The 125198-nt window shown below is 42.2% G+C and overlaps 1 protein-coding gene across 1 annotated transcript; it reads right to left on the bottom strand.

The window, feature by feature from the left end:
• Nucleotides 1–55413: 55413 nt before the first annotated feature.
• Nucleotides 55414–124925, bottom strand: HUNK (hormonally up-regulated Neu-associated kinase). Its single transcript, XM_081326662.1, has 10 exons — nucleotides 124465–124925; nucleotides 103609–103901; nucleotides 98932–98987; nucleotides 96571–96706; nucleotides 94767–94894; nucleotides 79401–79530; nucleotides 72196–72364; nucleotides 60378–60458; nucleotides 57433–57610; nucleotides 55414–57065 (listed from the first exon to the last, which is right to left on the bottom strand). Exons 1-10 carry the CDS (start codon nucleotides 124729–124731, stop codon nucleotides 56410–56412), a joined length of 2094 nt encoding a protein of 697 aa, XP_081182788.1. The 5' UTR covers nucleotides 124732–124925; the 3' UTR covers nucleotides 55414–56409.
• Nucleotides 124926–125198: the final 273 nt, after the last annotated feature.

Here is a 125198-nt window from a genome sequence, read left to right as displayed (position 1 = left end):
GAATATTATGCATAACTAAGAATATGCTTCCTCTTATTAATAGTATGGCATTAAATTGTTCCATGCAGCTGTTATTAGACAAAATTAAAATCTCATTCTAAATAAATGATGCATTACAAGAAACATTGCAATGCTATGCAGTAACGTTATGCATTTTTTCACATTTTCTGTTCTGTAGCTTAGTTAAAACGATACAATTCTAAGAATAAAAAAGCATCAGGAAACACATATGAAAGACAGCACATGGTAAAGCAGGGAGCTATGAAGAAACCTAAGATGTCACATGTGTAATGAGAGCCAAGTGAGCAGAACATATTATGAGCAAAAACGAAATAAATAAATGAATGAATCCAAAATGTTATAAAAGTGGTTACTTGAAAGGAAATATTACCTAAAGGAAATGTTCCCCATATTTGCCCTCTGACATCCTGGGTATTAGCCTACTCACGTCTATTAATACAATTTCAGACGGTCATATCATGTATTGGCTGAGTATCATCTGCTCTTGACTATGCTATGGCAGACAAGGCACACAAAAGTAATTGGCCTTTGGCAGTCAGAAAATGTAACGGTTTTATTCCAAAATCACAGTTGCCATTTATGAGAATGAATGTTCCCCATCCCTTGTTTTTTTTTCTTCAAATGCATGACTGATATTTCAGTTTTTTTTTGTTTTTGAATAGAACGCAGCTCTGCTTTATGTCCGGTTTGTGGTCACAGTGGGAATCACTCACTGCAAGAGCAAACATGTTATCCTTGGGGGGGGGGACGGGGAGAGAGAGAGAGAGAGAGAGAGAGAGAGAGAGAGAGAGAGAGAGAGAGAGAGAGAGAGAGAGAGAGAGCGCAATGTGGCTTCCTCTGTCTTCTTTCATTTGTGAGGAAAATGAAAAGAGGATTTTGAGAGTCATTTTTGTAATGGGGAAAATGCACCACTGTTTACTGTGCACCCTGGGCTGCAGTTTAACTAAGCTGTTTTGCTACTAGACAAAAGTTCAATAAGTGTTTTCAGTCACTTAAATTTTCCATGCTTTTATTATAAATGAATAGTTGGACCGCTCCCACAAGTAACATTTCAAGCCAAATAGATGAAGTTTTAAAGAAGAACATTGAAATCCAGCTTAGTAACGAAAGCCTTGTCAAAAACCTACAGAATAGTAATTGATGGCGAACAAACCGTCAGCTTATTTAATCCTACTTTTTTTGAAAACATTTTAAAATTGCATTTAATTCACTGCACTCATTACAAATAAAAGGCAATGTTCTTTCAAGCTTAAAATATTGCTTGCATAATCATGATGCATTACTGGAAGAGGTGGAAAAAAATGGAAGAAGAAAAAGGGTTTTCACAAAAATTTCCCTTTAAGATCTGAAATCTCATATGCTACAATGGAGAGATGGTGCAGAGTTAGAAGATTCTGTATTTTGATCCATAGCAGGTTGTCCATATACCGAAGGCTTGATAGAGTGGATATTTTTCCATTAAAATGATGAATAAATGTTTAAAGATCCTTAAGGATTTTGATAAATTAATATATTGTTTACATCTGTAAATGTATTAAACTGATTTCTCCAAAGAGTTCCATATATTTTTCTGACTTAATTTTGCATAAGAATTGCTTATAGAAAGATCCATAAAATATTCCTTAAAATAATAAGCCATTATTTTTTAAAAAAAACAAAAAAAACATCTACTGTTACGGTTAGAAGAATATTTTAGTGCCTTTACCTTTTTTTCTAAAAGACATTAAGGGTAGAGTCTCCTTTGACCTCAGGGATCAGCTGCGCCAGAGAGAGGCTAATCTCCAGCTCCTAACCCTGAATGTCTCTCTGGATGGGCACCTGGCGCTTTCTCTCCCAGCTAGACTGTGTATAATAAACACATCTCCCTGAAGATGATCTTGAAAGTGGCAAAGCCCCAAGTTATAAAGTTGTGATCACAATCACCTTGAACTGGGATTGTAAGCCTACTGGCAACCAATGCATCTCTTGTAGAATAGATGTTACTCTGCTGAGCTACAGTACCTTATGCTGGACAGCAAGCAGGCTCCCATATTCTGTGTCAGCTTCCAAGTCAACTTGAAAGGCAGCACCATGTAAAGTGAATTACGGTGATATAGCTGATAAATTGGAGGGTCCACCATTTATGCCCTGGACCAAAAAAAGGCGTAATGAAGCTCTTCTGGCTGTGCTCCTACCTGCTATTCCAGCAGTGGATGAAAGTCAAGGAGAGTCCCCTGATTGAGCAACAGTGCCTCCAGAAGAAATGCTACTTCATCAAGAGCTCGTGATATAACTCCAGCTTGCTGGGATTCAGCAACATAGGCAGTTCTCAACTTGTGATCACCACTGAGCCCAAAATTTATGTGGCTAAGTGAGACAACTGTAAAGTGAATTTTGCTGCATTTTACAACCTTCCTTGCCATAGTTTTTAAGTGAATCACTGCAGTTCTTAAATTAGCAACACAGTTGTTAAGTGCATCTGGCTTCCCCATTGACTTTGCTTGTCAGAAGGTCACATGACCCCAGGACACTGCAAATGTCATAAATATGAGTCAATTGTCAAGTGTCTGAATTTTGATCATGCCACCATGGGGATGCTGCAATGGTTGTAAGTATGAAAAATGGTCATAAGTCATTTTTTTCAATGCCGTTGTTACTTCATTTACTGTCACTAAATGAACTATTGTAAATTGAGGACTACTTGTATACTGTTTCACTCCATCCTAGTCCCTCACAGTCTCCAGCCTGTGTGACTAGACTGGAGTTATTTATTTTTATTGCTTTATTTACAAGGGTTATAAGTCATTCCAGTTCAAACTGACTCTAAGTGGATTGTGATTTAAAGCTGGATACCATTAGCATATTGTTTGAACTGTACATATAGAAAATAATGAAACCATTGTAGGAACCTGCATCATCTAATTCTCTCTCAAAAGGATACCATAATCAATGGATGCAGCTAAACGTTCTATTGAGATAAGAAGTGTGCTAGCTCTATCATGTCCCATTATGTCATCCACCTGAGTGACCAGCATATCCCCCATCCCAGGCCCAGGCTGAAAAGGAACCAGATAATCTGCCTCATGCAGTATCTTCTCTAGTTGACGTTTACATATTACAACGTGAGGTACCTATACTAATGCCTCCAATGACTCTTTGCCCTTAATGTGTACCAGCAAGTCCTGGAATCTTAAGGTAATCCAGTCTAAAATGAATGCCGGAACCCAAAGAATAAGAAAACTTTAAATTTTATTTTTCTCTACAAAAGTAGAAGTTACAATGTATTATGATGTTATACTTCTATTAAGGCAATGTCTTTTCCTGAGAAATTACTTCCTATAAGTAATTTCCCCAGGGGGAGAGCCTTCTCTGTGGGCGCGCCGACCCTCTGGAATGAACTGCCTCCGGAGCTGCGGATGGCCCCTGACCTTTGATCCTTCCGCCATGACCTGAAGACATGGTTGTTCCAACAAGCGGGCCTGGACTGATCATGGTTTTTTAAATTTGTTTTTTATCGGCTTAAATTATCCTTTATTTCTTTATTTCTTGTTTAATTCTTTTTTAATCTTTGTATTCTATGTTTTTTAATTTTTTATTGTTGTGAGCTGCCCTGAGTTCTTAGGGAGAAGGGCGGCATATAAATTTAATAAATAATAATAATATCATAAAAATGCATTATGACTCGCAGGTAGAATCCGTCCAAAATAGAATCTTTTAAAGCGTTCTAGAAAACAAAGTCGCAAACCTATTTACAAAATTATTTGGCAACAAAGCTGTTTTCAGAGTTATTTCCTAAAGCCAAAATAAAGAATATATATTGGTTATGAATGTTTCATACATTTATTTATTAAAATTCTGCTTCCAATTTAATGTTCTTGAACTGAACCTTCTACTGTTTAGCAAACAAAGTGATGTAAAATATTAAAATCATGAACAAATAACATGTGAAATGTTTTATTTTAGTAGACAGTGCGATTTTCTTAAGAATTCCAGTTTCAAAAATCAAGAGGAGCTTTCTGGTATCTAACTGGGAACAGAGGAGCAGTGGAAAAGGAATTTCCTGAACTAATATTCACCTTTGGGAAGGAGTGAGTCATTGGACAATTGTTAGGAAAAGTCTTTTCTTCCATTATCCGGTATGGAATTATTTGGAATGAGAAATATTATCAGTGACATGAAATACAGCAATAACAGCATCTGCTAATAAAACCAGGCCAAATAATACAATGGCTATTAAAATATTTATTATATGCTGCAATAGGTGGGGAAATTTTTTAAATAAAAAGTTCTCATACTAAAAAGACTTGGTGTGCATGTCTGACATGCTGAATTGCAAGATCCACAACCAAAGGAATAAAGCTTCTCTTTGGGTCTCCTGCCCACCAGCAGATATTGGTGGGAACTTGTAGTAGTAAAACTGTGTCCATACGAAATAAAGCTAGTCCCTGAATAAAGACAAGTATGATCAAAGAGAACTGAGATTTTTTCATAGTTTTATTTCTCTTTAGCTAATGATCAATCAGATCTTCCCAAATCTGGCAATCTGGATATACTTAGAAGATAGTTGTGTATGACCTTGTCATCTCCTGATTGGATTACAATGCAGCAATTTGTTCTATATGGAATCACCCTTGAAGACCACCTGACAGCTTCAGCTGATTCAGAATGCTGCAACCTGCATACTCACTGGCCAGTCTCAGTCCTGTCATATTACATCACTCCTGTTGGAACTTCACAGGTTGGAACTGTATTTCTGAGTGTAATTCAAGTTGATGGCCTCTACTTTTAAAGTCCTATATGATCCAGAACTTGGAGATCTAAGAGACTTCTTGCCCAGTTGGCCAGACACCTACATCTACTAAGGGTCCCTAACTACCAGGAGCTGTGGCAGGAGGAGGCTCAACCTCAAATGTTCTTGATGGCAGTTATGCATGTTTTTCTTGTTTATTGACATTAGTTATTACAATTTTATTACTGGAATTTTTAAATGTAATTTTGTTTTATCATTATTTTAATATCTGTAAACTTTCAATTTGTGGGTGGTTTCTTTCAATTCATTTTATTAGTATGAGGAACCATAAAGTGCTATGGCATTTTTTTGACTGCACCTTTGCTCATAGCTTCTGCATCTCAGTCCAAAAAAGCTCTATGACAAAAATACATTCATGATTTTTCCTTGCATTTGAATGGAAGGGTGGGAAGCAATGAGGCTGGAAAGGTGACTGCACAATGAAGGATAAGATGTATGTTCCTCATCTACTGCATAACCACGAGGAAAGAAGCAGCCTCACACACCATTTATAAGAATGTCACTGAAAAATAAGCACAGACATTAATGACTGAAAAGAAAAAGTTTATGGCTTCTTATTTTTTCTGCCATCTCCTCTCTCCCCACCCCCCAAAAAATTTGGATTTTTCTTCCAACACACACTGGACTACAGTGTCTAACTTGTTTATATGTCCTTAGCATTTGTCAGGGAAGAAATACAATGATTATGTATTTGGTTTAGAAACCTTTTTGAGAAGACATTTCCATCTTAAAAGGTGAAACATAGTAATTGCAGTACATGCAAGCATACATAAATGCTAATAAAAGAGAATATTTGTAAGGGTTGACATGAAGGGTCCTTCGTGCTCTCTGAGCTTGCTTGTTTTCTTGCAGACGTTTCATTACCCAAACTAGGTAACATCATCACTGCTAGTAAGGAGTGCAGTTTGCTGTCAGTTTATATTCTAGTGCAGGGGTGTCAAACTCAATTTCATTGAGAGCTGCATCAGCATTGCGGTTGCCCTCAAGGGGCTGGGTGGGTTTGGCCTGGGTGGGTGTGGCTAGAGTGTGTATGGCCTACTGGGTGGGCATGGCCAGCTCTACATCGTTCACATCAAGGGTGCCTAGGGGGGCCTGGGCAGGAGTGGGACAGATCTGACGGTCTCTGGCAGAAGGAGGGTCTCTGGGCCAGGGCCAAGGCAGTGGGGGCCGTTCCCTCACTGTTTCCAGGATGGCTTTGCGGGCCACATGAAACCACTTCGCGGGCCGTATCTGGCCCCCGGGCCTTGTGTTTGACATGTCTGTTCTAGTGGCTTGCCTGTCAGTGGTGGGGGGGGGCTGTCTTAGAGATTCTTTGGTTGGGCTGTTTGCTGTTGGCTTCTTTGGCAGAACGTATCCACAAATACCAACTAACAGTCAGAAGACATGATGAAAATTCTTGAATTTCACAACATATAGGCAGATTTAACCATAGTTTCAATTGGGAAAATGTGACTATCCTAGAGCAACCCAAGTCCAAAAACGCCAGGGAATTTCTAGAAGCCTGGCACTCTGACAAATCAGCCATCAATAGATACATAGGCATTAACAACATCTGTAGACTAGGCAAAAGGAACACTCACCCAGCCCAAAAAGGAACAAAAAGACCCAAGCACCTCTCCACCATCAATCTGCACCCAGATCAGCACAGATTAGGTTACCATCAGGTTACCATCAGACCAACAATCAAGTAAACAATACCCCAATCAAGAAACTGCTAAAGAAGCCAACAGCAAATCCAATCAAACAATCTCTAAGATATTAATTGAAGTGTGAGAAATGGTTATAAGTCACTTTACACATGACCTTTGCACTTTGGAACGGTCACAAAACTGAATGGTTCTAGGGTGAGGATTATCTGTATTGATTAGTAACTCAAGGTTAAAAGGACCAAGGACTCTGAGCTAGTCTGAAAACAATTCAGATCTCCATTCTGGTAGTATCACTGTATTTCCCACCATAATAAATAAGATTCTTTTAAAATGGTGTGGATTTCCTCTCCCACCAGCCTTCCTGATTCCTGAGGCTTGAGGAAAAGGTAGCATATTATCTTTCCCCTAGGAAGAGTTCTGTTTTTGTTTTTTCTTTTTGCATACAACCAGACACACAAAACATGAAGCAAAAGGCTAGATGATAAAGATTTCTTTTATTTCCCTTTTTGTAGGGAACAGAGGTGAACTGGTTTCTATTACTGTATAATCTGTAGCAGTTTGGGGTGGGGCCTTACTCTCAGCATTGTAAGGTCAGCAGATTTGAAAGCAGTCATAAATCAAACTGCTTTTGAGGGTTTGGGGAGTAGAACTAGTGTCAGCGTCAGTTTCCTATACAGAGCAGAAAAACAGTTTGGCCGTAACTGGTACAATGGGATTATGGTTAGTGTCTGCTTAGGACTGTGATTAGAACAGATTAACAGGAAATGGCACAAACTGGCGGATTTAAGGAGACCTAGGTATTAAGGGAAACTTTTTTGTCCTCCAGTTGGTCTGAGCTGAATGTAATCAAGCTGTGATAGCTCTGGAAATTTTCACAACCTGATTGGAAAACATCTGGTAGATGATCTGGCCGTTTCCCAATTTAATGGATCTCAGAAGAAAAGATAATGTTTTTCTATCATCTTAAATCCCTTTGAAGCTTTTTTAAAAAATGATTGATATTCTTGTCTGATGTAAAATTCCTCACACAGATTGGTACATAACAGGTTTGGAATTTCATGTTATTAAATAGAAGACAGCAATATTTTATAAGTTTTATAGGTTAGGTATATTTCTTGATTATATTCAGTGTCTTCATTTTTTTTAAAAAAATTAGTACCACACAGATAATTTGTGTGTTTTTCCCTTTGTGTGTAATTTAATCATTATCAATTCCGATTAACTAAAGCTCACCAGGCAGTTATGGTTATTTAACATGCCCATTTGCCATAATATGTAGCCTAAACATTTGCCTTTTTTCATTACTCCTTTGACATAATAGTTTAGACTCTAACTAACACAGTTAACGATGCATTTTTGTTTTGCGTAGAATTCATGGCCTAGTCTTTGGGTTAGCAGGTTGTTCGAAATTGCATGCTATCAATATAATCCTACTCATTTACTCAGAAATACTGTTTATTGTTACATAAAGGAATCAAGCAGAGAAGATGGTCAATTGGAATCAGTAAGACTTGTTATGTCGCGGGTTCTTCGCACAGGAAAGAAGCCGAGGCAAGTGAGTTCAGCAAAGCTCATGGTTTATTGCTTGCAGGATATGAACTGAGAATTGGGCTGCAGCTTGTAGCAATTTATAGCCAGGCCTTTAGACGGCAGCCAATGGGTTTAAAGCAACCACTGCTGCCTAGAGGCAGCCAATAGCAGCACTGGAGACCTGGAGTCTGGGTTGCTGGAGAGCTGTTAGCTGCTTCAGCTTACCACGTGATGCTACAATTGAGCCCAATACATAACACCCCTCCCCTCTTAGATCAGACAAACATCATAGCAATAATTGGCAACCAATACAAATACAAGACTTAACTTCATAGCAACTGAATGAATAGGCTTTCATTGGTAATACACTTGACAGTTAACATCATAGTATCTGAATGAATAGGTTTTCATTGACAGCACACTAGACAGTTAACATCATAGTTCTAGTATTGTTCAGTACAGTGACAAGTTACAGTACAGACAACATTATAGTTCCTTTATTTTACAACGTAATCAACGAGATAAGAAGGAGGCTTGCATGCCCTTGTGGAACGACTCGGGGTTCCAGTCACTTTGTGGTCTACCAGCTTACCCAGTGGGCTAGGTAGACCATTGTCCTTTGATGCACCTGAGTCAAAGGAATTAGATGGTCTCTGGCTGGCCTCTCCAGGTTGGCCCACCCCAGGTCAGCAGAGTAGGCACAGTGGTTGTTGAAGTCTGGTTGGCTTGCTCCTTCAGGGGATCCATGTTGCACTTCTGGACTCCCTTCCTCTATGCCCAGTTCCTCATTGCTTATGAAAGAAGCATCTTGAGAGCTGGCTTGGCTGCAAGTTTGGGGACTTTGGGAGGGACTTATGATGCAGTCCTCTCTTAGTGGCCATTCTGGAAACCGTTTTCTGAGTTGATCAATGTGGCATCTGACAACTCGCCCTCCCTCCAGCCCCCTTTGTAAGACAGGGGACCAGATGATTTGGTAATTTTACCAGGAACCCACAGATTCCCATGTCCATAGTTTCTGGCCCATACCCAATCGCCCATTTGCAGCCCTCTAGGTGGTTTTGGTTGAGAGGCTTCTGCTGCCATTCTATCTGGATGCAACCTGTCCAGTTTAGTGATAAGTCGCCTCCCCCAACGCAGTTCTGCAGGACTTTTGCCTGTAGCAGTGCTGGGTGTAGAATGCTGGCAGAGTAGAAAATCTGCCAATCTGTGATGCCAGTCACCTGTTACAATGCGCTTGAGTGATTCCTTCATTGTCCTCACCATACGTTCAGCTTGACCATTAGTGGACAGGTGAAAGGGGGCAGACATTACATATCTGATAAGATTTGCTCTTAAGAAGGCCTGAAATTCAGCAGCAGTGAATTGGGCCCTATTGTCTGAAACTAATGGGTAGCAAAAAGTTTTCTCAGCACCTGGATGGTCCTAGCAGTAGTCATGTTAGCCACTGGAAATACTTCCAGCCATTTGGAGTGGCTGTCCACCACTATGAGGAAGAGCTGTCCCTGAAAGGGCCCAGCGTAGTCTATGTGAATTCTAGACCAGGGAGTGTGCGTCTCCTCCCACCTGTGAACTGGAGGCTGTGGCATTTCAGGCCTAGATTGCTGGCATGTATAACAACCATGGACTTGTGCCTCAATGTCCTTGTCAAGGCCAGGCCACCAAAGGTAGCTTCTTGCTAAAGCTTTTATTCTGACAATGCCTGGATGGCCTTTATGTAATGACTGTAAGACCCTGTCTCTCAGGGAAGAGGGAATTATGACTCTGTTTCCCCATAAAATGCACCCCTTGTAAGCTGATAACTCATGCCTTCTGACAAAGTAACTCTGAAACTCAGAGCCTGGGCTTTTATCTAACCACCCTGTATATACCCATGAGATTACTCTACTGAGTGTTCTATCTGTAGCTGTTTCTGCAGCTATGTCCCCAGCATGGAGGGGAAATTCAGGCAGGTCCTGTATTGACAGAATTCTGGCCACAGGGGGCGGGTCTGGTTCCATTAGTGGCAGTGGGAGTCTGCTGAGGCCATCAGCATGGCCCATTTCTTTACCAGGTTTGTGAACCAATTTAAAAGTGTATGCAGATAAGAAAATAGACCATCTCAGCATTCTTGGGGAAAGTATGTGGGGGGTTTGCTTGTCTGTTGTGAAAAGTCCCAGCAGAGGTTTGTGGTCTGTAAAGACCGTGAAGTCCCTGCCATATAAATAGTCATGGATTTTTTTTATTCCAGCAACAATGGCTAGGGCCTCTTTGTCAATTTGAGCATAGTTACACTCAGCAGAGGACAGTGTCCTTGAATAAAATGCTATAGGGACCTGTGTTCCATTCTTTTCTAAATGACTCAACACTGCCCCCACTCCGTATGGAGATGCATCACATGCTAAACAGACTGGTTTAGACTCTCTAAAATGGGTTACAGTGGATTTAACTGACAACAGTGCCTTTAAGTCCTGGAAGCTTTTTTCATGAATGCTGGTCCATTTCCAGGGAGCTTTCTTATCTAACAGCCTATGAAGAGGCTCTGCCAATGCAGCCTTGTTAGGCAGAAAGGCATGGTAGAAGTTGAGGAGACCCAAGAATGCTTGTAGCTCTCCTTTGGATTTAAGACTGGGAGCCATTTTAATGACCTTCACTTTGGATTCAGCAGGGTGAATACCGTTAGCATCATTTTGAAATCCCAGAAACTCTGTTGAAGGGACCCCAATATTATATTTGCTCTTTTTTAATTTGAGGCCTGCTTCATGAAGCCTCTGTAGGACAGCCCTGAGCCTGCTGGCTAATACTTCTGTAGATTCCCCAGCAATAAGAACATCATCAAAATAGGGGCAGACGCCCTGAATGCCTTTAAGTGTGCGTTCCATGATCCCCTGGAAAATGCCTGGGGCCACGCTGACTCTGAATTGTAAATGCTTAACTTTGAAAGCCCCCCTGTGAGCCATGATTGTCTGAGCCACGGCTGTGGCCTCATCAACCAGCAATTGCTGATAGGCCTGTGCTAAAACTAATTTAGGAAAAATAGTACCCCCTTGCAAGGAAGCTAAAATATGGTTGACCACTGGGACAGGGTAAGCGTGTTGCTTAAGGGCTTTATTAATTGTACATTTATAGTCTGCACATATCCTAATTTCCCCATTGGCCTTAAGTGGGGTGACTATAGGAGTTTCCCACTCCCCACCATCAACTGGTTGTAAAACACCCTGTTCTACAAGCTTGTCTATTTCTGAGTCAATTTTATGTTTGAGGGCAAAAGGGACTCTTCATGGCTTAACCCTAATGGGGACTACGTTGGGGTCTAGCTTGAATGAGATAGGCGGCCTGTGTATGTTCCAAGGGCAGAATCAAAAACGTCTGCAAAGTCCTCGCAAACTGTTGAAAGGTTTGCAGCTTGTGTCCGATTGATGCCAGTTATCTGAATGCCTAAGGCATCAAACCAATTGAGTCCCACGCGACTCATTCTCTGCCCCCCTACTACTATGACATCCAGGTGCCCATAAAACCCCTTAAATTTTACAGCCAAAGTGGCTTCTCCCTTAATTTTAACTTGGGAATTTTGAAAGTCAGTTAAGATTATGTCTGAGGGCCTCTAGCTTGGCCCATTTGTTACTGCACCTGCACACAAAATTGAAGGTGTCCTGGGAAATAATGGAGACAGCAGAGCCAGAGTCCAATGCCATTTTACAAGGGACTCCTTATACCTCTACCTGCAGTTTGAGTTTAGGTTTGAGGGGGCATCGAGCCCCTGTGCGGCATACACTTCTACAGCTTCTACAGAACCCCACACTTAATGGACCCTGGGCCCCAGTACCTCTCCTGGTCAGATCTTCCGACTGGTGTTTGGGCAGCCAGTCCCTCTGGCGAGCTCTGCAAACCATTGCAATGTGGCCTGTTTTTCCGCAGGCCCTGCACGTGGCTGACTGGAATATGCAATTGGTGTGAAAATGGTTGCCGCTGCACCCTTTACATCTAGGTAAGAGAACTGCCTTGTAAGTGTTCTCTTGCTGTTTGCTGCTGCGATGCTGCACGTCGGTTTGCTTGTGAAGCTTGTTGACTTCGGGATCTTCCTCCTCTGAAGATTCCTCTGAGCATTTGGCATCCTCATGGTGGACCGTTTTTTCATGTTTTGTCGATTTGGTGGGCTGGACTGTTTGGACTGCACCCCCAGTGGGCTTGTCTGCCATAACTTCGTCTTGAGCTTCTGAGAATGTTAAGTTCGGTCTGGCAAAAAGTCTTCGTTGGAACGTTTGGTTCTGCAGGCTGCAGACGAGCTGGTCTCGCAGTTGCTCCTCAAGGTTTGAAAATTTACAGAGGCATGTGGCCTGCCTCAAGGCTGTGATAAACTCTGATGCTGTTTCGCCAGGTTGCTGCACTCGCTGATCAAACGTGAAGCGCCAGGCAATTTCTGACATCTTTGGCTGAAAATGTTCTCCCAGCTTCTTCTTGAGGTTTGCGTAGGAAATCGACTCTAGTGGTGTCAGAGCGAAGAGGTTTTAGGCCAGGTTGAAGGTGGCTGGGTCACACATGCAGAGCAGTGTGGCGGCCTTCAGCCCATCTTCTGATATTTGGTTTGCCCGGAGGTAGTTTTCTACCTGGGACAAGTAGGAAGGCCATCCCTCTGGGTGCTTGACGTCGAATTCATGAAGTCTTCTGAGCTTTGGCATTCGGTCTTCGGCTGGTTCCTGCGGTTTTCGATCCTGCTTCCCAAGGCCCAGGGAATTGAGCACGTGGTTGCTAGCGTGGCCTGCTAGCCGACCGTAGGGGGGGAATGCCTTTTCCCTCCAGGCATGGGATGCCTCTCCCCTAGTGGACTTCAGCTGTTTTTGGGAAGCAGGATCCCATCCTCATCACCAGTGTTATGTCACGGGTTCTTTACACAGGAAAGAAGATGAGGCAAGTGAGTTCAGCAAAGCTCATGGTTTATTCTTGCAGGATCTGAACTGAGAATTGGGCTGCAGCTTGCAGCAATTTATAGCCAGGCCCTTAGACGGCAACCAATGGGTTTAAAGCAACCATTGCCGCCTAGGGGCAGCCAATAGCAGCACTGGAGACCTGGAGTCTGGGTTGCTGGAGAGCCGTTAGCTGCTCCAGCTAACGTGATGCTACAATTGAGCCCAATACATAACACGACTGGTATAGAGTATACCACAATTTAACTCCTCAGTTTGGTAGTTATTTTCAATAACTTTATTTCATTAATAAATGAATATGACATGTCTAAAAATAATTTCTAGCCTCATTCTTTGAGGATGCAAATAAATGTGTCTAGGTCCTCTTGGTGTCATTGAATAGTAGACCACTAATATAAAAATTCCCAGTTAACTTAGAGGAATCATTTTAAAATACTGGTGTTAGAAATGGTCCTCAGAAATGTTGCATCCATACGCTTATGAAACTGAGAAGGTACACATAAACATAAGACTTGAGAAAGAAAATAAATTGCATGACAGATGGTTTTGAAAATTTTGATGAGTTTATGGATTAACCAGGCCATAAGAAATTATATCACTGCAATTTGTTAGTGTTAGGTTGTTATTTATTATCACTGAACAGTGTTCTCTTTTAGCTATGAAATGCCAAATGCTTAAATATGTAGAAACCAAGTTGTCCTCCTCCAGCTGGTCCCATTTCAAGTGCCAGATGCGTTATCTCATTTATTTCAGACCTGCCAAAGGATATTAATGTGCCACATTATACTTCTCATGTTGTCAGTGAATTTTGATTAAGTCTTATTATGGGGTTATTAATCTGCTTGTCTGAAACTAATCTCTGTGTTCCACATTAGCATTGTGATCTTGGCAGCCTAGCACATGGAAGCAGGAGCACATCACTCTCAAACCTTTCTCTCTGTAAGGCTTTGTAGTTGTGGTTTTTCTGCTAACACAACTGCTGAAGATTAGATGCATGCTACTGGATGCAGCTTAATATCCACTGTGCTCAAAACAGTAGCGTGGACCAGAGATGCATCATTGTCAACCAAGAGCTACTTAGGGTCCTACAGTTGTCATCTCTCTCTATCTACGTTTGTTTATTGCATGGAACATTTTGCATCATTGAAAAAACCCGACAGACAACCTGTTTTATTACTAATATTCTTGATGGTACTTAGAATGAAAACATACAAAACAAATAAGAACCGATATTGGCTGCCTACAAAACTCTTCTATCTCTAGATGAATTTTGAGCAGGATAGTCTGAATGTGTCTCAGAGCCACATCCCACAATGATGGATTTCCACCAGAAGTATTTGACATTGTCCAAATGACTAAGCAGTGTTGCACTGCCACAAGCTCTGTTCCCTTTGTATCTCCGTGCGATAGCGTGACACACAAAAGACTGGTGTTTGTGTTATGATGGTGTACAGGTACTCCTCTACTTACAACCATTAGTTTAATGACCATTTAAAGTTGCATTTGTTGAGCCTCTGTCATTTTTCTGTGGTTCCCCTCACTTGTGGGTTGCAATGGATTTTTCATCTCTTAAATAGCTTTGCAATTTATGAACATACTGACTGCTTCCTGTTGTCATTAGACACACAAGATTTTCTTCTTTAGTGTGGAAGGCAGGAAATTGCTGCTTTTCTATGAATCCAACATTTTATTTTTTATTTTTTTATTTATTTTTATTTTAATCCCATTTATATCCCGCCCTTCTCTGAAGACTCAGAGTGGCTTACAATCTAAAGCACAAATCAATGTGCTTAGCAATAGCCTTCATTCTATGTATATGCCTGCTTATTGGGGCTTTCGGGGGGCCCCAAGTGGCATTATTACAAAGTCAGCTTATTGCCCCCAACAATCTGGGTCCTCATTTTACCTACCTCGGAAGGATGGAAGGCTGAGTCAACCTTGAGCCTGGTGGGACTCGAACCTGCACTAATTGCAGGCAGCTGGTGTTACTTAAGGAGGCATTAGCCCACTGCTCCACCAAGGCTCCATCTCACAGGGTTGCTGTCATGAGAAAAATAAGAGAAAGTATCCTTGCTGTCCTTGTGGAATCCTGCTCTTCCAAAGTTTGGTTGGTATCCACTCTATTTTAATTATTGGATTATAAGTTAAAGCACTCCCATTTTTTAGGCTTTGAGGTTCTTGGCTTTCCCTCTGCTGCTTTTATCTCTGCTTCTTTGGATCTGATTTCTATTATTGTAATTTTGTTGCATATGTTTATAGTCTGTACCATAGCCCACCCTGGAAGTTCTTTCAAGCAAATGGAGGAATATAAAACTTTTAAATATATGATATTTATACTTCAGTTTTCTGAAAGAAGCAACCATATAAAGGAAAGAATTTAAGAGAGAGGGTGACCACAGTGACAAATGACATAGAAATTCCACTGAAATGTGCTTTTTTGCTCACTGAGAAGAATGGCTGAGAGAAGGAAAAGAAGTTGGTGATCATAATTGTGCAATCAGATTTTCTCACTGGTGAGGTATGTCTGGACTACCCAGAAGCAACATGTGGCTTTAAAGGTACAGTTAAAAAAAACGCTTGGTAAACTCTTCCAAATCTTAATAATTTCAAACTCTGACAGACTGTGCCAATTTTGCATGTCAGAGAGCAACCCTGAAGAATATTTTAAATGCTTATTTTCAATGTTGAAACATTTAATTATAACCCAAAGAATTAGATCATTTTTAGCCAGAATTAGAAATTCTGATGTATTTTGGTTTTTCTGCCCTAAAATATAACCTTGGGGTAATACCTCATATTTATACTGGGATTGATGACTTCAGTTTATGCATATCTGTTTTGGACGTAAAACCATTATTTTGTTTTTATAGCTAGGCAATTTCTAGGCATGTTAGCAAATGAATTAACAATGCTTAAGATTTAAGGTATTAAAGTTTGAATGGTTAAGCAGCTCTTTTGTTCCATCATGCTGTTAATCTATACATATAAGGCATAAACCAGTCTCTTGTGGTTGATTAGATCCTGTTTGGTGTCCAAATGGTGTTTATAGAGCTTATGCAGAACCTCTCCTTCTTCAGGCTAGCATTTTTCTCTCTCCCATCCTCTGGATTTACACTCAAGTGAGCACTGCAGCTGTAAGAACAGTTGCCCTGATTGCCTTCATAAACAATCCTATTTTTTTCTTACTAAGCTTTGCAAAATGTCAGAATAACAGTGACAGAGTTGGAAGGGACTTTGAGGTCTTATAGTCTAACCCTCTCCTCAAGCAGGAACACTACAGTATACCATTTCGGACAAATGGCTGTCCAATCTCTTCTTAAAAACTGCCAGTGATATTTGATTTCATGATCTCAGAATATATACATAAGTATTGAAGAGCAATAAGTGGGAGTTTTACATTTACAATTAGTTCCACCATTTTTACTTAAAAACTGGGGTTTTTTTTAGTGCTACTGTAGCAGGGCTGGCTGAAAGGCTTTGCGGGAGCCTGCCCAGGGAGAGGGATGCTTGGACAGCTGTTGCCGGTTTGGGGCGTGGATCGGGCGAAAGGAAAGAAAAAGGAGGAAAGAAAGGGGTGGTGGTGGTTATTGTAGCTGTTGTTGGAGAGAGACCAGGTGAAGTCGAAGAGGGATTTGAGGTTTTAGCTGATCCCTTTCTGTGAAGGAGAGAGAAGGAGAGAGTGGGAGAGAGTGAGAAGGTGGAATTTTACTGCTTTCTTTGCAGGGGGGATATCCTGAGCAGAGGCAGTGAGGAGAAAGAAAGTTGTTGGGGTTGCTAAATTCAGATTTTAACAATAAAGGAAATGGGGGAGGGGTTTTGACACCGTCGAGACCTGAGACTGTGAGCGATAACAGAAGAGAAGGAGAGGCTGGTCGTTACTGCTTTGGAGACTAGCGGCCATCTGAACTTTGATTATTGTTACTTGTGCAAGTTATAGACATTGTGGGGAGTTGCAGGGCGAGCTGTTAACGCAGAATGCTGGCTACCTTTGTTTGTGTTCCTATCGCTGCCTGGAGTCGAGGTTTCCCCCACCCCACTTGTTTCCAAGTGATCGCTGTAAAATCATTGATTATTGCTGCTATGACTGCCTAGGGGTGTTAAACACTGTCACACATTGACTATTAGGACTAGGAGCTGGTCATCTTTGTTCCTGAAAGCCCCCCTTTTATGATGAGAGTCTGCCACCTCCTCACTTTACGTGAGCTTCTGCTACAAAAGACACTTTACTAACATTTTGAGAGCGCAGCTGCAGAGTGCGATGAAGGGGAGTGGGGCTGGGAGGGCCCGGGCTTTGGCGGCCTCTGAGGGGGTAATGCTACATTACATTCTAGAAAAATATACATATTGCTGACTGCCCGTGTAATTCTTTCTTCACAGTCAAAAAGCATTAGAACATCCAAGCAAGAAATTCTCTAAGTTTTATATAGCTGTTACAACAGTCCTGAGCTGCTGTAAGTTCAGGTGAAGTAAGTACCTCCATTTACCAAATACATTGTGCCTCTAGTACAGAGGTGTCAAACTGCCGGCCCACGGGCCGGACGCATCACGTAGAAGCCGCGCCCAAACAGTCCCGATACATTGCACGACATGAGTTTGACATGTCTGCTCTAGTACATTTGCTCACTATCTTGATGCTCTGCTGGGCTACGTTACTGTTACATTAATATAACATCTCCAAGTTTAAGTGAGCCATCAATGACCTCTCTATTCATGCTATTCCAATATTTCAAGCATCTAGCCAATCTTATACTGAAAAGTTGAGAGGTTTAACCTAGTTAGTATGTGGATTTGAGAGCACTCTAAAATCTCAGGATTTATCTATTCATTAGAAAATTTATATGGCTGCCCACTCACTCTCAGTGACTCTGGATAGGTTTACAAAAAATAAGAATTGCTAAAGCAACATCTACATATAAACCATTTCTGTACTGTTGTCAAGAAAATAACAATTTCTATAATGTCACCAGATTTTGCATTATCCTACATAAGTACAGGTAGTTCTTGATTTACGACCACAACTGAGCCCAAAATTTCTGTTAAGTGAGACATTTGTTAAGTGAATTTTGTCCCATTTTACAACCTTTCTTGCCACAGTTGTTAAATGAATTACTGCAGTTGATAAGTTAGTAACACGATTAAGTGAATCTGTCTTCCCCATTGACCTTGCTTGTCAGAAGGTCGCAAAAGGGGATTATGTGACCTTAAGACAAAGTAGCAGTCATAGATAGGAACCATTTGCCAAGTGTCTGAATTTTAATCACATGATCGTGGGGATACTGCAAAGGTCATAAGTGTGAAAAACAGTCATAAGTCACATTTTTCAGTGTTGTTGTAACTTTGAACAGTCACTAAATGAATTGTTTTAAGGCAAGGACTACCTGTATGAATCAGTAAACATGGCACTGCAACCCTGCATGCTCTAACTTGGTAGTATGGGTAGTCCTTAACTTACAATTATTCATTTAGTGACTAATAACCATTGCAGCATCCACACGGTCCCATGATCAAAATCTGGGCACTTAGCAACTAGCATGTATTTACAATGGTTGCCATGGCTCTGGAACATACAGTATATGCTCACCATTTTCCTTCCCAGCTGGCTCTGGACAATCCAAGTCAGCAGAAGCAGGATTCGCCTAAGATTGGATTGATTCACTTAACAACCATGGCAAAAAAAGGTCATAAAATCAGGTGCAACTCCCATAACAACAGCTTTGCTTACCAATGGAAATTCTGGTTCCCAGCGGTGATGGTAAGTCAAGGGCTACCTGTAATTTACTTTCACATAATAATGTAAAGAACTGGGCTGTGTTTTTCTCCCCAGATGAGATCCATTCCTGTGTCCTCATACACTGTCATGGAATGCAGTAGGATGTTCTGATTTAATCACGAGCATTTATAGAGCATGGCTATGTTAAAAAGTTATGATTACCTATTTTCATGTCCTCAGCCTACTTTCCCATGGTCTGGCCTTCAAGAACTTTAAGCCAACAGACAGACCACGCTGAAATTGTGAGATAATGTGTTCCTTTCCAATTAGAAGCATATCTGTCAAGCAGAAATTTCCAAGGCGCTTCCTGCATCTTTTCCCCATGGGCCCTAATCACAGCCATTAGGTATTTATGTTAGTCTCTCGGGGAAGCTAGAAATGAAACAGTTAGTTTGTCTTTGGTTTAATTGAATTTGTATCTCTTTATTTTTTCAAGCCTGCCCATTTTCATTTCCTGAACCATAAGCACATAAAGCTCATTTGATTTCTACATGCATAAAATCTCTTAGGGAGCATTAAAACCATTTCAGCCCCTCCTTGGAAACCCAAAGGCTGGATGTAACAGCTGAACTGAAACTGGAGCTGGACATAGGGACCACCTGCTGCCGGCATCAACCTCCCTTCGCCCTGTGCGTTCCCACAGAGAGGGCCTCCTCAGGGTGCCACCGGTCAGAGAATGTCGATTGGTGGCCCCCAGGGGGAGATCCTTCTCTGTGGGCGCCCCGGAGCTATGGAATCAGCTACCGGTTGAGCTCCGGACGGCGCCCGATCTCCGCTCCTTTCGCCGCGATCTAAAAACATACTTCTTCGAACAAGCCGGCCTGGCCTGATGGGGGATTGGTGGGGTTTTTATTGTCATTTTATTGGGGTTTTATTATGTATTAATTGTTTTTAGTGGGCATGTATTTAATCATTTTTTAACTTTTGTAATTCTGTATTTTTATTCTTGCCCTGTTCACCGCCCTGAGTCCTTCGGGAGAAGGGCGGTATAGAAATATTATTAAATTAAATTAAATTAAATATACTGTATGTTTGGAGTGCCAGAGGAATCTTCATATTTCTATAAGTTTGGCTTGTTATTGCGCCTAACCTCCAAAATTGTGTTTTAATTGTTTTATTTTTTTTAATCCCATTTATATCCCGCCCTTCTCCGAAGACTCAGGCGGCTTACACTCTAAGCACAAATCAATGTGAGAGGCCCAAAGTTTGCATGGAGTCAGACTGCACCTAAAGAGAACTGGATAAAAACAAATAAACAAATAATTTCCACTAGAGAACATTTATAGGTAGTCCTTGACTTACAACAGTTCATTTCGTGACTGTTCAGTTATACTGCGCCACTGAAAAAGTGACTTATGATCATTTTTCACACTTCCGACTCTTGCAGCATCCCCATGGTCACGTGATTTACATTCAGATGCTTGGGAACTGACTCTCATTTATGACTGTTGCAGTCTCTCAGGGTCACGTCATTGCCTTTTGAGACCTTCTGACAAGCAAAGTCGATGAAGAAACCAGATTCAGTTTACAATTCTGTTACTAAATTAACAATGCAGAGATTCACTTAAGAACTGCTGCAAGAAAGGTCGTAAAATGGAGCAAAATTCACTTAACAAATGTCTCACTTAGCAACAAAAAATTGTGGTCGTACGTCGAGGACTACCCGCACACTTTTTCAGTAGTTTCCCAAGTACATTGGACTTGTCTATATAAATAAGATGGAAACAAACAAATGGTCTTAGAGGAGAGGCAGTTAAAATGTGAAAATTCCCTTCTAAAGAGATTGACTTCTCACGACAAATCTACTAGTTTTCTAGGAACAGTACAAAAGTGGATTGCCATCGTTTCTGTGAGATTCCCAGCCCACCCCCAGCTGCCTGGTCAAATAGATACAATTTCCTGTCCAAGAAATAACCAAGTCCAACCTTGCTTAACTTTTTGGCATTTACTGAAGTCAGCTGGGTGATGCCACCTCCATTAAGAAGTAAATTTTGCTTAGCTGTCTACAGCTCAAACTTTTTCCTAGGAGACATAAATGCTTTTCTATTGCTGTAACTTTTTGAAAGCCAGTTAATCCACTTTAATTTAGAAACATTTATAATAGTAGCTATGTGGAAAACTCTAAGGATTAGTGTGCACATGTCTATTGAGGTAAAATCTCTCCAGTTAATCTGCTATGGCCTATTTGGCAAACGTTAGCCTTTGTGAGGTCTGGTAGATTGTGAACATTTCTGCACTGGAAATTTCCAGAATTATCCGGCTACAAGTACTATATTATATCACTAATTAATAGTGAGTTTCTATCACCACAGAGATAGTTGGATGAAACTATAACCCATTGAGTTGAAGCAAAGTGAAAAAGGGGGTAGGTGGAAAGAAGAATTAGCAATAGCAGGAAGAGAACAACAGATTAATATAATCTAAAAAATAGTAATTTAAACTTGTTCTAGGGACCATTAAGAAGAATTAAAGATTCAGCTTGGAAGAACCAGATTTTGGTTAATCATATTCTTAATTGTATTCTGCTATGAGACATAAAGGAACAACAACATCAGCAACTAAATAGAAATAAGATTTATAAATTGTATAAAACTGAATAAGAATTTTCAAAGCAATATTAGATTAGTGCTTCATATAAAAGCGATCCTATAGCAATTTAGCACTTTAAAAGCATTATAAAAATAAAATTAATACTCAATCAATCATTAGCAAAAACAGCCAATATAATAAGAATTCTGCTCCCACACAGAAGTGGTCCAGAAGAATACAATGGCTGATGATATCAGGACAGAGCATACCACCACTTCCTCTAGTGCAGGTGGCACAACATCTTCATTCAAGGATGAATTAATCACCTTGATGATTGAGCTTAATTACATGGCACCTTCCAGGTGTTCTGAACTACTCAGGATGATCCTATATATTGTTGGCAATCTAACATTCCTGAATATCCTGACCATTTCCTTGGCATTCATAGGTTCAAATTCTTCCTAGATAATAAGAGTAAGTCCCTCCTTTGTTAGAGTAAGTCCCTCCCATAAGATTTGCCCAGCCAGAGTCCAACTCTGAAAGAATGCAAAGGACTTCATCCATGAAATGCCTGGAATTTAATTTATAACTTTAATATATTCCTTAAAGAATGGAAAAATAAATATATATTTGTTGCCCTTATCACTACTGCAGGTTCCCTAACATGGACATATATGAGTGTACAGTTGGACTTTTTCCAATTGTGCTTCTGGCATCTCTATTGCCATTTCATTTCTCCATACTCTTCAGAGATCTACAGAAACCACCAGGAGCACAGGATCCAACCTCCAATCTGGCAACAGCATCAAGCTTGTCACCAGTTCACAAAGAGGGTGTTACTTCTGATAGCAGTGGGGTGTTTAAGATGCTATAAATGTCTCCGGAACAACAGTAATTATTCTACACTGTGTGCCATGAAGTGATAGTTAGTGCCAAACCCAAAATTTGGTCATGATCTTAGAGTGATAAACCTTTCCCATTTCTTCCTATTAACTGAAGATGCCAGAGAGTGAATTTGAGATGATAAAGAGACATGGTTAGAATGCAGTATTGCAGGCTAATTCTGCCCACTGCCAGGAGTTCGATCCTGACTGGCTCAAAGTTGACTCAGTTATCCATCCTTCCAAGGTTGGTAAAATGAGGTCCCAGATTGTTGGGGGCAATATGCTGAGTCTAAGAGAGGGCTGTAAAGTACTCTGAATTTGTATATAAGTCTAAGTGCTAGTGCTATTGCTATGATTTGCATGAAATGATATGAACCATCCCTGAGCTACAGTCCCTGGACCAATAGATCCTTAAAAAAAATGTTTTTGGACATAAGGAGTTGGAGGCAATCTATGTGGTCTGTGGCTTTATGGTAAGCTATCTTGAGGCAACCAAAATGAAATGGGAAACAAAAGTATATTCCCATGCTCATTTATTCCAATTTGAACTGTGCATCTCCCAGCTGCTTTTCAGATGATGAGGTACAAAGTGTTCTCAACAGGGAGGGATTGCTGTGGGTGCTAGGTTTAAATCTTTGTTCATATTGAGAAAGAGCGAATGTACACATAGTCCTCATTTAGTGACTATTTGAAGTTACAATGGCTCTGAAAAGTGACTTATGACCATTTTTCACAGTCCATTTTATGACTATTGCAGCATCCTCATGGTCACATGATTTACATTCAGATGCTTGACAACTGGTTCACATTTATGCCAGTTCCAGTGTCCCAGGGTCATGTGAATGACCTTTTGCGAACTTCTGATCAGCAAAGTCAATGGGGAAACCAATTCACTTAACAGCCATGTTACTAATTTAAGAACTGCAGTGATTCACTTGACAAATGTGGCAAGACAAGTTGTAAAATGGGGCAAAACACCATTGTGATCGTAAGTCAAGGGCTACCTGTACAGTCTATGAAATACACTTACAAGCAAGCATGCAGAGAAAATTCTGATTCTGCCACTTTGTGCTCCCTTCCTCCGCTGGTATTTAAAATTTAAATTCTGATTATGGAAATAAAAGCAGATTTCAGAACATTACTCATCAAGAAGGAATAACTTACTTTTTGCCTTTTTGAATATGGTAAATGGGGCAGCAAAGTGCGTGTTGATATTACTACATCAAAATCACAATCAGATTTCTTGCTAATAGCAACAGGTATTCTACACAGGGTTCTTTGCACGGTAAGGTAAAAAAAAAGTTGAGATAGTGTCTGTATGGTATGACTGAAGCTTTGTCTGTCTTTTTATGTGCAGTGCAAAGGGAGGCGACGATGCATTCTTGTGTATAGAATCTCCCTCCTAGTTTCAGGATTTCATTTAATCAGTTTTACTGATGGAAGTATATTATTTTCACATATTTCTTGCCAAGGCAAACTATAGAGATCTTAGTACTATTTTATTCCAATTCTATATTAAGCCATAAACATTTTGGGGATGTTGGATGTCCTTTCCCCTTTATATGATTTTTGTTCTCTCAGAACTATTTTTATACAGTAGTGAATACACACACATAATGCACGCACACACAGAGAGTGATACAGAGGCATGCCTAGCACAGTCAAAGAAAGAAGTATCAAGCTCCTTCCTGTAAATTCATAAGCAGATCTCCAGCAGCTTTTTTTTTGTAACTATAGCACGCTCAACCAGAGTGTCACGTCTCAATCGTAAGATGCAATCCCCATTGGCTTAATGCCAGCTAAATAAAGAACAAATCCTTTCTGCAAATAACAGTCTAAGACCAGCACTTAAATGAGAGCGAGCTAAATGCCAGCTTAAAATGTGAGAAAATAAATACGTATCTGGTTTGGTGTCCCCCCCCTCCCGCCTGGTCTCCCATGGGATCTGTGAGCAGGAGAAAGTAAATCATTGCAATTCAGCCTTCATGGAAGGATACAGAGCCTCTTGTCTGGTCTGCTGGACACTTGAGGGGGGTCAGAATGTGGAAAATAGCAATCCAAAGACAGCATATTTAATGGCCCAAAACGGCTGCACAAATGGTTCGCCAACAAATTAAATGCAATCCATCAGCAACAATTCTGGCTAGCTAGATTTGGACAGGTTTCTGTTTTGTAGTGCAATAGGAATAAAAAGCTTACTGGGCTGTGGATCACCAGTGCAGTGCATACTTAGTTTATGGACAAGAGCTTTCTGCCAGTACAATTTTTAATAGCAGCCATTCTGATTCTTCCACATGTGTCTTCAAATGAAGCTGGTGTTTTTCCTGATGTGCCAGAAGAATGTTAACTCTTAGTGAGCCAGTTGGAAGTAATGAACAGCATTACAGCTCACTTTGTCCTCAGCTGATGGAATAGGTGTACTTCAGTATCTGCCTCTAGGGGAAACTGCAAAACTCCAGTGATGTTTTGGAATTTATCCATTATGACTGATTCAGGGCAAGAAGAAGGAAACAGATATTTTCATGAATGAAATAAATATGAAGACTGTTCTCAGTCTCATTACATCTCAGATATTCTCTCTCTCTGTGTGTATGTGATTGGATGTGTGTGACACATACGGTTAGCAAATCTGCAGTGATTTTTCTGTTTTTCAGTTATTTTCAGGTATAAATCTCCAAGCTAAAGAGTTTTAGGGCCATTGCTTTTTTTTCCTCCCAGAATTCAAGGTTTCTAAAATAAAATAATAATAAAAAAATGATTCCCACAAGATGACTAGCAGTTTATCTTAGAGTTGGATTAGATTGTGCCAGTAGCAAAACATGGTATATTTTGCTTTATTAATTCAATTATTTATTTCAATAGGATTCTAGACAGTGGGTTGCAGTAAGTATTTAATGTAGCATTTTATGAATTTATAAAACAACAAAAAAAATAAACTAAAGTAAAAAGCAAAACACAGTTAAATAGCAGAACATGCAAGGAAAAAGCAAAGAATCAATCAACAGAAACCTTTAAATGGCATGGGAGAATTCTAAAAAGAGCCTCACCTGGTGCTGAAAGATATTGAATTCTATAACAAATAGGAAGAGAATGCCTAAGTATGAATGTCACCATTAAGAAGGTCTTTTCCCTGATCACCACATTAATGGGACCCCAGAGAATATCCTCTGGAGAAGAACTTAACAAGCAGACAGACAGGATGGTGTTTAAAGTAAGTTAAGAGAGATCAGAGACTGGTACATGTTTTTAAAGCTGCTCAGCATTCAATTAGCAGTTAGTGTAATTAAGGCCATTGTGATTAGGGTTTCCAGACATCCCCACAAGAGGGAATGTCTTCCATCCAACAGACATAGAGTTAAAATCAAATAAGGTAAAAAGGTAAAGGTAAAGGTTCCCCCGCACATGCGTGCTAGTCATTTCCAACTCTAGGGGCCGGTGCTCATCTTTGTTTCAAAGCCGAAGAGCCAGCGCTTGTCTCCGTGGTCATGTGGCCAGCATGACTAGACGCCAAAGGTGCACGGAACGCTGTTACCTTCCCACCATAGTGGTCCCTATTTTTCTACTTGCATTTTTTACGTGCTTTCGAACTGCTAGGTTGGCAGAAGCTGGGACGAGTAACAGGCGCTCACTCTGTTATGCGGCACTCGGGATTCGACCCGCCAAACTGCCGACCTTCTCATTGACAAGCTCAGTGTCCTAACCCACTGAGCCACCACGTCCCTTAAAATCAAATAGCGTCCAGCTTTTTGAAAGTTTTAGTTTAAAAAACAACAACTTTGAACTGTATTCACAATAGTAATTGAAACTTTCATGTATTATGAACTTGTAAAGTTTATGCTTATTTCTTTCCCTCATCTCTGAAACCCTCACAGCCTAGATCTACCTCATTTGACTTATTTCCTGATTGCAGCAATTGGCTTCAATCCAGCCCTCTCGAATCTATGAACACTGTAAATCATGGGTTTCTATAGTGCTGGGGTCTTCAAACCTGGCTCTTTTATGACTTGTGGACTTCAACCCCCAGAATTCTTCAGCCAGACGCGCTGGCTGAGGAATTCTGGGAGTTGAAATCTGCAAGTCATAAAAGGGCCAGGTTTGAAGACCCCTGCTATAGTGCAATGAGAAAAGTGCACTGTTAATTATATATTATCACTAGAATATGTTTTTTTAAAAAAAACAAAGATTTGTTGGGATATTTTTGTGATAAAAAAATAAGCTTTTTTGATGCTGGAAAAAGTAATCTTGCTAACATGGGGGTTTTTTGTTTTGCATTTTTTGATGTAATTTTTGGGACAGATGCCAAGAAAGTTAAGCATTTGTCCTCCTTTCCAATTGTCCATGTCCTCCTTTACTTGTTCAGATATTTCGTATCCCTAACTGTGATACACTCCTTACGTCCTAACTAGCTGAATTTGCCAGATGCTTTTAAACATCTTAAAGCAATTCCACACAGTCCCCTGATATTCGATTATATGAAGAGCGCATGAAGTATAACTAAATTGTAAAAGCAGTAAAGAGATTCCTAGAATGGATGTCCCATTAGTTTTCACTGATGAGGCATTAGTCGATCATCATAAATTATTAACAAGCCATCAAAGTAATATACTTTAATATTAATAAATATAATATACTCCGAGGAGCAATGAAAGCAGATAGGAGGCCATCTTGACCTAAAAATACGTTGTGCTTGAATGAAGGATGCAGATGCATAACCAATCACCCGAAGAGACAACGGTAAATGTACAAATATCCCAATATATATATGGAAACGCTGCTCTTATCTGATCTGACTTTAGATTCTGAAGAACTGTTTCGTGCACTGATGAGGAAGGAAAGATTTTGGCTGCCCACTCTAGAAAAATGAAATGCTAGTGCCAAATTTATAGGGTGTGTGTGTGTTGGGAATAATTGCTGCAACCCACTCTCTCCCTTTGATCCTGCGGTGGACTTGTGGGTTCTTAAGAGGTACAGAAAACATTGATTTGACTTGACTCTTTACAAACAAGTTGAGCCCCAAGCAAACACTAGTCTGATGTATTAGCTCAGGATTATCCTTTTTTATTTTTACATTCTTTTCAAAGCTTTTATCTTTCAGGCTTTTCTTGCTCCCCATGGCTGATAAATAAGCTGGAGAAGATTTTTTTTTCCTGCTGCTGTTGCTTGCAGTTGTATTCTTCTTGCAAGTTGGGATGGGATACAGAAATTTTAATAACTCTCTCATCATAGTTTCGTACTGAACAGCCACAGATATCTTCTTCTACAGCTATGCTGTCTACAGGAAGTGAGAAGAAGGCCCCATAAAATAGAAAAACAAATGAGCCGTGGTGGTGCAGTGGTTAGAATGCAGTACTGCAGACTACTTCTGCTGACTGCCAGCTTTTGGCAGTTCGATTCTCACTGACTCAAGGTTGACTCAGCCTTCCATCCTTCCCAGGACGGTAAAATGAGGGTCCAGATTGTTGGGGGGCAATAGGCTGACTCTGTAAACTGCTTAGAGAGGGCTGTAAAGCACTGTGAGGCTGCATATAAGTCTAAGTGCTATTGCTATTGCTATAAGAGTCAGAAGTGAAAAGCTCAAGGTTGTCCCACGGTCTGAACATTGAGCACATTTTGATGCTGTTTCACTCCTATTGCCACCCTTAGTTCCTGGCCTGAACCAAGCTCACAGAGACAATTTCTTGTAGTAATAGTGAAGGATCAATATTTCTAAAACCTTTTATTCAGATTGCCCTTTTTGCAGAAAGCATCTTACATCAAATATGTTATGTCGTTGGAAAAGTATAATTAAGTTCTCAGTGAAATGTAACCGAGCATACGTCATCAATGCCATCAACATTTTTAATATTATTTTAAACTATATTTTTAATGGTTTTATTATAAACTGCCTAGTCACTAAGGTGAGATGAGCGATGTAGAAATTTTAAATAAATAGTCTTAAATTTGCTTTTAGGCAACACATTTTCTTGGATCAGTCCGATGCCTACTTCCTTTAAAAGCCCTAAAACTAGTGGGCAGTGCATTTGCTATGATTTTCATCCTGCTGCTAAGTGAATGCTTTCCACTCATAGTAGCAAGCAGAATGGATAATGAGGGACAGTAAGTCAGGGAAAGGGGAAATATAATGACTGACTCCAAGTTTTCAAAGGGAGGTGCACCAATTTTGGTGAAGATTTAGCAATCCAAATTGAACAGAAATGCACAGCACAGTCTAAAATACAATGAAACATTTTTCAGCTGTTAAACCAGATGCTGCCAACATAAAAAGGATTAGATTTGTTTCCTCTGTACACCCATTATCTCAAATTGGCTTCTTTTTGATGAAAAGAATGGCAGCTCCTAGGCTTTTAAAAAGCATTGTACTAATGGTTTGTCACTATGTCATTCCACATCTCATTTCATGATAAAAGTCTAACCCCCCAAAAATCAGTATGACAGTTCTCTTTTTTGCATTGTTTTTAATTTTGTATATTATTTTTTGGCAAGTAAACAATTCTCAGAGGGCTTGTACTTAATATTAAACATCTCTATCGCTATCTCTATCTAATGTTCTATCTCTCTATCTCTATCTTTATCTCTAAGATCTCAGCTAAGAACTAATTCCTAGCTCCATATCCAGTCTGTGTTTTTGTCAAAAAGTTTGCAGTCTTTTAAAGCAGTGTATTCTGGAGGCTCTCCAGATCCTAAACATTTCTGTGATGTTAATTACTTTCAAAAGCTATTAGTTTTGCAGACATTTTGGTTCAATGCCAAGTGGTGTCTCTAGTTAAGTTGTTGTGTGTTCTGTTTTATATCAATCAATTGGTATTGTCCTTGTCTCAAGTCATGAAACTCCAGGTGTGTATTTGCCTTGACTGCATTCTGTTCAGGGTTACACAAACTTTTGAAAGGTTCAGGTCAGGACCTTCTATACAAGGATCATGGGACCTGGCTATATTTCTCTTCTGCATCTTGATCCAGAGGAAGACATGTCAAAGTTTTTAATAGTAAAAGGTTTAGTAGTAAAAGGTTTTAGGTTTAAGGCAATATGTAGCATAAAGTAGACTGTTCAACAGTACCTGAAAAAATATATGTGGCAATCTGGCATTTCATAACATTTCCCCTAGATATCAGTAAAGGTCTCACACAGGAGGACTAGTAGTTTGCTATAGCATTTGCCTGTTTATATTTTAACATTTTAACCCAGCATCCAGTACCAAAATAAAGGTAAAGGTTCCCCCGCACATGCGTGCTAGTCGTTTCCGACTCTAGGGGCCGGTGCTCATCTCCGTTTCAAAGCCGAAGAGCCAGTGCTTGTCCGAGGACGTCTCCATGGTTATGTGGCCAGCATGACTAGATGCCAAAGGTGCACGGAACGCTGCTACCTTCCCACCGTAGTGGTCCCTATTTTTCTACTTGCATTTTTACGTGTTTTCGAACTGCTAGGTTGGCAGAAGCTGGGACGAGTAACAGGCGCTCACTCTGTTATGCGGCACTCGGGATTTGACCCGCCAAACTGCCGACCTTCTGATCGACAAGCTTATATTGATTTGTCAATTTCACATTGGGTCTGCAACATGGAACAAGGTTTTCAACCCCAAAGAGCCCCAAATCTCTCAGAGTTTACGATATAAAACTTAGACTTTGTAACAAATACTGGCTCAAAATGTACATAAATTTTGGCATAAGTTTAGTGGAGATACAACATGTTAGATCTTGTAGTTGGAAACTGAGCTATGCTCAGCCTCAGAATCCTATTTATTTATGTAAGTGTTTGCTTGTTTATTTGATTTGTATAGTCATCCATCTTACGCAGCATATCCCTGGGTGGCTCATAAGCAATAGAAAAACAATAAAAGCAGTCAAAAACATAAAAGCCACTAAAGAACCTCCCACTGCCCTGAAACATAACTTATCTCTGGACATTCAGAAAAAAAAATAGAGCTTTAGGGTCTCAGCCTTATACTATCCCAAGGCTTTTAGGGAAAACCAGTTCTTCTCAAATTTTTGGAAGGCTAAGAGAATAAAGTCCTGCTGAATCGCAAGAAGAAGGATGTTGCAAAAGGCAGGGACCATTACTGTACTGAGAAATTGCTGTCCAATAAGTAGTAAGCATGCTTTTCTGCTCTTATTGCCAAACATTTAGTCCTAATAAAGACTCTTACCTATACTCAGTCAGTTTTACTCTTTATTTTTCACCAGTGGTACTCGAGTCATTTCTTGTATCCTTTCATCTCCTTCAGCATCTTGGTAAACTATGGCATCCACCATCACCAATTAAAATTTTCTAACATGCATTTTAGCCCTTTTTTGTTCATAGTTAAACTTACAATTCCCAACATGTCTTTATCAATCCCATTCCAAAACATCAGGTCACTTTAGCTAATAATTTTTCTCCCTTTCTCTAACTTCCTAAACACACAACATAACTACTTTTCTTTTATTTCATTAATTTAATGAAACTAATATACATTCCACTTATAGTATAACCCAGTTCTTAGTCTTGCATATATTATGGGAGATAACAAACAAGGGTATTGAACAAATGTGAAAATGTGTTAAGATCTTTAAATATGTGTTGTGAAATATTTCATAGATTATAGCACAATACCTGGTACTCTGAGACAAATTCCCATGTATTGAGACTCAATCCGAAGAAATTGTGCATCGGATTGAAGCCTCATTGGGACAGAGTTTCAGAATTAACACTTTCAGAGTGAGCCTCTCCAGACATTCTTCATCCTACCTTCTATTTCATTTCTGTCTAGGAATTTTTTTCCAGTCAGATATTGGGAAGTAGAACCATAAAACAATGGGATGAGGTAACTGTTTCCAGGGGGAAGGATCTGTAATGAGCTAGTGCCACATCTGGCAGAGGAAACCTACTTCAACTTTTTATTTTGACAACAATGTCAGCAAAATAAATTGCTTTTCCAGATGGAGGAATATTATATCCATAGCTCTATAGAACTTTTGATGATGTCTCCGTTCATAGGAAGTGGAATTAATCCACAGGAGTCCTTTCCTTTACCCCATTCATTGGTCTCTCTCTCTCTCTCTCTCTCTCTCTCTCTCTCTCTCTCTCTCTCTCTCTCTCTCTCTCTCTCTCTCTCTCTCTCTCTCTCTCTCTCTCTCTCTCTCTCTCTCTCTCTCTGGAACCTTCACTCCATTCACTTACATGGGATGAGGGAAAAGAGGCTGCAATATGAAAAGAAAAGCAGAGGTACATTTGGTTTTATGTTTGTGACAAATACTGTAAAGTGTACAACTTGAGGCCTCTTCAAGCTTGGATGTGTCTATCTATCTTCAACAAAGTCTGAATAGTAATACTGTACGATAAAAGAGAGAATGACTACATATCATGGAGAATAATATTCTATTTAATCTAATTTAGATTAAAATCATTTTTTCCTGACCCCACTTCCCTCTTGTTCTTAACCCATCCTACAGTCTGAAAAAAATGGTGCAGCCCTTTTTAGACACAGAGAGCCAGTCTACCTTTTGTGGCCCTTACTCTCCCTCCCACAAAGCTTAAGGCCTTTTGGATCTTCTGGGGTGACTGGGAACTAAAATTCAGAAAAACTTAAAGAAAAACAAAGTGGGGTGGGCGTCATTTGTTCCCTTTTAGGAGAGCTAGGTGTTAGAAGCTAGATGTTTCTAAAAGTTCTACAATCTTTGGGGCTTTCGTTTTGCCTCTTAACTCCTTCAAAAGCGGAAAGAAAGAGAGGGGGAAATTGGAAAAGTTCAAGCCGCACTAATGATGTTCTAAAGCTTCTTGGCCAGGGCCGCTGAGTCCCTCCTAGGAAGGGCACAAGAAAAAGAGAGAGGAAGGGCTTTTATTGGCTGAGGCAGCCTCCCAATTGTAATAAGTGACTCAGTTATTTAGCATCTCAGACACAAGCGACATAGGAAATATTATTGCTATGTGCACTGTATATGTCTTTATTAGCCAGCCATGGAAAATAAGATGATCCCTGAAGTCTGTTCCACAGCCAGAGGCATTCATAGTAATTCTTCCAACTATATGGAATATATTAATATTCTCCAAATGGATGTATAGGGACTGCACTTTCCTTTTGGCTAACTAAAATTCTGGAAATTATAGTTTAACACATCTAGAAACCTTCCAAAAATTAGGAATTGTTGCAAGATTCTTCATTATTACATGCAAACTTAGTTAACCATGTACAGTTAAATTAAATCTTTTTGGATCTTAATATTCTGGATATTTTACTTGAAGCTGTGAAGCTGGTTCTAGCCCTTTTTGCTTAATTAGGTGTTTTTGTCTCAGAAGATCATCTTTATTTTCTTTGGCTTTCTTTGATTCAGTGTACCTAATAGTTTTCATTATGGAAAGCACTGTGTTTTACTTGCTGTGAAACAAGTAAATACTACAAATGGCCTTATTAAACTCAAGACATGAGCCTCACTAAGATGCCTTTCAAGAATGAACAGCCTAATACAGCCATGGACAGAACTGGTTGTAGAACCCAACCAGATAAATGACAAATCTCTGCTTGCTTGTCTCCTAACAAGATGGTGAGAGGATTTTGACTTTTCTCTTGTTGTCTGACTGTTCACAGTGAGACAAATTATAGTGCTAGTAAACCTCAAGTAAGAGCCAGCAGCATTATGTAATCCATCTGTCAACTTCAATTTGGGTCATCAAATAGAGCAAAGAAATTCATTGAAGACAACTGTAAAAATGTTTGAAATATTATTATGCTTTTATGCACATATGAATCACCATTTTGTGGTGTGTGAGACATGGAGTGCTAAACATGTCATGCTAATGATACTGGGAAAGAGAAAAAGAGAAAAAGATAAGGAAGAAGAGGACATAATTTGGCTGAAAGATGATTTTATTTCAGGCCTGTACCCGTATTTCCCATCTAATGATTTAGTTTTGGAAGAAAAAATTCTCTTTATTAGACTTTATGTAATGTCTGTGGAGATCTTATTAGAAGCTTCATCAGTTCTGATGGTGGGGGGATAGGTACTGACAATTGAGACTGGATGGTGGGGGTATGGAAGATTATATTTCTTTGCAGTCATCTGCATCAAACACCCCCCCCCATCCTATCAGAATCTATCCTTCCATTCCCCCATCCTCAGAACTGATGAAGCTTCTTGGATGAGGAGCGAAATATTTTCTTCTTCTTCCTCAAGGAAAAAAAACAGTCCAGTTGCCTTTTGAAAAAGTACCTTTGAGAATTGATGCAATGTTGATTGTATGAAACCATAGTTTGGCAAAATATGTTTCATAAAAAAGGAAAACTATCTGTAAAATGCCTTTAATGTCTTATACTCTTTTGGAGATGCATTTCCAACTGCATACAAAAGGCTAGTGTGTGTTGTGACATTTAGAATATCAAGAGATATACATTAAGTACTTATTTTATCTTGCCATTAATATATTTTATATCCAGAGGTAATTTCTGGGTGCTTCTCTTACTTTGGTAGCTTTAAGAAAGAACCTACCAAGACAATGCTCAAACAATTTTGATGTTAAAGCATGCAATTTAGCACTATTGTGATAAGGGCACGTTTCCAAATTTGAAAGTATATGAACGCAGCTTCCTGGCCCTCTGTCGCAAAGAAAATATATTGAAGCACAGTTATATACCAAACTACACTTACAAAAGCCTTGTTTAGAAGTTAATTTTCTTTATTTATTCCTGTTCTATTAAGATGGAGGCATTATTTCTTAACTGGGATTTATATAACAATACTTTTTAAATATGTGCAATGTCAACTCTACAAATGAGCATGGCTGTAGTCATTTTCATTCTCATTCTAGGTCGCCACATAGAACGGAGGGAGGTGGGTTGCCCAGGTGCTTTGTTAGTCAAAATAATCTTTTGCCCTGTGGGAACCAAGGTCAGCGGCTGCTCCTGAGACTAGGGACTGGGGTGTTGCATAAAAAGCCCACCAAACAATCATATTGGGGAATGTAGTTGCTTGCATACTTTTATGGGTGGGACATTTAACTTTATGTTGGGGAATTGTTACTTGTGTATCCAGACTTGGTTTCACTCTGGACTGTGTAGATATTTTGTAACTAATGAACATGTTCCTTGAGGAATTTGCAAGCCTCGGAGTTCTGCTTTCTTCATCTCTGTCTATCGGAACCGTGACAAGTCACGTAAAACTTCATTTTCTCAGGGTGCTGGGCCACAACCGCCTACTCATTTACTTTTGGGAGAGCGGTAAAGACTTGGCGAAGATTTGAAATGGAGGAGAAGTATTGTGTAGTGGGTTCTCGACCGCATGGCAATATGACGGACAAAGGGTTCAGCATGGCAGCTCTTTATTAGTGGAAGTACTGAACAGAACAATAGGGTTACCTGTGCCCCTTATATACCTGGCCAGGTCTGCTTGCGGCCAATCCCTTTATCTGGTTTTCCCACCGCGCACTAGACAGCCAATCCCGTCACAGTACAGCGCCACCTGATGGTATCAGTGAGCCGCTGCTTATGTTCATTCATCCCCGTACATAACACCCCTTTCCCCATAATAACAAACAATAAACAATATTTCCTGAACACATATTTCACTGGTGATGATTAGACACGTCGAGTCCTTCCTTACGTCCTTACATAGTCCTCCAAATAGGCAGGTGGCCTATGAGCCCTGGGTGACCGTCTCAGGGGTTGCTCCCCATCCTGGACAGCCGTGTCATGAGTTGAGTCCTGGCTCTGGGGCTTAATGACCACATTGTCATGGTGAGCCAGGGCCTGTTGTTCCTGTTGCCCTGCCCACTCTCTCTGGTATCAGTTCAGTGTCCATGAGATCCTCCTCCATTCCAGAACCCATTGTTTTTGGTTGAGTGGGCCAGTCGACCTGTGACTTTTCAGGAGCCCGCTTCCTGATTTGGTCTATATGTTGTCTGACCTGACGGCCCCCCTCCACCTCTACAATGCAAGACAAGGGCCCCGTTCTGTCAATCACCACCCCCTGAATCCACACATTTCCCGGCCCATATTTTCTGACCCAAAGCAGATTGCCAGTGTGTAGTTTCCTGGTGGGTATGGGTTGTTCCGTCTCTGCAGCCACTCTGTCAGGGTGGCGTCTGTCCAACTTAGTCATGAGCTGTCTGCCCCAATGCAGTTCTGCAGGACTCTTACCAGTGGTTGTACACGGTGTGGTGTGTTGTGCAAGAAGGAATTGGGCCAACCTTTGGTGCCAGTCTCCACTGATGATGCATCTTAATGAGACCTTGGTCGTCCTCACCATACGTTCTGCTTGCCCATTGGACGATGGGTGGAAGGGTGCAGAGGTGACGTGTCTAATCAAGTTGGCCCTCGTGAAACCCTGGAAATCAGCAGATGTGAATTGCAGGCCATTATCCGAAACTATCACATCAGGCAGGCCATGCGTAGCAAAGAGTCCCCTGAGCACCTGGACCATCTTGGCTGTGGTCATGCTAGTAACTGGTACTACCTCCAGCCATTTGGAGTAGCTGTCAACTACCACTAGGAAAATTTGACCTTGAAAAGGGCCAGCATAATCAATGTGGACTCTAGACCACGGTTTGTGTGTCTCCTCCCACTTGGTCACTCTTATTTGGTGTTGATAGGAAGTGAGAGGTCGGGCCCTCATACCCTGCTTTGCAGGATTCCACAGATCTTGGTACTTTCTCTTCTTATGTTTAACATCTACATGAAGCCTCTGGATAAGATCATCTGCCACTATGGACCGCGATACCAACAATATGCTGATGATGCCCAGCTATATGTCTCAGCCCAGTTAAGTGATGCTGTGACCTACCTCTCACAGTGTTTGTGGAGTCTATTAAGGGCTGAATGGGGAGCAACAGGCTGAAACTGAACCATGGCATGATAGAATGGCTCTGCGTTTGGGGATCTTTGGTTCATAGAGAATTGCCATCGTTGGTCTTGGATGGGTTTGGCACTGCCCCAGACAGACAAAATGTGTAATGTGGGGTTCCTCCTGGACTCCCAACTCCTGCTCAAGGAGCAGGTGGAAGTCTTGCCCAGGAGGGCCTTTGGATAACTGTGGCTGGTGCACCAGTCATGCCCTTTTCTGGACCAAAAATCCCTGTTCACAGTCACTCACGCACTAGTCCAGGGATAGGCAACCTCGGCTCTTTTATGACTCATGGACTTCAACTCCCAGAATTCCTGAGTCAGCATAGCTGACTCAGGAATTCTGGGAGTTGAAATCCATGAGTCATAAAAGAGCCAAGGTTGCCTACCCCTGCCCTAGTCATTTCCTGTCTTAACTATTACAATGTAGTCTACATAGACCTGCCCTTGAAAAGTATCTGGAGGCTCCAATTGGTTCAAAATGCAGCACCACACATGGTTTTGTGCGGATCCTGATGTGCACAAGTGTCATGTCTCCTGTGGGAGCTGCATTGGTTGCCAATTTGCTTCTGGGTACAATTCAAGATGATAGTTGTCACATTTAAAGCCCTGCATGGTTTGGGGAGGCGTTATTTGGAGGACTGTTTTCTCCCAGTTGCATCTACTTGACCTACCAGAGCAGGGAGGCAAGGAATGCTGCGGATCCCTTCTTCTAAGAGGTACATCTGGCAGAACCCAGAAGAAGGGCCTTCACCGTGTGGAACATCATCCCCACAGAAATACGTAAGATTGGCCCCCTCTTTTGCAAGGCCCTGAAGGTTTTGCCAATAGACCTGAGGAACCCAGAGTGGGATGGAGTCCATCAAGTGTCTTATTAGTTGTCACCAGGGGATGGGGTTGTTGCTTTTTATTGTTTATATTATGTATTTATTTTTGTAAACTGGCCAGAGTCACTGAGATAGAGTTGGGCAGCGTGGCTCAGTGGGTTAGGACACTGAGCCTGTTGATCAGAAGGTCGGCAGTTTGGCGGGTCGAATCCCGTGTAACAGAGTGAGCGCCTGTTACTCGTCCCAGCTTCTGCCAATCTAGCAGTTCAAAAGCACGTAAAAATGCAAGTAGAAAAATAGGGACCACTATGGTGGGAAGGTAACAGCGCTCCGTGTGCCTTTGGCATCTAGTCATGCCGGCCACATGACCACGGAAATGTCCTCAGACAAGCGCTGGCTCTTCAGCTTTGAAACGGAGATGAGCACCGGCCCCTAGAGTCGGAAACGACTAGCACACATGTGTGGGGGAACCTTTATAAATGTTCATAGACAGACAGACAGACAGACAGACAGACATGAATGAGCTGGGCCCTCATTGTTTACTGTGGGAAGTAGTGTGCCAAATGTTGCTGTTTCCTTTAGATGCCTGTCAAACAGACCCATAAGAGGCATTCCAGAAGGTATGTGTTTGACCTCAAAGAGGTCTGCCAAACAAGATTTTTTGGGCTTCATTAGTTTGTATATTTCTGATGCAGCTCAGGAAACATTGTTCTCTTTAGAATGAGTTTTTCTCTTTATTTTAATAGAGATATTTTAACAGCTTACATGTATCTTTTTTATTGTACGTCAAAGCTTGAGTGCATTTTAATGGAAGTAATGGGGAAATTGCCCAGCATGAAAACATTCTATTTTGGATCAGTTAATGTGGCAAGAAAAGCCCTAGAGAAATAGAGAAAATTTGTTAAATTAAAGAGAGAAAATATTTTGAGTATGTGCATTTGTGTGTAAATTCCGTGGCTTGAAAGAAGTCACCAGTGAAAAGAAAAATTGGCTCTAAGACCTGTTTCAAACAGATTTTCTTTTAATGATTTGGGAAAGGAAGCAGGAATGGGTTGATGAAATTTGCAGATGATACAACATTTGGAGACATTGCTAATTCAGAAATGGATTAGAATTTATGCAGAAGGAATGAAACGGAACCTTTTCAACTGCAGTAAAAAAAGAAGAAGATAGTACTACTAACCATATGCTATGCATCTGGAGACAAAGAATGATGTATGTGCATAGGAGGGAGGGTTAATTTAAAAATCTTACTGTTTTCTCCAATAGTGTTGAATCAAATATAGTAAAGAATACTCCCATGTGCTTGGGAGTAAACGAAATAAAACCCTTGTTTCCAGGTTTTGAAGGACTACTTGTGAGAAAAGAGGCGTTCAGTGAGCCCTTTTCCTTGAAGAGATTATTTCTTCCTCAGCGCTTTCCTCACTGTTGTTCATTTGATTCTCCCTCGGAGCCCAGTCGATGCTGCATTCCGAGCAGCTGCTCTTTCTCCTTGTTCACCTACTCCAAGGAATTCACTGAACAGACATCATCATTTATGGAGAGAAGAAGAGCAAATCCAGGGGACTCCAGAGATTGGCCACTGGGCTTGCAATGGAGATACGTTTTGACCCCTCGTTGCTAACTTCTGATAACTTTTCCATTTCTGAATGAAGTGAATTCAAATTCTGCACCAGGAAACCCTGCAGGACAGAAACAAGAGGAATATAAACTGGAGCATAATTACTAAGACCAGGACTGGTTTCATGTAGTTCTGGAATCTCTAGGTGACGGGGGGGAAAAAACCCTGATCTTTGTGTCATAAGGAGAGGGAGAAAGGATGTGTAATGAAGTTTGTTTGCATAACAAACTATGTGGGTGTATGTGTGTGAAGGTGTACTGTATATGGCCTTTTAGTTGTTTATGTATGATGGCATTCTAAATGCTGAGCATCAAAGCTGGAGGGTTCCCCATGTTTCATATTACATCATAATTGCAAAGTTTTGCAAAGTTTTTCCCTTGCACCTTCTACTGGATACACTTCTCTCAATCATATAGTGCTGGCTGCAAACCAACCCTGGTACTTTACACATACCAAACGGTCCAGGTTGCTTTGCAACCTTGGGAAACAGCTTTCCTTTCTAGTCACTCCTTTTTGAATGAAGCAGGTTTTAATTGTCTTTTTAAACCCCTGTTTAACTCTCAGTTCACTAAAACAAATTGCCCTCTGGACTGTTATGCCTTAGGCTACACAGGTAACAGTGCATTTCTAAATGATAAAATACAAGATTGCACCATCAACGACCAGTCATGGAGGATAAAAAGTTTGCAGACAGGCACAGATCATTCAAGAGCCATTGGGTAATGTGAAGGGAAACACACTCCTTTTTACATTACCAGAGATAACTAATCTCGTATTATCTATGTGATCCCTACCCAGGACTTCAGCTTGTTAGAGGTATGTCTTTCTTTCATTTCAGCATTTACCTCTTGAAGACGTAAACAATAGAAGAATGGGGCAATGTAGGCAGTTAAATCTCAAAATGATGAATGTTGTTGATGCATCATGTTGATACATCATAGGTGATACTTACAGTATCTACTGAAATTCTAACTAGCTTCCAATATGGGAGGTATATGTGGCATGGGAAACTTTCTTTCAGCAATGAGTTTTGCTAGCAATGAGACAGTGGTTGCATTAGTACAGCCGTTCCCAACCTTTTCTATACCCCGTACTACTAGAACGTTTCTGATATATTCTTGCACCCCTTACAAAAGTAATACTGGTTTATGCATATGCACTATAATTTTGAAACTTCTAAACCTAAGTTTTCGCACCCCCTGGAATACCGTCTTGCACCCCTGGTTGGGAACCCCTGCATTAGTAGGATTAACAGAGTGCCAGGAATCATTCTATGTATTAATTCCTGGATTTGTAACAGAGAAATAGCAAAGACCTCTTCTTCTGCAATTGTTTGTTACAGCATATTCTCTGGTCTGGGCAGGCTTGTGAATTTGATCACAATTTCAGTGTCATTGGATTACATTAGCCTGCATTTGCCATTTTAATGTCAATTCTTCCAGTATGGATACATCATTTTACAGTCTTCAGTGCTAGGTTTTATTTTTAATCACCCCAAGTAATTTATGAGAGCCAGTTTGGTTTAGTGGTTAAGCACCAAGCTAGAAACTGGGGGACCATAAGTTCTAGTCCTGTCTTAGGCATGAAGCCAACTGGGTGATCTTGGACCACTCATACACACTCAATCCTAGGAAGAAAGCAATGGCAAACCACTTCTGAAAAATGTTACCAAGGACACTGTAGGAACTTGTCCAGGCAGGAAAAATACAAAAAACCTGATTTAAAGGCATGCACACGCGTGCGCGCACGCGCGTGCGCGCGCACACACACACAATTTATGGTTGTCAGAAAATATTGTCACCTTGCTCTATATTCTCATGGAATATTCTCCCATTCTCATCAACAACTATAACTTTGGAAGAACTTCATTATTTCAATCCCTTATAGTGAGAACCCAACTATATGTACATGTGGAAGACCAGTGAGAACCAATTTGGATTAGTAAAGAGGGACAATACAAAGAAGGCAATAATATCTAACCAATAGCTTACTGTGTTTGCAAGAGGAAAAGTGAGGTGATTATGAGGTGTTTCATACAGTATTATGGGCTTTATTTTTAACTCCATTTCCTTTTACTGTAGGCTCATCGCATAGTCCTTTCTATTCCTATCAATATCAGCTTTTATTTTCCACACACCTTTTAATCTAACTGATCCATGTTTTCTTTTACTACATTCTTTGCAACTGAATTTTTCTCTATATATGTAATATGCATTTGTTACATAAATAAATGGGAAAAAATGTCTTTCACCCTAACTTTTTGCAGCAATCACCTTTTTATATTCCATTCCATTGTAATGTAAGGAAAATGAAGGTGAAGAAGCTTTGCTGTTGTGGAATAGCCTCCCCATAGAATTAAGATTTTCATTGTTCCTTTTTTAATATTTCAGAAGCTGTTTAAGATGAAATTCTTCTGAAGCATGATTACTAAATTGCTTATTATCACTTTGTTTACTTTGTTTTGAATTTACTCAAATTGAGGTAACTTGTGTTATTAAATTTTGGAATTTAAAAATATAGTTTTATGACTTTATTTACTTTTCATTATTATTATTATTATTATTATATTATTATTATTATCATCATCATCATCATCATAATTACAATCATGTGAAAAAGAAAGTACACCCTCTTTGAGCTCCGTGGTTTTATGCATCAGGACACAGTAAAAATAATCAGGTCCTTAGCGGTTAGCTTTATTTTTGTAAAATAAATAACATGGTGTAATATGTCACATGTTGTTGTTCCTCTGAGGTTGCATTTACCATATCTACTATTAAGAACTGCTGACGACCAGCTGATTTTTACCATGTTCTGATAGGTAAAACCATAGAACTCAAAGAGGGTGTACTTTCTTTTTCACAACTGTACCTTAATATTTTTGTAATTTTGACTAGTAATTATTTGTTTTCAATGTTATTTGTATTTACTATTGACATTTTTACCAGTAATGGATGTTTCCTGTTAACTATTTTGTAAATCATCGTAAGCCTATATTGATTTGGGAATAAATCAGTATAATAAATAAATATTTTTTCTCATCCAGAGATGCTTTCACTTCATCATTTCACCATTCATTTTCATATTTCCTATTAGCATTTTCCATTTACTTCTGGGGCACTTGGTAATATATTTCTTTTCTCTCCATCCCAAGCAGTTTCTGTATCTTCTTTCTTTAAATCCATTTTCCATTCAGTCTATTGGAAGCTTCAGTTAACTTCTAATACTTTTTCACACAGATTCACATTTTCTCCTGATGCAATCGTTCTATTTTCACTGTAGTTTCTTTTACATCTTTTTTCTAAAAAAAATTATTTTCTCTTCAACACTCCTGACACTATTTAATAATGGTTCTGTCCTGCATTCAGAATCTCTTATCATCTATATATCCTTCACTAATTCTCTGTCTTCATCATAGATAATATAATCAAACATGTTTAGACTTACTTTCCTTTCCTTGCCAGGTGTATCCAGAAGAGCCGTGGTGGTGCAATGGTTAGAACACAGTATTGCAGGCTAGCTCATTGCAGCTCGTTCCAGGAGTTTGATTCTGACAGGTTCAAGATTGATTCAGCCTTCCATCCTTCCGAGATCACCAAAATGAGGACCCAGATTGTTGGGGGCAATATGCTGACTCTGTAAAACACTTAGAGAGGGCTGTAAAACACTATGAAGTGGTATATAAGTCTAAGTGCTATTGTTATCCATGGATAGTCTTATGTTCAGACCATCTATTTAAAAAATATACAATTTCCTAATCAGATGTTCACCATTCTTTCATCACCTTCATTAATTTTTGTTATGTTGTTCTTCTTTTACCTAGTTTCAAACACATAATCTATCTTCTTTTCTTTAATTTCTCTACCTAATCGATGTATCTTACATTTACTCTTTTTTAAATCTCAAGCTTGTTATCTTATGCTGTTTATCATCTACTCTTTTTACATTTCAAGTTTCAATATGTTCAAGATGGCGGACGTGCTTTCCTTATGTTCAAGATGGCGGACGTGCTTGTTCGAGCTCCGTGAGCTCCGTGAGTCCCAGCTATGAGGCGTCCCTTTGGAGCCCCTCAGGAGCCTTCGGGCTGCCTGGGATGTGGATTGGGGGGACGAGGCAGCTAGTGGCTGATGAAAACGGGCAGAGAACAGTTGGTAACCTGCGAGCTCTTTCATCTGTTTGCCTTTGTTTGCCTTCTGCCTTCTGCCGCTTGCTGCTTGCCGCTTGCCTTCTCCGGACCGCCTCTCAGCTGTTCGTGGCCGCCTCCGGCGTTCCCTATTGTTCCCTGCTGTGCCGGACCAGCTGGGCTGCTTGCTGTTCTCAGGCTGTTCCTGGTCGGCGAGGAGGTCGAGGAGGACGCTTGTGGGTTCGTTTGGGGCGGCAGTGATGGCGGCGGCGGCATGGGCGGCGGCCTCGGCGCTGGCGGCGGCAGTTTCTCGGGCTGCGCTCGGTGGCGGCGTTTCTTGCTTCCCCGAGCCGTTTCGGGCCGCCCTTAACATCCTCGGGCTGCCTCTGGTTGCCGAGAGAGACGCCTGCGGGTCCGGCTTGGCGGCGGCGATGGCGGCGACGGCGTGGGCGTTGGCGTTGCCGCTGGTAGCGGCGTCTCCTGGGGCCGCATTCGACGGCAGAGATGGCCTGCATCCGGCGACGACGACGACGGCAGCAGTGGGCTCTGGCCGTTCTCAGCGACCAGCACTAAGCGGTGGCATTCCTGGGGCCTCCTGGCCCGAGTGGCAACACTTGACCTGTTTTTGGGCCACTTCGGCGGCATCAGTGTTTTCTGGCCTATTTGGGCCGCTTGTGGAGGCCAGTGACTGGCTGCGATGTTTCTCGGGCTCTTGGCCCCTCTCGCCGGCGGTGGTGCTTCCATCTTACCCCAGACTGCATCAGGCTGCTTTTAGTGACGCTATCGTCCTCGGGCCGTTCTGGCGGCGGAGAGGGCGACTGAGAGTTATCCTAGCGGCGATGATGTTTCCTGTGCTGCCTCGGACCGCTTGTGTTGGCAACGGCGTCTTTGGACCGCTTCAATGGAGCAACAGGCGGTCTTTATACCACCTTTGGACCGTTCTAACGGCGGTGACGCTTTTAGACCATTTCGCCCATTTTGGCCCGTCTACTCTTTTGCCTGAATATATAACTTTGTCTGCCTCCCCCTCTCCCCTTTGGATTTGGTCGGTCCTGGGTATCAGCCATGGTGGGAGAGTGGCTGACTTTTACATCTGCAGCCCCATAGAGGTGGGAGCTCTATGGGGCATGCCTACCCAGAGTATATCTTTGACCATCCCCAGGTACAGAGTTGCAACTTGCCGTGAGAGGGCGGGGGGGGACCTGTTTACTGGGGCACCCAGCTAAGTGGCAGTGCAGCTGGGTGTGGATCCAGATATTTTCTTTTCCGGCCTTCGACCCTCCTATGGACTTGATCATCTCCAGGACTACCTATTCTGGACTTGCTGGACTAACATGCGACAATATACCAGCACGGACTTGCTCGCCCTCAGGGGTGCCCCCCTCGCCTGGGTGCGACCCGCCTCTTTAAATTCTAACCTCGATGAAGGGCCCGAGTTTTGGGTCTCTGAGAGATGGCTGGGCAGGGGTAGGGGCCGTCAACATAAATGTAATAAGAGGCCCCTGATTTTGTTTTTATCAAAATTTTTTACGGGGTTGGGGAGGGGGGTGGGAGATAGGGGTTGTCTGGCTTTGGGGGGCGGCCAATCAACCATAGTTCAGGCCAGACTCGGGTCTGACCGCGCGGGGGGAGAACGAGGGGTCGTTGTCTCCGGGGCTCATGAGCGGGTCGTGGGATTACCAATTCCCACGACGGGGAATGGCAGCAGGCGGATAGACAGGGGGCCATATCGTTACCGGGAGCGCCGTCTCCGCTATTTGCAAGCGGTGGGGCGCTCCGACCCTCTGCCTCTTTCCCGAGGTTCCGGGAGCGATGATGTGCAGCCTCCTGAGCTCCGGCTGGTGTACTTGAATGCCAGGTCCGTGGTCAACAAGGCTCCCCTTATTAGGGATTTAGTTGAGGGTGAGCATGCGGACCTGGCTTGCATCACGGAGACTTGGTTGGGCCCAGAGGGTGGGGTCCCTTTGGTTGATCTTTGCCCACCAGGCTTCCGGATGCTGCACCAGCCTCGAGCTCAGGGTAGGGGTGGGGGTGTGGCGGTGATCGTTAGGGAGACCTTATGTCCGCGGGAGACCACCGTTCCTCAGATAGTCGGGTGTGAGTCTCTCTTCATGAGATTTGGCTCTGGGGCGCAGTTGGGCTTGCTGCTCGTGTACATTTCGCCTAGTCACGTAGCGGCAGCCCTGCCCGAGCTGCTCGATGTCCTCTCAGGGTTGGTGGTTGAGTTCCCCAAACTTATAGTTTTGGGAGACGTCAACCTACCATCCCTGGGAGGTTCATCTGAGCTTGCTCGGGAGTTCATGGCTTCCATGACGGCCATGGACCTGACGCAGGTAATTTCTGAGCCAACTCATGAGGGAGGCCACACCCTTGACCTGATTTTCTTATCTGGACGGTGGTTGGATGATCTTGGTGGGGGCTTTCCATTTATTATGCCCCTGTCATGGACCGATCATCACCTCCTGCGGCTGGTCTTCCATTTTGCCACCCCCCGCCGTGGAGGTACGGAGCCAACTAGATGGTACCGCCCCAGACGCCTAATGGATCCTGAGAGATTCCAAGCGGCGCTGGGGTCTCCACCTGCCTCCATTGCTCACAGCTCGGCGGATGCCTTAGTGGAAGCCTGGGAAAGGGCAGCCACTGAGGCACTCGACCGGGTTGTACCCTTGCGGCCCCTGACCCGGCGCAGATCCCAGCGAGCTCCATGGTTCTCCGCGGAGCTCCGGGAGATGAAGCGTCGGAAACGGGGCCTAGAGAGCTGCTGGAGGTCCAGCCGATCTGAACCCGACCGATTGCGGTTAAGAACCTACATTAGGTCTTATCTCGCTGCGATGAGGGAGGCGAGGTGTAATTACTTCTCCACCCTCATCGCGTCCGCAGATAATCGCCCGGCCGCCTTGTTTAGGGTGACTCGCTCCCTTCTTAATCAGGAGGTGAGGGAGGATCCCTTGCAGGGTCGTGCCGAGGAGTTTGGTCAACATCTGTCGGATAAAATCGCTCGGATTCGGACCGGTTTGGACTCCAGCTGGGCAGAGTCCGACGATCAGGACACGGGCGGTCTTGTCAATGTTATCTGGGAGGAGTTTGATTCTGTGACCCCTGATAAAGTGGACAGGATTATGGGGAAGCTGAGTTCCACCACATGTTTATTGGACCCGTGCCCTTCTTGGCTGGTTTATGCAGCTAGGGAGAGGACACGAGGCTGGCTCCAGGCGGTTATATCTGCTTCTTTGAGTGAGGGTTGTTTCCCCACCATCTTGAAGGAGGCGGTGGTGAGACCTCTCCTCAAGAAGCCTGCCTTGGACCCAGCTGTATTGAACAACTTTCGTCCAGTCTCCAACCTTCGCTTTCTTGCGAAGGTTGTTGAGAGTGTGGTGGCGCATCAGCTCCCTCTGGTCCTGGATGAAGCGGATTATCTGGACCCTTACCAATCGGGTTTCAGGCCCGGGCACAGCACGGAGACGGCATTGGTCGCTCTGGTGAATGATCTCTGGAGGGCTCGGGATAGGGGGTATTCCTCTGTCCTAGTCCTATTAGACCTCTCGGCGGCTTTCGATACCATCGACCATGGTATCCTGCTGCAGCGTCTCAGGGGATTGGGAGTGGGAGGCACGGTTTTTCAGTGGTTCTCCTCCTATCTCCTGGGACGCTCGCAGTCGGTGTTGGCAGGGGGGCAGAGGTCGACCCCTAGGACTCTCGCTTGTGGAGTTCCTCAGGGGTCGGTCCTCTCGCCTCTCCTGTTCAACATCTATATGAAACCGCTGGGTGAGATCATTCGTGGTTTTGGAGTTGGGTATCATCAATATGCTGATGATACCCAACTTTTTATTTCGACCCCAAACCACCCCAGTGATGCCCTCGCTGTGATGTCCCGTTGCCTGGAGGCGGTTCGGGTCTGGATGGGGAGGAACAGACTTCAACTCAACCCTGACAAGACTGAGTGGCTGTACATTCCGGCTTCCCGAGACACCTGGGATGTTCCACCTCTTTCTATGGGGGGTGAGCTTTTACCCCCTATGGATAGGGCTCGCAACTTGGGAGTCCTCCTAGATTCACGACTCACTTTGGAGGATCACATAGTGGCCGTGACTAGGGGGGCTTTTGCCCAGGTTCGCCTGGTGCGCCAGTTGCGGCCCTATCTGGACCGGGAGGCCTTGTGTACGGTCACTCATGCGCTCGTGACCTCTCGCCTAGACTACTGTAATGCTCTCTACATGGGACTTCCCTTGAAGACTACTCGGAGGCTCCAACTGGTACAGAATGCGGCCGCGAGAGTTGTCTTGGGAGTTTCCCGGTACTCCCATGTTACACCTTTGCTCCGTGAGCTGCATTGGTTACCAGTTGTCTTCCGGGTAAGGTTCAAGGTTTTGGTTATGATCTTTAAGTCCCTACATGGCATGGGTCCGCGATACCTCGAGGACCACCTGCTGCCGGCGTCGACTCCCCTCCGCCCTGTGCGCGCCCACAGAGAGGGCCTCCTCAGGGTGCCTCCTGTCAGGGAATGTCGACTGGTGGCCCCCAGGGGAGGGCCTTCTCTGTGGGTGCTCCGGCGTTATGGAACCAACTGCCGGTTGAGCTCCGGATGGCATCAGACCTCCGATCCTTCCGTCGCGGGTTGAAGACCCATTTATTCGAACTAGCGGGTCTGGCCTGATGGGGGTACTTGGGTTTTTTATAGGTTTGTTTTATTATTCTGGTTTTAACTTGGGCATTAATTTAATTATCTTTTAATGTTTGTACTGTTGTTTATATTTATGCCCTGTGAACCGCCCTGAGTCCCTTTGGGAGAAGGGCGGTATAAAAATCTCAATAAATCTTAAATCTTAAATCTTAAATATTCCACATGCCATGATGGATTTACAGATATTGACTATCATCCAACATGGCTTTGGCCAATAAAGACTTTTGTGTAATATTTTCAGGAGGCATAAAAATGGTAAAACATGGTATTAGTCTCAGTTGTACCTGTGCTATATGCAACATTCCTTGCCCAAAGTAAGTACTGTGCAATGCTGCTGGCTGGTTTTGTCACATTTTAATCAATATGCTGCAATTTGCAAACGATTCTCATGCTATTCTATTCAAGACAGGATCTCTGAACACTAATTTGCAAATCACCCTGCTATAGCACATATCCAATCAAAATGGAGGTACATGTTATTTACTGATATGTAAAATATTAAATAGTCCTGTTGCTAAGTTATGGATTATTTTCTCATCACAGCAGTGAATATGAATGCTGATTCTGTGTATAATATAGCAGTTTGTGTCATGCTGAGTGACAGCAACAGTAGCATTATCTGCCTCTGATTCATAAAAAGCTAATTTAATTTCTGTAGTTTTGTTCAGCAGGGGGTCCAGCAATATGCAATGCTATGCAATGCCATTTATATACTGTATATATAAAATCCCATGTGCTATTTTTATCAATGCATAAAATGTAAAAATACATAAAATAAACATGCATGAAATCCCATTTAAAAGACAACACTTCCCACATTAGTCCGCTAAACTGATGGTTTACTGTGTTCACATTCAGGCAGGGTCTGTCTGACAGGACTGAGTTCATTCAAAAGATTTTCTAGAGGCTTATAATCTGTCAGACCACCTACTCAGTGAGATCCAGGAAGCCATGCCTGCATATCTCTATTAACCAGAATCCACTGTAGCAGCCTGTCTCTACTAAATGTTTAAGCTGTTGGGTTCAGAGGGCATTGCTTAGATAGATACCTAGAAGGGAGGCAACTGATCTGAAAAGGAAAAAATAATGCTTCTTTTCCCAACTAAATTTAGCCTTACAAGAAGAAGGTGGCTTTGCAATAAGGTGGGTGGATTCGCCCACTGTTTTATTATGACTGCAAAAGGTGAGATAAGAAAAGGTCAGTGGCAGGAGATTATTTCAGAGTTGGAAGAAATCTTAAGTCTTTCTATTAGTGCATTGTTTAGTATAGTACCAATGGCAAAAACAAAAGTATCAGTGGCTAAGAGATGTAATCGTGATTATTAAGAATGGTTTTGGTTGCCACATCTTAAAAAAGGATGTTACACTGAGAAAATGTACAGAAACAAGAAATAGTCATAAAGAGACCGCAGCAATATTTGAAGAGTTGAGATTACATTATTTTCGCTTTAAAGTTTAGAAAAGCCACAATAAAGGTATTGTGTAAAATTATGTAAAATGCATATCTATTTTTCTTTCAAAATGCTAACGTGGAAGATTCAGAATAAATAAATACAGCCTTGTGATGTCACCACATAATCAAAGTGGGGTATTTGTTACTAGAAGACATTACTGGAAAGGATTTGCACAACCCTGAAAAGGGGATTAAAAACCGTCACAAGTAGCGGATTTATATGATGTATAATTAGCTCGTAGTTATTTTATTAAGAGTTAAAGTGCGATAGAATTTAATATCTTATTGTTGTTTGCATATTTTAGATTATGTTTGTTTGTATTTTTATACCCTGTATTTAGCTCTGGGAAGTCGGGGAGGGGAGAGGTGGGGAGGTTTGGGGAGAGGGGAGGGGGAGGGGAGGGGTTTTGTATTCCAAAATGTACTGTAAAACTTTTCAATAAAAAAAAAGAAATACTACACAGCTCAAGTGTCCGTCTCTCCGTTTAACCACACGACATTGCACTGGCGACGAAGGTGGGATTCTGCACCGGACAATGCTAGCCGCGGACGGAATCCAATCGGCAGCCCCGGACCAAGACGCAGGACGACCGAGACGGCGGAATGGCACAACTGGGTCAGTATCCCCTTTTCAATAGCAACCGCCCAGAGGAGTGGGAAGCCTTCGTAGGGCAGCTCGAGTGCTACCTACGGGCAAATGGGGTGAAAGATGACCGGCAGAGAGCGGCGGCACTACTCTGCAGCTGCGGCACGGAAACGTACCAGCTGGTGGTCGGTCTCTGCGCTCCCGACGACATCCACTCTGTCGGGTACAACGAGTTGCTGGCAAAACTGACCGAGCACTTCAAGCCCGAGATGTCCGAGATCGCCTGGCGGTATCGTTTCAAGAAGCGGGACCAGCGGCCGGGTGAGTCCACCAAGCAATACATGGCAGCCCTGAGGAAGGCAGCTCGCCTCTATAATTTTGAAAATTTAGAGATCCGGCTGCGGGATCGGATCGTCTGCGGGTTGAGGGACAGGAAGCTGCGCCAAAAATTTTTTGCAAAGCAGAAGCTGACCCTGAGGGATGTCCAAGAGGAATTCCTAGCCTGGGACGCGGCCGAGGAGCCCGACGCGAGGGAAGGCGGATCCATCCACCAGTTGAGCAGTTGCAGTGATGCAGATGGGGCAGAGTTGGAAGTGGACGCCATCCACCGACAACAGCGACCCATCACCTCCAACCGAGACAACGTGAGGGAGCCGAGACCAGCCGCAGTGGACGCAAGAGGCCAGGAGTGCAGGTGCGGAGCGAACGGGCCCCGGTCTACCCAACTCCACGGCTACAACGTGAATTGGCCCCGGTCTACCCAGCATTGCGGTTGCGGCCCCCGGTCTACCCAGCACAGCGGCTGCGGACAACCCCGGTCTACCCAGTGTTCCGGCTGCAGTGCGAACAGCTCCCGGTCTACCCATTGCGCCAGCTGTGGAGGACAGCATCCCCGGTCTACCTGCCGTTTCAAGTTGGCGAAGAGTCGGGCATGCGGGAAAACCAGGCACATCGCGGCGGTCTGCAGGAGCAAGCAGCGGGATAGCCTACACGAGGTGGAGGCAGAGTTCCAGTTCGCTACAGGTACCAGGGAGCGGTTGCCGGGACTGACGGTCAGCCACATGGTGGGACGGCCGGACGTTTTTCTAACAGGGGCCCCTGCAGCACTAACCCCGAAAATAAAACTGAGGGTGAAGCTGCAAGGGGTCCCCTGCACGATGGAGCTGGACTCAGGGTCAGCCGTGTCCATCATCTCCGCCAGAACGTTTAAGGAGATTTGCAAGCAGAGTGGCCAACGGGTTCCCTTGAGGCCATCCAGACTGACCCTCTCTGATTTTCAAAATTCACCAATTAATGTCCGGGGGAGGCGTTGGTGAGGGTTCAGTACAAGGGGTTCGAGGGCAAATTAAGTGTACTGGTCGTCGAGGGCCAGCGGTCCAGCCTCGTGGGGTTAGGGTGGTTCAACGCGCTGGGCATCGGAATCACAGGGATTCACCAGACACAGAGCCGTTTTTCCCTCGAAGCTGTCTGCAAGGAATTTGCGGACGTGTTCGATGGGCAGTTGGGAAGGTACACGGGTCCCCCAATCTCATTTAGGCTAGACCCCCAGGTGCAACCCGTAAGGATGAAGGCGAGGCGAGTCCCGTTCACGCTTAAGCAGAAGATAGAGCGGGAATTGGATAAGCTGGTAGACCAGGGGGTATTAACACCAGTCGATGGAGCGGAATGGGAAACTCCCATCGTAACACCGCTCAAAGCAAATGGGGAAATTCGGATTTGCGCTGATTATAAAGGGACCATTAACCGAGCTTTAAGTGCCCACTCCTATCCGGTCCCTGCGGTCAGCAGTATCCTAGCGTCCCTACAAGGCGGGTCGGTGTTTGCTAAATTGGACCTCGCTCAAGCTTATCAGCAACTGCCGGTAGACCCAGGGGCTGCTAGAGCGCAAACGATCATCACTCACAAGGGAGCGTTCCGGGTAGACCGGTTGAGGTTCGGGGTTAGCATAGCGCCTGGAATTTTTCAGGAGGTGATGGAAAAGACTCTCAAGGGAATACCAGGGGTTTGTCCTTATTTTGACGACGTCCTGATCGCAGCTAGCTCCACGGACGTACTAGCAGCCCGTTTGAAGGCAGTCCTTGAGAGGTTCAGGGGGGCAGGGTTAAAGCTCAAAAGGGAGAAATGCAAGATTGAGGTATCGGAGACAGAATTCCTGGGGTTCAGAATAGATGCTCAAGGCATCCACCCATCTGCATCACAGGTTAGGGCAATCAAAGAAGCCCCTGCTCCCAAAAACAAGCCTGAACTGCAGGCATTCTTGGGGCTCCTCAATTTCTACCACGCATTCCTGCCACACAAAGCCACAATTGCAGAACCCCTACACAGGCTGCTTGACAAGCAAGCACCCTGGAACTGGACTGACAAACATGCCAGAGCGTTTCAAACACTAAAGAACATGTTAGCAAGCAATGCCACAGTCACCCATTTCAGGGAGGACCAGCCAATCTGTCTTGCGTGCGATGCATCCCCTTATGGGATTGGAGCAGTGCTCAGCCATTTAAAGGAAGATGGAACACAGGCTCCCATCGCCTATTATTCCAGGACCCTGTCAGCTGCAGAGCGGAATTATGCCCAGATAGACAAGGAGGCACTGGCAGTGGTTGCAGGGGTAAAGAAATTTCATGATTACCTTTATGGTAGGGAATTTCTAATTTATACAGACCATAAGCCATTATTAGGGTTATTTACAACAGAGAAGCAGACACCACAGATCCTGTCACCCCGGATGTTACGCTGGTCCATATTCCTGTCTGCATACTCATGCAAACTGGTACACAGGCCGGGCAAAGAGATGGGGCACGCCGATGGCCTCAGCAGACTTCCCCTAAGGGACACTGAGCCAGACCCAGCACCGGCTGTCCAAATACTGGCAATACAGGAACTGCCAGAATGCCCCCTCAACGCAAGGGACATAGCCACAGAGACCCCCAAGGACAAGGTTCTGAGCAGGGTACAATAATGGGTGAGCAGTGGGTGGCAGGACAAATCACCAGGGCAAGAGTTCATTGCTTACTTCTCCAGAAGGCATGAACTGTCCACACACAAGGGATGCCTCTTGTGGGGAAGTAGAGTCATTATTCCCACGAGGCTCAGAGAAAGAGTCCTCCAGTCATTACACGAAGGCCACCCAGGGATAGTAAGAATGAAGGCCCTGGCAAGGAGCTACCTGTGGTGGCCAGGGTTGGACAAGGAGATAGAAGAACTAGTAGCGGGGTGTTACACATGCCAGAGGACACGGCCAGAACAACCACATGCACCAGTCCACAAGTGGGAGGAAACACACTCACCATGGTCCAGGGTGCATATAGACTATGCAGGCCCATTCCAAGGTCACACATTTCTGGTAGAAGTAGACAGCCATTCCAAACGGCTGGAGGTGGTGCCTGTGGGCAACATGACCTCAGCAGGAACCATTCAAGCATTGAGGGGGATGTTTACTACACATGGGTTGCCTGATGTAATCGTGTCGGATAATGGAACACAATTTACCTCCTCGGATTTCCAGGTGTTCCTGAGGACCTTGGGGATTAGGCACGCCACCTCGGCTCCTTTCCACCCTGCCAGTAACGGATTGGCAGAACGATTCGTGCGGACAACAAAGGATGCTCTCAAGCGCATAGTACAGGGGAATTGGAAGCAAAGACTAGCCACATTTCTCCTACACCAACATGCAACACCCTGCACCGCCACAGGCAAAAGTCCAGCAGAACTCAGATGGGGCAGACGCCTCATAACAACATTAGACAGGCTTCACCCAGACAGGGTAGCAGCAGACGCCGGGACCCCCAACATCAAAACAAGCTTCAACACAGGAGACCCCATCTAGGCTAGGAACTATAGCACAGGTCACCCATGGGTACCAGGGGAGATATTAGAGCAAACAGGACCCCTTTCCTACAGAGTAAGGGTGGACTCCTTTGGAAAAGGCACCTGGATCAGCTGAGGAAAAGGGCTCCTGAAAGGGTTATAGAGGACACACTGGGGGTGGAGGAGGAAGAGCCAACACAAACGCAAACACAAACACCCAGGAGGGTTACCAGAGGGGCACAGTGGCAACCCCACCCCAGGCAGGAGACAGACAGAGAAACCAGGCAGTCACCAGAACCCAGCAGAACACAAAACCCGGGCACCGCAACACACACACACACACACCACAATCCACCACAACATTCACAACAAGGAAGAGAGCCTAGACATAGCACCACACCACCAGGTGAACCAGTCCCAAGAAGATCAAGCAGGCCACACAAGGCTCCAAGCTACCTCACGGACTATGTGCGTTCTTAGGGGGGTGGAGTAGCAACTGAGGGATAACATTGTAAACTCTTGTATATGTAAGATTTGTGTATAGTGTAAATAAGTGTATATAGTTATGGAGACAGGATGACAGAGGGTAATTCCTCACTATGGGGGAAGGGGTGTAGTGTATGCCTTTAAAGCATACACGGAAATGTCAGCACAGCAGGGGGCTGGACAGCTCCAGGCTATAACCGCTTTGGTGGGAAAGCCTGAATAGAGTGAGTCGTTGACAGCCCCAGGGCATGGTCAGCTCTGGCGGGAAGCCAGGGTTTAAATCCATTGGCCACCTGCACTGGCGGGAAGCCCAGGTTTAAATCTATTGGTCACCATTCACCTGGGCAGGTATAAAGAGACGCCAGGTAACCCCTTTGCTCCAGCTTCATTTCTGACTCAATAAAGAAATACTACACAGCTCAAGTGTCCATCTCTCCGTTCAACCACGCGACATTGCACTGTTCTTAAACAAAAAATGTGGATCACTAAGTGAGGACCTCATGTGACTGTGACTTGCAACTTCCTACTGGCTTCTCACAAGGAAAGTTGAAGCTGGAAGTTTCAAGTCCCAGGTGGCTCAGAAGCAGCTGGGGTGATGGGTGAGTTCTCTCTAGAGCAAGGCGGGGCAAGGGGGACTGCAATGGGTGTGTGCAGGTTGGGGAGCAGTTACTGTGGTACCATGCAAGACTGTGTGGGCTGTAAGGGCTCAGTGTGGTGCTGCTCAAGTGCCTGTGAGCTAGAGGGATGCTGCGGCGTGTGCGAGTGTGTGTGCATGCTGGAGAGAGGGTGTTGAGGCAAAACTCCTTGGGAGAAAAAGCAGAAAGAGTGACTTGCAATCTTCCCTGCCGGCTTCCTCATTAACTTTGCTTGTGGGAAGCTGGCAGGGCTGTAATCATCTTGCCCAATAAAGTTGCCCAGATAATGGAGACTAGATGAGGAAAGCAAAGAATATTGGTATTTCTCTTGATTTTATTACTAGCCCTACTGAACTTTGCTATACATGATGGAGGACAAAATATGTGGTTTGGACATACGGAAACTTTTTTTCTGAAATATTTCCAACCCTGGCCCTGACCAAAAGTGGTTCATTGAAGTACAGCTTGCTTTGAGAACATGAAAAGCAGATTTAATTGTAATTTTAGTAAATTCAGATTTCAGGAGGAGGAGGAGGAGGAGGTAGTAGTAGTAGATGTGTTCGCTGCCTTGAGTTGTTTATAAAAAAAGATAATAAAGGTGGAATATAAATAAACAAACAAAATCCTAGATGGTATGTGTGGACACAAAAGGTGGAAAGAAAGTGTATTCATCGGGGGGAAATATTCCAATGCTCAGAAAAGTTGCCAATCGGGGACAGGACTAAAATTTTTCTCAGCTACTACTTGGTTCATTATAGGGAATTTTCTCCATACAGACTAACATCTAATCATCGAAGTTTCCCTTTGTGACGAGTAATTATCAAAGTTTTCCTTTGTGGCTACTTATCGGCCATTTAAGCAAGCTGATCCCAGCGACTGGGCTTGCAGCTGGATACAGTGCTATGATAGTAATTATGGAGATCTTCCTTTACAAGGGAGTATCATTTTGCTCCTGCACACCACCACCTTTGGAATAAAAAATGAGCCGGAGTGCTTTCATCTTGATGTGCTTGTCCATATGAGAACTTCACTCACTTAAAAGAACACTATGGCTCTAGATGCTTGCCCAGTCTTGAAGCTAAATAAGCTGATTTCTTCCGGAAGCTGTTGGTCTTTCTTAACATGTCAGAAAGATCACGTATCAGAATAAATACTTAGTTCTGATTTGTCAGATATTATCATCCCTGTATGGTGCATGCTAAAAGAGGGAAAGCACACATTATTAGTGATAATCTGCTGTTGTGCCAGGCTAATTTTATTATGATCAACAATTCAGCCAAATATTTGCACAGAAGCCTATTTCTCATGTTGACATTTTTTAAAACTGTGAAATAAAAAGAAATGCAAAATACAGAAAATATTTGCTTTTCACAAAAGTTAATCCTTCCGATTTATGATATTGTTGATTTTTTTTTATGCTCAACTAAATTTCCGATAATTACTTGTGTAAATGGCTAGCTGATATGTTCATGGTTCACATCCTCTTAATACAGTGCAAAGTCTTCCAGCAACACTTTCAAGTATATTTAACACTGTTTTACTAAAACGGAAATTACATAGCTTTTCTATGGACAGTTTCACCAAAATAGTACAACTATACAAAAAAGCCTTTTTAAAAGTATGGCTAGACTCGTGATGAAAATAAAATCTGAAAACAGATTTCCTTACTTTAAGATGATTTTATCTCTGTTCAGTAGCATCTCTTTGCAAATCAACCTTTTCTTTAGAAAAAATACAGATTTTAAGTGATGTAATACTTAAGATACAGTAAAAATTGCTTTTTTCCCTATGTTTTATTCTGTGTAACTTTGTGCTTTTATTCCAAGTTCTTTTTGCTACATTTCTTTTTTCTCCTGGATGTACCTAAGAAGACAAATTTGTCTGAAAAATAGGGGGAAAAGGTACATTTTTTTTCTTCCTCTCCATGATGTGAATAACACTGGTGTCAGAAAAGCACAAATTCAGAATCATAGCTTCAGAAGTAAAAGTAGCATTCTAGCCAATTAATATTTCAACATTTAATCATGTTGTTAACCTGGAGTGTTCTTGTTTACATATATTTATATATATATGTAATATAAGAATACAGCCAAACACTACCTATGTGAGATTATGTAGGTTTTAAAAAGCACTTTACATCACTTAACATACTTGTCTTTTTGTCAACTGCATGAGCAAATGCCACGATAGTTGGGCTTTTGATTATCTTATTAGATACAATGACAAACTGTACAGAAAAAGAAGTGAATGTTAAGTTTCGATGGAAGGGTTTCCAAAATCAGCACTAAATAATTTGAGGTTTTCAAAATGGCTCAGCACTGGCCATTTATAGGATCTGTGATACTGAATGAAATTTGTGTGGGACTCATTTGTTGCAATTGAGGCATTCTTGCTTCCAGAGACTTTTCTGTGGGAGATCCCACTGACTGATTCCGTTTCCTCATCATCTGTCCAATGCCCATCATGGGGAATCGGCCTCTACTTTTCACACAATTAGGGCTCCCCAAAGGATTCAGCTGCGTCGGAGAGACAGCTTCCTCTTTGAAAGAGCTGCTTTTTTCATCATAGGTAAATGAAAGTTGAGTGGGCTGCCCTGGACTTTTAGTGGGACTGGGAGAAGTGCCCCCAGGCTGGAAGAGGGGAGAGAGTGTTCTTTCACTGGAACTTCTTCGACCAAAATTTACTGGCGAGCTAAGCATTTGATACTGATGAGATGGAGAGACTTGGTCTATCTGGTCCTCTCGATCACCAGTTTCAAAAGAATGTACAATGTTCAGAATCAAAGGAGAATCCAAATTCTGACAGCCAGGACTTGAGGGCTCTTGTTGAGGTGAATCTTGCCGTTTCCCAAGTCTTGGGGTTCTTGGAACTGGTTGCTGAATTTCAAGGTATTCCAGAGAGTAGGAGGTGACACAGCCCACCTTGCCCGTTGCTCCTTCATGGAAAGGATTCAAATTACTAGGAGAATCTATGATGTAATGCAGAAAGCATCAAATGAAAAACAACTAGGGGAGATTAGTTTTTTTTAACCGCCCTCCCCTCACAGAATGCAAGCTTTAATTGAGAGCTTGCTTAATAAGGGTGAGAAAAAAGCTTTATGGAAGGACTTGGGGCCGGACAATATTAAAACCCAATTCCTGAATATGAAAATATAATACCACAACAAAAATTCAATTTACAATGTGCCACTACTCCTTTGTGCATACTTCTGACTAAAGAAGTGACAAGGGTGTAACTATTTGGGGACTGAGGGCACACCTGAACTTTGAACAAATAGTTACCCTTCAAATAGTAAAAGGCCCATTACTCTGGGAAATGCTACGACCAACACATACCTCTTTCAGGCAGTCCTCCATGACTTGCTCTTCGATCACTTAGCAAAGACTTTTTGGTTTGCATCTGTGTTGTAAGGAAGGAGGAAGGCTCTTTGTATGTTGGTGGACTTTTCTCAGATTTCTTCAGAAATGGATGAGTAAGGTCCTCTTTTGCTTCTTGTTCCTTGGGTTTTTTGTCCTTCAAATTTAAAGCACACATAAAAATGGTTTGCAGAGGCACTTCAGAAGGATTAAAAAATTTTGAAAGCAACATCCAGAGTTTGAAAAGTTGCAGGTCAATGGTGATAAATATATCATGTCTGTAGCTTTCTTGATCACAGCAAAATTATTTTAGGAACCTTTCAAAGCCTCAATTAGAAAGAATATTTTTCATTTGCAGGAACTGACTATATTTATTTATTTTAAAACATGTTAAAGTTATCTAAACATTTCTAAATAGCCCACAACAAATGAGAGTGGCAAAATTTACAAAAACAAAAATAAAACAGAGAAATTATAACTAATTAGAACAGCAAGTACAGTACTTACTGAAGATCCTCTTAAAATTGTCTTTTAGATATATTTCTCAAAAAACTCAGTTTTCTCCATTATTTTGGTCATTTAACTTTTACTGTACTAATAATGGTACCATTTAATGCATAGTGTTTCATATTCATATGAAAATATATATAAATTGAAATGTTTTTTAAAATAAATATATATAGTGTTTGATTTTAGGAATTTTTATTGGAATATGCATTTGGGGAAAGCTTTTCTTGGTTTTGCTCATGAATTGTCCATAGTAAAACAAAATTATAAACAAAAACAATTTTTATGAACCTCTTTCAGATTTCCCCCTTTTTCAAGTTTGCCAAGAAAATATGTTCACCATATTTCTAAGTGATATGGACCAGTTTCCTGCTCATGCAGAAATCTACTAAACCAGCCTAGAGACATAGTTTTGCAACCTGTTAGGAAAACTCCAGCGGAGGAAGTCCACTCCAGATCAAAGTAGATTGTTCTCCCACTTAATAGCTTTAATCATCAGGAAATTCTCCCTATATTTAAGCCTTTTCATATCAATAATTTGCTCCCTATCCTATCTTTAGTTTCAACATAGATTCATTACTTCGTGCATGTGATATACGTTTTGAAGTATTTGTAGACTGCTATTATGTCTTCTCTTGGTTTTTTTTAACAACCTGCACATGCACATATGAGAAGTATTTCTCAACAAGCAGAGTATTTTGAATGGGAAACGGCTGTCCAAATAGTTTGGTGCCAAACACAGACTGTTAAAAGCAGACAATACTGCTCTGAATTGGTTGAACCAGTGCAGCTGCCACTGCAATGGAGTCACATGATCCCATTATTAAGGAGTTGGTAATTTCTAGAAAAACGTATTTTCAAATACTTTTGAAAAGCTGCCCTGCAGAGAACAGGTTTCAGAAATAATATTGAAAGTGGTAAATAGACCTTCGGCAGTATTATTAACAGTATTTTACATTGCACCTTTCAATAGAGAGGGCTATAAAGCGCTACGAAGCAGAATATAAGTCTACATGCTATTGCACACTTATAATCTTTATCTAATCCATCCTCACGATCAATTTGTGATATGGGTCGATTCCTTTCACACATGGGAAAAGATAGATAATGGCTCACCCAGGAAGTCCTTTAAATTAAGCCAGTGAGTACTACTGAAAAGGGTTTCCCTTTGCATTTTCTGCAATTTTTGATTTTATGGACCCTACATGCCTCCATCTCCATGGTAATACACAGATGCACTTTCAAGCATCTCTTTATGTTCAGAATAGCTGTTCATAAATCACAACAGGGTGTCTATAAATGCAAGTTAAAAGGACATTTTGTGTGTAATGGTTGAAGAATACTTTTCAAAATAAATGGAAGAACTTTAGGACCCTAAAAGCCGCTAGTTAGTACGCACTAATAACAAAATTGGCCCTGAAGCAGGATATGACATACAATGGAAACTTTTTTTTCAGGAACAAGGATTCAATCCTTTTATGAACAAAATACTTTTTTTATTTTGTTATGTTGTTCTATTACTGTAATTCTAATTTTTTTTTCAATACCTAGGCTGTGCTGTTATTTTTTGTTTTGTTTTATGGCAAGGACAATTATGTGCAGAAAAAGGTAAAGGAACAATGTCTAATTGCCTGAGTATTTAAAACAATTTTGGCAACTTCGCAATATTATTAGGTCTATTGCAGCAATCTGAAATCTATTCTCTCTGCAAGTGCTGGGAGCTGCAATTTAATGGCAATAGCCAGATTAAGGTAGGAGAGAGAGCTAGGAAAAGAAGGGCAGATTCTACTAAATTCCTCTCCTCAGGAAAAATGAAGGAGAAAGAGAAGTGCACTTCTGGATTGTTGCCAGAGAGAAACTATGTTCGTTCCTAATGTATACAGAAGCTTAGACTAACTTTTAGGTGGCATATCGTATTTTAAAAATATATTTTATCAATGAAGGGCTGCTTTTTACTTGCATCAATATAGTTCAAAATTACACACAGATATTTTAAAAGCTGACTACTTACTCATTATTTCCCAGTGTTTCTTTCATCAGTTGTCACTTTACTGCCCTCTAACATTGTGTGTCACTGAATTGTTATTGGACTATTTTGGAATAAATATCCTCCCTGCAAATCTTGATAATAACCACTATTCTGCATACAGTGGAAGAAAAAGTGGCTAGAGATATAGTGGATATAGATGATTGATATTACATAATATGACATTTTTGGGAGCAAAACATTTTATAAATCTCATTCATTCAACAGTTATGGCTATCAATTAAAAACAACTCTTACAAAGTCACTAAACATCTGGGAATGGATTTATTTTTGTACTCTTTGTTAAATCAAAAGTCTATTGGTTTACAGCAATAACCAGTGGGAAGTCCAAATACTATTTGGCTCCAAATGACTAAAGTAAAAGATTTACCTCATAGGAATCCTTATTGGACTTGTATTTTTCTAACCGACAAAATTGGTTAGTGCACATATTATCAGAAGCTTCAGTTTTCTACAAAGATGAAAAAGGAAGACAAAGATGAACTGTAACTTTAGGAAAAATATATTTACACATTTAATATGTATTACTTTCATTCTATGCATCACTTTGTTAAATTTTGTTTAGTCATCATCTGGCGGACAAAATCGCTCGGATCCGGACCGGCTTGGACTCTGACTGGGCAGAGTCTGAGGTGGAGGAATCAGGCGGTCTTGAGCACGTTATCTGGACTGAGTTCGACCCTGTTTCCCCTGATGATGTGGACAGGATCATGGGGAGACTGAGCACCACCACCTGTTTGTTGGATCCGTGCCCCTCCTGGCTAGCTTATGCGGCTCGGGAGGGAACACGAGGCTGGTTCCATGCAGTAATAACTGCTTCTTTGAAGGAGGGTGTCTTTCCTGCCGCCTTGAAGGAGGCGGTGGTGAGACCCCTTCTCAAGAAGCCTGCTTTGGACCCGGCTGTTTTAAACAACTATCGTCCAGTCTCCAACCTTCGCTTTTTGGCGAAGGTTGTTGAGAGTGTGGTGGCGCATCAGCTCCCTCTGTTCCTGGAGGAAACTGATTATCTGGACCCGTACCAATCGGGCTTCAGGCCCGGACACAGCATTGGTCGCGCTGGTGAATGATCTCTGGAGGGCCAGGGACAGGGGTTGCTCCTCTGTCCTGGTCCTATTAGATCTCTCAGCGGCGTTCGATACCATCGACCATGGTATCTTGCTGCGGCGTCTCAGGGGGCTGGGAGTGGGAGGCACCGTTTTACGGTGGTTCTCCTCCTACCTCCAGGGCCGCTCGCAGTCGGTGTTGACAGGAGGGCAGAGATCCGCCCCGAGGTCTCTCATTTGTGGAGTTCCTCAGGGGTCGGTTCTCTCGCCCCTCCTGTTCAACATCTATATGAAGCCGCTGGGCGAGATCATTCGTGGTTTTGGGGTGGGGTATCACCAGTACGCTGATGATACCCAACTTTTTCTTTCCACCCCGGACCAACCCAGTGATGCCCTCTCTGTGATGTCCCGGTGCCTGGATGCGGTTCAGGTCTGGATGGGGAGAAACAGGCTTCGTCTCAATCCTGCCAAGACTGAGTGGCTGTGCATATCGGCATCTCAGGTTAACCAAGTTATTCCATCCTTAATGATGGGGGGTGAGGTGTTACCCCCCGTTGATAGGGCTCGCAACCTGGGCGTTCTCCTGGATTCACGGCTCAATTTTGAAGACCATATAGGAGCCGTGACCAGGGGGGCTTTTGCACAGGTTCGCCTGGTGCGCCAGTTGCATCCCTATCTGGACCGAGACGCCCTACGCACAGTTACTCATGCACTTGTGACCTCCCGCTTGGACTACTGTAACGCTCTCTACATGGGGCTGCCCTTGAAGACCACACGGAGGCTTCAACTGGTGCAGAATGCGGCCGCGCGAGTTGTAATGGGAGTCTCCCGATACTCCCATGTAACACCTCTACTCCGCGAGCTGCATTGGCTTCCGGTTGCCCTCCGGGTGAAATTCAAGGTGCTGGTTATTACCTATGAAGCCCTACATGGCCTGGGTCCGGGTTACTTGAGGGAACACCTGCTGCCGGCATCAAATGCCCTTCGTCCAGTGCGCTCCCACAGGGAGGGTCTGCTCAGGGTTCCGCCGGTGAGAGATTGCCGGCGGGTGACACCCAGGGATAGGGCCTTCTCAGTGGGAGCGCCTGCCCTCTGGAACCAGCTGCCAGTGGAGCTGAGGACTGCCCCCGACCTCCGATCATTCCGCCGGGGCCTGAAGACCTGGCTCTTTGAGCTCTCGGGCCCAGGCTGAGGAGAAATTTTAATTGGGGTTTTAATTGTGTACAGGGTCAATTTAATATTTTTTAATTCGGTTTTAACTTTTGTATGTTGGATTTTTTAATTCCCTGTAAACCGCCCTGAGTCCTCAGGGAAAGGGCGGTATATAAATATAAATATAATAATAATAATAATAATAATAATAATAAATTAGCCCAATATTGGCTTTTTTAAATTCAGAAATTGCTACAAATCAATAACTAAATATATCATTTTACTAAATACATTACTAATTAATAATAACTATATATTAGTATAAATAACTATATTATTAAATATATTATTATGTAATAATATATATTACTATGTATTATTAAATATATTACTATATGAGTTAACACATAACATTTATTATTTCCCCATTCATTCATATATATATATATATATATATATATATATATATATATATATATATATATATATATATATATATATATATATATATATATATATATATATAATATAAATTTAATAAAATAAAATAAAATAAATAAATATAAACTAGACAATGGAATTAAGCTGGAAAGCAAGTACAGCATGGCATTTCAAAAACTGAGTTTGGACAATTCCCTTGATATTTAAATTAAAAAGCCTCAAAAGCATCCCAATATGATTAACGGGAATTATTCTCAAGGGCAGAGAGGTTATAACAAATTTCCTTATTAATGGTCTCATATCTTATGTTTCACAAAAATAAATCTAATAAATCAAAAGCCAATTCAAAGGCCAAGAAGTTGGCAGTATTTCTCCAACTAATTGACTAAGACCAAAGGTTCCCAACCTTTTGGGCACCAGGGACTGGTTATGTAGAGAGAGGTTTTTTCCACGGACCGGAGGGGGCGTGGTTTTGTGTGCTGCCTGCATCCCGCGGATGGGGCTTTCCTTGTTTGTGCGGACAGGTTGCTGGCATGCCATGTGGCCCAGTACTGGTCCATGGACCAGGGATTGGGGACCCCTGGACTAGACGAGTCTTTTAGCCATTTTTGATAGACTAAAATATGATATGCCCCATTATTACAAAAAAAATCCCCTACAAAATCTAAATGACTTATATTTTGCTTTTTAAAAGTACTTGATTCGGGTAGTTAATATAATGTGATATATATTATTATACCGTATTAGAGAAAAATCTTTGTGATTGCTAAGCAAAGACATCCACATAAAAGCACATAATCAATCAATCATATACTAATAAGATATTCACTGTAACAGAGACATATCATTTTCTGTAACACAGAGACATATCATTTAAGAATCAAATATTGATTTATTGCAATGGAAATTTATTCAGATGTAAGATATACAGTACAGTGATTTTATTTTATAGGAAAATAGCCTTAAAAGATAAGTACTATTCCTTCTAACACTGAAGTCAAATGATGTTCTAACAGAAATAAAAGCAAATGATAGTAGGGATTCTACACGACAGGATTTAATTATCTGTTTTCATCAATGATAATAGTAATAATAAACCCAAGGATTAAAATGGCAAATTGACTAGAGAAATAAACACGAAAAGAGAAGCAGAAAAGGGAGAAGATTTGGGCTGAACTATCCTGGAAGAGACCAAGTCAAAAAGCATTTGTGATAGATGTGATAGTGACATGCTGCCATATGCTGCAAGGAAAATTCCATCTACTACACTTGAGTTTTTAACACAATAAATCAAGTATTTGTCACACTATGGAATTTCCCCAATAATCATACAGAAAGGGAATGGAAAGACACTGTACCTGTACTGGAGGTACTGGAAGGCAAATGAAAAAAGATTTGTTGCATGAGGTCAGAGGTGAGAATTGTTTTGTTTAAATGGATTAGACTAAGGAAGCAAGGGCAAGCATCAGCCATGAACTGCTCTATGTTTCTTATTTTTTTCTTATTTTTTTATTTTTATTTTATTTTATTAAAAAGTTAATACAAACTCCAAAAATTAAAAAAAAACAAAGAAAAGACCCAAAACAAACAAGACATTTAAAAAGTGCATTATGAAAACTAACACATACTGTATACACATATTATCCCCCTAGTTAAATACTGTTTAATACATTAGGTAAAGGTAAAGGTAAAGGTTCCCCCGCACATGCGTGCTAGTCGTTTCCAACTCTAGGGGCCGGTGCTCATCTCTGTTTCAAAGCTGAAGAGCCAGCGCTTGTCTGAGGACGTCTCCGTGGTCATGTGGCCGGCATGACTAGACGCCAAAGGCGCACGGAACACTGTTACCTTCCCACCGGAGTGGTCCCTATTTTTCTACTTGCATTTTTATGTGCTTTCGAACTGCTAGGTTGGCAGAAGCTGGGACGAGTAACAGGCGCTCACTCTGTAACGCGGCACTCGGGATTCGACCCGCCAAACTGCCGACCTTCTGATCGACCAGCTCAGCGTCCTAACCCACTGAGCCACCGCGTAGTACAATATTAATTTCCCGCGTCTTTGTGAAACTGGCTCAATTTTTTTTTAAACTACTACATCTATTTGCAAATTATTGATCTGCTGTCTGTAAACTATATCAATGACAAAATAGTTAACAAGAAGAACAATAATCAATCAGAAGCATAAGAATGTTTCTTATTTTTCAATGCCATTTAAAAATAGTATGTTAAAAAAAATCAATAGGCTGGCCCAGCCTTTTCCAAGAATGGGTCCCATTGTTTTACCGCTTCTATTAAAACAAAATTGCAGATTTTTTTTCTGCTTACTGAAGGTGAAGTTTACAGGTAGTTCTCAACTTACAGCAGTTCATTTAGTGACTGTTTGAAGTTGCAACAGCACTGAAAAAGTGAGTTTTTCACTTACAATTGTTGCTGCATCCCCATGATCACATGATCAAAATTCAGATGCTTGGCAACTGACTCATATTTATGACAGTTGCAGTGTCCTGGGGTCATGTGATCACTTTTTGTGACCTTGTGCCCAGCAAAGTCAATGGGGAAGCCAGATTCGCTAAAACAACCGTGTTACTAACTTAACAATTACAGTGATTTACTTAACAACTGTGACAAGAAAGGACATAAAATGGAAGAAAATTCATTAAACATCTGTCTCACTTAGTAACAAAAGGTTTGGGCCCCATTGTGGTCTAAGTCGAGGACTACTTGTTTAAACCCATACAGTAAATAGCTATGTGGATATAAAAAGCACTAAACTCAGACTTATCTCGAAATAAATCACCCCAAGACTGGGCTTTGAAAAAAAAAGTTTATTCTGACTTATTTTTACTTCAGACAATTGTATAGTGTTTGAAAAATATGAATATTCTTTTCTCATATAGAAGATTTATCTCACATCTTCTAAAGCCACCTAAGTTATTGTTAGACAAATTAATAATTACATTAAAACAAACAGAGTTTCCAAAGAAACACATTTAGGATTGTGAAAAATTTGTTTTTAAGAAAAATTATTAAAATTATAGGCAGCAATTCTGTTCACCTAACTTTTTTTATATTACATAAATTATTTTTAGTTCCAAAGTCACAAAAAGCATGGCATACAGAGAAAAAATATCTATGTTCCTCACAATCTAATAAGTTATTAATTGATTCACTGTGCTGCTCAAATCTATTTACCGTATATACTTGAGTATAAGCCGAATTTTTCAGCCCACTTTTTGGGCTGAAAAATTCCACTTCGGCTTATACTCCAGTCAACAAAAAAACTTACCGAGGACTTGTGCGCGGCCGAGGCTTTGGTGCTTCCGGGATCGCCCGCACCTCTCCCAAGCCACCGCCGTCCGAGACCTCCCCAAACGTCGGCAGGTCTCCGGAGCTCCGCGCCTTGCCTGCCTGCTTCTTTCCGCAGCGGAAAGAAGCAGGCAGGCGGGGCGCGGAGGAACGGAGACTTGCCGACGTTTGGGGAGGTTTGGGCGCCTCCCCAAACCTCGGCAGCTCTCCGTTCCTCCTGCCGACCTTTGGGGAGGTTTGGGCGCCTCCCCAAACCTCGGCAGGTCTCCGTTCCTCCGCGCAGACCTGCCGACGTTTGGGGAGGTTTGGGCGCCTCCCCAAACCTCCCCAAACCTCGGCAGGTCTCCGTTCCTGTTTGGGGAGGTTTGGGCGCCTCCCCAAACCTCCCCAAACCTCGGCAGGTCTCCGTTCTTCCTGCCGACCTTTGGGGAGGTTTGGGCGCCTCCCCAAACCTCCCCAAACCTCGGCAGGTCTCCGTTCCTGTTTGGGGAGGTTTGGGCGCCTCCCCAAACCTCGGCAGGTCTCCTTTCCTCCGCGCAGACCTGCCGACGTTTGGGGAGGTTTGGGCGCCACCCCAAACCTCCCCAAACCTCGGCAGGTCTCCGTTCCTGTTTGGGGAGGTTTGGGCGCCTCCCCAAACCTCCCCAAACCTCGGCAGGTCTCCGTTCCTCTGCGCAGACCTGCCGACCTTTGGGGAGGTTTGGGCGCCTCCCCAAACGTCCCCAAACCTCGGCAGGTCTCCGTTCCTGTTTGGGGAGGTTTGGGCGCCTCCCCAAACCTCCCCAAACCTCGGCAGGTCTCCGTTCCTCCGCGCAGACCTGCCGACGTTTGGGGAGGTTTGGGCGCCTCCCCAAACCTCCCCAAACCTCGGCAGGTCTCCGTTCCTGTTTGGGGAGGTTTGGGCGCCTCCCCAAACCTCGGCAGGTCTCCGTTCCTCCGCGCAGACCTGCCGACCTTTGGGGAGGTTTGGGCGCCTCCCCAAACGTCCCCAAACCTCGGCAGGTCTCCGTTCCTGTTTGGGGAGGTTTGGGCGCCTCCCCAAACCTCCCCAAACCTCGGCAGGTCTCCGTTCCTCCGCGCAGACCTGCCGACGTTTGGGGAGGTTTGGGCGCCTCCCCAAACCTCCCCAAACCTCGGCAGGTCTCCGTTCCTGTTTGGGGAGGTTTGGGCGCCTCCCCAAACCTCCCCAAACCTCGGCAGGTCTCCGTTCCTCCGCGCAGACCTGCCGACCTTTGGGGAGGTTTGGGCGCCTCCCCAAACGTCCCCAAACCTCGGCAGGTCTCCGTTCCTGTTTGGGGAGGTTTGGGCGCCTCCCCAAACCTCCCCAAACCTCGGCAGGTCTCCGTTCCTCCGCGCAGACCTGCCGACCTTTGGGGAGGTTTGGGCGCCTCCCCAAACCTCCCCAAACCTCGGCAGGTCTCCGTTCTTCCTGCCGACCTTTGGGGAGGTTTGGGCGCCTCCCCAAACCTCCCCAAACCTCGGCAGGTCTCCGTTCCTGTTTGGGGAGGTTTGGGCGCCTCCCCAAACCTCCCCAAACCTCGGCAGGTCTCCGTTCCTCCGCGCAGACCTGCCGACGTTTGGGGAGGTTTGGGCGCCTCCCCAAACCTCCCCAAACCTCGGCAGGTCTCCGTTCATGTTTGGGGAGGTTTGGGCGCCTCCCCAAACCTCCCCAAACCTCGGCAGGTCTCCGTTCCTCCGCGCAGACCTGCCGACCTTTGGGGAGGTTTGGGCGCCTCCCCAAACGTCCCCAAACCTCGGCAGGTCTCCGTTCCTGTTTGGGGAGGTTTGGGCGCCTCCCCAAACGTCCCCAAACCTCGGCAGGTCTCCGTTCCTGTTTGGGGAGGTTTGGGCGCCTCCCCAAACCTCGGCAGGTCTCCGTTCCTCCGCGCAGACCTGCCGACGTTTGGGGAGGTTTGGGCGCCTCCCCAAACGTCCCCAAACCTCGGCAGGTCTCCGTTCCTGTTTGGGGAGGTTTGGGCGCCTCCCCAAACCTCCCCAAACCTCGGCAGGTCTCCGTTCCTCCGCGCAGACCTGCCGACGTTTGGGGAGGTTTGGGCGCCTCCCCAAACCTCCCCAAACCTCGGCAGGTCTCCGTTCCTGTTTGGGGAGGTTTGGGCGCCTCCCCAAACCTCGGCAGGTCTCCGTTCCTCCGCGCAGACCTGCCGACCTTTGGGGAGGTTTGGGCGCCTCCCCAAACGTCCCCAAACCTCGGCAGGTCTCCGTTCCTGTTTGGGGAGGTTTGGGCGCCTCCCCAAACCTCCCCAAACCTCGGCAGGTCTCCGTTCCTCCGCGCAGACCTGCCGACCTTTGGGGAGGTTTGGGCGCCTCCCCAAACCTCCCCAAACCTCGGCAGGTCTCCGTTCTTCCTGCCGACCTTTGGGGAGGTTTGGGCGCCTCCCCAAACCTCCCCAAACCTCGGCAGGTCTCCGTTCCTGTTTGGGGAGGTTTGGGCGCCTCCCCAAACCTCCCCAAACCTCGGCAGGTCTCCGTTCCTCCGCGCAGACCTGCCGACGTTTGGGGAGGTTTGGGCGCCTCCCCAAACCTCCCCAAACCTCGGCAGGTCTCCGTTCCTGTTTGGGGAGGTTTGGGCGCCTCCCCAAACCTCCCCAAACCTCGGCAGGTCTCCGTTCCTCCGCGCAGACCTGCCGACCTTTGGGGAGGTTTGGGCGCCTCCCCAAACGTCCCCAAACCTCGGCAGGTCTCCGTTCCTGTTTGGGGAGGTTTGGGCGCCTCCCCAAACGTCCCCAAACCTCGGCAGGTCTCCGTTCCTGTTTGGGGAGGTTTGGGCGCCTCCCCAAACCTCGGCAGGTCTCCGTTCCTCCGCGCAGACCTGCCGACGTTTGGGGAGGTTTGGGCGCCTCCCCAAACGTCCCCAAACCTCGGCAGGTCTCCGTTCCTGTTTGGGGAGGTTTGGGCGCCTCCCCAAACCTCCCCAAACCTCGGCAGGTCTCCGTTCCTCCGCGCAGACCTGCCGACGTTTGGGGAGGTTTGGGCGCCTCCCCAAACCTCCCCAAACCTCGGCAGGTCTCCGTTCCTGTTTGGGGAGGTTTGGGCGCCTCCCCAAACCTCGGCAGGTCTCCGTTCCTCCGCGCAGACCTGCCGACCTTTGGGGAGGTTTGGGCGCCTCCCCAAACGTCCCCAAACCTCGGCAGGTCTCCGTTCCTGTTTGGGGAGGTTTGGGCGCCTCCCCAAACCTCCCCAAACCTCGGCAGGTCTCCGTTCCTCCGCGCAGACCTGCCGACCTTTGGGGAGGTTTGGGCGCCTCCCAAAACGTCCCCAAACCTCGGCAGGTCTCCGTTCCTGTTTGGGGAGGTTTGGGCGCCTCCCCAAACCTCCCCAAACCTCGGCAGGTCTCCGTTCCTCCGCGCAGACCTGCCGACCTTTGGGGAGGTTTGGGCGCCTCCCCAAACCTCCCCAAACCTCGGCAGGTCTCCGTTCTTCCTGCCGACCTTTGGGGAGGTTTGGGCGCCTCCCCAAACCTCCCCAAACCTCGGCAGGTCTCCGTTCCTGTTTGGGGAGGTTTGGGCGCCTCCCCAAACCTCCCCAAACCTCGGCAGGTCTCCGTTCCTCCGCGCAGACCTGCCGACGTTTGGGGAGGTTTGGGCGCCTCCCCAAACCTCCCCAAACCTCGGCAGGTCTCCGTTCCTGTTTGGGGAGGTTTGGGCGCCTCCCCAAACCTCCCCAAACCTCGGCAGGTCTCCGTTCCTCCGCGCAGACCTGCCGACCTTTGGGGAGGTTTGGGCGCCTCCCCAAACGTCCCCAAACCTCGGCAGGTCTCCGTTCCTGTTTGGGGAGGTTTGGGCGCCTCCCCAAACCTCCCCAAACCTCGGCAGGTCTCCGTTCCTCCGCGCAGACCTGCCGACCTTTGGGGAGGTTTGGGCGCCTCCCCAAACCTCCGCAGGTCTCCGTTCTTCCTGCCGACCTTTGGGGAGGTTTGGGCGCCTCCCCAAACCTCCCCAAACCTCGGCAGGTCTCCGTTCCTCCGCGCAGACCTGCCGACGTTTGGGGAGGTTTGGGCGCCTCCCCAAACCTCGGCAGGTCTCCGTTCCTGTTTGGGGAGGTTTGGGCGCCTCCCCAAACCTCCCCAAACCTCGGCAGGTCTCCGTTCCTCCGCGCAGACCTGCCGACCTTTGGGGAGGTTTGGGCGCCTCCCCAAACCTCCCCAAACCTCGGCAGGTCTCCGTTCTTCCTGCCGACCTTTGGGGAGGTTTGGGCGCCTCCCCAAACCTCCCCAAACCTCGGCAGGTCTCCGTTCCTCCTGCCGACCTTTGGGGAGGTTTGGGCGCCTCCCCAAACGTCGGCAGGTCTGCGCGGAGGAACGGAGACCTGCCGAGGTTTGGGGAGGTTTGGGGAGGCGCCCAAACCTCCCCAAACGTCGGCAGGTCTGCGCGGAGGAACGGAGACCTGCCGAGGTTTGGGGAGGTTTGGGGAGGCGCCCAAACCTCCCCAAACAGGAACGGAGACCTGCCGAGGTTTGGGGAGGTTTGGGGAGGCGCCCAAACCTCCCCAAAGGTCGGCAGGTCTGCGCGGAGGAACGGAGACCTGCCGAGGTTTGGGGAGGCGCCCAAACCTCCCCAAAGGTCGGCAGGTCTGCGCGGAGGAACGGAGACCTGCCGAGGTTTGGGGAGGCGCCCAAACCTCCCCAAAGGTCGGCAGGAGGAACGGAGACCTGCCGAGGTTTGGGGAGGTTTGGGGAGGCGCCCAAACCTCCCCAAAGGTCGGCAGGAGGAACGGAGACCTGCCGAGGTTTGGGGAGGTTTGGGGAGGCGCCCAAACCTCCCCAAAGGTCGGCAGGAGGAACGGAGACCTGCCGAGGTTTGGGGAGGTTTGGGGAGGCGCCCAAACCTCCCCAAAGGTCGGCAGGAGGAACGGAGACCTGCCGACGTTTGGGGAGGTTTGGGGAGGTGCGCGCGATCCTGGAAGCACTGAAGCCTCGGCCGCGCGCAAGTCCTCGGTAAGCTCCGGGCAGTCACTTGCTTCGCGTCTCCTGAGGGAAGGGGGGGCGACTGGAGCGGGCGTGTTTCCTCGCCTGCTGGGCGCCGCGATTTGCCCGGGTAACGCGCGGGCCCCGAATGGCAGCGTGGAGCGAGGAAGCGGACAGCCAGGGCTTCCCCGAGAGCCGCGGCCACACAGGGTATTCCTGTGTATTCAGGCTTGCAAAATGGCGGATCGAGCCTCTGCTGGCGGCAGAGGCTTGCAGAACGGCGGATCGGCTTATACTCGAGTCAATAACTTTTTCCAGTTTTTGGGGGTGAAATTGGGGGTCTCGGCTTATACTCGAGTCGGCTTATACTCAAGTATATACGGTTTTTCCCGACTGGATTAAATTGTTTGAAAATATACATGTGATAAGCAGGGACGTGGTGGCTCAGTGGGTTAGGACGCTGAGCTTGTCGATCAGAAGGTCGGCAGTTTGGTGGGTCGAATCCCAAGTGCCGCGTAACAGAGTGAGCGCCTGTTACTCGTCCCAGCTTCTGCCAACCTAGCAGTTCGAAAGCACGTAGAAATGCAAGTAAGAAAAATAGAGACCACTACGGTGGGAAGGTAACAGTGTTCTGTGCGCCTTTGGCGTCTACTCACGCCGGCCACATGACCACGGAGACGTCCTTGGACAAGCGCTGGTTCTTCGGCTTTGAAACGGAGATGAGCACCGGCCCCTAGAGTTGGAAACGACTAGCACGCATGTGCGGGGGAACTTAAGCAGGTAGAATCAAAGTAGCTCTATTTCAACTGATGTCTACTAGTTTACCCCAATAGACTACAACTTCACTGGATCCTGCTATAGCTTCACTGTTCCCTGTAACTTGAAAAAAACAAACTAGCCCTTTCTAAGGTAAATTTCTTTGCCATAATAAAGAACAATGGAATGTTGGCATAGTGGAATAGACCCGTGGAAAAAGGCTTTTATGTACAGAGAAAGCTTTCACTAGAGGCTTCGAAACAAAAGTAGTTTTTGCCCAAGGATATTCTTAATTATTCAAATCAGCTATGTTTTTTTCCTCCCAGATATTCCATTCCATTCCCCAATGGCCATTCTCCTTACAAGAGATGCTCAGCAATCTATGATCAGTGAAAATGTCCAGTTTTAAAGGCTGTTAAAGTTCTTCATATTTTGAGGTGGTTCAGATCCCCCCCCCACAGTTGTAGTGTTTCTGACGCATATTGTACTTATTTCTTAATATCTCCATTTTGGCTACTGTCATTCTATTCAACTTTGTAGTGTTCAAGTATCATCCAAAATTATACTTACTTTTGTTCCTCCGGTATAGCGCTCTAGCTTCTTATGAAGTAGAATGTAGATGGCAAGCATGTGGCAAGCTCTATTTGAAAGAATAGTGTTGATCACATCACTATTCTTATAGCCAAGCTTTTCTGTCATGTACAGCAGCACGCTTTGGCTTATGTCTTCTAGATGAATTCTGCAAGAAAGATTTAACAATAATATAGGTAGTCCTCACAATAGGTCACTTAACAGCTGTTTGAAGTTATGCCGGATCCCCCAAAAGCTACTTATGACCTAGTCCTGAAGGTATGGCTGCTGCAGTTCCCATGTTCATTCATCCACAGGGACACTGCAGTGCCCCGGCTTATTTTCCTCTTTCCCCACTTGGTACCTGCAAGCATTTCCCTCTCCCAATGACTTCCCACTGGCCTTATCCCTCTGCACATGGCCACATGATAAAGCAATTGATCCCAGCACTCTGGAAAGCCTCGCAGCTTTTCAAAAGGTGAGGAGGAGGGTATTTGGCCTGTTGGGGTGGGAATCAGGCTTAAGCTTGGGGGAACCCATTAGCAGTGGGGAAATGCCTGTGAGGATCCAAGGGAAGAGGAAGCAGAAGAAACGTAGACCTGGGCCTGTTCTAGGACCTAGGTCTCCACCCCTTAGGCACCCCATGCTCTATTTAATAAACTGCACATTTGTTTAACAATTCACTGGGAAGAGCAGGGATATCGGGATCGTTAAGTGAAATGCTTCACTTAACAGCCATTGTGAAATGCAACCATTGCAGTCCTATCTCGAGGAAACAGCTGTAGACCATCTTCAAGGTTCTCAGGAGAAAGATGGCAATCCTAAAGGCTACAGCATTCTTGCAAATCACCATGTTAATTAATATGATTAAAAGATCTAATCGAGCTAATAATTTTGTTCGGACTACGTTAAAAGAGAAATCTACAAATTGTTAATATGTTTTTAAAGAAGAAATTTGTAAATTAAAATGTATCTATGTGGTAGATATGCACAACCCAGTTTATGGAGGGTTGTCCACATTTTAAAAGAATCATTTATTTAGTTACTTGGAGGGGAAAGGGAGCATTAATTAGGTACTTCTCTACATTTTCAAAGATTGATCGATTGACTGAATCACTGATTGACCATTAATCATGTATATAACTTCCACTTCTATTGTAGAATTTTGAGTTTACAGCTTTTCAGACTCCATGCATGGTCCATGGTCAGAATGTAGGTGTATAGAAAAGAGTCTTCTCCACAAGGGTGTCTTCTATTAAAGGATGGTGAAATAAAGCCAGTGGGCACAGCCTTGCTCTCCACCTCAAGAAATTCTTTATTATTTAAGAACAGTAGTTATGTCAGGACCCACCCCAATCCACGTCTTAGGACAGGGGTCAGCAACCTGAAACAGTGAAAGAGCCACTCGGAACCGGTTCCCTCACAAAAGGAAAAACTGGGAGCCGCAAAAAATACATGTGCGCATGCGCAGAAAAGGGTTTGACTGAAGAGTGGAGCCAAGACAAGATATGCACCTACCCTGCATATTTGAATTGATTAGTTGAACTTTTTTAGTCCCACTTTTTTTTTTTGGGACTGCACATGGCAGAGGACTGGGAGCCGCAGGAGACGTCTGAAAGAGCCGCATGCGGCTCTGGAGCCATGGGTTGCAGACCTGCGTCTTAGGAAAACAAAAACTCTTGGAGTCAGTTCTAGTCCAAAAGGAATCTTTACTAGGACATGCTTGATTGTGGGAATACAAGACAGGACTTAGTATTGTTTTACAAATTGAAATTTTATAAAGGGTACCCGGTTCACCCCCCCTTCCCTCAACCCCATTTGGTCAGCCCCCATCCTTCTACTTTGTGTCATCCCTTTTGTGGGGAAAAAAAGGAACTTCGAATCTTTATGGTTATTGCTTTCTTCCTCTCCAGAATTAAAAGAAGACACAAGCCAGATGCCTTCTTCTCTAACCCTCCCTTTTGTCCCCCCCAGTTCAAAAGGTTCCCTTGGCCTTTGAAATAACCTAAGACAGGCTGAATCCACATATGCTCCTCCTTCCTCTGGAGATGGCAGAATCCATGGGGGGGGATAATGTTTTAAACATACATTTATGAATGTGATATAAATGGATTCTGACAAGTTAATTGTGTGACAGGGAATGGAACAATTGATTAAATGGCTTCTAAAATTTGGTGTCTTCTAGATATGGACTGACATTCCCCTAAATTTCTTACCATCTGTCTAGGAATTCTAGAATTGCTAGTTCAGAGAGTACCCTTTGTGAAAGGCTAGAACGGAACTTTGGCTATAAGAATAGTTGCAAATGAATGCAATAAAACTTTTAAAACCAAGAGCCTTTCAAAGCATCAACATTAACTGCATCCATTTAAGAGGTTTTCAATTCACTGAACATCACCATCCAGTGCCGGACTCTTAAAACTGCTTATTTTCTGTTTCAGATTATTTTGGCAACATTATTCCCAACAGGTAGTAGACAAGTTGCATGTGACTTCTATATAAATATATTCAAAGCAATCCAATTAAGATGAATATTTTTTCCAAGTTTTAAATCTGAGTGACAATTCAGTGGCAAGAAATTAAGAACTTTTTAAATTCTCCTATTAAAATTAAGCAAATTAGAAGTGCTTGACTTTGGCTGAATCAAGGACTACATGTGTAAATTCTGATTACAAAAGATTTCTCATTCTTATTACTTCTGTTCCAAGTTATACAGATGTGATGAAAAATGTACATTGTCATTGCTACGTGTCTGTATTTTATTGCCTTTAAAAAAAGGTTATTGTTTTTTTTTTGAAGCATACAACTAAAGATCAGTAATTATTTATTTTCAGAAGTGTACTTGGTAATAACAATTTATAAAAAAATATGTGTAATTTATGCCATTATAGTTTCTCTGTACCGATTTAAAATATTAGCAAAACTAGTGAAATTCCCCAAGCAGTAATTTACATTGTATTTATGCTTTGTTTTCTGCCAGAAATAATAACCAAAAATAAAAGATAATTGAAAGCACAAGTAAATATAATTGAATATAATTGAAAACTGATAGCATCTACCTAGACTCAGGTGAAAAGTGACAGGGTTTGTGCAGAATATCTCCTGAGCCAACAAGGAGAATGCACAGAAGAAGTGGTACTGAGAGTAGTCAGGTTTTACACAGCAACCACACTGATACACTGAGATGTGTAAAAAGGAAAAAACTTTACTTTTAGGAGTAGAACAAGTCAAGGATGAACAGTCCAGGTCATACACGGGTACAAAGAAGATATCAACAGTTCAAGAGTTATCCAATACAAAGTCGTCTTACCAGTCCAAAAGTCAAAAACACAGTTCTTCCGGTTTAGCAAACAGTAGCAAAACCACAATCAACAATAATTAGCAAGCAATGTAACAGAGTAACTAACACAGAGAGAGGCTATGTCTCTAGCTCCCTCTTATGGCCGTTGAAAGAACACAGCGTTGGCCAATCATTACACATTTAAAGGGATACAATACATTACAAATCATGGCTTATATATTGCCAACCCAACCAGTTAGGCTATAATCATATGACTAACAAAAAGGCTGCTTAATTAAGGAAAAAAATTCCAACATTTTCTCTATGGTAGGGATTTCCAAAGCCTGCAAACAACCACCATGAGGTTTTCCATAATGTCAATGAATTTGTTCCTGATGTTGGCCAAATTAAAAAACAAGATTGCTGCTATAAGGGTCAATGTAATTGTCACGTAGCCTGATGCCAAGCCATATGTCGTTGATAGCACTTTAAATTGTATACAGAATCAAATTCATAGATATTAACAAGAGAGGTCATTTGCTCACTGTAACTAACCATTGTGAACATTCTGGCTGAGGCACCTGAATTAACAGAAACTCCAAACACTTTTCAAATCTTCACATAAACAATGTTACGTTAGTCCAAATAGGAACCAACTAAAGTGTGGGTTCCAACCACCACATTTGCTTAATGACTGCTTAATGACTGCTGCAAAGCAATGTGGTAAAATCAGGCCAGTCATGTGATGACCCACTTAACAATTGGCACGACTTACAACTGTAATTCCGGGCTCAATTACAATAATAAGTTGAGGACTACCTATACATATTACAGCACTTGCCCCCCCCTCACAAAAGGAGTACTGAAAACTAATTGGAAATTATTCATTGTAGGATTCAAAGAATTTTTTTTTATTAAAGCAAGTTTTCATCATTGCTTCTTTTAGACATGAAGAATCAAACTTTATTAAAAGTGACAGGTTTCACAACTTCAACAATCTTCCACATATCCTAAGGTTCTACAGCAGGGATCTTCAAACTTGGCCCTTTTATGACTTGTGGACTTCAACTCCCAGAAATCCTCAGCCAGGCACGCTGGCTGAGGAATTCTAGTTGAAGTCCACAAGTCATAAAAGCGCCACATTTGAAGACCCCTGTTCTCCAAAATGAAAAACATCAGCAAAAGTAGCACATTTGATATTAAGTTCCAAAGAAATAGACCAAAGATCATAGTAAAAGATCGACTGTTTCAATCTTCCTGAAAATTAATTCTTGATTTGTTCAGATTTGGGATCAAATTATAGAGGGTAAATTAAACAAATATTTGCATTTTTAAAAATGCAAACAGCTGATAATTATAGAAATTACAGCAGATAAAAACAGGAAAAAATATTAATTTCTTCCCTGCTTGCCAATGTCGTGAAAATTAATTGTTGTGTCCTATTATTTGTATTGGAAGAAATGAAAATTTACACTTGCATGCTCAACCAGTACCCTTGGATATTGATTTCAAAAGAAAAGGGGGAGTCTTTATAATCATGAAGTTATTAGAATGCATTATAAGTATTTGGCTGGCTGTCTTGTACTGGAAATAGAGTTTTAGATCAGGGCTTTTCAACCAGTGGTACAGGTACCACCTGTGGTACATTGGCACCTGGCAGGTGGTATGCGACCATCCTAGAAAAGTGGTAGCAGGGGAGGGGAATGAGCTGAACTGGTGGCAGCACCGCACAAGCCTGAGCGAGACACATCTGGAGCTGCAGGGCTGTCAGGGCTCAGCAGAAGTGCCAGGATCAGCGCCAGCCTCCAGCTGGAGCTCAGCACTGATGCTGGCACTTCTGAGCCCAGAAGAAGTGCCGATCAGCTGGAATGTTGCAGCATCCCCAGGGTCTTGTGATTTACATTCAGATGCTTGACAACTGATTCATATTTATGACGGTCACAGTGTCCCAGGGCCATGTGAACTGACCAAAACCTGCTGCAACCACCCAGCAGACTGGGGGAATAAAAACCAAACATACCCCCACCCCACCCCCACTGCCAATCCTCAACAGAAATGCTCACAACTATGAAAATCTCAGACAGGAGGAAGAGCGCCGCCAGGCAAGCAGGCAGGTGTCTTGCTCAGCTGTGGCTTGGGGGGCACTTTTTTCAGTGCCATTGTAGCTTTGAACAGTCACTAAGCGAACTGTCGTAAGTCGAAGACTATCTGTACTTCATCACTTTTTTCCCTTTTTTTTTTTTGGTCAAGTTTTTGGCACCTTGCTAGGCAACTGGTGGTACTCAGATGTTGCCATATCCTAAAAGTGGTACAATGGGTGAAAAGGTTGAAAAGCCCTGTTTTAGATTACAATCCTACATATTTTTTACGGGACTAAGCATTTCCCTATTTAACTATATTTACTTCTGAGTAAGCCTTTATATAACTTTATATAACTGTAGTGTTGGTTTGATCGGGCCCATTCTTTCTTATATTCACTAAATTGACAGTTTTACAGTATAATGTATCCAGCTCAGAGATTCTACCTGCAATTATAAAACTCCCTTTCATAAGAGATTATCTGGCACTTTACACTGACTCGTCAGTTTTAGATTTTACTAAGCCCCCAGTTATGTTTCAGGGTTTGGTTTCGTTTCACTTTATTGCTTTTGTGGCTGCTACTCTATTCTACAGTATGATTTGAATAAAAAAGCTTTTTAAAAGCTTCTTCTTGAAAATATCATTGAATCATAATTCTCCAAATCGGTTCACATGTATAACTTCATAAAATGTGACTTTGATGACAAATTATGCTCTGCCCATTCAATGCCCTACCTGAAACCCTGCAATTTTCCTAACTGGATGTGATTTTTAAAATGCATATATGATCCATCTGTGTAACATTCCAAGCAGGTTTCTAACTTTTTCCACCTCCAAGAGATAAAGAGTTTTTGCATTAAAAAAATATGTAATATCTTCAGTGCTTTAGGGAACAGTAATGGTTGGATAAGGTTTTATTTCGTTTTCTGCCACACAAATCTGTCGTTTCTTTTTCTTGCAGTTCATTTACTGTAGCATATTTTCTTCATTCTTGCTGCCTAGCAGCAGAATATAAATGTAATGTTTGTATCCATCATATAAAATCTAAACTAGATGTTTAGAAAGGAACCAGCCTCCCTGCTGTATTAATATCCACCCATGTGTTACATAACCGTCATTACCATAGTAACTAGCATTTCACAACTATTAAGACTTTTTATCCTAAACACACACCCCACCACCACCTTTATTTAGGTTGGGAAGGCTGAACCTCCACAGCAAAGCTGTGAAAAAGCAATGTGGCAAGTCCAAAGATCCATCAGTGATTTTAGAACTAATCTGAGCAACCCTAAAACAGATCACAGAATGACCATTGCACCATACTTTGTCCTCTCAAGGAACTTGTGGAGACTGAGCAGAATGAAACTCAAGAGTAGGAAGCAGCAAAGCAGTCAAGTTGAAGGAGTGTGGAGAACTTGAGAAAGTCTCCAGGTCAAATCTCCCTGAAGTTATCAACCCAGAAGATTATGCTCTCTGCGTTTAGACTTTTTTCTCTCTTAAATGCTGAGGTAATAGTAGTGACAGAGCATTTTGATTACTAGAACAATTTGGTATAAAGAAGCGAAAAATTTATTATTTTGTAACGTTGTTCTTCTTTACCACTACGATTCCCCCCCCTCCCCCACGCACGAGAATTTTCAAGCTTGTAAATACCAAACGAATTGAGAAGTGAGTGCAGAGAATGTGGTTATCATGAGGTCTTATGCCACTTCTGGATGGTTGCAGAGAAATTAAGAAAGAAACACCGCCTCCAATCCAGTTTTCTGATCAGAGGCACCTCAGTGTCTTTGATGGAATTTTATCATGCTGGCAGAATACCTAGCACATTCTGTCTTTTGTGCATTACCTGTTTGGATATGTGACATTATTCAGTGCTTTCCCATTCTCACTAAGCCAACGATTTGCTAATGCTTGTTGGATGTTTGGTCTCTTTGCAGGATCCGGTTCTAGCAGAATTTTTAAGAAGTTTACAGCTGCTGCAAAGACATTGAAAACAAAGGGAGGGGGGAGGAAGTGTTATTTTCTTCGTGGCTATATTTATTCTTTTGAAGTCAAATAAGGTATTTTAGAATTGCAGTTTTTCTCTCAAAATCTGAAATACAATATCCTTGCTGCATTTACACATTGCTTTTATACATTAAGGGACACGGTGGCTCAGTGGGTTAGGATGCTGAGCTTGTCGATCGGAAGGTCGGCAGTTTGGCGGGTCGAATCCCGAGTGCCACGTAACAGAGTGAGCGCCTGTTACTCGTCCCAGCTTCTGCCAACCTAGCAGTTCGAAAGCACGTAAAAATGCAAGTAGAAAAATAGGGACCACTCCGGTGGGAAGGTAACAGCGTTCCGTGCGCCCTTGGCGTCTAGTCATGCCGGCCACATGACCACGGAGACGTCCTCGGACAAGCGCTGGCTCTTCGGCTTTGAAACGGAGATGAGCACGGGCCCCTAGAGTCGGAAACGACTAGCACGCATGTGCGGGGGAACCTTTACCTTTACCTTTTTTATACATTAAAAGAGTAAGCTGGTAAGCTAAGGAATACAGTAGTGGAAAAGATAACTTGACTTGTGGGGTAAAATACTCTCCCCCACAAATAAGATAGATAATTCAATCTTGATAAACAGTTGTATTTTAAATAACGATTTTGACCAGCCTTGAATTATAAATTGCAATGGCTATATGCCAGACTGCATTACACAATGATTCTTATATTCAAGGTTTCTTGAATACTTCAAAGTGGTTAAGTTTACACCCAATTTTAATTCATGGTTTATAAAAAGATGGTGCAAGATTGACTCAATACATCAAGGCAAAACCAAACCAATAACTTTATTGCTTACTGTAACATATGAATTCAAGTCTTCCATGTTAGTGTGGTTAATAAATATTGCTATGGCAGGATTTGGACTGATTGCCTTATCAATGCCTAATTATCCACTTTTTACGCTAAAGTTTTTAAATATAGATTTAAATCTGAAATACTACATTCTATATTTTTAACAAATAATAAGAATACTAGCAGTAAGAATATCATTATGTTTGACAATGACATTCCTTTTGACTTAATTGCATTTAAGTTGTTGGAGATTCAGTGAAACTAATATTTTATTTAAATATATTGTACCATTTAGGTATGAAGCAATTAAATATATCAACTGAATCTTAAGATTTAATATTTTTACATGTTCGTATTCTATCTCAGTCACATGTGAATTGTCTTTTAGACAAAGAAAATGAACTTGCAATAAAAAACTTATTGTTCAGCATCAGAAGGACAAATATATGCTTTCAGCTATTCAGTGATTGCAGTATTGATTAGTATAGATCACGGGTGTCAAACTCGCGACATCATGTGACGTGTCATGACGTATCGTGACTTTTTCCCCATTGCCAGCAATGGGGTGGGCACAGTTTTGGCATGACGCATTCAGCCCACGGGCCGGCAGTTTGATACCCCTGGTATAGATCAACCATGGATAACTGCAATGAATTTCCTTTCAAAGAAGGAAAAAACTGAAGAAAACATACAAATATTTACATACATTTTTGTGTGTGTATGTGTGTGTGTGTGTGTGTGTGTGTGTAAATATTTGTATGTTTTCTTCAGTTTTTCCCTTCTTTTATAAATTTGTGTATATGAATTTTCCATGTTGTCAGGAAATTAATAACTTTGATTTATTTACTTTTTTTCACTGATATTTTTACCTCTATCATCTTTCCTTTGGAATCTCAAAACACCACTCAAAGCAGCATAATATAACCTTCCCTCCCCTTGAGATAGCTTGGGCATTTTTTCTGTTGTGTATGTACATAGTTATTAACAAGGGAATTGCAGCCTGCAGTATTTGCTGGATTAGAGCGGGAGATTCTGCTGCAATCATTGGCTGCAATGAGCAAGAAGCGGGAAAATAAACGCTGCTGATTGGTTACAGTTCAAACAGTTCCACTATAAAAGGTTGCAACATTTGACAGTTGCTAGTTGACTTATGTGTATTCAATAAACCAGTTATTACTAAACTGCTCTGAGTCCTCGTCTATCAGAACCAAACAAATTGGCGACGAAGGTGGGATAGACAGAAGACCAGAGAATCGTCGAGTTGTTGCGCGAAGGCGGCAAATTTGAAAACGTGTCACAGTCAACCGAGCGGCCGCGGCGAAGAGAAATTCTCCGAATGGCGCAAATAGGGTCATTGAAGGAATTCGACCCAAACTTCCCCGAGGATTGGGAAGAGTACATCGGACAAGTAGAAGGGTTCCTGTTAGTGAACGGAATCACTGACGACAGGAAAAAGGCGGCAGCTTTATTAACGATTTGCGGCACACCGGTCTACAGAATCGCTGTCGGACTGTGTCAACCGCAACCAGTCTCTAGTGTGCCTTACGCCGACCTTTTAGCCAAATTAAAGGTCCACTTCACCCCTAGAAGATCGGAGCTGTTCTGGCGCCGCATCTTCGAGAAAAGGAACCAGAGACCGGGTGAATCCATCCAAAAATTTGTCGCTGCCGTCAGGGAAGCCGCAGTACGATGCAAGTACGATAACTTAGAGATAAGAATTCGGGACCGAGTCGTACTGGGCTTACGAGATGAACAGCTACAAAACCGAATAATTGCCAAACCCACCGGCGATCTGCAGGAGGTGATAGACGAACTCCTAACGTATGAGTCTACCGGGTATCGCGACCCCCCCCGCAGTAGCATGGCAGCGGCGTCAGAAATCAACCAGGAAGGCTATGTGGACTGCGGGGAGGTGGATCAGCAGTGGGAGGACGAGATCGCCGAAGTCTCAAGGCGATTCGGTAAAATGGCGCCAAGAATGACCAGAACCGAGGGGCCCGAGCCTAACCGCCGGCAACAACCCGCAACGCCGCAGAGACAAGCGACCGGGGCACAACGACCTTGGAAGGACACCGCAACCCGACCAAGAGACAACGACAGCCAAAACCGGTGTGGCAGCTGTGGGGGCAACCATCCCCGCGCATCTTGCCGATTCCGGAACGCAAAGTGCAGGGCCTGCGGGAAGACCGGCCACATCCAGGCCATCTGCAGGAGCCGCGCTCGAGATAACCGCCTTAACGAAGTGGATGTGTGGCCCGAAGGTAAGGTGACCCCTTACTTAAGTGGCAAAGAGTTCCCTAGATTCAGGGCTAGAATTCCTAACCTAGGGGAGGTGGCAGGTGTCAGTCACAGGAGGACAGGGAAAAACAGCAATTTTCCAGATGGAAAATTAAAAATCATAGTCCATCTGCAAGGGGTTCCTTGCAGAATGGAGATAGATTCTGGAGCTTCAGTGTCAATAATCTCCAGTGAAACCCTGGAGAGAATTGAACAATTAAGTGGAAGAAAAATTCCACTAACTTCAACAAATATCCAATTAACAGATTTCCAGAAAAGCCCAATAAAAATAAAAGGGAAAATCAGTCCTAGAGTTCAATTTAAGAATTTTAAGGGGGTCTTAGATTTAATAGTTACTGAAGGGCATAGGACTAGTCTAATTGGCCTTAACTGGTTCCCTGCCCTGGGCATTTGGGTTGGGGGAATAAATTCAATAATTAAAAATAAGACCCTCCAATCAGTCTGCAACGAGTTTGCAGACGTATTCGACGGGTCTCTTGGTAAATACAAGGGCCCCCCAATTAAATTTAACCTAGACCCATCCGTGAAACCCATCAGGCTTAAGGCCCGAAGGGTGCCTTTCGCGCTGAAGGAAAAAATCGAGGCCGAGCTCGACCGGCTTGTAGGCCAAGGGGTACTAGAACCCGTTGAGGGAGGCCTGTGGGAAACGCCGATTGTCACACCCCTCAAACCCAATGGGGATGTGAGAATCTGCGCTGACTACAAAGCCACCCTCAACATTGGAATGAAAAAACATGCTTACCCGGTCCCGACGGTGAAGCAGGTCCTCGCGACGATCCAGGACGGCGCCATGTTTGCCAAGTTAGACTTGGCGCATGCGTACTTACAATTGACTGTTTCTGAAGAGGCCGCAGAAGCACAGACGATTGTTACCCACAAGGGGGCGTTCCGGGTCCACAGACTGCAATTCGGTATTGCAGCAGCTCCAGGCATCTTTCAAGAAGTGATGGAGAGGACCTTAAAGGGCATACCTGGTGTATGCCCTTACTTTGATGATGTCCTGATAGCTGGGAAAGATGAAGGAATGTTAGTGGAACGACTGGAACAGGTATTGGGAAGGTTCAGAAGGGCTGGACTAAAACTAAAAAAAGAAAAGTGTAGCATTGGGGTTAAGTCCACTGAATTTCTAGGGTTTAAAATAGACAAGAATGGAATTCACCCTACCCCTGATAAAATCAAGGCAATTAAATTGGCACCAGAACCAAAAAACAAGGCAGAATTACAAGCCTTCCTTGGTTTAGTAAATTTTTACCACACATTTGTGCCTCACAAAGCTGCCATTGCAGAGCCTCTCCATAGGCTCTTAGATAAAAAACCCCATGGCAGTGGCTTAACAAACATAGGGTGAGTTTCCAAACATTAAAAGACATTCTTTCCAGCCAATCCACTGTAACCCATTTCATTGAAAATAAACCCATTTACCTAGCATGTGATGCTTCACCTTATGGTGTGGGGGCCGTGATCAGCCATTTAGACAACCATGGAATACAAAGACCAATTGCATACTACTCTCGGACACTGACCAAAGCTGAGAGAAATTATGCACAGATTGACAGGGAAGCATTGGCAATTGTGGCAGGAGTTAAAAAGTTCCATGACTACCTGTATGGTAGGAACTTTACTATACTAACTGACCACAAACCCCTGTTGGGACTATTCACCACGGATAAACAGACTCCCCAAATCATGTCACCCCGAATGCTGAGATGGTCCATCTTCCTCTCAGCATATTCGTTCTCTCTCCAATACAGACCCGGCAAGGACATGGGGCACGCGGACGCTCTGAGCAGGTTGCCCTTAAACATAACTGAGGATGACCCTGCCCCTGTGGGGCAAATAATGTCCCTACATGACATCCCGGACTGGCCCTTAACAGCCAAGGATATAGCTGTGGCAACAAACTCCGACCCAATTCTAAGGAGGATATTGGCTTGGGTTCTAAGTGGGTGGCCTAATACCAATCCGGATGCCAAATACATCCCATATGTCAGAAGGAAAAATGAACTATCAGTTCATTTGGGATGTTTACTGTGGGGAAACCGCGTGGTTATTCCTGAAATCCATAGGCCTGCTATCCTAGTAGAATTACACGAGGGTCACCCAGGGGTAGTACGCATGAAGGCGTTAGCTAGGAGCCACTTATGGTGGCCAGGTTTGGACAATAACATTGAGGAATGTGTTGCCAATTGCCATCAGTGTCAACGCTCTAGGCCTGAACAACAACACATCCGCACGCATAAATGGGAGTTAGCTAGGAATCCGTGGTCCAGGATTCATATTGATTTCGCTGGACCCTTCCAAGGGGTGACATTTTTGGTGGTCGCGGACAGTTTCTCCAGATGGTTAGAGGTAGTACCAGTCAGTTCCATGACTTCCGGTAAGACCATACAGGTATTAAGGGGCCTCTTTGCCACTCATGGGTTACCTGATATACTTGTGTCTGACAACGGGCCACAATTCACATCTGTTGAATTCCAGGATTTCCTCAAGGCCAACTCGATTAAGCACAAGACATCAGCACCCTTCCACCCATCGTCCAATGGCTTGGCTGAACGTAACGTGAGGACCACGAAGGACGCATTAAAAAGAATCATCCGAGGTGACTGGCATCAAAGACTGGCCGAGTTCTTGCTGACCCAACACTCGACCCCATGTACTGCCACCGGCAAAAGTCCAGCTGAAATGAGGTGGGGTAGAAGACTAACCACCAAATTGGACAGATTACACCCAGACAGACTTCCACCAAGTGCTGAATTGGACATTCCTAATAGAACATTCAAAGTGGGGGATTTGATATTGGCCAGAAACTATGCATCTGGGGATAAATGGATCCCAGGGGTAATTACTGAAATTCTGGGGCCCCTGTCATACACTATTGAGGGGGAAGGGAATTGGAGCAGCAAGAGACACATAGATCAGTTAAGAAAGAGAACCAGTGGATGCGTACCAGAAGAAGGGGATCAAAACAGATTTGTGGGGAACAGTACATTCAGGGTCAGTGATAACAACACGCCGGGTAGTGGGGAAGCCGAATTGCAAAATAACTCAGCCTCTGATAACCAACAGCAACAAGCTAGGCAGTTCAATTGGGTAACACCCTTGAGGAGTAGGCCAGCCACTACTGATCTTCAAACACAAACAAACACAAATTCACAAATTAGCAATTGGGAAACATCAGAGTTAGGCAACCAAGAGTCCAGGTCCAACACAGACAATCAGCCAAGCAGACTACCTGGTAAAGGTGTCCCCAGCTGCCAGGGCAATAGATACCCTTCTAGGATTCACAGGCCTCCAAAATACTTAAAAGACTTTGTTCACAAATAACAACAACTGGGGGGTAAGGGGTGTTGTGTATGTACATAGTTATTAACAAGGGAATTGCAGCCTGCAGTATTTGCTGGATTAGAGCGGGAGATTCTGCTGCAATCATTGGCTGCAATGAGCAAGAAGCGGGAAAATAAACGCTGCTGATTGGTTACAGTTCAAACAGTTCCACTATAAAAGGTTGCAACATTTGACAGTTGCTAGTTGACTTATGTGTATTCAATAAACCAGTTATTACTAAACTGCTCTGAGTCCTCGTCTATCAGAACCAAACATTTTCCAAAGTAACCAATGAGCTTCCATGGCTAAGGGTGGATTTAAACTTGGGTCTCCCAGGCCGTCACCTTAAACACACTTCCACATTAGCTCCTTTAAAAGAAATAAATTTGTGTTATTATATTGTTTTTTAAAAGTTAAACTCTACGGTACTCATTCTGATGATTTAGAAAACCAGAACAGCAGTCTCGAAAGGACTTTGTATCTCTCTTCACTTTTTTAAAAAATCTATTCAGTATCTACCCAGTAGAAGAAATTCTAAGGTTTTTATTTTTAATTTCAGGGAGATAAATTTGTTGTCTGCACAATCCTAATAATTTCAATGGATAGTCAGCAATAAATTAATTAATTGCACTTGCAATTATGTGAATGGCCCACCTGGTCCATTAACAGATGACTAGAGGAAACATCTGAACTCTGTGCCAAAATAATACTGGATAAGCTTCAGGGTAAAATGCTTGTTAAACATTCTTACATTATTCTGCTCTTAAGAATACCAGCCCAACTAAAAGGAACAAAACTGTATCTATTTCTGCATTTCACATGTCTGAATAAGGTGGACTAATCTGCAGAATTTGTGTACTCTTATCTGTAACAAAAAGACATCAAATTTATCTTTAAAAGGATATCATTCATAGGCAGACTGTCACCCATCCTCTCACAACTGTACAAAGGGATTCGCTTAATCACTATCCTAGCAAACAACGATGTCAAAGCTTTTCCACATGAAATCAGGAAAAGGAAATATGTGCTCATGTTCCACAATAGATCAAGGACAAAGAAGAGAAAGGATTCTGTCCAATAAATCAGGATTAGATACTATCTGGGCAATATTACATCTGTTTTGAACATCCTGCGGGAATCATTATTTTTGCTGACCTGGATATTATCCAGTTTATGTCACATACAGTATGATGCAAAGGGATATTTACATAAAGAATTTGCAAATAATCATTTTTTTTATTTTGTGTGTATTTGGCGCATGGGAATTTTAACAATTCTTCTGATGCTTTTCCACCAATAAAACACCAGAGCTTTCAAACCAGAATCCACAACAGCACTTTATTCCCCACACCAACATTTAATTTAATAATATTTAATTTAATAATATTTCTATACCGCCCTTCTCCCTGAGGACTCAGGGCGGTTCACAGGGCAAGAATAAAATACAGAGTTACAAATATTAAAAGGAAATTAAATAATTGCCCGATTTTAAAACAATTAATATATTACAATTATAAAACCGCAAAGATAATATTAAGAATACAAGAATAAAAAAAAAACCACCAATCCCCCATCAGGCTAGGCCGGCTTGTACAAACAAAAACGTCTTGAGATCGCGACGAAAGGAGTGAAGATCGGGCGCCATCCGGAGCTCTACCGGTAACTGATTCCATAGTTCCGGAGCGCCCACAGAGAACGCCCTCCCCCTGGGGGCCACCAGCCGGCATTCTCTGACCGGAGGCACCCTGAGGAGGCCCTCTCTGTGGGAACATTATGATACTAGGAAGTTAAGCAATAGCTATCCATTTCAAGTGGTACAGATGGTAGTTTGAACACAGCTACAATCTCAGAAGAATCAAATGGGGCAGTCCGTAATCAAGCGATCTGGAGCTTAGTCAACACTGAGCAACTTTCTAACACAGAGGTTTCAAACGGCCAGCCGGTGGCCCAGATGCATCATGGCGAAACTGCGCCCACCCCATTGCTGGCAATGGAAAAAAAGTCGTGATACTTCGCGACAAGTCACATGACATTGCAAGTTTGACACCTCTGTTCTAACATACAGCAACTAAAGCACTTACAAATGTACCTTTATAATCCATGACTAAGTTGGTGACACAAAAAGAATAGAATCAGTCATAAATTGGACATTATGCAGAAAAGAACAATAACCTGTTAACAATGATGTTTTTCCCTCTTCTTCCTCGTCCTTTTCTCAGGAACTAAATATCTCACACCATATAAAAGTTATCCCTTCAACTAAACCTTGAATATTATGTTACTGCCTAATCCCCCCCATCCTCTTCTATCCTTTTCCCCCCCTCAAACTATAGGACTATGCATTTCCTCACTAATGATTTATAGTGTCTTTTAGTATCACCCAGCCATTGTTGTGACTATAAATCTTATCTTAATTACTGTTATATCAAGCCAGCAATAGTTGGATGAATCCTAAGATGCTAAAAAAACACTGGAGGGAAATTGGTCTAATTTTAATACTGGTCTAACTTGTTAATACCCCTTCTATTTCTATCTAATTTTCTCTAAGATGCATTACAATTCTGTTAAATTATGTACAAACATTTATTATATATAATCAACACTTACAAATGCCAACAACAATTAAGTCAACTGTGAAACAGACATATGAGCCATATACACTAACATGCTACTGTTCCTTTTTAATACAGTACAAGTAGCTAATTTGTAAGAATACATCTATGGTAGAAACATCTTCAATTGTACCAATGTCAAACAGGAAAGAAGGACAGTCCAAAATAAGTTGGAAATACAGCAAAACTAAACTCTGGTGGCCTATCAAACAATCTTTTGGACCCATTCACAATCCTTCATTTTCCTGTTGTAAATGAGAGACATCTGAAGCTCAACAGTCAAAAATAAGAAATAAATATTTGAACAGGAAAATGTTTGAGATTACAGCCAATGTCCTCAAAGTTAGAATCCAGCCAATTGAAAATAAGTAACAGAACGGTTATATTTTTTAAAATAACTTTTAAGGTGATAATTCTAGACTGTCTTACCCAAGAATAAATCCACTTAATACAATAAGACCCACTACTGCAGGGGTGTCAAACTCAATTTCATTGAGGGCCGCATCAGCATTGCGGTTGCCCTCGGGGCCAGGTGGGTATGGCCAGGGTGGGCGTGGCCTACTGGGTGGGCATGGTTAGAGTGCGTATGGCCTACTGGATGGGCATGGCCAGTTCTACATCGTTCGCATCAAGGGTGCCTTATGGGGGCCTGGGCAGGAGTGGGACAGATCTGAGGGTCTCTGGCAGAAGGAGGGTCTCTGGGCCAGGGCCAAGGCAGTGGGGGCTGTTCCCTCACTGTTTCCAGGATTGCTTCGTGGGCCACATGAAACCACTTAGCGGGCCGCATCCGGGCCCCGGGCCTTGTGTTTGACATGTCTGCACTACTGTGAAACATATATATCAATTAACTGTAACATAACCAACTAAAATATTATTAATTTGACTTTGTTGTTTCTGCATTCTGTGTCTCTTAAAAACATATAATACTGGGACATGTTTTCAAATAGCAAACAGCTTTCAAAAAGTGACTGGTTATCTGAAATTGTTTATTTCACACTAAAGATAAGCAGTCCACAACTCATGGACAGCATGAAGCTCCTCAGTCCCCATATGGTCCCTTGAATACTTTAAAATCATACTGGTGAGATTTGGTACATGCGATTTCTAGCCGTTTATAATTGTTCCAACCATCTCACAAATAAAATCCCATGGACATTACATTATAATCACTTAAAGGATAGTTTTAAATTAATATTGATGTGTGCTGTTATGCCGTTGTTTTTTTGCCTTTGAGTCAGTACTGACCCCTGGCAATTGTTAGAATCGGTTCCTGCAGTTTTAATAGCAAAATTTCAGAAATGTTTTGCCATTGCCTATTTCATAGGGCTGAGAGAGAATAGCTGGCCCAAGGGCAACAACCTGGCTTTGCTTTGTGGCTAAGGAAGGACTAGAACTCATAATCTCCTGGTTTCTTGCCTGATATTGTAACCATCACACCAAACTAGCTCTCGGTAATATTATGCACCATGCCATATATTTGCTCTCTCTGGAAAACACATAGCTAATATTGTCAGAACTACTGTATATGGACAGAATCGCAACAGTTTAAGTAGCATAACACTGAAATCATTTAAATTGCTATGCTAATATTTACAATTTGTTAACTTGTCAAAACTGCCTGCTCTTTTAATGCTTGACTTTTTTTCTTCATTGGGGGGTGGGTGGTTTATGGTTTTTTTTATATTAAGGGTCACTTTGAACGCTGAGATGGATGCCAGTAAATTAGATAATTAGATAAGTCCGTGACTTGGTGGAGGGTGAGCAGGCGGACCTGGCTTGCATCACGGAGACTTGGTTGGGCCCAGAGGGCGGTATTCCTCTGGTTGATCTTTGCCCACCAGGTTTCCGGGTGCTACACCGGCCTCGGGCTCAGGGTAGGGGTGGGGGAGTGGCTGTTGTTATGAGGGAGACCTTGTGTCCGCGGGAGGCCACCGTTCCTCAGATAGTCGGGTGTGAGTCACTCTTCCTGAGATGCGGCCCTGGTGCGCAGTTGGGCTTGCTGCTGGTGTACCTTTCGCCTAGTCACGCAGCAGCAGCCCTCCCTGAGCTTCTCGATGTCCTCTCTGGGTTGGTGATTGAGTTCCCGAAACTTATAGTTTTGGGGGACTTCAATCTACCATCTCTGGGAGGATCATCTGAGTTAGCTTGGGAGTTCATGGCTTCCATGACGGCCATGGACCTGACGCAAGTAATTTCGGGACCGACTCATGAGGGAGGCCACACCCTTGACTTGGTTTTCTTATCTGGACGGTGGTTAGATGATCTTGGTGGGGGCTCCCCAATTGTTATGCCCCTGTCATGGACCGATCATCATCTCCTGCGGCTGGTCTTCCGTTTTGCCACTCCCCGCCGTGGGTGCGTGGAACCAATTAGATGGTACCGCCCCAGACGCTTAATGGATCCCGAGAGGTTCCAGGCAGCGCTGGGGTCCCCACCTGCCTCCTTCGCTCAGAGCTCAGCAGATGCCTTAGTGGAAGCCTGGGAAAGGGCAGCCACTGAGGCTCTTGACCGAGTTGTACCCTTGCGGCCCCTGACCCGGTGCAGATCCCGTCGAGCTCCATGGTTTTCCGTGGAGCTCCGGGAGATGAAGCGTCGGAGACGGGGCCTAGAGAGCGGTTGGAGATCCAGCCGATCCGAATCCGACCGATTGCGACTAAGAGCCTATATTAGGTCTTATCTCGCTGCGATAAGGGTGGCGAGGTCTAATCACTTTGCTACCCTTATCGCGTCCGCAGATAATCGCCTGGCCGCCCTGTTTAGGGTGACTCGCTCCCTCCTTAATCAAGAGGCGAGGGAGGAACCCTTGCAGGGTCGTGCCGAGGAGTTTAACCAACATCTGTCGGACAAAATCGCTCGGATTCGGACCGGTCTGGACTCTGACTGGGCAGAGTCTGACGATCAGGACACGGGCAGTCTTGTCGATATTACCTGGGAGGAGTTTGACTCTTGTGACTCTGGAGGAAGTGGACAGGATTATGGGGAGGCTGAGCTCCACCACATGTTTATTGGACCCGTGCCCTTCCTGGCTGGTCTATGCAGCCCGGGAGAGGACACGAAGCTGGTTCCAGGCAGTCATATCGGCTTCTTTGAGTGAGGGTAGCTTCCCCGCCGTCTTGAAAGAGGCGGTGGTGAGGCCTCTCCTCAAGAAGCCTGCCTTGGACCCAGCTGTTTTGAACAACTTTCGTCCGGTCTCCAACCTTCGCTTTCTTGCGAAGGTTGTTGAGAGTGTGGTGGCGCATCAGCTCCCTCTGGTCCTGGATGAAGCGGATTATCTAGACCCGTACCAATTGGGTTTCAGGCCCGGGCACAGCACGGAGACGGCATTGGTCACGCTGGTGAATGATCTCTGGAGGGCTCGGGACAGGGGACATTCCTCTGTTCTAGTCCTATTAGACCTCTCAGCGGCTTTCGATACCATCGACCATGGTATCTTGCTGCGGCGTCTCAGGGGATTGGGAGTGGGAGGCACGGTTTTACAGTGGTTCTCCTCCTATCTCCAGGGACGTTCGCAGTCGGTGTTGACAGGAGGGCAGAGGTCGACCGCGAGGTCTCTCGTCTGTGGAGTTCCTCAGGGGTCGGTCCTCTCGCCTCTCCTGTTCAACATCTATATGAAACCGCTGGGTGAGATCATTCGTGGTTTTGGAGTTGGGTATCATCAGTACGCTGATGATACCCAGCTTTTTCTTTCGACCCCAAACCACCCCAGTGATGCCCTCAACGTGATGTCCCGTTGCCTGGAGGCAGTGCGGGTCTGGATTGGGAGGAACAGACTTCAACTCAACCCCGACAAGACTGAGTGGCTTTGCATACCTTCATCCCGGGTCAATTCGGATATTCCATCTCTTTCTATGGGGGGTGAACTATTACCCCCCGTAGATAGGGCTCGCAACTTGGGAGTCCTCCTAGATTCACGGCTCACCTTGGAAGATCACATAGTGGCTGTGACAAGGGGGGCTTTCGCCCAGGTTCGCCTGGTGCGCCAGTTGCGGCCCTATCTAGGCCGGGATGATTTATGTACGGTCACTCACGCGCTCGTGACCTCTCGTCTAGACTACTGCAAGGCTCTCTACATGGGGCTGCCCTTGAGGACCACCCGGAGGCTCCAACTGGTACAGAATGCAGCCGCGAGAGTTGTGTTGGAAGTCTCCCGATACTCCCATGTTACACCTCTGCTCCGTGAGCTGCATTGGTTACCAGTTGTCTTCCGGGTGAGATTCAAGGTACTAGTAATGGTGTTTAAAGCCCTTCATGGCAGGGGTCCGGAGTACCTTAGGGAACACCTGCTGCCGGCATCAACTTCCCCTCGCCCTGTGCGTTCCCACAGAGAGGGCCTCCTCAGGGTGCCACCGATCAGAGAATGTCGATTGGTGGCCCCCAGAGGGAGATCCTTTTCTGTGGGCGCTCCGGAGCTATGGAATCAGCTTCCGGTTGAGCTCCGGATGGCGTCCGATCTTCGCTCCTTTCGCCGCGATCTCAAAACATACTTGTTCGAACAAGCCGGCCTGGCCTGATGGGGGATTGGTGGGGTCATTTTATTGGGGTTTTAATATGTATTGATTGTTTTTTAGTGGGCATGTATTTAATCATTTTTTAACTTTTGTAATTCTGTATTTTTATTCTTGCCCTGTTCACCGCCCTGAGTCCTTCGGGAGAAGGGCGGTATAGAAATATTATTAAATTAAATTAAATTAAATTAAATAATATTAATTACTTTTCATGACAATGATACTGTTCTTATAAAACATAACAAATATTTCCCCCTCCAAATACTAAACAAGCAAAAATGAAAGTTTCTATTTACTTCTTTTGGCCACAGAAAACATCTAGTACACATGACCATTTGAAACATTGGGTCGGTTGAATTACATTTAATTCCACACAGGAACAAAACAAGATAAAACTACAGTGAAAATGTAAAAGAACAAAATATAAATGATTCATTAAAGAAACAGGTATGCAATTATATAGCACCAAATTGCCCATAATTGTCACTTCAAAAAAGAATTCCCAAACAAAATCTTTCCTTTTCTTTAGATGCAATCTTCTAACCTGACACTTAAAATAAATATGGGATCGGAAAGGCGGCATTTTGTATCTAAAGTCAACAAAGGAATTGCCCAGGATTTCAGTAGGATTTGGCTGACAGTTTCAGTATGATGGGGGTTTGCACATAAGATGACTGTGAACTGGAAGTATGAATATAAATCAGCTAGTACTACTGTCTCTGGGAAATCTTTTGAACAAAATATCAAGAAAACTGTTCGAAAGAAACAGTGACAGTTTGAAGAGGGAGTCTTTGTTCTCCTTAGTTAAATATTCAACTGTTTAAATATTTAGTAATGTGGAAACCAAATTTAATTGCAGATATATTACTTTTATTTATTATCTTTAAATGTATATGAAAACTAAAGAAAGAAAATTTCTACAAGGCTTGGTTTACCACAGAAAAAGCCCAAATAATATTTTCATACCTCTATGGTGCTTTGGGATAAATTATTTTTAGATATAAAGCTGGAACAAGTCCCACTGAGATCAGCAGAATTTACTCTTGGGCAGCCTGTTCTTTAATATACTAATAAAAAAAATACCTGAAGTGCTCACCTGCACTGGAGCAAATTCTTTAGCAAATTCATTAGCAATTTGTGTACATTCTTGTCCACAAGAAATTAACACTGTGGCCTACCTTTAATTATGAGCCTAGGTAGTCCTGGTTCAGCAACCATTCAAAATTACAATGGTGCTGAATGAGAAGACTTACGACTGGTCCTCGTAGTTGTAACTGTGGCAGCATTCATGTGATCATAATTTAAGTGCTTGGCAACTGGCTTGCAATTACGATACCACAGCATTCCACAGTTACATGATCAACATTTGTGACCTTTGATGCAAGCTTCCGATAAACAAAGTCAATGGGGAAGCCAGCAGGAGGTCACAAATGGTGATCATGTGATATTGTGCCCAACAACCATGTGGGATTCACCTAAAAATGGCAACTGGGACTACTATTGTAAGTCATCAGCATAACCATGTGACTATGTTCTTTATGACCACATAGCGATGGAGTTTCCAATCCCGAGTACTGTTATTAACTAAGGACTACCAGTAATAGGAGCTTTAAAAAAATCAGCAATACTTAAGTACATTTACCTGTAGAAAGCTGAGTAGGATATGGATTCATTTCTTTGTCTATCATCTTCTGGTACAAAGCTCTCAGACTGAATGGCTCAACAGTAAATGGCAGTGTCCCAGTCAACATTGCATACATATTCACACCACTGCAAAAGAAGAGTGGTGGGGGAAAAGAAGGTAAGCAATAAGTTATACTGAAAATGAAACAAAACATGCAAAGAAGAGATTATATTTAGTGGCAAGCAGCTATCACGTATGGAGTATAAAATAACATGTTAGGACATTCTTGGTGTATTTAACCACAACAATCTTCTGTGATTGGTAACAACTCTTAAAGTCATCCTAAGATCCTATTAACTGGAAATCAATGCCTGACCCTGAAAACATACAGATGTAAAGTAGACATTCAGTCCCTGATTTATGATCATTTCCAATATGAATTATAACATGGCTTTCACCTGGATTGAAAAAAAACACGAATCTGCTAGGTGACTATAGTGCATTCAGAAAGTATTCAGACCTCTTTCACTAATCAATTTTGTTATTATGCTGCAGCTGATTCCAAAGTTGTTGAAATTCATTTTTTTCTAATTAATCTACACTGTATCTATAATGACAAAATGAAAACATTTTGAAAACAATGGGGTGTATATGCAGCCATTGAAACTTCAAAATTGGGTTGTAAGTAGCTCTGGGAGGTCTGTGGTAATTTTGAATGGTTATTAAACGACTGGTTGTTAAGCAAGGATCACCTGCACATTTGTAACTGAAGATTTATCTCCGTAATATTAAATCACTTTTCTCTAATTTTCTTCAACAAATACTTTTTGTGCTTTTGTAACAGTGCCTTATAGGGACGCGGTGGCTCAGTGGGTTAGGACGCTGAGCTTGTCGATCAGAAGGTCGGCAGTTTGGTGGGTCGAATCCCAAGTGCCGCGTAACAGAGTGAACACCTGTTACTTGTCCCAGCTTCTGCCAACCTAGCAGTTCGAAAGCACATAAAAATGCAAGTAGAAAAATAGGGACCACTACGGTGGGAAGGTAACAGTGTTCCGTGCGCCTTTGGGCGTCTAGTCATGCCGGCCAGATGACCACGGAGACGTCCTCGGACAAGCGCTGGCTCTTCGGCTTTGAAACGGAGATGAGCACTGGCCCCTAGAGTTGGAAACAACTAGCACGCATGTGCGGGGGAACCTTTACCTTTACCTTTTTAACAGTGCCTTGAATATAGAGCTCTGGCTTTTTGATTGGTCAGATATTAGGCAGTGTACATACATTAGGTAAATTAAGATATGAGTAGAGAACTTTAATATTAGGGAGAGAGTGGAAATGGCAAGGCCCATAAGTGATAGGATAAGAATGCAGTGCCATATCAGGCATATGTCTAGGTGCCAAAATTCTTTTGTGTTCTTTATTTTTGCTCTAGGTTTGGAAGGAAGCTTTCTTCTTTGTTTTAAAATTATATTAGGGCTATTTTAGGGCTTACCCTCCAGCTTGTATGTTTTCCATATCAAAATGGTGGGAGACAGTGCTGGCTCTTGGCAATTGTGGCTGGAGCTCAAGGGCCACAGCAAGGGGAGATAGGACACCCTTGGAGCTTCAGTTTATCTAATTCTGACTTAAGAGATGGATTGCAGTAGTCTATGTTTACAAAACAGCAAAACTATGTCAATGCTAGCAAATACAATCAGATATCCATTTTCAAAGTGGAATATTTTGTAAAAATGTTCAACTTTAAATGTAACTTCTTTATTTTTGCCAGCGTAAATGATAAACATGATAGGGAGACAGAATATGCTACTTTTAAACTACATTAACTCACATGGACCAAACATCTATTTTGGGACCATATTTCTTCCTTGCAAGAAGTTCTGGTGCTGCATAAGCAGGACTGCCGCATTGGGTGCTGAATGGATCAGTGTAGCCAAGGAGACTTGCACAATTGCTCAAACCAAAGTCTGTGAGGAAAAACAAAGAATAGACATTTAAATTCTGCATTGGAAAGACTGTCATCTCTAAATGGTTATCATTTATTACCATCATATGTTCTTCTTTTTCTTTTTATAAATCTCGTTTAAGTTAAAGCAGAAACTTTCCTCAACTGGCACTCTTAAGAAATAATGGATCAAAATTACCATCATTTCTAGCTAGCATGTAGTCCATCTATAGTGCTATCTATAGAGCACCTGGCTGTGTGTAAAGGTAAGTTACAAAGTTGTAAACTGAATGCTGCTTACTTAAAATTATACAAGAAATGTAAATAATGTTCCAAGAGCAGATGAACATAACTTCCTGGGGAATAATTCTGGTTTTCTTGCATCTGTGAAACAGTAACAGTGCACCCTATTCTGCTAAGACCTATCCATATATCAGCAAGCTTTTTACATACTGATCCACCTTGGAAAGGGACAAAGGAGTTAAGTACACCATTGGATATGAATAGTTTAAGATTCTTAAATGGAACCTCATAGGAATTGCATCCATGTGCACATAAAACACTCAGCTGAAAGATATAACACACACAACAGGGCTAAATATAAAAAAGGCACATTTAATCACAAGCAAGCAACACTAATAGAAGCTGAGATAGGCAGTATTATTTCTTTTAAACTGTGATTTACTTGAATATACTCAAGTAGCCTACACTTTTTAATTAAATGTTTATGATTTCAAATCAAAACCTTTCCATTAAAAGGTACTATTGCCAAACCAATATTAATATTTCCTTTGAAAATAACTGTCATCCTCATTTTAAGATTGGTCATTTGTTAACAAAGGATATTAATAGCTGTTGCTCTTGGATACATAATAACCTGCTGTATTTGAGGCTATCAGAGTTGAATAAAACCACATAGAACCAAAATTTCTATGGTACATTCTTATTATCTATGGCAGGCATGTCAAACTCGTGATGTCACGTGATGTCACACGATGTATTGTGACTTTCCCCCCATTGCCGGCAATGGGGTGGGCGTGGTTTCAACATGACATATCTGGCCTGTGGGCCAGCAGTTTGACATCCCTGTTCTATGGTATGTTCTATGGAAGTGTTTCTCAGCCTTGGCAACTTTCAGATGCGTGGACTTCAACTCCCAGAATTCCCCAGCCAGCATGGGGAACAGTGTCTAAAATGAAGAAATGTTTAGGCAACTAAAGCAAATGTAAAATAGCTATATTCCAGTTTTGTTCTATATATAATGTTTGGCAGTGACTGCATATAGAAGCCAGTTTTATATGTCCTGGAGTAATCAAACAGCCCATTATAGGAAGAAAAGCTACCAGATGTTAATACAATTTTAAAATATTTCTGCTCTCACCTAGACTTTAAACTAAGTGTTGGTTAGCTGATGGTAATGTGTATTTTTCAATACACTTGTGAATGCTGTTTCTTACATATAAATTGGCGCCTTTTCTCGAATTGGCACCTTTTCTCAATGCTATTTTGTCAAACTTTCACCTCATAAGTGCCCTTAAACTGTGTGAGACAAAGCTTTGTTTTACAGATTTTCTGGCCCACTTAAGAGATAGTAATGCCTCTGTTTTTAACTCACATGCCTCTATTTTATTCACATACACTGTTGCAACAAAATGAGTTGACTTGGCAGAATTAAATCCCTAAGCAGATGCTTTTATAAGGGGAATAATTTCCTTTTAATGCCCACAACTAACATTAATGGGAGTTTTATATGGATAGTAATAAAATACGACTCATTTATGACTTCTGCAAAAGGTGTACGATCAATGAAAAAAACACTGCGGTTTTGGAGACAGAGGTACAATCAAGAAATCATTGGGTTTTCTCAAGGTACTTATTTTAATTTTGCAGACAAATGCATTGATTGCACACTAAAGTTTGCCTCACACTATGTGAACAAATATCCCATTTGACTGCAGCATCAAAAAGGTCTTCTTAAATTCTAAGTCACTTAAAATAGGAAGCCAAATGGCAACGGGAGATGTTTATTCTACTTCTCCAAACATTCAACATGCTTTAGACGAAAGGCTTCACAAAGTATGTATTTTTAAATTTACTATATTTTCTCTCTTTGTGAAGAAACACCTGAATTACACATATAATCAAATACTAAAAGTTTAATATTTTTAAAACCCAGGTGTTGTGTTAATTTATGACAAAAATGTTGAGTAGTGACTGAAAACTACAATTACTACAAGACTTTCATACCAATAAGCTTGATATTGTTGTCTTCATCTAGCAAAAGGTTTTCTATCTTCAGATCTCTGCAATATATAAAGATATTAAATGAGATTTTAAACAACTGAGCTTTCAATATTTTCAAATTTCAAAAAAGATATCTGATTACCTTTTTGTACAAATTGGTATAATTCTTGTTTTTATAAAAATATGAAGTAAAATACATTTGGGAATATTTTCGTAATAATGAATAAATAGTTCTGTTATTTTGAAGTTGATGCAAACAGCACTTGCGGCACAATTCATTAGGGTATTCTTCCATTTTATTTAATCTATCCTACGCTAATGCCATTAAAAACAAACATGTATAGTAACTTAACAAACAATGCAGTAAGTTTATATCATTTCTATAAAAAAATTATGAACAAGCTAATTCAGCTTTAACATAAATCTTCAAAATGTCAGTTATGAATCAAATATCCTGTTATTCTATATCTCTATTAAGAGTGACCAGTGTGAGACGCAAGGCTTCGTGTGGTTCTGCAAGCGTTTCTTCTACATCTTCTAGTGCCTCTCGGCCCCTTGCCCTATGTTATAGGCATATTCCATTAATTTGCATTGCTACCTCCTCACTGTATCTTTTGTTTTCCATCAAAATGCAACAAAAAGATGGCCAATATCTGCTTTTGCTTAAATATATGAACTGCTATAATGAAAAGGTGTGAATGAAAAGGTTCAGAAGAAAAGCTAACTTTGGATATATATATTTTTTTAGAAAGTCAGACTTCAAGACCCCTGACATGAATCCAATTCTAGCAGCTGTATTGCTCTAAAATAAAAGTAGCAGTGTGATACTTCAAGGAATAAGAAATAGATACCATGAAACAAATCTAAGATGCTTCAAATACCTATACCAGACATGTCGAACACAAGGCCCGGGGGCCGGATCCGGCCCACAAAGTGGTTTTGTGCGGCCCCCGAAGCCATCCTGGAAAGAGTGAGGGAATGGCCCCCACTGCCTTGGCCCTGGCCCAGAGACCCTCCTTCTGCCAGAGACCCCCAGATCTGTCCCACTCCTGCCCAGGCCCCCATAGGCACCCTTGATGCCAATGATGTAGAGCTGGCCATGCCCACCCAGTAGGCCATATGCACTCCAGCCGTACCCACCCAGCAGGCCACGCCCACCCTGGCCATACCCACCTGGCCCCCCCGAGGGCAATCACAATGCTGATGCGGCCCTCAATGAAACTGAGTTTGACACCCTTGACCTATACTAAAAGCTGCCATCTTAATTGTTTTTATTATTGTTTAACTGTTTCTGTGGAATTTACATTTAGAACATGGTCAACGTATTCAATATGCTTCATTAGAGATTTTACATTCAACACAACTGTCATTGGATGGGATAATTACTTGGATTAGAATAGACAGGAAGTGAAAATGTCCTTTTTCTTAGACCAGAACACCAGATAGGATTTCGGTAAACTGAAAAATGCCTTTTGAAGTTGTTTGAATAGAGAGAAAAGCACAAATGCCAGCAGGATTATTATTTTTTTCTCCAAAGGCAAATAGCAAATACCAAGGAGCAATTATCTCAGGATGGCAGGACAGGAAAGAGATCATTCTCCTTGTTTGTCATAATGAAATAAAATAAAGGAAGTGTTACTTAGTCTAAATAGATTCCTAATATGGTAATATGTTTAATAACTACCTTGCAACAGTCACAAGAACTTTTTTACAGTAAATTGCATAGCACAGTCAGTTGGATGGAACAATTCCAGTAATTCAGATAGTTCCCAATAAAAATTTACAGCAAATCATGATACATATTTATTACTGAAAATGATAAAGCCCAGGAAATGCTTCTGAAGGAAGACCTTACTTAAATAAAGCTCTAGGAACCAAATGTTGCAAGCCACATTAATACCTACTATTGCCTTTAAACACAATGGAAACAATGCAACATACTTTTTCATATATCACATCCAGAATATATACACCTATGCATTAATTACATTTATTTATCTAAAATAATGTATACCTCAAGAAGTATGTTGAACTGCTAAGCATGATAGTATGGTAAAACCTGAATGAAAATAAACTAATGAGGTATAAGACAAATATACTGGAAAGCTTGTTGGGGAACATTTTAACATTTTTAGTACTAAATCAAAGATAGTAGGACAATCTTTCTAATAAACATTATTTCAGAAAGATGAAAATAATGTATGAGAGATTCATATTAAATGTTATTCTATACTGTAGAAATTTCTATAAATGAAGAGTATCTTATTAATAGATAAAGTTAAGCTGCTAGTTTCAAAAGTAATTTGATTATTTGTGATCAAACTAATATCAGATTTTAGCAACCACATCAATACGTTTTCTCATTATCTTTCCCTAATCTGGTGATTCAGGTCTTCCAATGATGCACTCATCACCACTTTAACAGAGTCCCTCCATCTTGCTGTTGGTTGTCCTTTTCTTCACTTTTTTCCTCCACTTTTCCTAGCAATGGAGCCTTCTCCCAGAGAGCAAGTACAATAATTTCATCCATGATGATCCATTTGTGTATTTCTTGGCTATCCACAGTATTCTCAAGAAACTTCAAAATCATAGTTTGAAAGCCTCAGTGCTCTATTTATCCCACATCTTCAAAATCACATGGAGACAAGATGTTCAGGGATCCCCATATTCTAAATACATTCCACAGCTTGACATGATTGAAACAATGGGGTTTTTTTTTACAATCAATGAAGCACAGACTGACTTTTTCTGGGCATTCCTTGGCTTTCCCAATTATCCAGCATACATCAGCAATATGTCATGCTTCTTGCCTTTTATAAAGCCACCTTGAACACTGGCTTCTCCATCTCTATATAGGGAATCACCTGCATTGGATGACTCTAAGCACTACTTCATATGTATGTAAAATTAAAAGATACTGTAAGATATCAAGTTCTTTCTTTAGTCTCCTTGGTTAGGCATCAAAATAAATCATGATAAATGTATCATGCTCATCTTTGGGCTGGTGCTCTACGTGCATACAAGTAGTCTTCAGTTACTGACTGGCAACCCCGTCACTAAGCAATGAAGCTGCAAAATGAAATGTCATGTGACTGTGCTGGCTTACGTGTCAGTTTTGATTGTGGTTGTTGTCAAGTGAATCACCTGCAGATGTTAAGCGTGATGTCACATGACCACAACCTGTGACCTCGTGCCAGCTTCCCCATTGACTTGGCTTGTCAAAGGTCAGCTGTGAAGTTCAGAAATTATATCCATGAGAAACTGTGACAATAGTAAATGGGCTAAACAGTTGCTGAACGAACGGTCAGTATATTAGGATCACTTGTACTTACGATGTTACTGCCAGAGATCACTTCATGATCTTCCATATCCAACTCAAGTCTTAACAAGCAAAAGACTGTTCTCTATTATATATTGTCCTATTTCTCAAAATCTGCTAGTTATCTGAATAATTGAGAAGATAATATGTACCCAGCTTCTCAATTAAAGAAACAGTGGAAAACAGATACACAGGAAGCAGTCTTTGCCATTGGAACATTATTAAATTCCTTTCCTTGATGTTTTGATAGTAATTACCCTGAGTACCTGTAGTTTTAAAATTACTTTAAAAGTTGTCAAGAATTTTCTGTGAGATGCAAAAGCAAAACTTCATTCTAAGTCTCCATCATTCCATAGAAAGGCTAATTCATATTAGTCTGCTTTACATTCAACACTAAAATAGAATTTAACGTTATATGCTATCTAACAGAAACATGGTGAGTATACTATATCATAAACCATTTTCATTATGGCTTGCTCTGATGAATAATTCAACTCACTGCACCATAGCTGTGAAATATTAATCCTGACCCTTCTACCTCCAGAAGACTGTGGAAATGAGGTGAAGTTATCTATTAGGCAGTTACAGCCTTCAACGGATAGCTTGCAGACTGAAGTTTCATTTCAGAGACATTGGGAAAATGGGAGCTTTTTTCTATTCAGACACAACATAGTGGGAAAGAACCAACCCAGAACTAAGGAGAAATTTCCTGACAAAACAATTAATCAGTGGAATGACTTGCTTCCAGAAGTTGTGATTGCTCCAACACTGGTGATTTTTTAAAAAGAGATTGGACAACCATTTGTCTGAAATGGTATAGACTAGAGTTTCCTGCTTGAGAAGAGGGTTGGACTAGAAGACCTCCAAGGTCCCTTCCACCTCTGTTATTTTGTTATTCTGTGGGACCTTGCTGAGAGAAAAAAAAGAAATCTGCAAATCTTATTGCAATTATTTTCCCCATTTCTAGAATTACTTTTTAAAAATAACAAACCCTCAGATGAGTATAAGGCATTCCAGATTAGGTAAACCAGATTAAAAAGAACAAGAATAAAATTTTCTGTGGCAAAAGAAAAAAAATCTGTTTGATTTATACAATAATGTATTTTTCTTTATAAATTTCCTCATCTCATTGAATTTTACCATAGTCACCAATAATAGGAGCTGAAGGAGATAGGGAGAAGAGAGGTTAAAAAATAGCTATGCTGGGTTGGAATTCTGAGAGTTGCAATCCCAACAGATATGGAGGACATCAGCATGTGGAAGGCTAATAACAAGTGGGGAAAAATTCTTTTTACCATGGATACGGATGGTAATAGGTTTGTATTATTCCAAAAATATGAAACAGGTAATGTTCACCTTACCTGTGAACAACCCCTGCCCGATGTAGATGCTCAACTGCTAATATAAGCTGTCTGATATATTTGCGTGCTTCATGTTCTTCCAACCTCTTCTTCTCATAGATTTTGTGCATTAAGTTGCCTCCTGGGCATAGTTCCATGACAAGGTAGTAACTATTTTCAGTTTCCAAGATATCCAGCAGTTGAGCAATGTTAGGATGACGAATCATTTGCTGGATCTGGCCTTCCCGTCTCAGGTTCTTGGTCACATAGGTGTCCTTTTTGGCTCTTTTTTTATCAATAACCTTCACTGCCACCTAGTAAGAAACAAAAAATTGACATTTTTTTTAAAAAAAAATAGTTTTAACTTATGGCATTTTCTTCATTTACAATAGAAAAATTCACTTGAAAACGTCATATCTAAATGCATTTTTAATTCTAATGTTCATCCCATCCTCACATTATAAAATTAAACCTCTATGACGAAAGCACAAGTTTTTAAATGAGTCGTTTTGTGTATTTCTAAATACAATCTCCATTTTCTTTTTTCCTTCTTGGAAATTATCCACAGAGTTGTATTCAAGTATCACATGAGGGATCCATTTATACAAACTTATAGTAATTTGTTTAGACAAAAATAAATCGGTTTACGGAAAATATGCTTGCATATATGTACCAGAAATGGCCATCATTTATGTATTATTTAGAAATGATATTATTAGATAAATATGCCTGGGAAGCAGCTAATAATTTATATTATAATAAATGGTAATTCCAACAGGCAAGCACCTGCCACATAACACTCCAGACTTAGATAAGTATAGATAAGAAAGGTAAAAAAAGTGGATAGTGGATGTTGCACTTCCTGGAGACAGGAGAAGAAAAGATAAGGTAAGGTAAGATAAGTAAGAGAAAGAACTGGAGAAAATAAGAAAATAGAAAGACTTGCAAATAGAAAGACTAACACAAAAATACTGCTTAGATATATACATACAGCATATTTCACCAATACATTAGAACATCCCAGGTTTTTGAGAAGAACTTGATAAATATGAAGGTCAACACCAGCTAAAGAACTGACAGCTATGACTTTACAGTGTTGTGAACAGATAACAGCAATCAGCACTGAGAAAGTCACCATCAGACAATTACAAAAAGCAGTAGTACAGTAGTAGTACCTTTAACTCCATCAAACAACACCTGCCTAACTCAGTTTGCTGGGAAGGACTCAACAAGAGGATAAAAATTCCAAATCCAGTCTAAACTGAATGCAATGAAATTTCACTTTAATGTATGCCGATTAGTGTACATTCAAAGTGACAATAAAGTTATTATTCTATTATTCTAAACATTATGCAACCAACCATAATATTCATAATTGTTACATGATTATGTGTGAGAGTCTGTTTGGTGTAACAGCTAAGGCACCCAGGCTAGAAACTGGGAGATAGTGAGTTCTAGTCCTGCCTTAAGCACAAAAACAGATGGGTGACCTTAGGTTAGTCATTTTCTCTCAGCCCAAGAAAGGAAGCAATGCAAACCACTTCTGAAAAGTCTTGCTAAAAAAACTGCAAGGACTAATCAAAGCAGTCTCCAAGAATTGGCATGACTGAAGGAGAAAATATGTATATTATTATATGTATAATACGTACCACAAGCAAGAACATACCAGGATTCTCACTGCTACTCTTTGGACAAAGGCACTATCTGAAGCCTCTTCAAAACTCATATCAGCTTATTGTAGAGCTGCAATAAACTAATATAGCATTGCTAAGACCTCTATCATTATGGCCAGCTTGAATAAGAATGGCACAATTGACATACCAGATTATTCAGCGTAAGGGCTGCTACTGCAGCCACCACTTAAGTATCCAGGCTCAAAGTAGAATAAGAAGCACTCCAAAGCATAAACCTTCTTGGAATAAACTAGTGATAAAGCAACAGGACAGAGGACAGAATTTAATTTATCTTTAACTTCAATAGCAGTAATCTTATTTACAATAAATGAGACCTGGCATGAGGCCCATTACTATCTTTATATAAATTGCTTCAACCAGCGACTAGCATTCTGATTATTTCCTTTCTAAGAAAGAAGTTGCCAAAATATTGAAAGTAATAAAATTAACCTACATCAGAAAGTAATTCTGGTAAACTACTTCTGAGATAAAATATAAGTTGCTAATGTCGGTGTAGTTTGACCTTATCTTCCAACCGGTGTCCTAAGGTTTGGAATGAATGATGGATCTCTACAGATCAAGAGTGAAAAATTGTGCGTGGATTAGATGGGGGAGCGGGGGGGGGGGGAAAGAACATTACAGAGAGAAAGGCAATGAGCTGGTCCTCCGCCAAGACCTAAAGAACAGAGCAATACAATATTGCAATTAGCTTCACTTTCAATCAAAAGATCAAAGTAATGTTCTGTGAGGGAGATGGGCAGCTATAAAAATTTGATAAAAATAAATGCAGATAAAAGATCTTTAACAATGTAATTGTACAACATGCGTATGTTGAATATTGTTTCCACAAGCTAATTTTTGTGATTTTACAAATGGTGTGAAGGAAAATCAGAACTTCTATGCATGTATTAAACAGAAGACGGATTCAGGTAACTAATTATATTAAAACTCAAGAGAGCTATTTAAACATGCAGTAGCTCTATCACAGAAAAAAGAGTTTAAAGCAGTTCCACGTGGTTATTTATCATGTAAATCCATCCTGCCTTAACCAAGTAACTGGCCTTGCATATGCTTTTGAAGTTGAGCATTATACATTTAAGAAGAAATGTATTGCTGAAACCAATTTGATTTATGCATCCTGGAAAGCTGTGCCTTGTTGGCAGAAGGTGGAAGTAAAGTTGTAGGAAGAACCAGAAAGAATACATTGTCTTCCAATCACAGGAAACACCACAGGAAGAAAAACATATTATTTGAAAAGATTTGTGAATCATTTCATCCCAAAACTTAATAGTCTCAACTTTATTAAATGATTTAGATGCAAATTTAAAAAAATTACCCTCTCTTAACTTGGTCTCCTCCAGACCCCAAATTCTAAACGCTAAAGTCTCCTAAACAATTGGAAGCAATCTGGGACCCCAGGTTGAGAGAGATGTTTTACAGATGGTGGGCAGATATGGTCGTTTATAGCTGAATATCTATCAAACAGCAGATCATCTTATTTGCATTAGATAAAGTTTTTAAAATTATTTTAAGTAAAAGGTGATGTTGGCAATATTTTCTAAGAAACATGTTTAAATCACATTCAACAATTTCTTTTAACCAGAAACATGGCATGTTGTTCACTGAATATTGTAGTCTTGGAAAATTCTGATTTTTCTGTTTCATTTTTCACAACCTGTTCAGCTACATATAATTTTTATGTGGCATAGCCTATGTTCAGGTAATCAAGCTCTCAAATTATATGCTGTAAATACTGTAACTTATTTTTAAAGAGGGAAGGTCATCTTAGTTTGCTTATGAATATGGTAACAGAAATTGTTGATTGTTTTTGTCTACTGTTCTTTTACAGGATTGTCTTACATTAAGGATCTATGTTTCTTTCAATTAAATACATCACTTTCCCTTCATTTTTCCCTTTACTTTAAACAGAGGACAATCCCTTGAATTAAAATGGCTACTGTGAGGTACACAAGAAATGTACATGTTGTAATTTTCCATTTCTGTTAAAGGAATAGGCATACAGAGGCACTTAGCGAAGATACATTTAGGAAAGGAGATATAATAAGCTGAAGGAATAGAGAAGAATTATATACTGACTTAAAGGATACTTTTAGAATAGTGCACACTACTGTAGAATAACATATAGCTTATGAATTCATTTTATATAGGCTTATTCCTTATAAAAACTGCTTAGTATTTTAAAATATAACTAAAAACCAAAGTGCAGCCATGTTTAACTGAAGCATGAACTCCGTTACACACATAGCTTCTAGATGCAAATCAGGCATTCTTATAGAAAAACAAGGGAAAACATAAATCTTTTATAATTGCAATTATCCAATTTGGTAACAGTTCACCTTGTAGATAAGGCTATACCAAGAGTCACCAGGAGGTTACAAATCATGTCATAGAAAAGGGAGTGAAGATAAGACAGGAACAAAAGGGGCATTTGATCTGATAATTGGAACTCTGGTAATTGTAATGGTTGCTAGGCATTCAGAAAGCATGTGACCAGGTGGGCGTATCAACTGGGCTCACTTTGGAAGGATGTGGTGTGATGTACGGGACAGGGTATAAAAACCTACGCAAAAACTGATTCAAGTGTGGACTCTGGGATTTGCCATTACCAAGAGTTTCGCCGCTTTTGCAAAAGCTTTAATAAAACTTGTTTTGTTTTCCAACATCTTGGAGCTGAATTTTTATTCTTCATACTACCAAATATTATTAAGTATCTCAGTTGTAAGGAAAGTCAAAGCAAATGTGTTTCAGTAAGGTTAGTTCTGCATGTAGGTTTGTTTTTCCCTCTGTAAGTTTTATAAATGGCACAAGGATGGTTTTCTAGATGTCCAACTTAACATCTTTAATGGAGTAGATCTTTCAAACATGTGGTTGTGTCTTATTAATATTTTGACCATAACTATCAACTGCTATGTATACATAATGGTTCTTTCTTCTGTATCAAAAGATAGAAATTAAAAGTACCACTTTTGTTAGTAAGGAGGAATGCATACAGCTAATTAATTTTCCTCACCATTTGTAATAAAAAGTTCAGCAGCAATAGCACTTAGATTTATATACCGCTTCACAGTGCTTTACAGCCCTCTCTAAGCAGTTTACAGAGTCAGCCTATTGCCCCAGACAATCTGGCTCCTCATTTTACTGACCTCGGAAGCATGAAAGGCTGAGTCAACCTTGAGCTGCTCAGAATTGAACTCCTGGAATGAGCAGTGAGTTAGCCTGTAGTACTGCATTCTAACCACTGCACCACCACAGTTCTTCAACTGGGTAGATGAAAGCAATCCTGAAGTAAAAGAGCTTGTCTTATTTAATTCTTGTTCCTTATGCTGTCGGAACTGCCTTTTCCTTATATTCATTATGCCTAAATTATTTTCAGTTCCAATAAAAAATTCAAGTCATGGTGTTTGTAAAATAGCTTGTTGGTGGGAAACAAAACACTGGTTTCTGTAATTACACTGAGAAAAAGACTTTAAAAAGGAAGCACATGTTTGTTCACTGCAAATTACACTGACGTACAAATTATTGGAAGTAGATCATTTTACAAAATGTTCTGTGCATCTAAAAGTTTATTCAGAACTTTTCCTGAAAAAGTCTTGATGATCTTCTTGTTAAAATATATTTTAATACACATCAATAAAAACAAGTGACTTTTACAAATATTACAACACGTTATATCCCGGGATAGTTTGAAGCTGGAGGATTACAAAACACTAGCTTGCCATTGTGACAGAAGCAGTGAGTACAATATTGCAGCCGCAGATTGAAATTCAAGTGTGGAAAGTACTTATGGGGGAAATGCTTTAATGTCACTCTTAAGTATGGAATAGCACGAAACATAACAGAATCTCTCCATGGTATGAAGAAAACTAGTGACTTTTCCAGAAACTTTTTTTCTGAAGAATGGTGCCAAAACATGTCTTATTAATGCTGAGCTCCAAACCTGTAAATCTAAAAAACCCATAAGCGTCTTTAATCATTGGAACTATCACAAGTAATGCAATGAAAGGAAGAGAACCATAATCCATAGGAAAAAGCAGATGGCACGAATGTAGTCTGCATCTGGAAGACAGTTATTGCTTTCCTCCTTGTTGAAAGTAGACTTTTAAAAAAGCAACATAAACTATTATTGGTTTGTGCTTAAATTGTAAGCCGCCCTGAGTATTCGGAGAAGGGCGGGATATAAATGCGATTAAAATAAATAAAATAATAAATATTATTCATATCATTATCTGTTTCATCCTTGGGAGTACTTCAACCCTGGCTAGATTAAACAAGACTACTGAAATATGACTGACAGGGAGCTAAATGGATATGCAGATCGCCCTTGACTTGTTCAGTGACTGTTTAACTTATGACAGTTCTGAACTAATTGGGGTTACAACTGGTTCTCAGAGTTCTAGTCATCCCAGCACTCCTGTGGTCACATGATCACAATCTGGACAAATGGCAGCTGGATTTATATATAAATTTTATTTATTCAATTTATATGCCGCCCATCTCCCCAATGAGGCGGCTTTGGGCTCGCCCTTATGATTGGTTGCAGTGCCCCAAGATCATGCAATTGTCATTTGCCACCTTCCCTACCAGCTTCCCCAGAAAGTCAATGGGGAATCTGGCAAGGAAAGTTGCAAGTTGCTGGAATAAGGCGTACCCACCTGCACACCCTCCTCCAGCCCCTGTAGAAAGCCATGAAGTGTGGTAAGGATAGAACAATTGAAAATATACTCGGTCTGTACAAATCTTCCAAGAAAAAACAGATGATTACTTAACAAAGATGGTACAGAACTTATTCAAAGTATTCAATCTTTTAAAATTCTTTTGTATGCATTACCTCATGCTCTGCTAAAGGTAAAGGTTCCCCCGCACATGCGTGCTAGTCGTTTCCGACTCTAGGGGCCGGTGCTCATCTGCGTTTCAAAGCCAAAGAGCCAGCGCTTCTCCGAGGATGTCTCCGTGGTCATGTGGCCGGCATGACTAGACACCAAAGGCGCACAGAGCGCTGTTACCTTCCCACCGTAGTGGTCCCTATTTTTCTACTTGCATTTTTACGTGCTTTCGAACTGCTAGGTTGGCAGAAGCTGGGACGAGTAACAGGCGCTCACTCTGCTACGCGGCACTCGGGATTCAACCCGCCAAACTGCCGACCTTCTGATCGACAAGCTCAGCATCCTAACCCACTGAGCCACCGCGTCAAAGCTTAATTCTTATTCTTTTTTGTACATCTATACTACACTCTTGAAACATTACATCTATCACAAGTTTAACACAAAATATTTTACAAAATAAAATAAGTTATTTCACAGCTATTCCACTTCCTTCCACCCCACATTGGCTGAAAGGTTCTGTCTTTCTCATATTTAACACTCAAGTTTTCAGCCAATCATATTTCATTACTGGGAAGAGTAATAAAAATTAGCAGCTGATGAATAGGCCTCTGTATATTTCGTTTCCCATTCAACAGCAATGTGACAGAAACTACTAAACACAGCGTGAATGGGCAGGCAGGATGGAAAAATATTTATGTACTTATTCTTCAGAATTATACCTTCCTACGTACTCTGGTTACATGTAGAGTTAAGAAGCAGAGAATTGTTTTAAATACACCAAAGGTTTATAAGAACTCTGCTTATGATGAGAACTACAGAACTGCTGGATAAGTTGAACCCAAAATTAAGAATGTTCTGCTTCAGTAGAAACCTCCTCCTTAAAAAAAAAAGTAGAACAAGTGTGCTACTGTTTCCAATGCACAATGGTTGAGCATGCAGATGTTGCTCTTTAAGTCTTTATTGCATATTCAGAAAATTAGGGGTGTATTTTTTTTCTTACACCAAGTAGCTGTAAGCTTTGAATTAATAAGTAACTTTTCATTTTAATGGATCTAAAGGAAAGAGAAAATACATAGATTCTGAGTTAGACATTTCATTTTCTATTTAAGGGAAGAAACATTCATATTTGAGCCTATCTGAATTACAGAATGGATTTCTGACTTATATGAAAATAAATGCCTCTTTCCTCATCTGAAGGAACAAATTTACCTGGTGACCAGACTGCCCATCAGCATTAAGCAAGGTCTGGAGCAAATGTTCTGACTTTCTTTTTTAATGATATGTAAAATCTGCAAACACAATAACATTGACTAAAAAGTAGTTCTGTATAGAAAGCTACAAAAATGTGGGAGAAATAAGGAAGCAAAGATGCAATATAATCTTTTACAGAATTACTCATTTAAACTAGGAAATTTCTATTTAAAATCTATATTATGACTAATGTTTAAACAAAGTTATATTGTAGTCTGTTTGATTCTGGGCTAGGATATAGAAAACAGGTTTCTTTATCTTCTTCAACAAATTATAGCTTAGCACAAACATGTACCAGTCCAACATTTTTGTTTGGTGTAATTATCCTCAGTAAGTTTAGGATAGTGTACTTATTGAGCAAGAGAAAAAAGTTACATGAAATAGGGCTACCAGATTTCCATTTATATATTTCATATCTATATACTTCTAAAACTCTTACGTCTGCTTGATTATTGAGCAAAATGATGCATCACAGGGCAATAATTTTTGAATCAATATATCTCATGTGGACTAACTCAAAGAATGCATCCAAAATCCAAGATCCATGACTCTATGGAACTGAAATTTGGCAAAGTTGTGGCCACTCTAGTGCTGCCACACTGAACTGCGGTCACATGACTGCCATTCCCAAAACTCCCTGCCAGTTTCCTGCAAGGAAAAAAAATCAATGGGGAAGCCTGCAGGAGATAAAATTTGTTCCCACTCCAACTGCTTTTCTGCCCACCAGTGATTATTCTGTTTCTCTGTTTAGGTAACAAAATATCTCTGAAGCAATGACCCAATCCCAGCATGAGTTGTCTAGTACAGGGCTTTTCAACCTTTTCACCCCTTGTACCACTTTTAGGATATGGCAACATCCGAGTACCACCAGTCGCCTAGCAAGGTGTCAAAAACCTGATGACCAAAAAAAAAAAAAGAAAAAAGAAAAAGGAAAAAAGTGATGAAGTACAGGTAGTCCTCAACTTACAACAGTTCGCTTAGGGACTGTTCGAAGTTACAATGGTACTGAAAAAAGTGCCCACCAAGCCACAGCTGAGCAAGACACCTGCCTGCCTGCCCAGCGGCACTCTTCCTCCTGTCTGAGGTTTTCATTGTTGTGAGCATTTCTGTTGAGGATTGGCAGCTGGGGTGGGGTGGGGTGGGTGTTTGGTTTTTATTTCCCCCCTCTGTTGGGTGGTTGCAGAAGGTTTTGGTCACTTCACATGACCCTGGGACTGTGACCGTCATAAATATGAATCAGTTGCCAAACATCTGAATGTAAATCACAAGACCCTGGGGATGCTACAACATTCCAGCTGATTGACGCTTCTTCTGGGCTCAGCAGAAGCGCTGGGATGAGCGCCGAGCTCCAGCTGGAGCCTGGCGCTGATCCTGGCACTTCCACAGAACCCTGACAGCCGTGCAGCTCCAGCCATCTCTCGCTCAGGCTTGTGCGGTGCTGCCACCGGTTCAGCTCATTCCCCTCCCATGCTACCACTTTTCTAGGATGGTCGTGTACCACCTGCCAGGTGCCAATGTACCACAGGTGGTACCCGTACCGCTGGTTGAAAAGCCCTGGTCTAGTATATAAATAAAGCTTCTCCATTTCTGAGTTGTTTGGAAGAAAACAACTGTTTGCTGTTTTGCAAACCACAGTTCTTTTAACCAGTAGAGGGTTTACTAAGAAAAAAAGTACAAAATTCGAAGTCTCATACTGATCTGAAGCAATTTATAGTACAGTCATTATTTCTGAATGGGGACCTAACAGGAAATTTAGATCCAATTTATGCTGGCTAATGAAGAGATTATCAGTAAATATGGTAATCTATTGCAGCTGTCCCCAACCTTTCTGGTGGGGCGGGGAAGGTTGTGTGCACATGTGCACAGCTCCATTTGCACAAATGGGAGGTAGATATGCCTGATGCTCTAAAAAATTGAGCTTCATGTGCTGGTGAGCACGGGTGCCCACTGCTTGTGCAATTGAACTTGCATGTGTGCCTGCTGCTCACACATGTGGAACTGTGCGTGCGCATGCACTCACCCGCCACTTATGTGGCCCAGTTCTAGACTGCGGCATGGGAGTTGGGGACCCCTCATCTATCGCAACTACCTTAACTTGGTTACACTTATATTGTCATAGAAACACGCCACTCATTAAATAAAACATATTATAAATACCTCTGAAATGACAAATGTAGAAGAATGTAGTAGCAGATGTGATAAATATTACATTTAGGCAATCTTTTTACCATGGCAACTTCAAGCAAGTAAGAAAAGCATAAATTCATTTTCCTGCATATGTAATCTTACATTTCCCTATGTAAATGTAAATAATTAATCTTTTACTTAATCCTATTCTTGGATCAACCATACAATTTAGCTAAAATAATTTATAGGAATGAAATATATGAAGTCCACTGAAACACATACATACATGATAATTCTACATCTGCAAAGAAGATCGGAAACTGCATTATTCTTTGTATACCACATTTATAAATAACCAAAGATAAAAGCAAGACATTAATGCTCGAAAGAAATAAACTTGTTAGGGTAGTATGCAGTTTTTAAAAAGTCTATGGAAGATGATCAGCCACCAACAAATCCAAAAAGATGTACTACTCAGCTGTTTTTAGAACGCTGTTATTTCTTTCATTATGAATTTGTGGAAGATTAACAAGAATTTACAGCTTTCAGCAATGCTTGCTCTTCCTACATAAGCCTCCCCTGCATTTCCAAGATTCTACAATACAAAGCGTAGCAGCTGTTTGCATTAAAAAAATAATAATATAAAAAAGACCTTTCTATAAAAAGATCCTTCTAATATTAGCTATTCTGTCTTTATAGTATAACCTGGTTATCTTTAGCAGTTATAAGGGAATGTATTTCAAAATCTGATTTGATACCAAAAAGCAAATAATTCATTTTTTAAAAAATTTGCAGTAGCCTTAATGAAATGTATCCTTCAATAGCTGAAATTAAAGAATTCAAAGTGTTGGCTGAAATGTATAATTCTTTAATCACAGGATCCAATTCTACAAATAGTAAGTAATTCTAGCCATTTTGTCATGCAACAATGGTATTTTTTCACTGTCATTCCATTACTAGATTAGGTGGAATACTAATTTTATAAGTACCAATGTAAAAAAAATAATCAGACTAACAGCTGGGACTTACAAACCTGCTTTTCTTGACATGCATTATATATGCAACTAATAAAAAAAGGGGAAGGGCTTTGATTATATATTCATAGCCACCATCTTGATTTTTAAATACTCCTGGGAAGGAATTTTTTTAAAAAACTAACACTATTTTAAAATAGCAAAATCCGTTAAAGAAACTTTTCACATTAGTCAAAGAAAGCAATGATATATTTGACAAAATTAAAGAAATATGAAATTGGTTTTAGAAAAAGCTAGTCATACAGTTGGAAAAGATTAAAAAACTAGATGATTTTAATTAAATTTTTATTTATAATTGCTAAATTGAAATGCCATTAATCTTATACTTTAAGAATGATTACCATAAAGATAAATGAAGGATTTGGTATACTTAGGAACACAAATTAAAATGTGAACAGAATTTAGGAAAGTACAATCTGAATTTCACAGTCACATTGATTTACAATTAGCCATTAATCCATACACAATCCAAAACAAAGATGCTGAACACTCATTGAGAAATGCCATCCAGTCTACTTTGGATTAGCTAACAGTTTTGAAAAGCCCAGTTGGACCTAATTTGATTTTTCTCAGATTCTAAAGTAGGATCAACACCTATGTTTTATTATTTTCAGTCCATGAAATACAGGGGAAAAAACTATGTAAAAGTGCTTGGAACAAATTTATCAGACTGGCTGGCCCAGGATAACTCTCTAAAAACAGAAGGTAGCAAAACTAGACTTCGTTGGAGAACCTGCAAAAGAAAATGGGCCAGACATAGACAAGAGCTGTAGAGAAGAAAATTCCAGGAAAAAAAAAATCCCCCAATCAATCCCTATGAGAGAGGCAGTTTCAAATATTGCCAACTGTTCCATTCTGAGCCTCCCTTTCTTCTCCTCCCCAGTTGAGTATCTAGAGCGGGCCTATTATAGAAGCTATAAGTTTTATAAGATTTCTCCAGCTTGTTATTCTTTCCAATCCAGTGTAATATTGGAAAGAAATTGTGTAAAGCGGCTTTGGACTCAACAATCCGTTAGCAGGATACCTCTCTGAAAATAAGAGAGCAGGATTAAAGTTGGTTTAGGACCTGGGTGTCAAACTCGTGACGTCACCGGCAATGGGGTGGGCGCAGTTTTGGCGTGATGCTTCCGGCTCACGGGCCGGCAGTTTGACACGCCTGGTCTAGGAGAAGATGGCAAAAGAAATATGAATTGAAAATTGATCCCATCAAGCTGCAACCTGTACAGAAAAAAACCCAGGAACAAAAATTTCCTCAGTGATCCCCTATGGGAGAGACAGTGGGGAGCACCTGGAGCACTGATGACAATTCGATTCTAAGCCCTACTTGGTCATGGACTACAGAGAGAAATGCTCGCCAGGCATTCTGACCTTCTCAGAGCACACAGAGGGGTAATGGTGATGGGGAATAGAAGAATAGAATGATATGAATGCAAGATGAGGAGAAAAGAAATACATATGTATTATGTGTTACTTCAATACACAAAAGAGCATACAGATTCTTTCCACGGCAACTACTGAACCTAGAATTGTGGAAAAAATCAAGAAGCCATTCTGTACGTACTTTCCCCAATCTATTAGCAGCTACATAATAATAATTCAAAGATTTGGTTCCATTCACTGTGTCTCTGTATTGGCAGAAACTAAAATGTCTTATCAGATGCATTAAAAGGAAAAGAATCAAGATACAGGGGTTGACAGTGAAAAAGTTTACAAACCTAGTCCTTAGTTAATCATCTCAAATATAATTAGGGCAACCACATTAGGGTTACAAAAATGCAACCTCCGAATCTCTTTGCTGATGTCCAGGTTTTTGCAGCCCAGTTCTGATCACCCTAGCATAATTTCTTTTGCCCAGTTACAAGTCCCTGAGAAATTCAGAAAAAAATGAAGAGTGGTGCTGAATTGGACAGCTTATCCTGGTCCCAACATATTCTGTACATGCTAAGTTTCGATGCTTGTATAAGTGAAGCATGACGTAATTAGGATTACCAGATCAGGCTGCACAAATCTGAACCACCATTGAGTGGCATACTTTCCACAAGGGTAGCACCAAGTTCTAACATAGCCTTCTATTTCCATATCATGCTCTAAAGATTTTTCCTAACAATTGGAACATCTTTTAAATTAATATCTTAAACCAGACATGTCAAACACAAGGCCCGGGGGCCGGATCCGGCCCGCAAAGTGGTTTCATGTGGCCCGCGAAGCCATCCTGGAAACAGTGAGGGAATGGCCCCCACTGCCTTGGCCCTGGCCCAAAGACCCTCCTTCTGTCAGAGACCCTCAGATCTGTCCCACTCCTGCCCAGGCCCCCATAGGCACCCTTGATGCGAATGATGTAGAGCAGACCATGCCCACCCAGTAGGCCACACCCACTCTAGCCACGCCCATCCAGTAGGCCATGCCCACCCTGGCCATACCCACCCGGCCCCTTGAGGGCAACCACAATGCTGATGCGGCCCTCAATGAAATTGAGTTTGACACCCCTGGCTTAAACTGATAAGAACCCACAGGTAACACTATAGCACAAGTGTTAAATATTTATAACCTTAATAATTTTCAATTATATTTTTATTCCTTTCTAATGCCTAAGACATTGCATTCATTTGTTTAATTTACTTTTTACAAATTTCTTGGTAACAAGTGTTATGATCTAACATTTGGAAGCAGAAAACCAACATGGTGGATGAATGAGAGATCTATCTAATCAGTAGATAACACAAAATTAAGTGAAATAGCAAATACCTCAGAAGACAATAGATAAAATCAAAATGATCTTGCAATAACAATTGATAGAAACCAAGCATAAGCTAGCAGTATGATGTGGAAATACAATTACAGACAGTTTCAAAACAAGTATTGTTATCAAATAATGTATAGAAATCAGCCCACTTTATCCTGTTTCAATTTCAGTTGTTTATTGTATCATAGACCAGCAGAGTCCTCTGTGAACATGAATGTGTGTATGTTGTGTGTATTTCTATTTTAGTAGATGATAAAAAGCTTTAAGACAGAATTAAAATACATATATAAAACAACCTAACATCTGTGAGATTCATAATGCAGCCTACATTTAATTATAATGTAAGCACTAAAATTATATTAAATATGGTAACATCTAAAATTACAACAAGGTGGTAATGTCTAAAATATAAATAATATAGTTACACAGAGTGAATTGCAGAAGATTAGTCCATCAGGGTCCAATGGATCTTCTATGCTGCTGCACAAGACTTAGCTATATGAGGGACTTCCGGTGGCTGCGCGGCGACGGAGACAGCCTTCCCGGGCTGCCCGCGGCTCAGCTGAGTGATTTTTGCCCGAAACAGCGCCGATCAGCTGTTCGGGCGAATTTGAAGCCCCCTCCTCGGGAGAAGAGGAGGGGGTGAGGCCCCAGGTAGGGGTTGAGTTCTCCGGGGCCGCCTGAGCTTTCAGCTTGGGCGGCCGAAGGATCGAACTCCCCCGTAGCCTGGGTCGCTCCCAGCTGGCCAGCGCCTCTGCTCCTGACTTTATGGAGCAGAGCCAGGCGTCTGCGACCACCCCTGCCTGAAGGAAGGACTATGGAATAAAAAGAGCAGGCAGAGCGGTACAAGAGGAAGAGGTGAAGAGGATTATTTTATTCTACTCTCGAGCTTGATGGACTTTTTAAACTCTAAGTGAAAGTGCGTCACAATTGAAAGTAAAAGATGGCGGCTAAACCTCCCCCTAAAACTCTTCGGAGTGCTGGAACTTCCCCGGTGCAACAATCATCATTGCAGGCATTGCATCCTCCTGATGTAGTGACATCGAAGGACTTACAAGATGCTCTTGAAAAACATACCCAGGTAATCTTGGAATCAATTTTGGAATCAATGGGTGATAAATTTGCACAGATGGAGGAGAAATTGAAGAAGTTGGAGGAGAGGATGGAGGAGAGGATGGAACAGAAGTACAGGGTGATGAAGGTAGACATTTTGTCTTCAGTGTATAAAGTGGCTGAATGTGTGGAAGATTTGGATGAAAAAGTCAAAGATTCGATTCAAAAGAATGCCATATTAGAAGCAAAAGTATTGGAGAATGAAGATTTAAGAGACAAAATGGATAGAGAATTGAGTCTTGCTCAATATTTCCAGATGCAGTTTGCCATTAGAATCAGAGGTTTAAAGGAGAATATTAAGGAAGATCTAAAGCAGCTGGTTTCTGAGGCTCTCGAAGTTGTATTGAATCAGCCAGCATCTGAAATAAAAGGAGGCATGGATAAAGTGTATCGTGTGAACTCATGGATTGCTAGACAGAGAAAGTTGCCTAGAGATGTGGTGGTTTATTTTGCAAAAAGGGAAATTAGAGATGAAGTTATACAAGCTGCCTATGATACTAAAGTCGTGATTGCTGATCAAGAAGTTCTGGTTCTAAAAGAAATTCCTCCAAAGATTTTAAGGAGAAGGAAGGATTTTACATTTCTTGTGCAAGAGCTCAAGCAACGAGATATAAGGTTCAGATGGGAGATTCCAGCTGGGTTGATGGTGATGCATGAAGGTAAAAGGTACCGTCTGGTTACTGTGATGCAAGCGCGTGATTTTTACAATAATGTTTTAAAAGCAACCCCATTAACACTTCTGGAAGCTGCAAAGGGATCTGGAGAAGGAGAATATCAAGAGGCTGAAGATGGACAGACAGAGGAGAATGGTGCTGGAGGAGATCAAGTTATAACACTTTTGGATGATCCCAGAGAACAGAGGGTGACGCGTGCTGCTTTAAAACGATCAAAAAAGATAAAAGAACAAGATCAGCAGAAGTCTATGGAACTTTCACAACGTACTTACAGCCAAGTAGTGGGAGGTGGGAAAAGATTTGGGTGAGGAATGTAAAATTTATATAAGTTTGAAATCTAAGAGAGAATTTTTACAAAATGTTTTATAGATGGTATTTAGATTTTAAAAAGCTAAGCATGTATCTGAATTATTAGCCTAAATGTTGGAGGTGCGGTGATAAAGACGTAATATATTTTCATATTTTCATATATGGTAGACTTGTAAAAAGGTTAAGGCTTTTTGGATAAAAGTCTGATGGAATATACTAAGTTGATGTTGAATTTAATTACGGCAGCAAGACTTTTGATAGGATAGTACTGGAAAGAGGAACTGCCGACCATAGAAGAGTGGATTTTAAAGGTTTCCGACCTGGTCGAAATGGTGAAGATTTCGGCCTATTTGAAAGATTACTCGCAGGAACGCTATATTATGGAAGGGAGAAAATGGCTTGAGTTTATTCAGAATAAGTATAGGTTTAAGAAGTTTTATATTTGAATAAGTCTTCTTTCTTTGTTTTTTTTTCTATATTAGTTTTTTTTTGATATATATTTATATATATTTAATATTACTAAGGTTTGTTTTATCCTATATAAGCTAGAGAGTGATAGATTTTAGAGTTTATGGTTGTTAGTATATGGTTGTTTATGATTGTTTTTTTTTATATATACCTTGTATTCAGCTCTGGGAAGTCGGGGGGGGGGGAGGGGGGAGGGGGGAGAGGAAGGGGGGGAGGGAGAAGGGGGGGAGGGGGGATTTTTTAAGGGAAAAATTGTATGTTAAAACTTTTCAATAAAAAAAAAAGACTTAGCTATATGAGCTGTAGCAAAAAATAATTCATTTATGACAAGCTTCTGGGCATAGGCTGAATCTGGGCAATCAGAATATCTAATTAGAGGTAGGAATCTACCGCTAGTATTTTCCCTAGCTCTGTATCTTCTGTCCCTTGCTTCAGGGTTTGTTTTGCCTGATCTTATTCTGCTCGACAACTGAAGAAGGAGTAGTCTACATTTAAAAGATTAGATTCAAAAGCCTTGACCTATGTGGACTGAAAATTGTCCTTAAAAATTAATGATAGAAATTAAGCTTCAAAACTTTATAGAATCATACTCGGCTCAACTTTTATCACTCCTATCTCCAGTTGCATTTGAGACCCAGAGAAGTATCTGGAGAGCTGCTGTAATTAATTTAGACTGTATTCTCTTCCAAGGAGGTAAAACAAGAAGCAGGAGGGCCAACCAGAGTCCCATGGAGAGACTGGGCTAGTAGCTTAGTCCAAAAATATTTAAATATGGCTAAAACATAATATCCTCCCTTTGGATCATAAAAGCTTGAGGATTGCATTGGAAGATCTTTCTCCAGTAGCAGCAGCATATACACAGTGGGCTTTCCTTGATCCAGTGGCATGCATGACTATCCTAAATACTTAAAGCAAGTCACTTGTTCTATTTCACTGTCATTAATGCTCCAGAGATGGAGCTTCGGCCTTTTGGCAAAAGCCATACTTTTGGTTTTCTGATTTATCATTGTTGCAGTACAGATCAAAGTTCTCAGAGCTCTTTTAAGACATACTGGTGTTCTGGAAAGAATTATACCCTAATTCTTTGCTGCAATCCCTGGTTTGGCAGGATGGAAGTTGTTTAGACATCTCACATACCATTGATATAAACTTTGAAAAGTGGGGAGATAGAGATGAATGTGCTTAGCCCATCGAAAATAAGAGAAAAGATGATGAACATCTCAAAGCAGCTCATGTAGAAGAGCAAGACTAGCTTGCTATGATACTCGAGTAACAGATGTGGAATAATGTATAAATTACACAAGAGCAAAATTCCAACAGAACATTAGGAAAAAAACTTTCTTACTGCAAGATCAATCAATGTTATGCTTTCCTTCACTGGATCTATTCAAGCAGCTATTTGCTGAAGATCCTTTACTCTGAATTCTTGCACTGAACAGAGAACTCAATGCCCAAATGATCCCTTCCAACTCTAAAATCTTATGCACAGTTAGTTTAGATTAAGCTCCATTGAGCACATGGTGTTTTTAGAAAATATGCACAGGCTCATGTTTCTTTAGAGCAATTGTAGGAAATACAGTATCCACCAAGTAACTATTTTTCTTTGTTAAATAGAAAATAGAAAACTAAATCAGATTCTGCACATTTACTGTGGTACATGTGACTTAATTTGTACACTAATACTGCCTTCTAGAATCATCAAACCATTGTTGTGCCAAAATACATGCAGACTTTTCATTACTTCAGGAATATACTCTATTAGAGCTATGCAACCCTGATTTAAGGTTTCAGTGTTCCAGACTACTACTTTAAGAGCTTAAAACTAATTACTCAGTATAACAGGCAGAGGACAGATGTAGTATAATCAAAGTATCTGGCCCCCACAAATTACCAATGGATTTCAAAACTATGTCTAAAGCATTGTGATAACCTGATTGGATGTAAAGTGGCCTTGCCCACTTTTTTCCAGACATAGACTAGAAGTATGTAAAGCCTGAACTTAATATGTCATTGATTATGGCCTAAATATTAATTCAAAGAAACTAGATTAATCCTGAAAAATTATTAACAATGAAATGTTAGATAGGTGCTTGGTTTTAAAAAATAAAGTCCTCTTCAAATTAACCTAACAAGAAAATTACTTGCTACTGACTTTTTCAACTTCCCTGTTAGCCTAATTCCAGAACTATAAGGAAGATCAGGAAGTTGAAAATCATGCAGAATAAGGCAATGGTAATCCACTTCCAGATTATTGTCAAGAAAACTACACCGAATAAGGCATAACAGTTATTTGGTATTATAATTAGTTATTACTTTTCCAACAATAGGTAACAGAAATAACTTACAAAATGTTTTACAGTTTCTATCACCAAATCACTTATCTCAGTTGTCTGGAACAGTCCTACTCTTTATGAAGAGTTTCTTCAGTAACTTCATTTACACAGTAATCTGTATATTTAACAAGCTCAAAAAGTTACAAAACTACAAGTGAGTTTCCAATAGACAAAAGGCAAAGAACAAATGGTTTCAGATGATTAAATATATTTTTATTATATTGAAGTTCAGACTTAAGGTGACTGACTATTCTAGCGATCTAGAACATGAAGAGGTGGGTATACTCATTTGAATGGCTCCTTACACTAACAATCAAAATACACTATGTAACTATTCTGACTTTTTTTCCCCTGGTAATAAAAATTAAAAGAATGGGAAAACTTCAAAGCAATTACAAATGAGCAATTTTGCCCTGCAAAATTATGAGTATGGGGCAGAAAGGCAGCAAAATAAAAGCTTCTCTGGGACCACCCTAATTAATTATATTGCAATAAACTAGAGTCCTCAAACTAGATATTCTGGAAATGCATTGAACAATAATCCAATCAACAAGAACAGGAGTTATGCATGTTGTCTTCCAATAAATTTCAAAGAAACAAGTTGAGGAAGGCTGTAATAGCCTATCACAACTTTGATTATTCCATGTTTTTTTATCACTGAACACCAGTAAATTCACTAAGTCTTAACTATTATGTACGCAGGCCTAGAATTATATCTCTTGTGTCTTGTATGGTTTTGGGTGCTTCCAGACAAGATTTTTTTCATAATTTAAACTGCTTAATTTGCCAGGTTTTGGGGAGGGGTGGACAAGAGATGACTGGAGAAGCATCAGAAGACAGGATGGGTACCTATTCTTTGGGACCAGTGGAAGTTATCTGGAGGCATCCTTTGTCTTCTGTTCCCTAATATTGACATATCACTCCCTCTTTCCATCCTTGCTTCATTTAAAATGTTTCAGATGATGTTTACAAGTCAGGCTTTGATTTGCATCCACCCTGCCTCAAACAGAGAACTCCTAAGTGTCCACGGAGAAATTAGAAGGGCTTCAACAGAGAAGGCTTCTAGCTCTGCCAATTCAAATACATTGTAGACTTTTTTTTAATAAAAAAAATAATAATTAATCAAAAAAAGAAAAATAAACAAGTAGCGGAGAAACACGGGAGGGTTACAAACAAAAGATTATGACATCTGGACCTTCTGTAAAATATTGGGAACAATGCAAGGATTGTGTGGAAACATAGCCTTCCACTTGTAACCATTCCTGTTCACACGGCTTCCTTTGACCTTTTCTTTCTTTCTTTCTTTCTCTTCCCTCAAAGGGGCTTTTCCCATGGAATGGCATCTCCGATACTACAAACCAGGGGTCTTCAAACTTGGCCCTTTTATGACTTGTGGACTTCAACTCCCAGAATTCCTCAGCCAGCAAAGCTGGCTGAGGAATTCTGGGAGTTGAAGTCCACAAGTCATAAAAGGGCCAAGTTTGAAGACCCCTGCTACAAACCAACGACCACTGCGCAGCAACAACTCTTCTTTCTTGAACTGGGGGTCTGAAGCTGGAAAACATCGGGTGAGCCCTAACTGCATCAACTGGCGATTGCCCCGAAGCCTTGTTTAAGGAGCAACGAGGCAGAATAGCCGGCTGGTGCAAGTTATCTTTCGACTGAAAGCGCCAGGCGCCCTTCGTTCGTCTGGAAGCCCCTGGACAATTGTGAAGTGAAAAAAAACAAAAACGGGAACGTCTGGGGCAGGGGTAGGCAACCTCGGCTCTTTTATGACTCATGGACTTCAACTCCCAGAATTCCTGAGCCAGCCAAGCTGGCTCAGGAATTCTGGGAGTTGAAGTCTATGAGTCATAAAAGAGCCGAGGTTGCCTACCCCTGGTCTGGGGAGAGAGAGAAAGCAGCGAACAGCGGCCCTTGCAGGCGGATTAGGAAGGGGGGCTTGGGCAGCGGCGTCGGGGTGGGAAGGAGCGGCTGAAAGCGACTCGCTAGAGGGGCTTAGGAAAACGGCCCTTTTCACGGGCTACTTTGAAGAGAGAGGAAAAAGACCCAACTCAGTCCGTGGAAAGGGCGGCGCTTACAAAAGGCTCGGAGCCGGGCGATGCCTTAACTAGACGGCGGCCCCGTCCTCTCCCCGAACGGGAGTAGTAGAAGCGGCCGCGCTAGAGGCTCATAATGTCCGCGTTGAGACGCGGGGTGGGGGGTGGGGGCGCCGCCTGATAAAGAAAGGCTGCCCGGGGTTCTTTGGCGGGAAATTGCCTAGGCGAAGAAGAAACGGAAAGCGTCGCCCCGGTTTTAAGAAGCTTACCTTTTCTCCGGTCACAACGTGCAACCCTTCTCGCACTTTGGCGAAGGAGCCTTCTCCCAACTTCCGGCCGATCAGGTAGCTGCCGACCCGTTTGGTGTGCTGGAATTCTCGGATGCGCTCCCGGGAAGCCGAAGCGTTGACCCAGGCGGCCAAGAAGGTCCCTTCCGGACTGAGGGGAGGCGTGGTGGGTTCGTCGCCGCCGCCGCCGCCGCCGAAGCTCGCCGCCGTGGGCTCACTCAAAAGCCCGTCGCCAGCAGCTGCCGGCATCCTGATCTCGCTGCAATCGCCGCGTCCCGGAGCAAAAAGCACGCGCCTCTCTCCCCTTGGCCCCTTTCCCGCAACTTGCACTCCTCGGCTAAACGACGGCGGCGGCGGCGAGGAACTCCTCCGCAAAGCCGCCGCTCTCCGCTGCTGCTGCTGCTGCCGCCGCCGCCGCCGCTTCAAGTCTGCAGCACCCGCTCGCCAATGTGATCAGCACCTGGGAGTCCACGTGGGGAGTTGAACGACGGACCGGAGCGCTTCGCTTCTTATAAGTCAAAACGAAATAAGGGTCCGGGGGGGTCGAGGGAGCGAGAAATCGGTTTCTCCGGGCGGCCACAGGCTGGCTTTGTCGAGGTTCCAGGGCGACCGCCGAGCTCCGGGCTCGGCACAGCTACAACGCTAAGGCTTTCTCCTCCTCCTCCTCCTCCTCCTCACGTTGAAGAGGGAAGCTGAGCCAGCTCCCGCAGATCAAT

The sequence above is a fragment of the Vipera berus genome, assembly GCF_964194415.1.
Source record: "Vipera berus genome assembly, chromosome: 4".
NCBI lineage: Eukaryota > Metazoa > Chordata > Lepidosauria > Squamata > Viperidae > Vipera > Vipera berus.
This window is presented reverse-complemented; position numbering and strand designations above follow the sequence as displayed.

What these genes read in the sequence shown, in the direction of transcription:
- HUNK (XM_081326662.1), bottom strand. Translation starts at nt 124,731, where the DNA reads ATGCCGGCAGCTGCTGGCGACGGGCTTTTGAGTGAGCCCACGGCGGCG. An exon ending in CGGGCAGGGGTTGTTCACAG is followed by an intron (nt 98,988 to 103,608) that starts GTAAGGTGAACA and finishes TATATATTGCAG; the next exon opens with AGATCTGAAGATAGAAAACC. An exon ending in CAACAATATCAAGCTTATTG is followed by an intron (nt 96,707 to 98,931) that starts GTATGAAAGTCT and finishes TTTTCCTCACAG; the next exon opens with ACTTTGGTTTGAGCAATTGT.